At 42.2% G+C, this 104,258-nt stretch overlaps 2 protein-coding genes across 5 annotated transcripts; one reads left to right on the top strand and one right to left on the bottom strand.

Annotated features, from left to right (window-relative positions):
* Positions 1–25,527: 25,527 nt before the first annotated feature.
* PPT1 (palmitoyl-protein thioesterase 1) lies at positions 25,528–42,220 on the top strand. Its single transcript, XM_060020068.1, has 9 exons — positions 25,528–25,665; positions 29,238–29,347; positions 29,573–29,700; positions 30,409–30,479; positions 32,418–32,520; positions 36,475–36,565; positions 37,412–37,510; positions 39,423–39,494; positions 40,784–42,220. Exons 1-9 carry the CDS (start codon positions 25,542–25,544, stop codon positions 40,904–40,906), a joined length of 921 nt encoding a protein of 306 aa, XP_059876051.1. The 5' UTR covers positions 25,528–25,541; the 3' UTR covers positions 40,907–42,220.
* A 110-nt stretch (positions 42,221–42,330) lies between these two features.
* Positions 42,331–67,688, bottom strand: CAP1 (cyclase associated actin cytoskeleton regulatory protein 1). 4 transcript variants are annotated; one of them, XM_060020037.1, is made up of 13 exons: positions 67,563–67,688; positions 54,955–55,076; positions 54,225–54,328; positions 52,469–52,546; positions 50,592–50,735; positions 50,405–50,490; positions 48,393–48,498; positions 47,051–47,228; positions 45,146–45,330; positions 44,841–44,964; positions 44,600–44,682; positions 44,145–44,288; positions 42,331–43,509 (listed from the first exon to the last, which is right to left on the bottom strand). In XM_060020037.1, the coding sequence occupies exons 2-13, from the start codon at positions 55,064–55,066 to the stop codon at positions 43,426–43,428; spliced, it is 1,428 nt and encodes a 475-aa protein (XP_059876020.1). In that variant the 5' UTR covers positions 55,067–55,076; positions 67,563–67,688; the 3' UTR covers positions 42,331–43,425. The 4 variants fall into 4 exon arrangements, with proteins under 4 accessions (XP_059876020.1, XP_059876037.1, XP_059876030.1 ...); XM_060020054.1 differs by having other exon boundaries at positions 54,225–54,325; XM_060020047.1 differs by having other exon boundaries at positions 67,581–67,685.
* Between the last annotated feature and the right edge of the window lie 36,570 nt (positions 67,689–104,258).

The following is a 104,258-nucleotide window of genomic DNA, read 5'->3' as shown; positions in this document are numbered from 1 at the left end:
AGGATTGCTTTATCCTATTCATGGAGAAAAAATAATTCAACAAATACTATACAGTCACAACATCTTTAATGACCCAGTATCACTCAGCTGTATAAAATGATCTTTGATTAATTTGCTCAAACAATACATTTGAAATCAAATCATTCAACATGACCCTTCTCTAAGACAAGAAAAATAATAAGTAATATATATTTTAAAAATATGCGTACAAATTCTGGCTCTGCAATTAGATGTCTCTTAATTTCTTTGTGTCTCAGACCTTTAAAATGGAATAATGATAGAAATAGCATCATGGGGGCTTCCGTGGTGGCGCAGTGGTTAAGAATCCGCCTGCCAATGCAGGGACACGGGTTCGAGCCCTGGTCCGGGAAGATCCCACATGCCGCGAAGCAACTAAGCCCGTGCGCCACAACTACTGAGTCTGCGCGCTAGAGCCCGAGTGCCACAACTACTGAAGCCCGCATGCCTAGAGCCCATGCTCTGCAACAAGAGAAGCCACCGCAATAAGAAGCCCGTGCACCGCAAGGAAGGGTAGCCCCCGCTCACCGCAACTAGAGAAAGCCCGAGCACAACAACAAAGACCCAATGCAGCCAAAAATAAATAAATAAAATAAATAAATTTATTGAAGAAAAAAGGAAATAGCATTATGGGATTGCCTGAGGATCAAATGCATTAATATATGCAAAATTTTTAGAACAATATTATATAAATGTCAACCATTATTACTGCCTTATCAAGCATTGTGAAGATTAAAGGAAATGAGATAACCCTTGTGAAGCTCATGGTACAGTGCCTGACACATAGAAAGTGCTAAATAAGTGTTGGCTATCGTTATAAATAGATATTTCTGTGATTTCCTATGAAGCCCACCACTTTATTAGGTACATCTTGCCTTTCTTCACAACTTGGACATATGAGGAATATGTTATCATAGTAAGCATTGATTTTTTTTTTCCACAGTCATTCTTCAGCCAAGCAACTCTTTTTTTTTTTTTTTTTTTTTTGCGGTACGTGGGCCTCTCACTGTTGTGGCCTCTCCCGTTGCGGAGCTCAGCAACCATGGCTCACGGGCCTGCCGCTCCGCGGCATGTGGGATCTTAGCAGATCGGGGCACGAACCTGCGTCCCCTGTAACGGCAGGCAGACTCTCAACCACTGTGCCACCAGGGAAGCCCCAAGGTCTCATTTTTGAGACCTTACGTCTTCATTTCCGAACATGGTAGCCTGTGGCCACATATGTCTACTGAGCACTTGAAATGCAGCTTATACAAAATGAGACGAGCTATGATTGTAAAATACACATCAGTTTTTAAAGTCTTAGTATGAAAAAAAAAGATTGAAAAATCTCATTCATAATTTTACATTGATCACATGTTCAAATTGTTATATTTTGAATATATTTGATTAAATAAATATATTATTAAATTAATTTTAATTTTACCTTGTTTTTTTTAATGTGACTACTAGAAAATTTAAAGTTACATATATGGGACTTTCCTGGTGGCACAGTGGTTAAGAATCTGCCTGCCAGTGCAGGGGACACGGGTTCAAGCCCTGGTCCAGGAAGATACCACATGTCACAGAGCAACTGGGCCAGTGCACCACAACTACTGAGCCCATGTGCCACAACTACTGAAGCCCACGTGCCTAGAGCCTGTGCTCCACAACAAGAGAAGTCACTGCAATGAGAAGCCCGCACGCCGCAATGAAGAGTAGCCCCTGGTCGCCACAACTAGAGAAAGCCTGGGTGCAGCAACGAAGACCCAATGCAGCCAAAAATAAATAAATAAAATAAATAAATTTAGTTAAAAAAATTTTAAAAATAAAGTTACATATATGAGAATGTGGAGAAAAGGGAACCCTATGCACTGTGGGTGGGAATGTAAATTGGCGCAACCACTATAGAAAACAATACAGAGTTTCCTCAAAAAATTAGAAATAGAACTACCAGTGGATCCAACAATTCCACTACTGGGTATTTATCCAAAGAAAATGAAAGCACTAATTCGAAAAGATATATGTACCTCCATGTTCATTGCAGCATTATTTAAAATAGTCAAGACACAGGAACAACCTAAGTTGTGGCCCTAAGTGTCCATCGATGGACGAAAGGATAAAGAAAATGTGATATATATGTATAACGGAATATTACTTGGCCATTAAAAAGAATGAAATCCTGCCATTTGCAACAACATTGATGGACTTTGAAGTCATTATCCTAAGTGAAATAAGTCAGAGAGAGAAGACAAATATTGTATGATCTCACTTATATGTGGAATCTTAAAACAAATAACAAATGCACTGAGCTCATAGATATAGAGAATAGAGAGAACAGACTAGTGGTTGCCAGAGACAGGCGTGAGGGTTGGGGGAGGGGACTGACAAAATGAGTGAAAGGAGTCAAAAGGCACAAATTTCCAGGTATAAAATAAGTCATGAGGATGTTTAAAAAAAATAGAGACTTACTATAAAGCTACAGTAATCAAGGCAGTGTGTTATTTGTGAAAGAATAAACAAATAGATCAATGAAACAGAATAGAACACCCGCAAATAGAGCCACATGAGTATAATCTGCTGATCTTTGACAAAGGAACACAGGCAACACAATGGAGCAAACATAGTCTCAAACGAATGGTGCTGGAACAACTGGACATCCACATGAAAAAAAAAAATCCAGACACAGACCTTACACCCTTCACAAAAATTAACTTGAAATGGATCATAGACTTAAGTGTAAAATGCAGAACTGTAAAATTCCTAGAAGGTAACAGGAGAAAACCTATGGTGATATCTTTGTGGATAAAATACCAAAGACACAATCCATGAAATAAAGAATAAGCTGAGCTTAATTAAAATTAAAATTTTTTGCTTTGTGAAAGACAATGTCAAGAGATTGGAAAGACACCACAGACTGGGAGAAAATATTTGCAAAAGATATATCTGATAAAGGACTGCTATCCAAAATAAACAAAGAACTCTTAGACTCAACAGTAAGAAAACAAACAACCTGATTAGAAAATAGGCTAAACATCTTAACAGACACCTCAAACATCTTAACAGACACCTCAGATGGCAAATAAGCATATAAAAAGATGCTCCACATATGTCATTAGAGAAATGCAAGTTAAAACAATTGTAAGATACCACTATACACCTATTGGTATGGCCAAATCCAGAACGCTGACAACATGGAACGCTGGTGAGGATGTGGAGCAACAGGAACTCTCATTCATTGTTGCTGTGACTACAAAATCGTAGAACTACTTAGAGGACAATTTGGCAGCATCTTACAAAACTAAACCTACCCTTATACAAACCAGCAACGTACTCCTTGGTATTTACACAAAGAAGTTGAAAAGTTATGTCCACAAAAAAACCCATGTACGAACATTGATAGCAGCTTTATTCATAATTGCCAAAACTTGAAAGCTACTAAGATGCACTTCAGTAGGTGAATGGATAAATAAACTCTGGTATGACCAGACAATGGAATACTGTTTAGGTCTAAAAAGAAATGAGCTATCAAGCCATGAAAAGACATGGAGGAAACTTAAATGTATGTTACTATGTGAAAGAAACCAATCTGAAAAGACTACATACTGTGATTCCTCTATGACATTCTCAAAAAGGCAAAATTGTGAAAACAGGAAAAAGATCAGTGGTTGCCAAGGCGATAGGGAAGAAGGAAGGATGGATAAGTGGAGCACGAAAGATTTTTAGGGCAGTAAAATTATTTTATATGATACTATAATGGTGGATACATGTCATTATACACTTGCCAAAACCCATAGAGTGAACAACACCTAGAGTGAAACTTAATGTAAACTATCGACTTTGGGTGATAATAATATGTCAATGCAGGTTCATCAGTTGTAGCAAATGTGCCACTCTGGTGGGGGATGTTAATAATGGAGGAGGCTGTGCCTGTGTGGGGACAGGGGGTATATGGGAAATCACTGTACCTTCCCTCAATTTTGCTGTGACCTTAAAACTGCTCTAAAAAATAAAGTCCACTAAAAAATTTTTTTCATAAAAATAAAGTTACATATGTGGTTAACATGTCATTTCTACTGGACAGTGCTGCCTCATAGGATAATCATTTTTGATCGTTTACTCAAGTCACGACTACAGCTTTAAACTGGACTTCTCATAATTTCGCTTAATCAATAAGTAATATTTCCAAATGTTTATGAAGATATATCAATAATTTACCTCTACAGTGCCATTATATTTTAACCATACTTCATGTTAAGATCTCTTTTTTCCATATTATCCTGGATTCAAGGCAATTTTTTTTTTTTTTTTTTTTAACGGTATGCGGACCTCTAACTGTTGTGGCCTCTCCGGAGCACAGGCTCCGGACGCGCAGGCTCAGCGGCCATGGCTCACAGGCCCAGACGCTCCGCGGCATGTGGGATCTTCCCAGAGCGGGGCACGAACCCGCATCCTCTGCATCGGCAGGCGGACTCTCAACCACTGCGCCACCAGGAAAGTCCCCAAAGCAATTTTATAGCTTCAACTTGTTCCAGTTGATTACAGTCATTGATTTTCAATATTCAGCTTGTCGTGCTTGACTGTCCCTGGGTGTGAAAACTTTCTTCTCAGACTGGCCTGTTTGCCTCTTCCAACGCTATACATGAAATTCCCAAAGAATTGCTGGGAATTCAGTAACAAAACGTACCAGGAGGTTCTCTGCCTGGAGATTTGGCACTGGCTGCCTTCCAAGAAGCACTGTTTCCTTTTAGTGAGGGGTAAACGTGAAGGATTTAGGCCCTAGGGCTGCATTTGTATCATTCTCAGTGACTGTTGGGTGTCAGCTGGCCAAAAATAAACATTAACCATTTCACTGGCTGAGTAGAAGCCTTTCAGAGTCATGAGTTCAATTTAACCCCAACCTCATTACTTTTATCTTAGTCTAACATAAATAATAATTCTAAATAAAAATTTTAATTCTAATCATTTAACAGTGCAATTCCCCCTCTCCAACATTCCTGATCCCTCCTCTTCTGCTCTATTTTTACCATGGTACTTATATTTTCCAACATACCTCTCTCAATTTTCATTTCTTTTCTTACCTAAAATTGTCAGCTTTAAAATTTTTAATACATAATATATTTATATCACAAGCATTCTTAATATCATGAGAAAGTGAAAGCAGTACCTAAATGCTTTCTGGAACTGTCCTGGAACTCACATCCGGACCTTCGCATAGCTGGGAGCTAGCCTGGTACTCACAGCTTGGCCATAGTGTTCTCCTGTTGGACATAAACACAAACGTCAGATAAGACCACTCTGATTTTGACAGAGGCAGACAAAACAAGACCACTCCATAATCATGTCTGAGCAGATGGAAACAAGAGTGTTGTCTAAACCACAATAAAATATTCCGTTTTCCTGGATAATATGAGTGACTACTGCTTCTTTCCCAAGTACAGCTTTAACTCTGCTTTATTCCTCCTGCCTTCTGGGTAAAAACCACAAGAAAGGAGGAACTTCCCTGGCGGTCCAGTGGTTAAGACTCTGCGCTTCCAACACAGGGGACACGGGTCTGATCCCTGGTCAGGAAACTAAGATCCTGCATGCCGTGGGGCAAGGCCAAAAAAAAAAAAAAAAAAAAAAAACCACAAGAAAGGAAATTTATTTATATACATTAGAATTTATGATTTGGCTTTACTCTGAATAATAATTACATAGTCAAAACAACAGAAGTATTATGTTGTTGATTTTCACTTTTGGAATCAACTTATACACAGAGCACAGAAGACCAGATGTAAGTATTTCCAATCTTGATCATGTAAAAGTGAAAATACAAAGGATAGAAGTTCGGGGGGTGAAAGTGGGAAAGATGCTGAAGGGTAGAGGTTCATGACAAGGGTCAGAGGGGAGGAGGGTTTGTTCCAGGGGACATTTGGCATTGGCTGGAGACATTTTGGGTTGTCTCACTGGCAGGGTGCTGCTGGCACCTAGTGGGGAGAAGCCAAGGATGCCGCTTACCATCTTAAAATGCACAGGACTGTCCTCCATAACAAAGAAATATCCAGCCCCAAATGTCAATAGTGCCATATTGATCTAGAGTAAAACACAAGGTCCTTACCATGGCTGATACAGCTCTACCTGCGCTGGGCTGGTTACCTCTATTGTCAGCTCCTTCCACTGTCCTTCAGTCACACTACTCTACTCTTCTTTCTCACCAGGGACATTTCTGCCTTGGAGGCTTTGCATGTGTTAGTTCCTTTAGTTAGGAGCCTCTTCCCCAACTAACCACATGGCTAAATCTCCCTCCTTCTACAGGTTTTGAACAAATGTCCCTTCTCAATGAGATCTACCTTGACCATGCTACTTAAAATTACAACACCCTCACAGGCACTAGCAATCCTTGCCCAGTTCTATTATTTTTTTAATTCCATTTTACTTATTGCCTACTAACATTATTTACTTTACTTATTTTTTGTATTTATTGCTGGTGTCTGTCTTTCCTATGATAAGCACCACAAAGAACTTTGTCCAGTTTGCTCACTGACCTATCCCAAGTGCCTGGAACAGTGCCTGGCATATAGCAGCTGTCAATAAATATTAATTGCATGAATTCAATGGGTGAACTTGATAATTTCCAAAGCCTTTTAAAGCATATAGGTATTGTCAATGCCATTTGCAGCAACATGGACGGACCTAGAGATTATCATAGTAAGTGAAGTAAGTCAAAAGAGAAAGACAAATACCATATGAGATCACTTATATGTGGAATCTAAAATATGACACAGGGCTTCCCTGGTGGCGCAGTGGTTGAGGGTACGCCTGCCGATGCAGGGGACACGGGTTCGTGCCCCGGTCCGGGAAGATCCCACATGCCGCGGAGCGGCTGGGCCCGTGAGCCATGGCCACTGAGCCTGCGCGTCTGGAGCCTGTGCTCCGCAACGGGAGAGGCCACAACAGTGAGAGGCCCGCGTACTGCAAAAAAATAAAAATAAAAAAATAAAAATAAAATATGACACAAATGAACTTATCTACGAAGGAGAAACAGATTCACAGACATAGAGAACAGACTTGAGGTTGCCAAGGGGGAGGGGGGCGAGGAAGGGATGGATTGGGAGTTTGGGATTAGTAGATGCAAACTTATATATAAAATGGATAAACAACAAGGTCCTACTGTATAGCACAGGGAATTCAATATCCTGTGATAAACCATAATGGAAAAGAATGTGGAAAAGAATGTATATATACATGTATGAATGAATCACTTTGCTGTACAGCAGAAATTAACACAACATTGTAAATCAACTATACTTCAATAAAGTAAATTTTTAAAATATATAGGTAGTCTCTATTCACTACCAATTCCAAATATCCAAAAGACTTTTAAAAATCAAGAATTTTCAAAAAATCCATATTACATATTACAAATTATACCTAACAATACACTCTCGCCTGCAGACAAGACTTTTTTGAAAGTCCATGGATTGAAGTAGGAAATGATCAGACTATCTGTGCTGGTCTCCAGGAGATAAATTGCACAGCCAGTTAAACTCTAACTGGGTTCCCAGAATCTCATTGCTTCCATATTAAGGATTCAAGATAAAATTGCATTCTCATAAAGCAGTGGGCCAGCCTGTTTACCCCAGCTCTGTCTATTACATTTTGAAAATGCATTGCATTTAGATATTAACAAAATTAATTAAGTCAAACTCTGTTCATTTTTGGTTTTGCCCCAAAATTTTCCAAATAACTGCAGACACAGAAAACACACCCCCTGTACAAACATCCACGCACATGCACACAAATTACAGGAAAAATTTCTCCTTAAAAACAATAGTTTTTTTGTTCATAAAAATTTGGAAAGCTCCCAAATTATTTCCATGAGTCAGGCAGCTCTTATTTGGCAGTCAACAACCCCACCATATCAAATCAAATAATTAATTTTTAACCCATAATAACTTAAAAATTGGTCAGGAAGGCAGCTTTTGCTTATTTTTCACTTTGTAATATATTCGGTCAACAAACATATCATTTTATTTTATTTTATTTTATTTTTTATTTATTTTGCAGTACGCGGGCCTCTCACTGTTGTGGCCTCTCCCGTTGCGGAGCACAGGCTCCGGACATGCAGGCTCAGCGGCCACGGCTCACGGGGCTAGCCGCTCCGCGGCATGTGGGATCTTCCCGGACCGGGGCACGAACCCGCGTCCCCTGCATTGGCAGGCAGACTCTCAACCACTGCACCACCAGGGAAGCCCTTGTTTTTTATTTTTATTTATTAATTTATTTATTTTTAAACATATCATTTTAAAACTTATATGTTGATAAATTATGAATTTTCTTAAATAATTAAGTTGAAATAAGTTAAACAGTGTGTGTCAGTTGTCAGATTGGAAAAAGTTTATCTCTCTGTCATAAATATAATTTAAAAACTGTGCTAAAAATGAACTTTATAATAATAACATATTTAGAAATGCTAAACTAAAAGAAGCTTTACTAGAGTATAGGTTACACTGAAAGGGGTTCAAAAAACAAGGTGTGTTAAATGTTTATCTCTAGCATGAGTATTTCAATATATTTTAATGTTACTTTATTCTATGCTTTGCTCAGTACATGTCTTATAGTTAACAAACTAGCTTGCTAAATTTGTATTGTCTTAAACTGAAATTTAAGAGTATTTTATTTTCATATTAAATATGGAGCTGTTGTTTACAACTTTAAATTCTTAAATATGGTACAATTTTCTTTGCTCTCTTCTTTTTAAAAATTGAAGTAGGAAACTACTAAATTCAGGTCTACTGATAAATCTGACCCCATAGAACCCCAGAATCTTGGAGCTGAAAGAATTAAACAGTAACTTAGCCCATTGCACCCCACTCCCAGTTTTATAAGTGAAAAAACTCTGGTAAGAGATGTTGTGGAATGGTCTGGCCCCTTCTCTTGATCTCTTTATACCACATCCACCTCTCATAAGTAAAAAAGGAGTTTCTGTACCAACAATATATGACTTATTAAATAGATTTATTTGTATTCAAACTCATACAAGATAAAAAAATATTTGAAGCAACTCACAGCCAGAACACATGCAATAAACTAGAAATTGAAATGGAGCACCATATCCACTGAGAAAGCCAGGCACCCAGCTTTGGGTGCAAAGGCCTGCCGTCCTTGGACACCTTGACCTGATACCTCTTCCTTTTCTTTAATTCTCCTTCACTAGTATGTTTTACAATATCCTTTGGAGTGTGGAGAACAGTTGGGAAAATGTTCTCAGGATTTATCTACTCTTGGTGTATTGCTAGATAATTTGGGGAAGGAATAGCCTTGTTTTGAAAGTATCAGGCCTTCTTGGGGGGCCATCTGAGGGCTTTTAAAGGTTCATGGGAAGGTGCTATATATCACAACACTCCATGATGCCACAAGAAGATAGGGCAGCAAGAGCCCCACACCTCCCCAGAAAAACACCTCTTAATCTGGGCCTAATGGTTTCCTCTTTCTAGCTGTCCTGGTTAAAAATCTGTTCCACCCATCAGGGTTTAAATGCTACTAATATATAGGATTTGATTGGGATGGACGAGGCAGGACTGGACTGGGGGGAATGGTTTAGCACGTGCAGGCTTAGACCACATAAAATCCTTTATAAAAGTTGATTCCTCAGAATTGTGACTCCAGGATGCCATTGTGCCTTGTGGGTTCGTAAGTCTCACAAGAACTCGCAAGTCATAGGTAGCAGTGGTTCTCTGGAGTAAAAACTGTTGGCTTCAAATTCTGTTTCTTGCCTGCTCTCTCACCTTGATGACTTCACATCTTGGGTTCTTCATCTGAAAATTGAGGATGACTGGGCTCACTTCATGAGGTTGTTGTTGGCTTAATTAAATAAACTCCATAAACTTCTGTGAAATAATGGAAAAAATATGTATTGTTCTCTGCCCCCCAGTTCTTGGCACACAGCTCCTAAAACCTTTGTAATTTCTCAAGTGATAAGAGCACTTAGGAGCATCTTTTGTTCTAATATTTGGTCTTTGTCTCTGCTTCCTGAAACAGAGCTCCTAAATCCCTTGGAATTTCATGGGCAATAGGAGTGTTGTTTTGTTCTAATGAGGCAACTCTTGGTGGGCTCCTGGATGGGGCTGGTCACCAGAAAGAACAAGCCATGATTAGATACTTAGAACTGTCAGCCCCACCCACCTCCATCCTGTGGGAAGGGGAATGGAGCTGGAAACTGAGTTAAGATCAATCATGCCTACACAATGAAGCCTCCATAAGAATCCCGAATGTACAGGGTTTGGAGAGCTTCTGGATTGGTGAACACATTTACATGCCAGGAATGTGACACAGCCCAGCTCCATGGACCTGACCCTACATATCTTTCCATCTCGCTGTTCATTCACATCCTTTATTATAACCTTTACAATAAACCTTTATAATAAACTAGTAAACAAAAGTGTTTCCCTGAGTTCTGTGAACCATTCTAGCAAATTATTGCACCTGAGGAAAGGGTCATGGGAATCTGGATTTACAGCCGGTTGGTCGGAAGTACAAGTGACAACCTGGGACTTGTGATTAACATCTGAAGGGTGCAGGCAGTCTTGTGAGGCTTAGCCCTTGACTTGTGGGATCTGACAAGTTAGTGTCAGAACTGAATTAAACTGTAGGACGTCCAGCTGCTGTTGGAGCATCGCTCGATGTGTGGAAAGCCCACACATCTGGTGTCAGAAGCCAAGTGTCATAGAAGTGTGAGAGTAAAGGAGAAAGACACAGGAGGAGTGTAGATTTTCCTTTATGACCTCCTACAAAGTTCATGGCTCATAGCAAGTGCTCCATAAATGTTAGTGTTGTTGACCTTAAAAATAAAACAGTTCTTTTACCAGCAAAAATGGGTTTATTCAGGAATAACAGGGGAATTGCATTTGGGACAAACAAGTCATAGCAAAAGCCGTAGGCAAACCCAATAACTAAAGGAGAGGAATGTTACTTTATAGAGAAAAAGGAAGAAGTTGGAAGGGGTTGTTTTGAATGAAAGTCCATTGGAGAAACGTGAGAGTTCAGGGTGATGATGGTTTCTCATTGACTGAGTCGCTGGTGTAGTCAGTTTCTTGCAGGGGGTGCAACCTACATCTTTTCCTGTTAGGGCCTTTAATTGTTGGTTCTTTCCTGTGGATTCTTCCAGTGGGGTCTGTAATTGACAGCTTCTCCTGTAATCTTCCTATAGTGCTACTGCGGTGAGAGCTCCCCCTTCTGGCCTTCTGACCTCACGTTAGTGAGGTTTCCCTTTATTAATTTTCACAGTGATAATGACCGGTCTTTGTCTTTTCTCTGGGCCTCCAGGGAGGCTATGGCTACTAACAAATACTAACAAACAAATACATAGCCTGGTTTTGATCTGACCCCTAGATGGTGTTAAGATCCCCCCTTAACATGCTACTGAGCACGTCGGCTCAGTAGTTGTGGTGCACGCACTCAGTAGTCGCGGCGCACGGGCTCAGCTGCTCCGCAGCATGTGGGATCTTCCCGGACCAGGGCTCGAACCCAAGTCCCCTGCATTGGCAGGCGGATTCTTAACCACTGCGCCACCCGGGAAGCCCCATGATATTATCTTGTGTGCATTTTTTATTTCACTTAGGTAAAAGTTTTTATTTGTTTTAAGCAAATAAATGACCATGTCCACTTGAATAGACTCCGTCTGCCCTGCTGGCTTAGTGTTTCTGGCTAATATCCAATAAAGCTGAGCTTCAAGCAGCCCAGTGCTTGTCAGGGCTAACCTGCTGCCTGTTATTTTGCTTCTCAGCAGACAAGAGCAACTCCTCAAAGAGAATATTTTTTAATAAATTGGGATCTCTTTTGTTCTGAATGGTTCTCAAGTGAGCCAGAAGAATTAAGAATAGAAGAAATTCCAGTTCTTCCTAATCCATCCACAAGAGGCAATTGAAAGAGTCCCTCCTAATGTGAGGCTATTAATAGATGGGAGAAAGGTGCTTGTTTATCAGGTACCAGCAGACAGAGGAAAAATCACGGCACCAATGGCCTCATTCTCCCCAAGTGCCCATCCTTCTCCCAACAATGCTCTCCCTCGGGACGGAGGTAACTAGAAGTGCTGTTCATGGTTCCTCCTGAACCAAGACTATTCCTGGGCTATAGATAATTTGTGTATTCAGAAGGAGAAAGCCACTGAGTCATCTGTGGTCTCAGGATGTCATGTGAGCGAGCAGGATGCACCCACCAGGAGGCCTACGCCCAGAGCACTCAGTCCTCTTAGAGGGTTTCCAGTCCTCTCTGCCACTGAACTATCTCCCACTTTCCCACATGAACACACTAACCCCTGTACTCCTTTTCTCATCTCTCAGGGCATGACTATCACAAGCAGAACTTTCACAACTCCTTCATAAAGGCTCCAACTTATACCCACTTAGTTGGCTCTATCCTAAGAACAAACCTGGTAGATGTTAAAGGGACACACCATGGTTCAGGAGAGGCTGGTAGCGGGGAAGGGAAGAGTTACATTCCCTCAACCTAGAGTGTTCAAAAGCAGAGCTATATTCCACCCTTACCTAAGACCCATTCATTCAATCATTCTTTCCCTCAACAAATATTGGCTATCTACTTATGCTTTGAATTGTTTTAGGTGTTAGGGATATAGTAGTAAACAAGACAAAATTCTTGCTCTTATGTATCTTACAAAGCAAGTAATAAACTAATGTATGTATAATAGGTGGAAATTAAACAGGAAAGGGGATAGATAATTGTATACATATAAACATGTATTATTATTTTTATTATTCGTTTATTTATTTATGGCTGAGTTGAGTCTTTGTTGCTGCCCTCGGGCTTTCTCTAGTTGCAGCGAGCGGGGTCTACTCTTCGTTGCGGTGTGCGGGCTTCTCATTGCGGTGGCTTCTCTTGTTGTGGAGCATGGGCTCCAGGCGTGTGGGCTTCAGTAGTTGTAGTGCGTGGGCTCAGTAGTTCTGGCTTGCGGGCTCTAGAGCACGGGCTCAGTAGTTGTGGCGCATGGGCTTACTTGCTCCACGGCATGTGGGATCTTCCTGGACCAGGGCTCAAACCTGTGTCCCTTGCGTTGGCAGGTGGATTCTTAACCACTGCGCCATCATGGAAGCCCTAACACGTATTATTTGCTGAACGCTTTACAGAGGTGACCATTGGACAGAGATGAGAATGAAGTGAGGTTGTCAGCCATGCAAATACTTGGGGGAAAGAGCATTTCAGGCAGAAGGAATAGCAAGTATCGCTCTCTCTCTTTTTTTTTTTTTTTTTTGGCTGCACTGGGCAGCTTGTGGGGTATTAGTTCTCTGACCAGGGACTGAACCTGGGCCATGGCAGTGAAAGCCCAGAATCCGAACCACTAAGCCACCAGGGAACTCCCAATAGCAGGTATCTTGAGTGGGAGTATGTTTGGTGGGCTCATGGAGTAGCAGAAGGCCAGTGTGCTGGAGCTCAGGAGATAAAGTGAGAGCCGTGAGAGATGCAGCCAGGGACGTGAGGCTGGAGGCTGGGTACAGATAATGTAGGGCCTTGCAGGCCATCGTAAGGATGTTGGGCTTTATTCTAAGTGCGATGGGACCTTACTGGAAAGTTGAGAGGAAGGATTAACATGATCTGATCCACATTTTCAAAGAATCACTCTGGCTGCTTGTGGAGAACAAACTGTAGGGGCCAAAGTGGAAGCAAGGGGACTCGTTACAAGGCCTTTGCAGTAGCTCCAGGGAGAAATGACAGACAAGGATGGTAGCAGTGGAGGTGGTGAGAAGTTGTCAGGTTTTGAATGTATTTTGCTGATGGGATTGGATGTGGATTATAAGAGAAAGGGAAGAGTGAAGGATGACTCCAAAGATTTTGGTATGAGCAGCTCAATATTAAAAAAAACAAACAACCCAATCCAAAAATGGGCAGAAAACCTAAACAGACATTTCTCCAGAGAAGACATACGGATGGCCAAGGAGCATGTGAAAAGCTGCTCAACATCACTAATTATTAGAGAAATGCAAATCAAAACTACAGTGAGGTATCGCCTCACACCAGTTAGAATGGGCATCATCAGAAAATCTACAAACAACAAATGCTGGAGAGGGTGTGGAGAAACGGGAACCCTCTTGCACTGTTGGTGGGAATGTAAACTGATACAGCCACTATGGAGAACAGTACGGAGGTTCCTTAAAAAACTAAAAATAGAATTACCATATGACCCAGCAGTCCCACTACTGGGCATATACCCAGAGAAAACCATAATTCGAAAAGAGTCATGTACCACACTGTTCATTGCAGCACTATTTACAGTAACCAGGACATGGAAGCAATCTAAATGCCCATCGACAGACGAATGGATAAAGAAGATGTGGTACATATATACAATGGAATATCACTCAGCCATAAAAAGGAACGAAATTGGGTCATGTGTAGAGACGCGGATGGACCTAGAGACTGTCATACAGAGTGAAGTCAGAAAGAGAAGAACAAATATCATATATTAACGCATATATGTGGAACCTAGAAAAATGGTACAGATGAACCGGTTTGCAGGGCAGAAATAGAGACACAGATGTAGAGAACAAACGTATGGACACCAACGGGGGAAAGTGGCGGGGGGGTGGTGTTCGTGGTATGAATTGGGAGATTGGGATTGACACATATACACTAATATGTATAAAATGGATAACTAATAAGAACCTGCTATATAAAAAAATAAATTAAATAAAATTCAAAAATCCAAATTAAAAAAAAAAGGTTTTGGTATGAGCAGCTGGATGAATGTAATGACATTTACAGAGACAGGAAACCCTGGGAGAGGAAGAGGGTTTTGCGGGGGTGGGGAGGGTGGCGGTAGAGAGGGGGGATGGTCCAGCGTTCATTTTAGACATGTTGAGTTTGAGATGACTGTTAAACAATCAAGTAGAAATGTTGAATAGGCAGTTGAAAATTCTTGTATGAAGTTTAGGAAAAAAAAAAAGTCAGGGCTTGAAGCATAAATATAGAAGAGTTCAGTATATAGATTGTATTTATTTGCCTGGATTATGGAAAAACATTTTAAGCACGTACAAAAGTAGAGAGAATAATATACCCATCACCTATGTACCCATCACCTAGCTTCATCAATTATTAATATTTTGTTAGTCTTGTCCCATCCTCCCCTGCTCCTCCCTGGGTTGGAGTATTTTAAAGCAAACTGGATATTTATTGCTTTCCGCATAAATACTTCAGTATGTAATAGATTGTTTTTAAACAAATGACATTACCCAGGGAGTGTGTATAAATAGAGAAGAGGTCAGAGAACTGATTTGTGACTCTGCCTTTAGAGGTTAGGACTAGGAGAAGTAACCAACTAAGGGGGCTAAGAAAGAGCAGCAAGCGACACAGGAGGGAAAGTGTCGGGAGTGCGCGGTCTCGGAAGCCAAACGAAAAATGGGTTTCAAGAAGGAGGGAATGATCACTTGTGCCAAATGCTGTTGAGAAGCTGGAGAAAGGTGAGAACTGAAAAATAACCCTTGGATTTAGCAAAGTGGTAATCACTGGTGACCTTGCTGAGAGCAGTTTAGTGGAGTTATAAGCATAAGAGCTTAATTAAAATGGGTTTAAGAGAAAATGAGGGCTTCCCTGGTGGCGCAGTGGTTAAGAATCCGCCTGCCAGTGCAGGCGACATGGGTTCAAGCGCTGGTCCAAGAAGATCCCACGTGCTGCGGAGCAACTAAGCCCGTGAGCCACAACTACTGAGCCCACGCGGCACAACTACTGAAGCCCGTGCGCCTAGAGCCCATGCTCCGCAACAAGAGAAGCCACCTCAATGAGAAGCCCGTGCACCGCATTGAACCGTAGTCCCCGCTCGCCGCAACTAGAGAAAGCCCGCGTGCAGCTACAAAGACCCAACACAGCCAAAAATAAATAATAAATAAATAAATAAATAAAAATCAAGATAAAAATTGGAATTTTTTTAAAAAGAGAGAAAATGAGAGGACAGGCAATAGAGACTTCTAGTACCTACAACTTTAAAAGGGACCTTTTTTTTTGTTAAGAGAAGCTGGGAAATGTGGTAATTGCCAGAGGAAGGTGTGAGGTTCAAGGGAGGTACCCTTTTTAAGTTAGGAGAAATTACAGCATGTTTGTATGCTCATGGAAACAATCAAATAGAGAGGGAAATTCTGATGCTGTAGAAGTGAGAGGAAATAAATTGGTGAGCTAATTCCTGGAGTAGTTAAGAGGAAGTGGGATCTAGGGTTGTAGATCACTCATTTCAGTAGCTACAGGAAATTCTGAAGATGCAGGCTTTGCCTCTTGTGGGTCAGGTCCTAGGGTAGTGGCAGACCCCTTTCTTTATCAGCACTGTTCCAGGGAATGAGTATCTTTGCCCAATGCATGGTTGGGGCTGGTCACTGAGATAGATGGGATCCTCTCTCACTAAGTGGAGTCATTTGGATGTGTCTTACCCATTGTCGAATCTGCATCTATCTAGTGACTCCCACAGCAAGCCCAGTCCCAGCCATACAGAGATGGGGGTCCCCCCAAGAATTTGCAGTAAAGTTGAGTAGGTCAGATATTAAGAATAGAAAACTTTTTTTTGGTCTCTCCTCATAGTATTCATTTTGTCCAGGGAAGCTGACTCTAATTCAGGGGTGGAGCAGATCAGTGCACACTTGACCACAGTCATAGATCCAGGGGTGGACATGTGATCTAATCCAATCCAATCATATCTTTTTTAGGAATGCTAGGCTAAAGATTCCCTGTTTTCTATAAAATATAAAAGAGAAAGTGCGAGAATGGTAACAGCTCTTACTTGCGTGAAAGTGATATTTGATGATGGCAGAGTGATTATTCTGTACTCTGGTTGATGTTTAGAGTAGATTGCCTGGGGTTCTCAATTGTTTTTATTTATATCCGTTGTTTTCTGGAAAAAACTTTTTAACAAGTTAGAAGACTTTGTGACAAGATAAACCGCCTGCTTTATATATAGTTTCTTGGATTCAACTGAGATATTTAAAAACTAATGGCATAAATGCCCCCAAGCAACCTTGGCAGTTATTTTCTAGCAGGAGAATACTGTCTTCATAGTCTATTCCTTTTAAATTCTTTCACAAGGCAAAATAGGATTGCCCTGTATTATGTACAAATAAAAATGTCTATACAGAGCTTGTATGGTTTGCTGGGTCAAACAATGGTTCCAACCTAAAGTCTATCTCATTTCCACTTTAACTACTTTTAGTCGTATTTATTAAGTAAGGCAGCTTGTACTTTTTAATTTTGTAATGTTTTGTGATTTTTTGGTACAATACTGTATTTGTACGATAGAGCAATTCTCAGCTGATGGAATGAATGAATAAAATGAGTGATTTTACTTTAAAAATAAAGAGGAAGTGTGTAATTCTGGAGCTCTGGGCATCAATCAATCAACAAAAGAAGTCAGTCTTATGATGAAGCCAACATTTTAGAAGGCAGAGTTAAGGGATGAAAATAAATTACATCCTTTTTGAGCTGTTGGACTAAGTATTGCCTGAAGTTCTGATAGTAAGTTTCAGCATAGTTCTGAAAATTTTTCAGTTATGTGGAATAATAAATCCCCTTTATTGCTTAAGCCAGTTTGAGTTGGACTTTCTATTAATTGCAACCAAAAGCATCCGAACTGAAACACAAAGAAAGGCACAGTTCTCTACTGGGGTATTTGTTAAACATGCTTATCATACACCAATTCTGTGTCAAGCATGTGCTATGCTCCAGGGATATAGTAGTAAACAAGGATGTGTCCTCACCATCTAAAAGCAACCCCCCAGGCACTTTCTTCTTGAAGGGCTTTTGAGTTATTTACTCTTTGTGTGAGCCCCAGGGATTCAATCTTCTCTCTTCTCAGAGCTGTCGCCTCCTGCCTTTATCACATGGGATCTTCTCTAGCCAATTTCGTCTTTTTAAAATTTTTTTTTGTTTTTTTGGCTGCACCATGTCACTTGTGGGATCTTAGTTCCCCAACCAGGGATGGAACCTGGGCCCTCGGCAGTGAGAGCACTGAGTCCTAACCACTGGACCACCAGGGAATTCCCCTAATTTTGTCTTAAAGCATGTTTATCTTCCCAGCTCTCCTTGTCTTTGTCACTGTGTCAGTTGGAGATCAGTCAGGGAAACAGAAATTATTTTAGATATTTCAAGCAGGAAGGAATTTATTTCAGGGAAATAGTCTTTTAATCAAACCATTAGAAGAGCTGGAGGATTGAAGGTCAGAGTAAGTCATCCTTTGCTCTCAGACTTGTCACTAGCTTTCAAAGAGTCAGAAGTTTTAGGAACTGCAATGATTACTCCTGCATGCAGCACCAAGGCGGGCAATCTGTGGGGACCTACTTGGAGGCTACTGTAAAACCTCTTGTCTTCCTGCAGCTGGCCAAGAAGCAATAACATATAGCTTCCGCTTCTTGTTTGCTTTCCAAATCTCATCTGAATGCCTTTCATTGACTGGCAGTAACCTGAACTCCACTGGTGAATTTCCAACAGACAATCTGGCACAGCCATTCATCAAATGAAGAACCTAACTATTTTCTTTTAAGGGGTTGTCTGCTAATCACATCATACCTGCTCTTTGAAGACAGTGGGGACTTGACTGGAGCAGGCTCCTAGAGAGATCTTGTATAAAAGGAAGGGGCGGGTGAGTGGGACAGCAGCTTCACTCAGGAATGATTCACGTAATGCACTCCATCATCATGAAGGAGTCAGTTATAGAGGTCACCAGACTACCTGCCTACTCCCCATGCACGCTACAATGAAGACTGCCTAATGATACGATATTCACCTCCTGCTCACATAGAGCCCAAAGTTAAGGGATAGGCCTATTGGAAAAACACAGACACAGAGGAAATTCAAGCTAACTCCCTATGTAGGAATATGAGTGGGCAACCAAGCATCCAAAGAGGAAGAAAAGCAAACAAACAAAGCAGGTTCTCTTATAAAGGAATGAGACTTGTCATCATTAGCAATGAATGTCTTCAAAGGTGTGAGGAAATAATGATTTGAACCTAGAATTGTTAAAAAGAAATAGAGCCAGACACTAGCCAAAGGCTGTAAAGACAGATTTTATTTAGTACCATTGCAACAAGGGAGAGAGGCTTCAGTAAAACTGAGCTCAACTCCAAATACAGCAAAGACAGCTGGCAAAGAGCAGAGTGAGGGAGTCAGTGGATGGAAACTACTAAGAGGAGAGACCTGAAGGGTAGGGGGATTCTTGTTAAACTTGCCTAACAGGATTCTTGCTAAGGGCAGGACTTAGACATCAAGGGTGGGGAATGAATAACTTCATCAGATATCAGTGGTGATCAGATATTAAGAATGGGGGAATTCTTGCTAAACTAATTAAGCAGGTTTCTTGCTAAAACTGGGCTAGGCAAGTTGAGTACAGAGCCCAAGGGTGAAGAATAGTCAAAAGGAGGGCTCAGAGTAGCCTGTCTAAACTTTGGTCAAGAAGAGAGTCTTTTTCAGAATTCTATACATAGCCAAACTGTCAACTGAATGTGAGGGCAAAATAGGAAGCATGTAGAATTCAAAATGCTTAACACCATATAGTCTATGTGGAAAAATTACTCATAGATATACTTCAGCAAAATGAAAATGGAATCTAACAAAGAGGACCATATGGGATATAAATAATAGAGGTATAAGACTAAACAAACTGAAAAAACCTTGGGAAAAAATTAAAGACCCATAAGATTCTGATACATGGAAGAAGGCTCCCTTTCGAGTTACAAAGTTTTAATGACATGGGAGTATATTTCCATCACTAAGGATCTAATCATGTTACTAGGTTCTACAGTTAATATTTATAGAATTATAATATGCTGTCACTTGGTGAAATCTCTGTTTACTTCATTGAAAAGTCAGTGGGTGTCTAGATCTTGGTTATCAATAATCATGTTTTTTAATAGCAAGCAACTTTATTAAATTTTTTTAATCTATAGAAAGCATTTTCGGGCTTCCCTGGTGGCACAGTGGTTAAGCATCCACCTGCCAATGCAGAGGATATGTGTTCGAGCCCTGGTCCGGGAAGATCCCACATGCTGTGGAGCAACTAAGCCTGTGAACCACAACTATTGAACCTGTGCTCTAGAGCCCGCTAGCCACAACTACTGAGCTCGCATGCCACAAGTACTGAAGCTCGTGTGCCTAGAGCCCATGCTCCGCAACGAGAAGCCACTGCAATGAGAAGCCCACGCACAGCAACGAAGACCCAATGCAGCCAAAAATAAAATAAATAATAAATTTATATTTTAAAAATTGGGTATTTTAACAACAAAAAAAAAAGCATTTTCATTTCTTGTCTGCGAAAAAGAAAACTGAAACCTGTGAGTGTTCGGACACTCCTCTAAGTTCTCATTGTTCCCTGCCTACTCAGGGAATGTATACATATCTTATGAACTTTCAGTACTCTTTGAAGTTACATTGAAATTTGGACTTTGCAAGCTCTCACTTCCTGTTATAATATTAATAAGCGTCAGAAGCTACTTATTAAAATAACAACCTGGAATTGACTTAAATTGAAAGAACTTTGTCTCATTCTAAATGGTTCCTCTTAAAACGAAACCCAGAGGAAGCAAGAACTCTACTGCTACTTCTCTACATGGATACCTTTAACTATTTGATTAAAAAATGCTTGGGGGCTTCCCTGGTGGCGCAGTGGTTGGGGGTCCGCCTGCCGATGCGGGGGACATGGCTTCGTGCCCCGGTCTGGGAGGATCCCACATGCCGCGGAGCGGCTGGGCCCGTGAGCCATGGCCGCTGGGCCTGCGCGTTCGGAGCCTGTGCTCCGCAACGGGAGAGGCCGCAGCGGTGAGAGGCCCGCGTACCAAAAAAAAAAAAAAATGCTTGGGCAGGGGGTGAATTCTGAAGAGGTCAATGGAAGAGACAGACCAGAGGTTGAGCTTTGTGCGATGGACTGTATTTGCCAGGAATAAGGATGGTGACCCCATTCAAGATGGTATAAATTATTTGGGAAAAGGAGCAGAGCAGAGATTTTCAAGGAATATCTCTTATAGATCAGCCCTGTTAATTTGAGACTAAAGGGAGATAGGTTTGGAAAGATAGTTTGGTTTTTTTTGAAGACAAAAGCATCAATCATATCCTGAAGACTAGGGAGAAGTGCTGAAAGTTTGTTTTTCAATTTGCTTTGCTTTAAGAAAAAATCAGTTGTTGTTCTTTTAAAAAATAACATTTTCATTGTAAAGAATTTAAGCAATGCAACACACACACACACACACACACACAAGGAAAACATTTTAAACCCCTTAAAACCCACCATCTAAAATAACAATTATTAACAGTTGGTTAGCATCATTCTAAATCTTTCCATGCTTTTACACAGATAGAATGGTAGATAAATAGGTGTGTTAATGGATATACCTAATTTTAAAAAATAATATCATAATATATGTGTCATTTAAAAGTTAAAAAGTATTGCATTCAAGCTTAGTTCAATTTAACAGAATTTTTAAAAACTAAAAGAAAAGCTGGACATCAAATAAGGGTTTATTTACCACAAGAGTTCTCATTTTTTAAAATATCGATTTAAGGTTAGAAAAAATGGTTTTGATATTATGTTATTCTTACTAATGTTTTCAAAAAACATGTTTTAAGTTAAAATCAATTGACCTTGATGTGGAAGATCAGGACGTTGGTGCACTCATCCTATCTTTCATAACCCCTTCCCGTGGGGCCAATATTTCTTAGTCATAGTATTTTACATTGTTAATCTGTATGACATGTATATGCTCCAAAACAATAACTCATTCAAGTGTTCATTATTAATTCTGTATTTAAATGGATTCAATGATCATCACACATCCTTTTACCAAGACTTCTCAATTCTTAAAATCTTAATTTTGCCCTGTTTCTTAATTGGCTGAATTTCACTTTCAAGTATTTCCCTTTTCTATGAGTTCTTTTATATTTGTGGGAACTGTCCAGTACCTTTATTTTTGAATGACATCTTGGCTGGGTATACTATTCTTGGATCACACTTTTGTCCTTTCAGAACTCTGTAGACAATGCTCCACTTCTTCTGTCTCTGAATGTTGCTTTTGAGGTATCTGAGGACAGCCTGACTTTTTTTCTTGTAGGCAATTTGCTTTTTTTCTGCCTGGATGTCTGAATTTCAATTAATTAACTAAAATATGTCTCAGGGTTAAATATTTTGTATGAAATATTTGACCTTTCAAGCTACAGATTAACTCATCATTTTAGAGGAACTTCTGTACATATATATATATATATATATATATATATATATTTTAAATAAATGTATTTATTTTATTTATTTATTTTTGGCTGTGTTGGGTGTTTGTTGCTGCACACGGGCTTTCTCTAGTTGTGGCCAGCGGGGGCCACTCTTTTTTGCGGTGCACAGACTTCTCATTGTGGTGGCTCCTCTTGTTGCGGAGCACGGGCTCTAGGCACATGGGCTTCAATAGTTGTGGCATTTGGGCTCAGTAGTTGTGGCTCGCGGGATTAGTTGCTCCGTGGCATGTGGGACCTTCCTGGACCAAGGCTTGAACCAGTGTCCCCCGCATTGGCAGGGGGATTCTTAACCACTGTGCCACCAGGGAAGCCCTGTACTTAAATTTTTGAATACTTTTTCTGTTCCATTTAAGAGTTCTCAACTCCAGGCACACAAACAACCTCCGTCTTCCATATCTAGTAGCTTCTCTCTGATTGTTTTAATCTCTTAGTGTTTTTCACTTCCCTTTATTGTGATTATTTCAAGCCTTTTTCCACATCAATAATTCAACCTCCAGCCATGTCTATTCTGTTCCTTGCTGTTTTGATGCATTTATTAGTTCTTTAATGACATTGTTTTGGTCTTCGCTTCATCAAATGTGCAATTTCCCTATTCATCTCTTTCAGTTGTTTTATTATCTCATTTTTGAATTTCATCTACTGAGCTCATTTTCTTTTTAGGTTATTCTAGTGCTCAAAGCACTTGGGGTGAATTTTTTCTGTTTCTCTACTTGCCTCCTGAATTCCTTCCCACTTGATCTGAAACTGGTTTGGTTTTCCTAATGAACAGCAACTTGAGGCTGTTATTTTATGCTGTATGCACTTTTTCTATGACTTATAAGCTTGTCTGAAGGAGGGGAGGGGGAAGAACTCAGGGAGGGTGAGGTGCAGTCTTTGTTAGAATGCAAACTTCTGCAATCACTTCTGAGGTTTTAAGTGTCTATTCCAGAATTCACTCTCTTATGGGAGAGAGCCTCCTCCGATTCAGTATGCTTTCCTGGAGTCCTCACTGCTATCTAAAGACTTAGTCTATTCTTCGCTTCTCACTCCACCTTCATCTCCCCAGTAGCTATTTTCACTTTTCCAGAGAGAAGAGATAAAAGATAAGGAAACCACTTAATTTTCTTCTCTCTTGGAATACACGCTCATATGTATGTGTTATTTTCCAGGATTTTGCGGACCTAACAGTATGAGTTTTGATGGAATGGAGGCAGGATTGGAAGCCGTGACATGCTTGTTCCAGACCAGATCTTCTATTTCTTTCCTTGATTTTTGCTGCTTATTGACATTTAAGATGCTGAGCTGTAACGCTTCGCTTGCCGTGGATGAAATTTCAACTTTTAAAACTTTCTTGAGTATTGGTGGAAACAGAGTCTATGAGAATTCCATTATCTTAACTGAGAAATACAATAATTTTTAATGTATATATGTATATATATCCTTTTCTCTGATTATAAAATTTATGTATCTGTACATATATCATTCATCATGTTGTCTACCTTAAACTAATGCAATATTTTAATTATATTTCAATAAAACTGGGGGGAAAACCTGGGAAAAATAAAAGTTATGTATCCTTCCTATAAAAATTCAAACCATACAGAAGCATATAAAGTAAAAATGAAAGTTCCTTATAATTGTCAGCTAAAAATTGTTGCTCATCATGTCACCCTACAAGAATGAAGTCACTAGCCACTGCAGTCTTTGACCTTCAACACCCCCTGAAAGGAGTTCAGGAATGAGGCACTCTGCGCTTGAAAAAACTGGCAGAACAGGCCTCCAGATAGTTAAATATTTTCGGGAGAAGATTTTAGGAGCCCAATTTCTTCTCATATCCAGGAAAGCACTGAAATCATTAACAGAAACACCTGCTCCTCCTGACTAGCAGCTACCTTCTTGTCGCTAGCAGCAACCCTCTGGCAAAATGTGTGTGTTTGACTGCATGCATCCCCCTTCACCTAAATTACATATATACTGACCTCTCCCTTATCTTTTCGGAGCAGTTCCTCAGAGCTAACCGAGAGGCTGCATCCGGGACTATAGGGCTCACTTTGCCCCAAATAAAACTTAACTCACAACTCTCATGTTGTGCATTTTTCTTCAGTCAACATAATACAGCCCCAAGAATATCACTCTTAACAGTTCCCTGATCTTTTTGTATATTTATTTTCTTTCTTTTTGCTTGTCAGTTCTTGGGCCTTTCAGTCAAAATCACTAGAAACACGTGAATATATAGATTAAAAAAGAGCTGTTTTAATGTAGGTTTTACATACCATAAAATTCACCAATTTCATGTGTACAACCCAATGATTTTTGGTAACTATAGAGTGCTGCAACCATCACCACAACACATGTACTTCTTGCAAAAATACAGTTACTAGCTCTTCCTTTACAATATATAGAAAACATTTTTTGTGTCATTATATACAAATTTACCTTATCCTTTATAAAATCTGATTCACAATATTCCTTTGTACAGTGGATACACTTTAATTCACTTAACATATTCTCCATTCAAACAATTTCAATGTTTTTCCGAAAAAATATTTTTGAGCAGGGAACTAAAATGGTGAAAGTGGATTGAGATAATGAATCTGGAGGCAAATGAAAAAGGGTAAAATGGTGGATGAGAGTTTCCTGCAGTAACCCAGCTCTAAGATTAGACCAGGAAGTGGCAGTGGCTTTTTCCATCACTCTTGCATCCTTCAGATGCTCTTGTCAGTCTGCAAGCTCTGCTATTTCTAAAAAACAGGTAGCTTTCCTGTCTACCTTAGCTCATAACAGTCCTTCTCCCGCATTTCATCTTTGCCTGTTGAAGTCCTATCTTTCCTTCATGATAGAGAATACCACACTGCCATGATTAACCCTGGAAATTATCCCTCCCCTTCAATTTCTGATAGAGAGCTGAGTCCTTCCTTCTTTTCTTCCTTCCACAAAGTACTTTTCTTCCAAAGGCAGTGCAATGCAGAGGTTAAGAGCAAAGACTTTGGATCCGCCAATTTACTCTCTGTGAACTTGGTTCCAAACCCAAATGCTCAGCGCCTCAGTGTCCCGACCCATAAAATGGGGAGAAGTGTATTCGGCGTTGTTACGAGGATTAAATCAGATACCAGATGTAAAGCGCTTAGAATAGTGTTTGATGCGTAGGAAGCGCTGAATAAATGTTGGCTTGCGTTTGATTCCTGCGGGCGGTCTGTTCGCTAGGGTAACACTCCAGGACAGACACTAGTCCGCGCAGCTTCCCATGCGGAGATGCGGAGGCTGCGGCCCAGCCCCTCCCGCGCCCGGCCCAGGAGAGGGGAGCGCGGTCATGTGATTGAGTCAAGATGGCGTCGTCCAGTTCGTTGTGGCTCTTGGCTCTCGCTTTCCTGCCGGGGTCCTGCGCTTCCCTGGCGCTGGGGCATCTTGACCCGCCGGCCCCGCTGCCTCTGGTGATCTGGCATGGGATGGGTAAGTGAAGGAGGGAGTGAGAAGAGAGTCAAAAGGTTTTGGCGACTCCTTCCCTCTCCAAACCTGTGTTCGCTTCTGCAAAGTGCAAGTGTGGAGGGCGAGGACCGTGGTCACACAGCACCCGGCAGTCCCCACGGTTTAGGATTTGGGGGTTACTCTGCATGGGAAAGGGAGATGCGGAAGGAGCTGTCTTTTGGTGAGCGCTCACAGAGCGGTGTGCATTGCGGTAGGGTTTTACGTGGTGTCCTGGTTTAATCCCCATGGCAGCGGCGTCCGGGTGCAGCATCAGACGCTTGCTCGGGGAAGGCTGGGCTGTGGCTGCATGACCGGGGCATCCATCCTTTTGTTCATTCACACATTGAAGAGATTTGTTAGGCACCAGTAGTTCATTTGACACATAGTTATTGAATACCTACTGGATGCTGAGGATACAGCAGTGAACGAAATAGACTAAATTCTTTGCTCTTTTAGAACTTTCCAGTGGGAGAGACAGACTATAATATAATATAATAATATAATGTAATATAATATGTTAAATGGTGATATGCGCAATGGAGAAAAATAAAGCAGAGAGGGGGATAGAGACTGCAAGTGGGGGCTTGCAGTTTTATAGAGCAAGGTCAGGAAAGGATTCACTGAGAAAGTGACACCTGAACAAAGACCTGAAGTCGATGAGGGAAGTTGCTGTGTGAATATCTGGTGGAAGAAACAGCAGATGCAAAGGCCATGAGGCAGAAGTATGTCAGGTATGGTGGTATGTTCAAGGAACAGCATTCAGGTCATTGTAGCTGGAAGAAAATAGGTGTTTAGTTCAGAGATGGGAGGGGGATGGGGGTGGCCTGCTGATGTTGTTGGGCCTACTAAGGCTACTGTAGGAACTTTGGCTAGAATGAGATGGGAAGTTCTCGTGGGTTTTGAGCAGATGAGTGACATGGTCTGATTTGCACTTTAAAAGCACTCTAGTTGCTATATTGAGAATAGATTGTAGGGGGTCGTGGATCTTTGCAAGGAGAAAAGTTAGGAAGCTTTTGCAGTAATCTAAACAAGAGGTGATGGTAACTTGAAACAGTTTAGTAATAGAGGAGATGTTGAGAAGTGGTCAAAGTTTGGATATAGTTTGAAGATGGAACCAACGGGATTTGATAACAGGTTAGATGTGGGATGAGAAAGGAGTCAAGGATGATTCCATGGGTTTTGGCCTGGACAGTGAGAAGGATGACGTTGTCATTTTACCAAAATGGGGAAGCCTGTAGGGTGAGCAAATTTGGGATGAAAACCAAGAGTCTGCTTTTGGACTTACTAAATTTGAGTTGTTTGTTACACATCCAGGAGATGTAGAGGCATTTGGAGTGTGGAGTCCAAGACAGATACAGGCTGGAGATTAAAGTTGGGAGCCTTTGGCATATGGCTGGCATTTAAAGCCATGGAACTGGGCGAGATCACCTAGGGAGTGAGTGTACGCAGAGGAGGGAAGAGGTCTAAAGACCGAGACCTGAAGCAGTCAGGTCTGGAGGTTGAGGAGATGGGGAGGAATTAGCAAAGGAGACAGTGATGGAACGACTAGGGAGGCGGTAGAGTCAGGAGAGGGCAGAGTCCTGGAAGCCACGTGAAAATGTTTCGAGAGGAAGGGAGTAAAAAACTGTGAGATGTTGATGACAGGTCCAATAAGATGAGGGCTGAGAATTGGTTATTGGATTTAGGAATAGGAAGATCACTAATGACCTTGACAAAAGCACTTTTAGGGGAGTGGTGAGAGTGAGAGCCTTTTTGAAATGGCTTAAAGGAAAATGTTCAGAGTGGAATTAGAGTCAGTAAATAGAGACAGTTCTTTCAAGGCTCTGTGCCAGGGCCTGGGGCTACTACAGTGGAGTTAAAGGAGAACAGGGGAGCTCCGTGCCCTCCCAGAGCACAGTCACTCCGTATGGGAGGCAGTTAAGTAACCCACAATTATAGTTTAGTGCAAGAAATCAAAGATGCTTGAGGCCTTTTCCTTCTTTAAAAACAAATTCTTAAGCTTATTCTCAGGTTGAAAATGGGATGATTAAATTCAAAATGGAAAATGATCTCAGCCCAGTTCTCCCACTCAGCGGCCACTTTGCTTCCTATTCTTAGTTCTGGTTCCTTGAAACAGGAAAAAAAAAAAAAGCAAAATGTAAGTTCAAGGCCAGCACTTACATGAACGCAAGAGTTAGCACCTCCTTAAATTTTGTGTCCTAGGCGCTTTACTTGTCTTACTGTAGTCCTGGCCCTAAAGAGAAATCAGATTCCAAAGTGTTTTTGAGTCTATTAACCCCAAATGTTCTAGATGATAAGGGAATCTGCACCCCTGCTTATTTTCAGTTGTGAATTTGGTGTCCCCATTATATTGTGTGGGCTTTTGAAGTTTGTTATTACCTGATGAACATGAGCTGAACTCTCTTTTTGTTGTTGCTGAGGTGAAATTCATATAACATACAATTAACCATGTCAAAGTATACAATTCAGTGACATTTAGTGTATTCACGTTGTGCAATCACCACTTCTCTCTAGTTTCAAAACTTTTTCATCAAAAAAAATTAATTAAAAAGAAAAATAAATAAATCAACTCATTTCCTGGAAAAAAAAAACAAAAAACTTTTTCATCACCCCAGAAAATACCTGTACCCATTAAGGAATCACTCTTCATCCCCCACTTCCCATCATCCCCAGGAAATGTTCAGTCTGCTTTCTGTTTAAATGGATTTGCCTACTCTGGATGTATCATATAAAAGGAATTATACGATATGTTACCTTTTGTCTCTGGCTTATTTCACTTATAATAATGTTTTCGAGGTTCATCCACATTGTAGCATGTGTCAATACTTTGTTCCTTTTTATGGTGGAATAATATTTTATTGTATATATGTACCACAATTGTTTATCCAGTCATCCATTGATGAACATTTGGGTGTTTTCCACCTTTTAGCTATTACAAATAATGCTGCTTTAGTCTTCTACAAATCTCTGTAGGGACATAACGTTTTCACATCTCTTGGGTATGTATCCAGAAGTGAAACTGATGTGTCATATGGTCATTGTATGTTTAAATTTTTGAAGAACCATCAAATTGTTTTCATGGTGGCTGCACCATATTACATTTCCACCAGCAATGTAAAGGGTTCCTATTTCTCCCTATCTTTGTCAACACGTGTTATTTTCCATTTTTAAATGAATTAATTTAAAAAAAAATTAAAGCCATCCTACTAGTTGTGCAGTGGTATCTCATTGTGATTTTGATTTGCATTTCCTTAATGACCACTGATGTTGAACATATTTTCATGTGCTTGTTGGCCATTTGTGTGTCTTCTTTGGAGAGATGTCTGTTCATGTCCTTTTCCCATTTTAATTAGATTGTCTTCTTGTTGTGGAGTTGTAGAGTTCTTTGTATAGTCCACGTATTAAACCCTTATCAAGTATATGTTTTGCAAGTATTTTTTCCCATTCTGTATGTTGTCTTTTCACATTTTCATTAATGCCTTTAAAGCACAGAAGTTTTTTTAAAAAAATAATGTTTTTTTTACTCATGAGTTTCCACGATTGCCTTTGTTTTCTAGGAGACAGCTGTTGTAATCCCTTAAGCATGGGCGCTGTTAAGAAAATGGTCGAGAAGAAAATACCTGGAATTTACGTCTTGTCTTTAGAGATTGGGAAGACCCTGGTAGAGGTGAGGCCCCTCACGGCTCTGTTCCTTTGAAGGTTTGCTGACTGATTTCATAGAATATACGATTAAGATGCTTAACCTTGTATTTTTAGCAGCAGATCATACAGTGATACTTTAGTTCTTGAGTGGCTTCTGTGAGGGTACCAACCTAAACAAGTTTGCTCTTAGAGAAGGTGCCAGTGATAGTTTTCAGCCCCATCCTTTCACTTCTCGTGGCTCTTCTTTTAGGATGTGGAGAACAGCTTCTTTTTGAATGTCAACTCCCAAGTAACAACGGTGTGTCAGATTCTTGCTAAGGATCCTAAATTGCAGCAAGGCTACAATGCTATGGGATTCTCCCAGGGAGGCCAATTTCTGTAAGTCCCTTTTTGTTATATCACTTACATGGAACTGATTTTTTTTCCCTTTGATTCAGATAGATCTACCCATTCAGTTCTTTTGGAATCTTCACCTGTTTTGGAAGGGAAACTCTTCTAAAATATCCCCATGGAAGAAGTTCTATGGAGCTTAACTTATTTTCTGTGAAGGAATAAAGATTTGATTGGTTGTATCAGAGGAAAGTCCTGAAACTTTGTGGCTTTGGGGAGCCACAGAGGATTAAGGAGCTTAATCTGGAAAGCTAATTGTTTTTGTCTTTGTTTTTTTTTAAAGGAGAAAAGCTGTGGTTTTCTTTTTTTTTTTTTTTTTTGGAAGATGTTGGGCGTAGGAGTTTATTAATCAATTACTTTATTTTTGCTGTGTTGGGTCTTCGTTTCTGTGCGAGGGCTTTCTCTAGTTGTGGCAAGCGGGGGCCACTCTTCATCGCAGTGCGCGGGCCTCTCACTATCGTGGCCTCTCTTGTTGCGGAGCACAGGCTCCAGACATGCAGGCTCAGTAGTTGTGGCTCACGGGCCTAGTTGCTCCACGGCATGTGGGATCCTCCCAGACCACGGCTCGAACCCGTGTCCCCTGCATTAGCAGGCAGATTCTCAACCACTGCGCCACCAGGGAAGCCCTGGGAAGTTAATTGTTGATGATACATTTCCATCTGACAGTTGGAACTGATAATCCTTTTTTTTCTCCAGGAGGGCAGTGGCTCAGAGATGCCCATCACCTCCTATGATCAATCTCATATCAGTTGGGGGACAACATCAAGGTAACTTTGTCCCCTTTGCCTAAAAAATTCTAGGAGCTCTATTTGTACAAGAAGTCAGCCATCCTTGCAAAAATCCTGTTTTTCTAATTTATAGTAAATTAGCCAGGAGAGGTGATGAAATAGGATTCCAGAGGCCTGGAACACAGGTGAATCATTAGGTTACCACCTACTTCTCTCTAATTTAATTGACATGATTTCATGGAGGTGAGGTGGTTGCAGCCATGTAACAGGTGGTGGTTTAGGAGTTAGGAAAGTCCAACAACCTTTCCTTTTTTTTTCTTTAAAAAATTTATTTATTTGTTTGTTTGTTTGTTTTTGGCTGCATTGGGTCTTCGTTGCTGTGTGGGCTTTTTTCTAGTTGCGGCGAGCAGTGCTACTCTTTGTTGCAGTGCGCAGGCTCCTCATTGTGGTGGCTTCTCTTGTTGCGGAGCACGGGCTCTAGGCGCGTGGGCTTCAGTAGTTGCGGCATGCTGTCTCAGTAGTTGTGGCGTGTGGGCTCAGTAGTTGTGGCTCGCAGGCTGTAGAGCGCAGGCTCAGTAGTTGTGGCGCACGGGCTTAGTTGCTCCACGGCATGTGGGGTCCTCCTGGACCAGGACTCGAACCCGTGTCCCCTGCGCTGGCAGGCGGATTCTTAACCACCGTGCCTCCAGGGAAGTCCCCCAACAACCTTTCCTGTTTTCTGACATGGGTGATGTCCTACTGAATTTAGACTTAGGCAAAGAATAGTGTCTAGGCTTTTTGTTAATTTTATAATTAACAGTAGAGATTAAATCTTTCAAAAAACAACAGGTTTGCTATTTAGACAGAATTATTTACTTTTGGGGGAAGATGTGTCTTTGGGATAGAACGTTATCTCTCTTCTGATGGATATAGCTGTTAGCTGGTAGGGTGTAGGAACAGACGGATTCTCCTTATAATCAGGAAACTGGCTTCACCCAATTAACGGTTACTGATGGGCAAGTAATTCGGTATCGTAGGTCTGTTTCACAGATGAGGGAAACTAAAATAAGACCCTGCCCATCTTGTGGGAATTTTTCAGAGGATGAAATGAAATAATAGGTAGGAAGATACTTTTTTAAAGTACACGTATTATTTAAATGCAAGTTGGTAGGAACAGCTTTATCATTCATTCATTGATTCTACAAATAGTTAAAAAAACCTAGAAACAAGACAGACAAGGTTTCTGCCTTCATGGAACTTCCATTCTAGTGCGGGGGGGAGAATAGACATGAAATAAGTAAACAAAATAAATACAGATAATGGTAACTATGATAAAGAAAGAAAAATAGGATAATAGGAAGAATGGTGGCTGTATTGGTGAAAGGTGTGGGCTCTGGAGCCAAACTGCCTGTGTTCATATCCTGGCTCCATCACTTACTTTCTAACCTTGGACAAGGTATCTAACCTCTCTGTTTGAAAGTTTCCTTAAAAAAGGAAAAAAAAGTTTCCTATCTGTAATATGGTGCAAATGATTCTACTCTACAGGGTGGTTATGAGGATTAAATTAATTATTGCCAATATATGCTTAGAACTGGTATGTCTGGTACCCCCCAAAATGTTATTAATGAGGATGATGAGGATGCAAGTATAATTGGGGGAGGGGAAGGAACTGGGGTCGGGCACTGCTTGAGTTAGGGCACTCAGGTATGACTTCTCTAAACCAAGACCCAAGAGATGAGAATGAGTCCAGCCATTGAAGAGTAAGAGAAATACATACTCCAGAGAGAAGCAGATGCAAAGGTCCTGAGGCAGAAAAGAGTGTGGGAACACCAGGAGGAAGCTGGTTATAGTATTAATTCTCAAAACATTATTTTCTTGAGGAACAAATGAACAAGATCAGGGTCTAGTTCTGGTTTTGTTTCTTGCAATGCCCTGCACATAGTAGGTATTCAGTACATGACTACTGAAGGCATGGATGTTTGTCTTCTACTACTATAGGTGTTTTTGGACTCCCTCGGTGCCCAGGAGAGAGCTCTCACATCTGTGACTTGATCAGAAAAACACTGAATGCTGGAGCTTACAACAAAGCTATACAAGAACGGTATGTATGGTTAGCTGAAAAGGATACAGAACTGTCACTAATGAAAATATCATGCTCACTTTCATGCTAACTGTGATTCTAGGAGTAGTTGCTAGTGATTTTCAAATGAGATATTTATTGTAAATATGTCTGTACTACCTGCTTCATTTTATTGTAAACCTAAAACTGCTCTAATATTAATTTAAAGGAAAGGAAGACATTTTTTCTATAAAAGAAGACTGTAATTACAACAATTTTTTTTTTTTTTTTACTTTTCGGCCATGCCACGAGGCGTATGGGATCTTAGTTCCCCAACCAGGGATTGAACCCTGGTCCCCAGCAATGGAAGTGCAGAGTCTTAACCGCTGGACCACTAGGGAAGTCCCCACAACATTACATTTTCATCTGTAAAAATAAAACCAAAAAAGCCTTTAGAAAGTAGTAGGCTCAAGGAATTGCTGTTAATATTTGGAGGACAGATTCTTTCTGTTGTCAGCAATGAGGGGTTAGCTTCCTATGTCAATGTCCTTAGCTACCTGTGTTTGGGTATTTAAAAATATACAAGATCACTTTCAGAGTGTGTTCTCCTTCAGTTGTTTCCAAACTTAAATTATACATCAGACCCCCTGGGAAATTCATTAAAAATGAATTCTAGGGCTCCATCCCTAGAAATTTGAATTCAGTAGGTCTGGAGTATTCTGGGTGATAACTGAGATTTGGGATTAACTTGTATGGTTTTGGTATCTATCCTATGGGTCTTCCAAGTGTATGATTCTTGTTTGATAGCAGCTTTTCAGTACAACACTTCCTTGAAGGCCTGTCCAAGGGTACAGCCTTGTGAATGACTGGCCTGTAGAAAAGACCTGCAGCTAGCTCTCTTTTCCTTTCCTACCCATTGGCTGACTACACATGTAGCCACAAAGCTGTCTTGGGTCAACAGTGCCACCTGATGGTCAGTGAAGGAAACTAAGAGACTTTATATCTCCACCTCCTACCCACTCAGGCAACTCAAACCACTGCTAAGCTTTACCCCTTCCCTGGTTTGACTAGTCACAGCTTGGTTATTTATGTCCAAATATTCTCTGTTCTCATGGGTATGTATGATCTGTTTAAGCTACATTGTTCTTTATTCTTTACTCTTTATTTTTCTAACTATTGCCCAGATGCCTCAGAAAGAATCCACCCTTTTCTTTCTTTGTGTTTCCTTCTTTGGTGAACCAAACACAATTGGGATTATTATTGACTGTAGAGGAGCAGTCAGCTGGGGGGTGGGGGGACAGTGACACCTGAATACTGATTAAAAGTGGTACATGGATGTGTTTATCTTCACTTCCTTCTTAACCTTTAATAAACTGGTAGCAAAAGAATAAAAAGTGATAAACCCACAAGGGCAAAGAGAACAGGAGAGGAGAGAAGAGATAATAAAAGACGTCAACATTTTTTTTTAAAGACAGAAAGCAAATTAATGAGTGATAACTGTTTTAGTAGAGCAGAAAATTCTGAAACCTTTATGTCTGTGGAGGGATACACTGACAAGAAGGAACCAGCTTCACTTTTTACTGTCCCAGAAAGACTCAGGAATTAGATGCCTAAGATACCTTGGAAGGTAGAGTAAGTGCATGGGACTTTTTGTTGAAAATCTATATAAACAATGATCAAACTCCTTAGTTCCCTGAAATGCACGTCCAAGTGACTGCTCCTCCTCCACCCTGACAAGAGAAGCCAAATTTATTTTCTGGAGCAGTTTGACTAAAGAAGTACCAGGGGAGCTTCCCTGGTGGCGCAGTGGTTGAGAGTCCGCCTGCCGATGCAGGGGACACGGGTTCGTGCCCTGGTCCAGGAAGATCCCACATGCCGCGGAGTGGCTGGGCCCATGAGCCATGGACACTGAGCCTGCGCATCCAGAGCCTGTGCTCCGCAACGGGAGAGGCCACAACAGTGAGAGGCCCGCGTACCTCAAAAAAAAAAAAAAAAAAAAAGTACCAGGGGAATTCCCTGGCCGTCCAGTGGTTAGGACTCCATGCTTCTACTGCAGGGGGTATGGGTTTGATCCCTGGTCGGAGAACTAAGACCCCGCATGCCGTGTCACATGGCCACAAAACAAAAAAAATTAATAAAAAAAAAGTAGTACCAGACTTCGAGATAACAAGCACCTAACAGTGGTAAGACACCATATTGAAAACCCACCCCGTCCCATTCTGCTCCTAGAATGATAGCAGCCAGGCTTATTACCTGCTAGGCAGAAGTTTGACGGATCCCTCTCTGAAAACACTGATTGGTCCCAGAGAAAAGACCTATAGGTTCATGTTTTGGAATCCTTTAAGAAGTTAGGACGTAGTCAAGCCACCAGTAGATAAGCTCTGTTCTTGCGTGAAGAACTTTCAGTCAGCTTCTTTAAATATGAACAGTGAGCCAAGGACCCCCAGTCAGACATCTGGGGAAAGCTTCCAAAATGAAAGACCGAAACAAGCAAAAAGTAACTTGGAAGAAACAGATGGCAATTCAAGGAGCTGAAGAAAACCTTAAGGAAAAAAAAAAAAAAAGCCTGTATTATTATCTTCAGAGATAAGAGATCATCCATGATGCTAGAAGAGAATGCAAATAAAACCTATCATCTGCTAGAAGAGAATGCAAGTAAAACCAGTCATCCGAGAGAAAGAGATCCTGGAAGCTAAAAATAAGATAACCAGAACAAAAATGTGTTAGCGGTATGGGAATATAAAGTTGAAGACATTTCTTGGAAATTAGAACAAAATCTCAATGAGGTAGAAAAAAGGGGGGAACGGGTAAAATTAGAGAAGCCGTTCAAGAAATTCAATACCTGCCTGATCGGAGTTTCAAAAAGAGAACAGAGGAAAGAGTGGATTGGAATTATCAAAGAAGTAATATGAGAACACTTCTCAGAACTATGGGACATGAGTTTCTACATCGAAAGGGCTCACCAAGTAGTCAGGGGTGAAAAAAGACCCACATCCAGGTATATTCCCGTGAAGTGTCAGAACACTGGGGGTAAAGGGCAGAGCCCCGTGAGGCCGCACACTGACTCCCTGACAGCAAAACTACTAGCTAGAAGGCAGTGGTGCAGTACCTTTGGCTTCTGAGAAAAAATGATTTCCAATGTAGAATTCTCTACTGAACCTGGAAGTAGCAATCAAATGTGAAGGGAAAATAAAAGACATGGCCTTCCATATTCTCTCTCTAGGGGGTTGTTGGAGAGGCTCAGCGCTACACTGTCCAGCTGTGTGGCCTTGGATGTCCTTGAGCCTACTTCTCACCTCCAGCACGAGGCTAATAGTGTTTTCCTGCAGGGTTGCTGTGAGGATTAGACCAATGGAGTGTGAAGCTCTCAGTGCAGCGCTCAGCTCGTAGTTAGTAGGCAGCGTTGGGCTGGTACCACTAGTGGTGCTGTGTTGAAAATATTTATTCAACTTTAGCTTTCTCTTTCCTTTATTTATAAGTATTGCAGTGGTTGTGTTGTCTCTAAGTTTTAGTCGCACTTAAAATACTTTGTTCATAATTTAATCAATTACTGAACTATTACTGTTTGCCAGGCCCCATTGTAAGTCTTGCAGATACAGTGGAGAATAAGACAATTAGGGTAACATGCTCTTGTAAATAAGACATTTAGGGTAACATACTCTGTTTACTTGGGGAAAGGGGGTCTCCAAGTAAACAGATGCACTAGATAACAGTGCTAAGCCCGTGGCAGAAAGAAACAGGGGGCAGCAATGGACAGTAATGGAGGAGGTGCCTACTTTGGACAGAACGGTCTTTGAAGAAAAGATATTTAGGCTGGGATCTCAACGACAAGAAGGAGCATAGGAGATGCTAAGAAAAAATGGATCAGGCAGAGGGAACCGAAGGCTCTGGTCCTTTGTCCCTTTGAAGTCTCTTGGTGGCCTGTGCACAGGGGCATGCCCCGGGAGTGCTGACCGAAGTGCAGCTTGGTCACCTTTCTTTCTTTTCCTCCCACAGCCTGGTGCAAGCAGAATACTGGCACGACCCCATAAAGGAGGACATGTACCGCAACCACAGCATCTTCTTGGCAGATATCAATCAGGAGAGAGTAAGCACCCAGCCCAGGCTACCACAGATGTGCATTCATTTTCCTGTTCGGGGCATTATAAACAGATTAGCAGTGACCGTTTATTCAGAATATCCCAGGCAGAATATCCCAGGAAACAAGAAGTTCTGTCTTTTGGGAGGCGGTGCTTATGAGATTCAGTTCCTTTTAGGGAGGCTGAAATTCATGTGGCTTTCTTCCTGTAGGTTCTTCCTCTTTCCCAGTGTTGAAGCAGCAGGGTGAGCTCAGTAGGTGCTGGCTGGCTTACATGGAACTTCAGCTGCTGCCTTACTGAGGGAAGCCTTTCTAGTGGATCCTTTTTGGGTCGTATTTTCTCAGAAGAGTAATTTACTTAGAAGAGAGACTGCAGAGGGGACTGAGTGTGTCCCAAAGATGAGCATGCTTTGGGAGATTCTGGTAAACTAGATGGCTCAATTTATATCGGGCTTATCCGGAGGTTTAAAACAAACAAAAACAGAATTTGAAGGGGGGCGGTGGGAATAGAATAGTATAGCAGAACCACTCCGAGTTTGTAGTTTCTTATTTTGCCTTGGCTTTCTCTGGCTAGAAGCCTTGAACCTATGTGATGGGGGCCTTTGGAGTGCAGTGACGGATTCATGGTGGCACCAGTATGCCATGGTTGGTGGGAGCATTGTCAGTCAGATAGGATGGTAAGAAAAGGCTGTACCTGGTATATTCTGGGAAGGAAGCTAGAAAAGCAGCCCATACCATGGAGAAGAAACATGGTGGCCCAGGGTCAGGGAGACCAGAGTACTGAAAGGTTTTAATTCCCCACCTATAACCTGATGGTGGTGTCCCTGAGGTACTTACTGTTCGCCTTTTCTCCAGGGTGTCAATGAGTCCTACAAGAAAAACCTGATGGCCCTGAAGAAGTTTGTGATGGTGAAATTCCTCAACGATTCCATTGTGGACCCCGTGGATTCTGAGGTGAGATGCTGCTTAGGCCACAACATGCCAGGAGACCATCAGAATAAATGGCATTAAAACACAGCTGCATGACTTCCCTGGTGGTCCAGTGGTTAAGAATCCGCCTTCCAATGCAAGGGACACAGGTTTGATCCCTGGTTGGGGAACTAAGATCCCACATGCCGCAGGGAAACTAAACCCGTGCACCGCAACTACTGATCCCATGTGCCCTGGAGCCCACGTGCCACAACTAGAGAAACCTGCACACCGCAACTAGAGAGAAGCCCGCAATGAAGAGCCCACGCGCCGCAACAAAGACCGAGTGCGGCGAAACTAAAAAAAGACAAGAAACAAACGAATAAAAGCCCACAGCTGCCTGCTGGGTAAAACTGTCAGTCCCTTTCACCCACCTTTGTGTAGAGCAGGGGTTCTGAGGTCTACAAATGGGACACTGAGGGTTGTAGCCCCCCAACTGCCCCAAATTGTGTGCAAACTTAGTTGACCCTTGAAAAACGTGGGGGTTAGGGACGCTGACCCTTCGCACAGGCAAAAATCTACATATGACTTATAGTCGGCCCTCAGCATCCACAGTATTGGAAAAAAATCCACGTATAAGTGGACCGGAGCAGTTCAAACCCGTGTTGTTCAAGGGTCAACTGTAGTTGCACCCTCTGAGGAAGGGTCTATAATTTTTATCAGATTTTCAGAGATCCGTGATCCAAAAAACGTTCAGAACTACGAGTCCAAAGTCTATAAATTCCTGAGGTTCACATTCAAGGTCTGCCTTGACCTGTCTTCGACCTGTCTTTCCAACTTAATCTTAACTTCATGACCACTTCATATCCTCTCTCATCAAGCCATACTGTATTACTTGAAATGCCCCGGGCCTGGCATGTGCTTTTTCTTTTGTGTGTCTGTGTTCCTTGTTCATGCTTTTCAGTCTCTAAAACGCCCTTCTGTGGGCTTCTCCGCCTGACAAGCTTCTATTCAGCTGTCAAGGCCAATCTCAAATGTCACTTCCTCCATCCAGGATGCCACCCCTCTTCCAAGCAGAATTTGCTACCACCCACCTGCTTTTTTTTCGGTCGTGCCGCACAGCACGCGTGATCTTAGTTCTCAGACTAGGGATCGAACCCACGGCCCCTGCAGTGGAAGCGCAGAGTGCTAACCACTGCGCCGCCAGGGAATTGCCTTTGCTCCCTCTTTTAAAGAATCATCAGCCTCTGTTCTATCAGCATTCATCACATTGTGTCAGAGCACCAGGGACTAGCAAACTACACCTGTGGGCCAAATCCAGCCTGCCACATGCATTTGTATGGCCCACAAACTAAAAATGGTTTTTATTATTTGTAAATGGTAGAAAAAAGTCAAAAGAATATTTGATGATGTGAAAATTACATGAAATTCAAATGTCAATGTCTATAAATAAGGTTTCATTAGAATGCAGCCATATTCATTTCAGAAATATTGCCTGTGGCAGTTTTTGCATTACAATGGCAGCATCTAGTAGCTGCAACCACGTGGCCCTTAAATCTAAAATATTTTGTATTTGGTCTTTATGGAAGTTTGCTGACCCCCATGCTGAACAGTTAGTTGTTTCTGTGCATTGGACTAGAGCTTCTTGAAAACAGGGACTGTATACATATTCATCTTTGAATATTTAGACTTCAGCACAAGGATTTTCACAGAGTAGGTGCTCAATAATTGTAGGAAGCAGCAATTCTGGGGAGTTGGAAAGCTCTTTGGAATGTCCTCATACCTCAGGACCCACCCTTAAGAAGAGATGACTCAGGACACGCTGTTTTCCCTCCTTGCTGCAGTGTTAGGGTGTTCAGTTTGTTGGTAGTCTTAGCTACTAGCCAGTCTTAAACCAGTTTGGCAGTATATGCGCCATGTGTCTGATCTGACCTCATTTCTTCCTTCTCTCCTGCAGTGGTTTGGATTTTACAGAAGTGGCCAAGCCAAGGAAACCATTCCCTTACAGGAGAGCACCCTGTACACACAGGTAACTGGGGAAGAGAGGCGCAGTCCTTTTCAGCTCCTGCTTCCGGAAGCTGCTAGGTGCTTTGGTGACACACCTTGTCTTGTACACCCCAGCACAGCAGGTGCTCAAGAAGCGTCTGACTCGTGTCTGATGTGGACGAGGCTTGTTAGGCTGTTGATTGTTGCACTAGCTTATGAGGCATTGGTTTACCGAAGCCTACGTCCTGAAGGTTGAAGGACCTGTACGTCATGTTTTCAGGCATGTACAAGGGACACATCATCTCTGACTCCTTCCTTCTGATAATAAGGTTTAGAACCAGCTTCCTTTGCTGAGGTGTAGTCCACTACAAAGCCCCCACGTGTGACAGAAACATAGAGGGCTGTTACTTTAAAACAACAGATGCGCAAGTCCTGTTTTTAAATCAGGCACTGACACGGGGAGCTCCTCCTGCAGGAGACCGAGGAACAGAGCTGTGAATTTTGTTCAGCAGTAGATCCTGTTTCTCAAGCACAGGTGGCAGCATTTCACCACCTCCAGTTCTGAGGCCTTCCGTACTCTTAAGGCTTTTATCTTGGGAGATACTCTCCCCGAAATGCAGAAGTGTTACATCTGAACCACTTGCCTTCTGTCTATTCAAATTCCTCCAAGTAATTTAAGAGGCCAATTGTCATCTCTTGGCTTTTCTCCTGCATCTGGTGCCCCATCTTGGGTGAGGTAAAAGGACAGGGAAGCTAGGATCTGTTAAGAGTTTTGGATATTACAACTAAGAACTTGTCAGGAACTCAAACTGATGGTAGCTACAGCAGAAGCAACATGCTGGCAGGCACCATCATAACTGCTCCTCTTCCCATCCATACTTGTTCGTCAGCACCCCAGCTGTGGGTCATGACATGTTCAGCTGCAGGATATGAAAGTGTCTGAGTTTTGTCATCTAAGGGTTGGATCTGTTGTAAGTTATCTAGCTAATGTTCTCTTGTCTTTAGCTCAGTCCCACTTAACTTGACATTTTGAGGCAGTTTTGTCCATGGCTTGCCCACTCATAGGTGGTCCTCCAGAAGCTTTGGGAAACATTTCAGAAAGCAGAATATAAAACTGTATAGAATAACCTCAATTGCACATACATTTTTAATGCATAGGAAAAAAACTGGAGGCAAGTATCCTTTTTGGCATTTTCAACAATACATCTAAATTTTAATACTTAAGAGAAAGGACTGCATTTTGAGAATATATCTCAAGTTAACTTTCTTTATGATTTCACTATGAAGCTTTTCATTAAGCCTCTTGATTAATTATGGCCTTTCTCTCTGCAGGACCGCCTGGGGCTAAAGGCAATGGACAACGCAGGACAGCTGGTGTTCCTGGCTCTCGAAGGGGACCATCTTCAACTGTCTGAAGCATGGTTTTATGCCCACATCATACCCTTCCTTGAGTGAAACCCTTGTAGTTTGCACCAGAGCTCAGGGAACCCCTCACACTTCCAAACCAGTTCCCTCCACGCCCAAGCCTGAGCTCAGATCCAGCTAGAAACTAATCCTTCTCTTGTCACCGTCTAACATGCCCTGCTTGGAAAGATCCAAGATAGGAATCTTATCCTTTGCCTCATCCTATTAGCATATGGTGTTGAATGCAAGTTTAATTAGCTAATAACCACGGAGATTATTTTACAACCCTTTGATGTGGTCAGAGTGTTTTAGGAATCAGGAGTTTGCTGCAGGTCAGTGGCAGAACTGTGCCCAGGCCCGGAAGAGACTAAACAAACTAAACCAATGAGATAGAGTCTAAGGCAGATGCCTTTCTCAGGAAAATCTACCCACATCTCAAGCCAAGGGGCCAGTACCCAGACCTAAGGTATTCACATAAATGCTTTCTCAGTTGTGCTGGTGGGGATTTGACCAGTGCTTGGAGAAGTATTGCTTGGATGATGTGTCCACATAATTTCTTGAGGCTGTCCTCCTCTTTGTGTTGCTTTCTGTGGTGTCTTAGCTATTATTAGACAAATTCGGGCAGCCCACCATCTTGCCTTGGTAGCACTTGTTTTTGTCTCCTCAGGTAGTGATGAATTTGTTGCTCTGTCACAAAAGGAGGGAACTAGCACCCAATTAGATTGCTTAAGGGAGGAAGTGTACATATTGCTTAACTTAGATGGGGCGGGGGAGGTTTAAAGAAAAATAGGAGGAGGTAGTTAGTTCTTTCCATTCCATCCTTGATGAACCTGCCCTTTCTAAATATGACTAGTGGTGTGGATTCTAGAGTCACTCTATTGCTGGCATTAGCAAAGAATGGGAGGAAAAATGCGAAGAGATCAGGCTTTCTAACTTCCATCTCAAAAATTTGAGATTACCGCACACTTCAAACTGCTTCTGATGTGTTCTGTGAAAAAAAGAGTGCTCAAAAAGCTTAGGGAGTATTCCATATCCCTTTTCTCCTCTTGAAGATCAACCCACCTTAGAATATTAAGGACTCTGAAAATTCCTGTTACAGTAAAGAAAACGAACCTTAATCTACCGTTTCCCACGCTATTTGAGCATGGACGTCTTAACCTCCAATCCCTTATCCCATGAAAACCTAGCAACACTTTTTGGAAGATTGTTCTGCAGAATGCCAGTTTGCAGAAATGGGTAGCTATACTTGAGGGAAGCACTTTGTTAGTGCTGCAAAGTTTATCCTCTGTGATTTTTCTTTCACCTCTCTCAAGACTTTTCAACTAAGAGGATGAAAGGCAAGAAGTGGGGACGTGTGAAAATAATTTTATGAAGTTGTTTAAAATAAAGAGTAGTTTCTTATCCTTGGTGTCATTTTTCTTTTCGAAGTCCTTACATCTCTGTACAGCAAATATCATACATAAATACTAAGCAAGTTTGGTATTAATTTTATTCTATTTTCTGTATAACTTTAAGTACATAAAGGTTCATTTCCGCAGGCCTCAGGAAATGGGTAGAAATCACAGGACAATCTCTCTTCCCACCAAAAGAAGTTGCATATTTTGGTAAAGTGTTTGTCCTAGAGGAAAAACTGAAATTTACATTAGCAATGCTGTGCAAGATTTTTACACAAGACCTAAAACCAGCCTGCAATGGAGATTTTAGTCCTCTGTTCAGGTGCCCAGACAGAAGCCAAAAGCTGTTGAGCATGACAGGGCAAGGAAGCAATGAAGACGGATGATGGGCACCCAGCATGGAAGGAGGAAGGGAAGCCAGATTCCTGGGAATGGTGTGGTTTTCCTTTTTTTTTCTCTCTTTTTAAGTCATCTCTGTAGGAAGGTGCTGGGCAGGGGCCCCAGAGAGAGGAAGGGTCCAAGACTCCTTTAGCTGGCCTGGGTGCAGGGCACCACCACAGCAGCTAACACAGGACAACCTACTATCTCAGGTTCGGGCAGATGCAGGATGGAATGCAGAAGAAAAGGAATGCTTACAGGAAATCATTTTGCTTGGAATGCTAGATGGCCAAGCTTCAGCCTTTGGTCCCGTGCAAACCCTTGCCTCACTTGTCAATAGTGAAAATTAGTTTAAGTTAGGAGAACCAACTAGGATCACACCAGCTTCTGCTATCTTCACGCTCATTGTTAGAAAAAGATTAACTTGTGTGAACATTGTGATCTGTTAATTCCTGGGGACTGCTTTATCCTTCCCCGAAGACTATTTGTTGGTCAAATAACCCCAAAGGCTGAAAGCTAAAACACACCTGTCCTGATGTGCAGTTCCTGAAAAATGGACTGGCTGTATGGTTGAGCTGATACGGAAAAGCTGCACCTTCCTGCAGAAGATCAAAGACCTGCTATCCCACCCCAAATCTCAGCCTGAGGTATATTTCAGTGAAGGCAGGTAGCTGTGCTTCTCAAAGCAGAGAAGCAGTTTAAGAGCAGAAAGGTAGAGGAAATCTAAAAAAGAACCGTCTTGATACAGATTTGTCCCACGGTGTGAGGGAGAGGGCAAAGAACCCAGTGGCACTTCGCTTATCCAGCAATTTCTGTCACTGTGGTGACCAACTTCCGCCCATTCCATATGGTCTTGAACTGCTCAGGGACTGGGAACTCATTCTGCAAATAAAGAAACAACAGGTTTAAACCCAAGCTAGGCAATACCCTGGGGTTAATTAAATCTTAACTTTCTCCCAATGCTTGCTCGCACTAAACTCTGAGAGCAAGTAGGATGTAATGAGAGAGAAACTGAATCCACCTGAGAAAGCAAGGCCGTGGAACTGGCAGCGCACTAGCAGCGCCACATCTTCTAGACCACCTCCCCCACCGCTGACAGTGAAGAAGCAGCGCAGTGTAGGAAGGAGAACAAAGGCTCCAAAGCTAGACAGATGTAGGTTTGAGTCTGTTTCTTACTGTTCACTGATCAGTGACCTTGCAGACTGTTAAACCTACGAGGCGTAGATGGGAATGTGTATGGCTTCACAGCACTAGCTCAATAGGGTGCTGTGATTCAATCCCATTCCTTTTTGACTACCCTGAGCATCTGCTCTGCCTAAGAAAGGCAGAAACCACCCTCCTTTGGGGGTCTACTTCGTGGGACTACCTCATGTGTCTGTGCCTGAGGTGTGCACTGCTGGGCTGCACCCACTTGGTGCAGAGTGTCCATCAGCTGCGTTGGAAGACTTCTCCTCCAACGCAAGTCTTCAGTCCCTTCTGATTTCAGACCATACTACTAAAGAGATCAAGGAACTTACGAAGTCATCGCCTTCTGTAGGAATGAGGACATTCATCTCAGAAGATTTGGCACTGACTATCTCACAATCCAGTGAATTCTTGCTCAGGTAAACGTGGCAGCCATCTGTTTTGTTGATGGAAATGGTTGGCACTTTACCCATTACCTGCAGGGGAAACCAAGAGCACTGAGTCCCAGCAGCCAGCAGAACAAGTTAGCTGTGGGAAAAGCTTTCACTGTTTCACGGGAGTACATGAAAAACTCACAGGTGTACAAGATACTGGATACTAGGGGCGGGTGAGAATGGGTACTGGAAAGAGCTCGTGATAAGGGCCAACTCTTCCTGCCACATCCAAAGCAGCTCAGCTTACAGACTCTGTAGAGTCAGATTCCCACCACAGCAACATCTGTGGGTCGGCTGTGTCTCTTTCAATTAATTCCTAAGGGACTAAAGGAAGGAGCCAAGTATCAAGTTACCTGAACTTTGACATCCCTACTATTGATTATCTCCACAATGCCCACCACGTCATCGAACACCAGACCGAGTTTCTTACAGTTATCTAGGAGAAGAAAGGGAGCGGGTCAACAGTATAACTTTAAAGGAAAGTACTCGATTTAAGAATTAAGAATTTAAGAATCTCTAGAAATAGGGTAGCTATGGTTCCAGCCCTCTCAAGCTCTAGGACAGAGCCTGCCTAGGTCAACAACAAGAACTCACCTACTGTAATGGAGTTAATTTTGCCCTTGATTTGCAATGTTGAGTTGACACACTTGAATATGTAAGCCACCTGTTTCAGCTCTGTGTCATCTATCACCAGGTTGGAAACATTCTCCTGATTTTCCTGTTAAAGAGATACCCCTTTTAGGAATCTCATCATTAAGCACATGCCACCCCAAAACACAGACTATGCCAAACTTTCATTCTTACAATCTAAGCCAGAACCCTGTACTCATTTGTCTGTGCTCCGTTTAATCGCTTTGTCCCCACTCCTTGTTCCCCCAGTCCTGGCATTTTTAACTCACCACTCTCCACTTCTTGCCCTCCAGTTCAAGTAGAGCTGGCTCCTTCTTTGTGACTGGTTTGGGGGAAGGACTGACTCCTGGTTTAGATGCAGAGAATGGTTTGGGGCCACTTCGTACTGGAGCACTCTGAGCCTTCAAGGCAGGGTTCTTGTGAGTCTTCAAGTCATCAGATACATGTTTCAGGGCTGTAAGAACAACAGCTGCCTTGTTCCTGTCCTTCATACCAGGGCTTTGGGCTGAGGCAATAACCAACTTCTGCTATCAGAAGTTAAACTGATCCTTAAGAAAAAATTCAAAGCCCCAAACCAGAGCCTTTGAGATGTTCTCTCACACACAGCTTTGGAGAAGCACTTTTATAATTTTTCTTCTACCCCAAGATTAAATTATAAAGTTCCACTTAAAAAATAAAAAAAGTGGAATGTGTGTGTATGGGGGGATGGGTATGTAAAAAGATCTAGAAAGACATACTAAGTATCAGTATATACTCACAAAATACGTACGTAGTTTTTAAAGCAACAGAGGAAGAAAAAGTAGTATGTGATAATAAAGAAAATTTGGTAAAAGGAAAAGAACCCTCACAGCTAACCTACGACCTCCAATCAGTGTTAGCATTTGAAACTCCCCTTACAATAATTTTTCTATTCATAGTTGTTTTTTATTTAGATATAAGCATGCACACTGTTAAGAAATTTGGTTTAACCAATTAACACAATAAAAATTTTCTCTAGTTAACCTATAGTTTCTAACAATATCTTTTTTGGGGGCTTCCCTGGTGGCGCAGTGGTTAAGAATCCGCCTGCCAATGCAGGGGACATGGTTTCGAGCCCTGGTCCGGGAAGATCCCACATGCCGCGGAGCAACTAAGCCCATGCGCCACAACTACTGAGTCTGCACTCTAGAGCCCGTGAGCCACAACTACTGCGCCCACATGCCACAACTACTGAAGCCCACGCGTCTAGAGCCCGTGCTCCGCAACAAGAGAAGCCACCGCAATGAGAAGCCTGTGCACCGCAACAAAGAGTAGCCCCCACTCGCCCCAACTAGAGAAAGCCTGAGTGCAGCAACGAAGACTCAACACAGCCAAAAATAAGTAAATAAATATATTTAATAAATAAATAAAAATATCTTTTTTTTAAGGAAAAACATTCGATAATCACCCTCAACAGGCTGACACGTGCCTTGCTTGTGGACACGGCCCAATCTATATAACCAATACTGGCGTTTCAGCTCCACCACTCCTAAACACTGCATGGTTCACTGCAGAAAAAGATTTAATGGCTGCATAGTATTGCGTCAAGAGGAACATACCACAGTTAACCATTTCTCTTACAGTGGGATATACAGGTTGTTACACCATTTTTAGCTACTGTGAACAACAATGTATAAAAGTTGTTCTTTCAGGGTTTTTATAGGTAGATTCCTAGGAGACTGCTGTATAATTTAGACTTCCACCTACTGTGTATAAGGGTGTCTACTTTCTCTACACCAACATCAGGTCATTCTTACGCAAATTTTCCATATGACTAACATACACCCTCTGAGGACGTGAACCACCCCCTCCAAGATGACCTCCTGAAGAGACCACACGGTAACTGGGAAAAACCTCTAGGGAAAACTGCCAGCACCACGTCTTGGCACCACAGGGTAGGTACTCTGTATATGCCCCTTAATATTAAATCACTTTCCTCTGAGGAGAGAGATTCCCCCAACTATAATGAGCCATTGTCAATTTCCATTTGAGCCAGCTCTGCTATCCCTTTAGGCAACCTGAAGGAATGTGACACCCCAAATGAATCTCCCATATACAAACCACGGTTCTGGTTTACAGACTGTCAGGTCTCTAGTCGGTAAGTTCTTGCCAAAACAACTTATTCACCAACTCTTCTTGCCAAAGCATTCACTTACCATGTGTGATGCTCTCCCCCTGATTAATCTGTGCAAACAGTGCTGAGCGTGAAGCAGACTCATCTGAGCCTGAACTGGTGGGGGCTGGAGGGGGAGGTGGGCCTGGTGGGGGGGGAGGAGGACCCGATCCAGCAGAGGGTCCCGATGGCAATCCACTCAGTTCTTTTGCCACAGGCCCCTGGAACAGTAAGTGCAGGTAACACAGTCAGCGTCTCTTCCCCTCTGTACCATCCCCAGTAGGGCCCTGCATGTGTCCAAGATACATGGGGTACCCACTGAGGCCCTTGATGCAATGATTAATGCTCCCTACCCACACCCAACTTGGCTTTATTCCTTCTCACCCTTTCCCAAGGATCCAACTCAACTCCGTTTTTCAACCTTCACATTTTTCCAGCTCTGAACCTATAGTTCTAAATACTTACTTAGTGTGTCACTGGTACCTCAGACTCACAAAGTCCAAGACTGATTTCACCATCACACCCATGTCTCTATTTCAGTGAGAGATATTATCAACCAAGCTTGACCATTCAATCTTCTTTGAGTCTTCCAACCCCCTCGATCTCATTAAATCAGTTTATTACCTTGGTTATATCTCATTCTTTTTTGTACCAGCCCCTAGTGCCATGAGCACTTCCATAGTCTGAGCATAAGCCCTTACCCCTAACCTATATGCTAAGACTCTTTTAAGGACAAATAGGATCATTATCACTCTCTTGCTCAAATACCTCTGATAGTTACTTATCACCTATTATAAAGTCTAAAGGTCTCAACTACCTTCCTTTCCAGCCTTTCCTCCTAAATATGTGACTCTCTCTCCTTATTGAAGCCAGATGACCAATCTCTACACTTACTCTGCATTTACTTTGTTTAAGCTTTGCTGTTTACTAGTATTCCCATTTCTCCCACTTCTGTCCTATACCTGAAAAGTCTGAGTATACCTCTTCAAAGTACAGTCTCTCCCAGTGAGAATCATTCTTCTCTTCTTCATACTCTGTAGTGTGTACCTTTATTATAGCACTTAGCTTGGTGATTTGAAGTGGGGTTTCGTATCTGTATTTTTAAGCTTCTTGAGGGTTGGCACAGTGTAACTCATTCATCTGTCTCTCCTTCCAGCCCAATCATTGTCCCTGACCCATGTTTACTGATGCTGAATAGAACTGACTATTCCTTCTCTGACCCTTGCTTTCTTTACTCTTTTTCCCCTTTCCTTCTCTCCTTTTTCTTTCTACCCTCCACTCTGAAGACTAACATTCCTTCTTAGACCTTGGTAGTGCTAAAGTCTAAGAAACCTGCAGATCCTGGAGGTTTCCTGGAGCGATGAAGGGAGGGGAGGAGCACTCACCGTTTTGCTCCAGGCCAGGCCAGTGGCATGGAACTCCTTAATGTAAGCCTGCAGCTCTGTCCATATACTCAAGTAAGCTTTGACCCAGTCCACATGCTTCTTATCCCTGGGAGAATTAAAGAAGAACTCATCACAGGCAGTCAGGGTACATTACAATAGTGATTCCAGATCCCCTCCTATCTGTGAACTCACATCCTCTTGCCTGTGGCGTTTTTTAGGCTCTGCTCAACGGTGTAACTGAGCTTTCCTTCTTTTTTTGAACCTATTCTCTTACCCTAATTAGACCAAAGTCCATATGGATAGGGACTCCAGATTATATCTTTCTATCTCTTACAGCAGTATTCCTCAAACATTTTTTAAAAGTAGCAAAACCACTATTTCAAAGTAGACCTTAGGCAGAACCTAATATACAAAACTGATAAAAGCAAACATTCTGTGCATGAAGCCATGGTAGAGAGGTCTCTCGAGCATCACTGTGGATCTCTAGGACTCCAAGAAACTCAAGTGCCTTATAGCATAAGCCTTATGTCAAAAGTATGCCCTCCTCCTAAGAAATTAAAAATAAAAACTTCTGTTAGGAGGAAATAGTCAGTATTAAATTATAGAAACAGCACTGCACTATAGTTCAAGTCTCCTCTCTCTAATTTAAAAAAAAAGTTAAAAAAATTTTTTTGGCTGCGTTTGGGTCTTCATTGCTGCGCGTGGGCTATCTCTAGTAGTGGCGAGTGGGAGGCTACTCTTCGTTGTGGTGCGTGGGCTTCTCATTGTGGTGGCTTCTCTTGTTGCAGACTGCCAGCTCTAGGCCCGTGGGCTTCAGTAGTTGTGGCACACAGGCTCAGCAGTTGTGGCTCGTGAGCTCTAGAGCACAGGCTCAGTAGTTGTGGCGCATGGGCTTAGCTGCTCTGCGGCATGTGGGATCTTCCCCAACCAGGGATCAAACCTGTGTCCCCTGCATTGGCAGGTGGATTCTTAACCACTGCGCCACCAGGGAAGTCCTCCTCTCTTCTTATACATTATTAGCTGGAAGAGTTTATGATTGTTTAGCATAAAGCCTAATTTCCTCAACTGTAAATTGCAGAGTATATGGTGGAGTATAATGAAAACATTGTGATGCTTAATCCCAGGTTACTGGAAGGATCAAGGAGCAGCCTGGTGTTCTGGGACATTTTTCACCCACATGAAGGCTTATTCCTTCACAGATGTTGGATAACTGATGATGGATGGAAGAAAGGAAGGGTTTGGAGAGTTATGCAGCTAAGTAATACCTGCCTGCAGTCACTCCAGCTCAAAACCAGCAATGGAGAAGTAGACACTGGTGGCCACGTGTGGTTGGACGTACAATGACTCCCCTTGTGCAATACCTGCAGTGGTCAGGCAGCCTTCATCTCACTTTACCTGACCACGTGAATAGTCAGGGTAATTTTCTAGTAAATCTTACTGAATCTTTTGCAACTGGGCCAGTTAGAAGTTTTCAACAAAGGAACAAAATCTTGACCACACAGGCAAATAAAAGGGCATTAGACCATTTTACCTCCTAAACCTGGAAGGGTAAGGATGAGAAGACTCGAAAGTCCTCTACATGGCTTCCCTGGTGGCGCAGTGGTTGAGAGTCCGCCTGCCGATGCAGGGGACATGGGTTCGTGCCCCAGTCTGGGAAGATCCCACATGCTGCGCAGTGGCTGGGCCCGTGAGCCATGGCCGCTGGGCCTGTGCGTCCGGAGCCTGTGCTCCGCAATGGGAGAGGCCACAACAGCAAGAGGCCCGTGTACCACAAAAAAAAAAAAAAAGTCCTCTACAAACCCTGGAGAAAAAGCAGAAGAGGAAACAGAAACACTTCCTGCTTGCAAATACAGCTTCTATGAGCCAATATCTATCAAACTTTCCAAAAAGCAGCCCTGAGATAAGAGAACCAACACAGCAGCCAAAGGCAGTCTTAACTTAACACAAAGCACTACTCCAGCAAGTAACCAGCTGGGTTTGTCCTTTACCCCTTGAGGACAGGCTGGACTTACACGTCTTTGTACTCCTTGAGGACTCGGTTTGTATAAAACATGGCAGCATCATTCATTTCCTTCACATAGGGACCAGGCTTGGGAGCCTAGAAAAAGAGAAGCTGTCAGTGACTTGGGGCCTCTCCAGCCATATCACCTTGCCTCTTTCAATCTGTCCCTTCCCTCCCATGGAAGCTGTGCCGCTCACCATAGCCACCCAGCCCAGGGCCTGGATACTTTCGCTGACACCTGACAGGTGATTGAACAATTTGCTGCCTCTGTTCTTCTCCCGAAAGGTTATCACTTCTTGGATCTGCTCGGAGATGGGTGCCAACAAATCGGAAAGCTTATTCTAGAAAAAGATGCAAGAAAAGACTGAGGTTAGTGTATTTTTATGGAAGCCTTTATGTTGCTCAACTCTGATCCTCAAGGCAAGAATTCTTCACGAACTACAACAGCATGCAAATAAACTCTGTATTTATCTTGCAAAGATTCACATGGCTACAATACTGCTCATCATCTCACTCTCCTTAGACAGCTCTAACTACCCAGGCTGGATTTTGTGGTTCTTCATGATCAGGACCCATACTCCAGCTGTACCACAAAATTCTACCATTTCTGCCACTTGCCTCTTTTCTGTCCCACTAACAGCAGACACTAGTTCATTTCTGGGCTCCTCTCTTTCCATCTATCCGTGTGCTCCTCTGCGTCATGAGGGACAGCACTCCGCCAACCACACTGGCCTCCTACAGCATCTATCGTCAGCATAACCAATTCTGGCACCTTATCACACACCAGCACAATTTATTAATGGACCTATGTAAACATGCTTTTCTTTGTCATTGATTCTTCAAAGACAAGGGCTTTGTCTTAGCCCTCTTTTATAATCCGTATAGCCCTCAACACGCTGCTAGCCATATAGCAGCTGCTGAGAAGAGATCTGTTGAATCAAATGCAATTAGAGGGCTTGGCACTTGAGCAGACAGCTTAGCAAAATGGATGAATCTTGTGTTTCTGTGTTTTCATCCGAAGCTTGGTTTCCTGAACATCTCATTTCTCAGATCTTAGCATGAGAACAGTCTAAAGCAGGAGTCGGCAAACTTTCTGTAAAGAGCCAGACTGTAAATATTTCTGGCTTTGCAGGCCATACGGTCTCTGTTGCTATTTTTCAACTCTGCCGTTGTAGTGCACAAAGCAGCAACAGACAATACTTAAAAGAATGGACATGGCTGTGTTCCAAAAAAAACTTCATTTAAAATAGGTGTCAGGCCAGATTTGGCCTGCAGACTACAGTCTGCCAATCCTCGATCTAAAGCAAGGGAAAGATAATAATGTCTCAGCTGCCTGATTTGTTGTGGAAAGTGTGGGCTTGGAAAAAAGGTTTAGACAAAATGCTTTAACTATTCGAGACAGATTAAAAATTAGAGTCTAACATATTTAACATTATCTTACGCTATTTTTACATTATTTAGGCATGCCAAGGGTTCACAGGTATTAATACAGCATTAGTAGGAAGACTTATTTTATTAGCCTTCTGCCTAGGAAAGCCAAATGCAAAAAGAAGAAATGAAACAAAACTAAAATGTTTGGCTCTGAGAAAAATCTAAATTTTCTCTAATTTATTTTCATACTTGTGGCAGCATAAAATCTTGAGGTAGGAATAAAGTTAAAGAGAGATGCCTAACCACTGAAGGGTGAGGGGAGAAGCAGTGCTTTATGAGTTTTAGGATCTCCCCAGCAGCCTTACTAAGCCCACCCATAGTGGAGCAAGAGAACCACTCTCTGGGTCCCAAAGGGCATAAGGGACAATATGATGAATTTGGGCTAAGAATGTCTATTGAGAGAAGCAGCAAAGTCCCAGGGATAACTACAGTCCTAAGTAAAGTGATAGAAAAAAAGCCATTAGAGCCCAACAAATATATACTCAATGGCACATTCCCACAGTGGCGCTTAAAATCTGACTCTCCCTCTGGGACTTGGTGTGAACATACATGAGCCTAGTAGGTCTATCTTAGCATGTTGTGATAGCTTAGCAGAAAGCTCTCAACCTGCCCTGTGCATCAAACCAACTAGTAATGAACTTACGCCTGCTGGCTGCTGGCATTGAGAGGCTGTAACCAAGAGCGCTCGCTCCAACTTCAGACCCGTGTGGACCATCTCCGCCTGAAAAGGAGAGGAAAGGAGAAGAATCAGCTATCAATGACACTTTACAACTGGAGAGGTCCTGGTAAGAATAACCTGAAACCTCCACTTGCATGTACTCTGGTAGCAACCCAGGCACTGCATGTTGATTTCTTCAAGTACTCCTGATTCTTGGGACTGATGGCAGACTAATATATCATTATTCCTGCTGGAACTAATCAGGGATATAATCCAGAGTTGGAAATGAAGATAATTGGGGCTAGCTTTCGATGAAGTCAAGTCAGCAACTGAACATGCAGTGCGATATGAAGTGCACTGAAAATCCCTCTTACCTCTCATCACCTCCCCCGCCCTCCCAAATCTGTTCTCAAGAACTAGAGGTAAGAGTTAAAGCAAAAACCTAAATTTATGCCTCAAATTCTCAAGGTATTTACTCCTTTGTGTTAAAGCTATTTTTCAAAAGTTGGACCATGACCTATCACAGGTAATTAAATCAACTTTGTGACCCCATAACCTGCACTTTATTAAGTGAAGGAGAATAGAACAATGAGTGCAATACATCAACTGGAAATTATTTCCAAAAAAAAAAGTGCAACACAAGTAGCATAATGTGAAACTTATATCTTAGCTACAAATATGCATTTCTTTTTTTTCTTTTTCTTTCTTTTTTTTGGCTGCGCTGTGCGGCATGCGGGATCTTAGTTCCCCAACCAGGGATCGAACTCATGCCCCCTGCAGTGGAAGTGCAGTGTCTTAACCACTGGACCACCAGGGAAGTCCCACAAATATGTATTTCTTACTGAAGGTCATGACCAAGAGTTTAAGAAACATGAGGCTATAAGCACTACAAATACAAAAATTCAAATTCAAGTCATATATTTTTTCTGGATTTGTATTTTTAAAATATAAAAGTAAAAAAATATATATATAAGTGATACGTTTTAAAACCTTTTCAAATGTGACCTACTGTATAAAGTAAAAATGCAAGCCCCACACTCCTATCTAAGTCCCAGTCCCACCCTCTAGAGTTAACACCATTGCCAACAGATGGTATATAAGAGGCTCCAAATAGCTCTTCCAAAGATCAAGCAAACAGTTTTGCTGACGGGTCAGGAAGATCCTAAACATGGTTCTTGCTGACAAAGGATCACTTAGAAGACTAGCAGGAGGATTCTGGGTCTCAGAGAGAGAGACAGAGTAGGGGCGGGGGTGACAACGTGGGTAGCAGCACATGAAGGGAGGTTGGTGGAGAGGCACCTGTCATTGCCTACTTCACATTCGTACTGTGGGCTAAGTATGAAAATAACTCACATTAGCATAGCTTTAGCATAAGTACCATGCTTAGTTTTATAAATGCTAAGTCATGATGATGACTCCTTTGAATAAGCCACCCCAGGCTTGGTTATATAACACACTGGGATCAGGCTGGTAGCATGTTCTCACTACAAAGATGAACCAAGCCACATTTTATGCACGAAGCAAACTATCTGTATAAAAGAAGCCCATGCGGAATATGTGATAAAAGCAGGGAGCCTGGAAAAACCTGAGGAAATGTTCCAGTGCGTGGACTGAGTTCCTCAGTGCAGGTAGAAGAGAAGGAGCCAGGAGCCTCTCAAGGGGCTCTTCAACCAAGAATGAGTAGGATCTGAAGAAAGCCACCAGTCCTTAAAAGAGGGAAAAAGGGGCCAAACCTCCTTACATGCTTCTGCACATCTCCCCCAATCTCTTTACTGATCTTGAGGTACTCTGCCACAGGACCGGCCAAGAGTGAGTCAAATGCTTGCACATAAGGAGTCGTTCCTGCTGAAGACAGACACACCACGAAGAATTGGTCACACACCAGAAAGAGGATTTGTTAAAGGCACTTCCATATGAAAGCAGAGAGGCAAGGTAACACAGTAAACAGAAGGCTGGAGCATGAGTCAGGAGCCTGTGTTCTAGCTCCAGAACCACCATTAACTTCTTGTGCGACCCTGGCTAAGTCCCGTTTTCTTGCTGAGCTTAATTTTCTTTACCAATAGAATGAAAATAAACAAAATGATCCCCCTCAAGGTTACTTTTAGCTCTAACATTCTGACTCAATTGGGCATGTGCAAAATGGCCAATTTGCCAATTGTCTGGAGAGAGGAAATTTAATATCACTTGTCATTTGACTTATACTAGAGTCATTTTGCTAAAGAAAGAACAGGAAATATCACACAAGCAGGAAGTTCTCGTGTTAAAATAACTTAACCACAGGCCTCCCTGCACAAGTCACTTCCTCCCTTATCCGTTCACAGCAATAACGAATTATAGGCAATGAACTTTCTAGATTAAACGTTTTAGGGAGTTAGCTCCAAAGGAAGGAATATACTGCGACAGAAGAATTTCCGGCCAGGACACCAAGTATTCACCACTCAAGGTATTCTGCTGGCTTGTATGCTGCTTACCTTTTGCAGCACTGTCTGCATACCCACAGTGCATGTCAGAGGCCTGGGAGACTGCCTCCAGGCGGCCCACTGCTCTCTCCAACCTTTCTACCAGATTTTGCATGTCAGCCATAATGTAGCACCTGCTGAAACAGATCAAATGTCATTTGTTGTTTTAATATTACATAGAACCTAGGGAGAAAAGAAAAAAAGAATACCCTGGGAGTGAAGAGGATGCCAATTCTGAGGAACAGAATCATTTTACAGTAAAATAAGATGGAAGATAGTCTAGCATATTTGCAAAATCATAGAGACTTCATTAAGCAAAAGAACTACCCAGGAAACAGTGTTAACTGAAAGCAAATGCTTACTCATTCAAATACTTACTGGATATCACCAAATAAATATTTGTGTAAGAATTTAGAATTTACAAAGTACAGTCTCATATATTATCTCAGTTTAAGCCTCTCAACAACTATTTAGGAATGGAAAGATAATTACTATACTCTCAGAGATAGGAAACAATTTCAGTGAAGTTAAATGACTTGCCTATAGTCTCACAGTTAGCTGGTAGGGAAGCCAGTCCTCAAATTCAAGCCTTATGGCTCTAAGTTTTGTGTTTTTTCCTACAACATCCTGCTGCCTACATATGGAATGCCCAAAACCAAGATGAATAGGGTATTTATCCTGCCCCCAATAACTTACAGTCTAATAGAGAAGACTTTACATGTGTACTAACGACTGTAAAACAAATAGAAAAAAAAAATTAAGGTGACATAAGTTGCAGAGAGAATAACACAGGATTTCAGAGAGGGGAAGAATATATCAGCTGGAAGGATCAGATAAGGCTATTATGGCAAAGCTTCCAATTGAGCCGGCTTCAAATGAAGGTGGGTAGGATCTGGATATGCAGCAGGGAAGGAGAACAGACACACCCAGAGAGCTTGTTACAGATCTTTCACAAGTACCAACTTATCTGAACTAGCCTCATTCAATGTCTAATATCCTAAAGAAAGTAAGCTCCAAAAGAGAAGGGACCTTCTCTGGTTTGTTTCCTAAACAAGTTTATCCTCTACCATCTAGACCACTACCTGGCAGGTAGAAGGTGTTCAATAAATATTTTAGAAGTTAATGAACCTGAAGTATAGTATCCCAGAACTCCAGAAACAAGGGTTCTGAAAGTTACCCACAAATATACATAAATGAGTGTTAATGTTATCAATATACATCGACATAAAGTGCTTTAGATTATAGGTGATCTCATAAAAATCAGTCAGTGTAATCACAATCAAAGACTTGACTTGGAGAGATGTCATTTCAAAGCGTTAATTTATTCAGGCAACTGAAGCCGAATGAACTCAACTCCCTTGAAGCCACCTAAAATGACCATAGCAATTATAATTCCCTCAAAGACAGCTACATGACAGAATATCTCATTTAACACACATTGTCTTCCCTGTGGAAGAGAGAAGCAACTCAAAAGATAAACTAAGGAAGACAATATCATCCCTGTCCATTCTTTTCTGTGTACAGGCTCTGATCTCTCAGAGCCCGGTGATTTGCCAGAGAATGTTGTTTAAAAAAGAATCAAGGAAAAAAATAAGAATGCGAACCAAATAAACCTTTCCATTCGCCGGCCTGAAGAGGTAGCAGAAGCCTCCAAATCTGTACTCTACTCAAAATGGAACAGACTATGGAGCAGACTATAAGTATCCAATATACTCTCCCTTATGTTATGGCACAATCACCCAAATATCCAAACTGCTGCCCTGTTCATTCTGGATACTATCCAGGGACAGACACATATAATCCACCACACTCTGTAAATCCCAGGGGAAAAGGCAGTGACTGCAATAAACTCCCAAGCTACCTTGCATTAATAAATACCACCCATTCTGTTATAAAACATGTTCCTTCGGACATAATGGATACTACAAGTTCCGGCCAGTGTGAACATGATAACACAGTACAAGCATCTCTAAAGGCTGCCAGGGTTCGTGAATACTTACCAATCTGAAAAGCTTAATAATACAGCTTCATGGATTTTGGTTCCTTCTTTTCCATCTTTTACTTGTACTTTAAGCTTTCAATGCTAAACAAGCTATGGTTCTGCTGTTTAACTTAAGCAGAATGAGACAAGACAAAACAGCTATCATTATAGCTAATCTCATTCCACCACAAATCAAATATAGGAGAAGAGTTCCTAGTTTTTTGTTTTTGGTGGGGGTAGAGTTAAATTTGAGATGTTATGGGAAAGAGTGTCTAGAATTGAAGGACCAAAAGACACACCTTGTCTTATTCTTTATGTATGCATATTCGTTCTTTAGGTGGTCATGTCCACTCCAAAGCTGTCAACTACCATTATCGCGTTACTATCCAGTCCACTTGCTGAGTGATACCACCACAACCACCTATAGACTAACAACTCCCAGAGCAGTGTATCCAGCTCAGGCCATCCTTCTGGGATTCAGAATTCCACCTAGACATCTCTACCTGGATGTCCCAAAGGACATCTGAAATGTCCAAAACAGAACTCATCATTTTCCCTAGCACTGCTCCCCCAGACTCACTGTCTCAGTAATCCAGCACTACCAGCAATCAAGATAGTAACCTGGAAACTGTTAAGCAGTACAGTATAGTGGTTAAGATTGTTGTTCTTGGGGCTTCCCTGGTGGCGCAGTGGTTGAGAGTCCGCCTGCCGATGCAGGGGACACGGTTCGTGCCCCGGACTGGGGGGATCCCACATGCCGCAGAGCGGCTGGGCCCGTGAGCCACGGCTGCTGGGCCTGCGTGTCCGGAGCCTGTGCTCTGCAACGGGAGAGGCCACAACAGTGAGAGGCCCGCGTACCGCAGAAAAAAAAAAAAAAGAGTGTTGTTCTTTAAAGAAGTCAGAGAGACTGCGAGTTTGAATAGTGGTACTCACTGGCTCTGTGTCTCAGTGTTACCAAACTTTCTCAACCTCAGCTTCCTTATTTGTAAAACAGGGACAACAACAATATAAAATCCAAAGGGCTATAGTGAGAATAAATGAGGAAATACATGTGGAAGTGACTGGCTCGCTCAGTCCTGAAAAATGGTTAGGATTCCATAAACATTAACTAAATGACCTCCTTACTAATCTCATCAGTCATCAAAATCCATAGGCTCTATCTTGCATATCATAAATAGATGCCCCTGTCTTCATCCTGATTGATAAAAATTCGGTCATCATGACTTTGCCTAGATTACTGCAATAACCTCCTCACTAGTCTCCTCTAATTCCAGTTACAAACCCTCTTTATCCATTCTCCTTATTACCACAGTGATTCAGAGTAAAGTCCAAGCAAGGGTTTCCATAAACTGGCCCTGCTTTATTTCCTACTACTCTGCCAGTTTTATCTCCTGCCACACCTTTCCTCAACATTCTACAGCAACCCAGAACTACCTGCATTTTCCAGAAAGAGTTATGCTTTCTCTCACTTTTGAGCCTTTACAGTGCTATCCACTCTGCTTGGCTGCTTTCCCTTCCCAACCTGTTCCTTTTCTCATAACTCCTACTGCCTTTTTCAGATTCAGCTAAGGTGTCACCTCCTCTAGGAAGCTTTTCCAGTTTGGTATGTTTTCCCTTCTCAATCTGCCCCCTCTCCAGAATTCCTACTGTCCATTCAGTCTCAGACAAGGTATGACCTCCCCAAGAAGCATTTCCAATATGTGCTCCCACATATCATTGTGTACTTATCTCTACCACACTTTAACACACTGGTTTAAAATCATTTAATAGTCAACAGGCAGTCACCCTACAGAAGAGACCATGTCTTGCCTTTGTAATTCCAGTACTATAAACATGGTAGGCACTATAAATACAATAGGTTAATAAAGGTCCTTGGGAAAAATAAATACATAAGTGCCTTTACCCCCTTCTCCCCTCAACGCAAGTCTGGTTATCTCCTCTCTGTGTCAAATCTGGGGAGAAGTGTGTGTGTGTGTGGGGGGGGGTGTTCCTTTCTTTAAAAAAAAAACACATTTTTTTTTGCCTGTTTGTAGGCTCTAGCAAACATTCCCATCTTTCAAATAAACGCTGCCTTCTTGGGCAGAAATTAAATTGATATAGAGATCTTCAAACCAAGTGCCATAAGGCAGATAACCTTGTTTATTAGATGATATAATATTAATTAAAAACAGAACTCCCTTAGAGTTGTAGGTGCTTTATATCATCAAACTGCTGCTTCTTTTGAGACTTAAAATAATTCTGTGACATATATTATAAAGATACTGATCCCCATCTTTAGAATGAAGAAACTGGCAGAAGTTAAAAAGCCTGCTAGGTATCAAACAACCGGTGGGAGAGAACCTAACCTTGAGCACAAATTTTCTGAGGCTCTTTTAAGCAATTAAGTGACTAACCGGTTCATCACAGCATGCAGCCCCAGCTGTTTGCTAAGCACAGCACTGTGGGTTCAAGGTCTCTTTATGGTGTCTTTAGGCACATTATTAGCAGCTTTCAATTCCTCTGCTCTCAGTTTCCTCTATGGAGGCCAATATTTTTTCACATTCAGTAGACGACACATGTTTGGAAAGCAAATATTTAAAATAAGGTTTTTCCCAAGAATACAGAATTGCCAGAGCAGAAAACTATAGCTCTGCCTAATCTTGCTCCCTGCCATTTCTGACTGACAGTAGCCAAGAACTATATGTAAGCCTCCGTAAATGAAGGTGCAGATTCCCAACTATTTAAGCATTCATCATAAAAGCTTCAGAAGGAGAGGCAGTCCTAATTACCCAAGTCTAAATAAAACTTGGATTCAGGAGACCAAGGTTTAAGTCCCAATTCTGCCACGTATTAACTGTGTAAGTTTAGGATAGTCATTTAATGGACCCTCACTTAGCACACAGAGATGTAAGGATCAAAGGAGTTGGTTTTATAGATGAGTAGTTACTTCGGGAGCCTTAAAATGCAGTTCAAATGTAAAATGTTATTGCTGCATACCATGTAATAGAATACAGGCTCCAGAAACATGGCAATTTATCCATTCTCCCCACCCCGCTCCCCAGCTGCCCCCACCCCCAAAATCTGCAGCACCTAGAACAACCTGGCACACAGAAGACACTCATAACACGAAAGTCCTTAGCATTGTGACAGCTACTGAAGAAACAGAAGACCCGCGGTCTCTGCCCTCTAGAAGCTTTCATTCTTATTGGGAAGGGCAACGCAAATGAAATACCAATGGACTAAATACTGAAGACTATATTTTTTAAAGTTCTGTTAGAGATTAACTAATTTCATTTGGATTGGGAAAAGTTAAAGTTACCAGCTAATACAGTGGAGCTTTTTCTTTGCAGAATGTTGTATGGTCCTGAATTATATAGTATAAATGACTACATGCTTGGAGAAGAAATCAATGAGGACTAAAGGTAGTCTCAGGAGGTTTCAGGAGGGAAGTGGGGCATTTTGACAGAAAAAGTAAAAGAAAAAAGGGAAGACATTCCAGAGCAATCAAAAGCAAAGAGAGACCAAGAAGGCTATGTACAGAAAGTGTGAGAAGGTGAGCCCACATAGTCTCATGGGAAATAAGCAAGCTGGGCTAGGTTATGGAGGGCACTGAAACCTGGGCAGTATTTGAATTTGATGTTGTGATAAATGTGAAGCCATTCAAGGGTTTTGAGAGAAGGAATAATATGACGAAAGCAAAATTTTTACAAGTACTGTCTGATAGAATGGGTTTTGGAGGAAAAAAAGGGAAGATATTAGGGTCTAGGTTAGGCTGAAAGCTGTTCAACTAGCTGCAAAACAAAAAAGTGGTACTGTAGGGCTTCCCTGGTGGCGCAGTGGTTGAGAGTCTGCCTGCCAATGCAGGGGACGCGGGTTTGTGCCCTGGTCCGGGAAGATCCCACATGCCATGGAGCGGCTGGGCCCGTGAGCCATGGCCACTGAGCCTGCGCGTCCGGAGCCTGTGCTCCGCAGAGGGAGAGGCCACAACGGTGAGAGGCCCACGTACCACAAAAAAAAAAAAAAAAAAAAAAAAAAAAAGTGGTACTGTAAAAAATATTTTTGCTATCGCAAAGGAAAATAATAATCACTTTTAGGCCGCTAAGTGACCAGCACCTGAATTAACAGTAAAATAGTTTCTCTACCCTGAGGGAGTCTAGCAGGAGCAACAAAGCTACCTTCCACTGAATCATTGGCTCTCAGGATGAGGAGGGAGTCTAGAAAGCACCATCTGATGACAGAACAGACCTTTCAACATTCTCAGCAATTAGTCAGGTAGCCTCTATTCAAACACCTTCAGTGTGGAGAACCCAAGACTTCTGGAGGCAGCCCATTCCATTCACATAGCTCAAAGTATTTAAAAGTTCTTCCTTATATGGAGGCAAAACCAGTCTCCCTGCAACTTCCACCCACTGATCTTGGTTCTGCCCTTGGAGGTCACACAAAACAACTAAGCATTAAACACAGAACAAGTATTAACTGTGTGGTACTAACTACTGAGTTACAGTAGCATTCAGAGAAGGGAGTCAAAGATGACTCCAGAGTTGCAAATCCAGGGGAGTAAGAGAATGATGACACTATAGGAAAAAACAGGTTTCTGGCACGTTCTAGCTAAGGCAAGAAGATGAGGTCAGTTTTGTATGCACAGTTTGAACAGAAGATGAAGCTTCCAAGTGGGAATGTCCAGTAAAGAATCAAGGCTAGAGATCAATGTTTACAAAGTCATCAGCAAGGAAACATCATAAAGTCATGAGACTGCATAGGCTTTTGGAGGGATATCATGCAGAGCGAAAAGAAACCAGGAGCTTGATTCTCCAGCAATTTCTTTTGTGGTCTGAAACCAAGCAAAATCAGAAATGGTCAGTGATTCCTGCCAAAGCTGCTTCATATTCTCATCATTCTAACAATTCAAGCAACCCAATTCCTTCTGCCTGTCATTCAGAAGTAAATGGAACCAGGTTACTCCTGCAGTTCTTGCCTCTTCTCACCAGGCAATTAAGGCAGTGGAATGAATTTCGACTCATAAGAAGTTGCTATGCTTAAAATGTTTTCTACTTTGTCAGGTAGTTGTTCCTCTAAGTCATACCCTTAAGTAAAATCGAAAAGAAAGCAACTACACAAGTCACCCTGTATGCTATGGTAGCCCAACTGATCTGCTTCAAAATGCTTCTGTTGGCCTTTGCTTTGTAATTCTGTTCCCTAGATGTTATCCTAAGAAAATAATACTAACGGGAAAACTGATAGGCATGAAGATGTTTAATGCTGTGTTAGCTTAGACTTCTAATTACAGGGGAAGAGCTAAATGCACTGTGGAAAAAGACCTGAAAAAGAACACAAAATTTACGGTGTTTGTCACATTCGAGTGATGGAGTTTTAGACAATTTCCCCGTTTTCCAAAATTTTTTTAACATAGTAATACAATTTCTTTATAATAGAAGACAACAAAACAAAACAGCTCCACTTGGATATCTCTCCTAAGCTACCACTAAACTATAAGGCATTAGTTAGTTCTGCTCCTAACAATATAGAAATTCTCATCACTAGACTCTAACATGCTACAGAGCAAAACCTACACATGCTAATAGGATACTTACAAGTTGGCTGATTTAACCCAGAAACCAAAGAACAGACACCACTTTGCCCCAGTAAGATGCCATCTAAATCTAACCCAAATCAGGAGCCACTGTTCTTCCCCAAGCATTTGGTTTCTCTGATGAAACCAATGACATTTAGTGCCTGAGTCACTGCCACCTGAGGTTTAGATTAAAACAGAAAGAAAGGCCTGTCTCCTGCAGAGGGAAAGAATTCTACCCAATATCAGCACTTGTCTCCTGACCATTAAACATGGTCCTCCATCTAAAATTCCAGGAGTGAGTAAAGCTAGTAATAGTGTACAAGCTGAAGTCAGACTTGAAAACTAGCTGTTTCAATGCTCTGGGGCAAATAGATAACTTTGTGTGGTCAAGGGCTCCCCTCTCTCTCACATTCAAGGAATATTACGAAGACTAACACCATAAAAGCATTCAGCAGGCATCTTTTATATTGTGTAAGGAAAAACTGCATTGGTTGATTTCAACTGGTAGTTGCTGTAAACAGAACAGCATTTCCCATTCTCATGCATAAAGATAGATTCAAGGATGCCATTTGTCCCTAACCATGATTCAGCTACAGCTAGAGATACAAAAAGATCTGCGACTGCAAGTCTATAATTAACTTACGTGTAGGAATTTTAATGACCTCTGGAGGGAAAAAAAATAAAAAACAAAACAAAAAAGCAAGCTCACTTCTTCCATTAAACATTTCAACTATAACTACTTTCCAGTAGAATAGAAAAATTTGATACAACAGGTCTGGTAATACAAGGCAAACAAAGCTGCACTGTAGCTGAGGAGTATTTTTAGAGTTGATGGTTTTTATTAGGTTTACATGATGGTATATCAAGAACAAATAGTTTCATGGTGAATGCTAGAGCTGCATTAATTTAAGGTTGATGAAACTACAGTCGACGCTTGAACAACACGGGGATACGGGCGGGCACTGGCCCTCAGTGCAGTGGGAAATCCTCCAATAACTTTACAGCCAGCCCTCCATATCTGCCCGTACAAGTGGACCTGCGCAGTTCAAATCCATGTTGTTCAAGGGTCAACTGTATAACAATTTTATCAGTCAAAATAAATCTTGAGTAACAACATCATAAACTACATCCAATGTAAAATAAATGATAATCCCTATCCACTAAACCAAGCTGTCTAAATGCAGGCAAAGAAAACAGGAATTTATATAGCCCCAGTATAGGGGAAATATAAATCTGCTGACTTGCACTGTCAACTAACACCAACCTCATTTCTAGTGAGTGCCTAAACAATGGCCTTTCTCTATTAAGATCACATCCTCTGAGGGAAAAAAACACAAAAAGGCAAGTTCTTCAAGGCCCACCCAGAAATTCCTTGAATGAACAATAATTCTTGATGCCTCAGTGAAACCCATGATTTATTCCTTGCAAGGTACCCAGCGTTTATCATGTGCCATACACTGGGCTAACCACGGCCATGGAGCCTGCCCTCAGAGAACTGAGTTGGAGAGATAAGACACTGCACAATCAGAGCTATGATACTTTCTCATGCATTGTTCTCAATCGGGGCAATTTTGTCCTCCAGGAGACATTTGGCAATGTCTGAAAACATTTTTGGTTGTCACAGTTGAAGGAGTGCCCCTGGCATCTAATGGGTAGAGGCCAGGGATACTGCTGAAATCCTACAATGCACAGGACAACCCCATGAAATGAAGAATCACCTGGCCCAAAATGTCAGTTATGCTGAGGTTGAGAAACCCTGTTCTAATGTAATAATGAGCAAAAGGTAGTGCAAGAGGTACAAATAAAATGCTGATGTAATAGTTTAGGACTTTCTAAATTAGAATGTCACTCTGTACCACCCAATGAAAACTAAGATGAGGGTCTGACTGTGGAGAACTCTGTAAATTGGACAATAGAGTTTAGACTTGATTCTTTGGGAAAATGAAGCCAGTGAAGGGTTAAGATGAAAATGGTTCTTTTTAAAAGAGTAGTCTGGGGCTTCCCTGGTGGCGCAGTGGTTGAGAGTCCGCCTGCCGATGCAGGGGACATTGGTTCGTGCCCGGTCCAGGAAGATCCCACATGCCGCGGAGCGGCTGGGCCCGTGGGCCATGGCCGCCGAGCCTGCCCGTCCGGAGCCTGTGCTCCGCAACGGGAGAGGCCACAACAGTGAGAGGCCCGCGTACCGCCAAAAAAAAAAAAAAAAAAAAGTAGTCTGGTTATGGTAGAGAAGCTGAAGTATAGATATGAAAGCCAGTTTAGTAGAAAGTAAAGAAAGAAACTGATGAGGACAAGTCAAAGGAATAATCACTAGGACTGGCTAAGATATAGCTTGAGGATCCTCAGATTTCAAATCTCAGGATTAAATTTCAAACCAGAGGGTTCAACTTTCAATGACACTGCATTTGCTTGTTTAAGTAAAATGAATCTTTGACTCACCATACTTCACAGAAAACTGAAAGGAGGAAGTCACTTTTTAAAGGCTCAGTCCCTAGTTAAAAAAATAACTGCAACTAAACAAAGGTATATATAAGCAAGAAAAGGGGTGAAAAAAAAGTTCATCCTTCAGGTTGGAAACAAAACATTTTACAAACTAAACAGCTAACCTCCTCAAGGCAAAAATACACTCACTGAATCTTAACAATACCACCACTTTTGGTTTGCATGACAGGTTGTACTTGACAAAGTACTTTCACAGTTACCATTTTATTTAAACTCTGCTGAAACATAAATTATGTCCATCTGATTGATGAAGTATTTCTGGGGAAGAAAAAGGGGGGGAAATTCCAACAGAAATTTCTTTATACTGGACAGCAGCAAGTCAAACAATCAGCAAAATGCCAACCACAGAATAAATCCAAACGCATTCATACAAGGCATCAAAAGCCCTTCACAACCTGGCAGCACCTACCTTTTTTTCTGGTCTTATCTTCTCCTACAAACCCCAGGCTCCAGTACTTCCCTGAACAATATAAACCCTCTCCTGCCTCCACACCTTTGTCTTGCTCTTTCTTCTAGTTGAGATACCTCATTAGACACCTTTGCTTAGATGTGCTGCAAACACCTCAAACTAAATATGTCCAAAATTCATTTTCTTTCCATGGCACCTCTCCAACTTGACCCTCCTCTCACAGTACCTATATTGGTGAATGGTGCTACCCAGTTCCCTAAACCAGAAAACCAGACAATCATCCTAGGCTACTGCTATTTTTTCATTTCCATAAACAATCAGCCTTCAACTCTATGGATTCCATCTTTTTAATATTGCTCAAATTTGATCCCTCCTCTCCTTCCCATTCTCATTGTCTTCATGGTTCAAGCCATGTTCAAGCTTCCAAACACTGGTCTACTTCCTCATTATGTTCCTTCCCCCTTGACAGGCTGAACTAAAACATCAATCTGACCACATCATTTTCCTACATAAGAGCCTGCAAAGCCTCCCCACAGCTTTCAGGGTAAGCTCCAAATTCCTTAGCATAGTTTACAAGGGCCTTCATATGGGAACCACCCCCACCCACTTCCTCCACTTCTCTGAGCATTACTGGAATTCCAGTCATGGTCTTTCACATGTCCAGATTCCATGTCCTTGCACTGGACCCTTTGGCTGGAAATCCCTTTTCCAGATTCACCATACGGCTAAACAAATCCTGCAGGACTTAGCCGCCCACTTCCTCCCTAAAGCCTGGAAAGCTGGCTCAGGTATTCCTCCTCTCAAGAGCCCTGTGCTCACACACTATGACACTGTAAGCCACCCCTGATTTACTTGTCTGCCTCCTCCTCCACTCCATGAGAACTACTTTATTCTTAGTCACCAGGGCTAGATGCCTCATTTAATATGTGCCTCACACATATCAAGGGCTCAATAAATGGCTGGTGAATGATTGATGTGCTGGGCTGCTCCGGTTTTCACTTGAACAGGGAACCCTATAAAGAGCTTCAACTGACAGTTCTGATACTAACTTCTGCCTTAAGTTTCTCATGCTCTCTTCACTGAGCTCTTCATGCTTCGAAACTCATCTTAAACCCTGCTTCTGCAGAATGGATTTTCCTGAGCCCCTCATTACATACTGCCAAAGCACCTTGTTCCTCTTTCCTAACACTCATCACATTTATAATTATTTGTTAAATTCCCTGCAAACACTGTCAGCTCCGTGAGGGCAGGGTCTACCTTGTTTTGTTGCTGCCTTCCCTGGATGTGGCCGAGTGCCTAACAAAGAATAAACACAATCTGTTACACTGAATTTAATCCTGTGAGGTGAGCAGAGATCTCCACTTAAAAGATGACAAAAATGAGGCTCAAACAAGTTAAACAAAGCGCCTACGGCTACCGATGCTTGGCAGTGGGACCAGCCCAAAACTGAGCCAACTGGTTTCACATCCAGAAGTATGCAACACCTTCAACAAAGTTAACTTGGCTTTTCAGGATCAGAGCTATAGACTAGGAGAAAGGGGAGGCTCTCTGATTGCAAACACAAAAACCCGATCCTCTCTTTTTAAAAAAACTGCCCAGGTGTGCCAAACAGGCTGCATTTTTTAAAAGTTCCACGCAGCGAGTAGCCTTTAACCTGCAACTGCCCGCGAGACGATACCTACTGGAAGACCACCCCAAGGTAGAGAGAGTTTCCTGGGAAATGAACGAGGGAAGGATATGGGGCCGGTAATCTAAGGAGCTGAGGTCTAGACTTCGACTGTTTCCGTCGCTCGCTGTAAGATCTTGGACCAGCCTCCTCTCTCCGGGGATCAATTTACCCATCCAAGCAATGGGGGCGAGACCAGGGATAGAGAAGATTCTAAGGTCTCGGAGGTTCCCTTCAGTCAGAGCACCTTAGGAATCAGGCCTCCGCTGAGGCTGATGGCCAGAACCGCGAAGTCCAGCGGAAGGGGCCTCCCCAGGAGAGCCTGGCTCAGTTGGTCACCGCGGCCCCACCTCAAGAGACCGCGCCCAGGATCCCGGGTCGGCCTGAGGGTCCCGGCGCCGGCCGCCTCAGGGGGGCTCACCGCATGCGCCTAGGCCAGAAGGGTCATTAACAACGCCAGGGGCCAGTGGGCCGCGGAGGGGACCATAGTCCCTACCCCGCCGCGCACACTCACCTCAGAGATCTGCCTCACCTCGGGACTGCGATCAGCCGCTCTCCACTTCCGGCAAGAACCGCCCAGCAATCTTCGCGCGACCCACTTCCGTGCCCTCACTGGGCGCGGCACCCCCACCGGAAATGAACCGCCGGCCGAAACGCCGGCCCAGAGGAGGGACCGGGGAAGAAGACTGGCAACTCCGCTCTTGACTCCGCCCCCTACTCGCCACGCCGGGGAGAGAGAATCCCCACTAGCCTGGGAAAAGAGTCCCGCCCCCAAGGCGGGAGCGACGGGGGGCGTACCTAAGGCTAGCCACGCCCTTCTATCAACCGCAGCTGCCGGAATCGCCCGGACCAATGAAGGGCCGAAATTACTGGCTAAGCTCCACCCCCGGAGAAGGAGGACAGATGAGTGGTTAATTATCCTGTCAGTTTGGCCTCATTGGCAAAGGCCGGTCCCTTTTCACAGTAGTCGGGAAGGGGTTCAACCCTTCAGTACCTAATAGGGTCAAGCCGGAGGATTCTCTGAGGGCGGGAATCACGGGCGGCCGTCTACTCTCCGAGGGGAATCAAGGCTAAGCTCCGCCTCCCTCTGGGCGTTCAAACCTCAGTTTCCCCGTTTGTGACGTGGGGAGGCTATTGCTCTGGACAGTGTTTCGGGAGGACCTGCGGAGGCTGGGTGTGGGGAAGGGTCGACGGGGGGGTTGGCGGGGGCGCTCGGGCCCAACCCCGCGTTTCTGGGCATGCCAGCCGCCGCCCCACTCGCTCTGCCCCGGGCTGGGAAGGTGGAAGCTCGCCCCACTTCCTGTTTGTTCGGTGCGCTCTGTGACCATAGATGGTCAGGTCTGGGGCCGCGCGGAAGCCTCCGTCTGGCGGTTTGGGAGTCCTTCCTCTCTGCGCGCAGGGTGGTGTCCCCGAGAATAAGATGAGCGGGGGAAAAAAAAGAAAAAGATGAGCGGAATTAGAAGGTATCCAGCTCCACTCGGCTAAAACCCGGCTTATGAGGCACCTTGCCCGGGCTGGGCGTGGCCAGCTGCCTGCCACTCAGACCGGGGCAGGTTCTGCACGGTGGCCGCGGCGCGCGGGGAAGACTTCTCTTCGGTGCTTCTTGGGTCTGGGGATCAGAGCTTTGTTCCCTCAAGGCTCACACTTTCCAACCAGTGATTATCCTCCTACAAAGATTTTATTTACAGAAAAAAGTGGCAAGTTCCCACCCCTTCAGTTGAACGGCTGTGACGGCTGCAAGCTTCGAAGTTGAATGCAAGCGTTATATGCCAGAGTCACTCATTCAACAAATACAATTCTTATAATAACAGCTACCATTTACTGCGCGCTGAGTACATACCAGGACTGTGCTGAGTGCTTCAAGCGTATTTTCACTTTAATTCTAACGAACTCTCTGCGGTAGGTACCATTATGGCCTACAGTTTTAAAATGAGGTGGCTGAATTACTTGCCAGGTTCATAAAGTGTCGGAATTTTGAAGGGGACACATCTATCTAACTAAATCCCAGAACTTAACCCCTATGATAGACCGAACTGGAATCATTTGCTGCAATTTGGAGGCAGTGATGCCCCTGGTGGGGAGACATCCTGGGTTCCAGTCATGGCTTAGGCGTTTACCAGGGGTCAGACTTAGGTCAGGTTACCTGACTTCTCTGAACCTGGGCCTCTTCTCAATTTTATGACTCCCAGAATATTTACAAGAAAATGACCACATGACAAAATATGGAACAAAAACTGCAGTACCTTTTAAATATTTACATTTAACAAAAACACTGTCTCTCACACATGCACACCAACTCTATTCAGACATAAAATTGAAAGGTTATATTTGAGTGATTCATGTGTGTGTAACCTAGGGCAAATAGCCTCCCTGGCCCTTATCATAATCAGCTCTACACTTAGCCCTTCTAAATCTCTTTCCGGATTAGAGACAGGAAATACCAAAACCATACATGCATCCTAGAGGAAGGGGAGAGAAAGTGGGAAACAGGAAGGAGAAGGAAGAAAATAAGGAAGAAAGTTTCCCCATGCATAAATTGGGGATAGTAATTCGGGGTTGTAATAAGAAATAGAAGCAATGTTCACAATGCCTGCCCTTCAGGAACTTCTAATCTTTTAAGAAGTCTGAACACAGTTACTTGTAACTCCAATGGGAGGCAGTTTAAGAACAGTATCTGTGACTTTTTTTTTAAATAAATTTATTTTATTTATTTTATTTTTGGCTGCATTGGGTCTTCATTGCTGCCTGCAGGCTTTCTCTAGTTGCAGCGAGCAGGTGCTACTCTTCGTTGCGATGCGCGGGCTTCTCATTGCGGTGGCTTCTCTTGCGCACTACGGGCTCTAGGCATGCGGGCTTCAGCAGTTGCAGCACACAGACTCAGTAGTTGTGGCTCACAGGCTCTAGAGTGCAGGCTCAGTAGTTGTGGCGCATGGGCTTAGTTGCTCCGCAGCATGTGGGATCTTCCCAGACCAGGGCTCGAACCCGTGTCCCCTGCATTGGCAGGCAGATTCTTAACCACTGTGCCACCAGGGAAGTCCATGACTTTTATTTATTCATTTATTTATACATGGAAAAAAAATTACTGAGTTCTTCTGTGCTAAGCACCATGCTACTTTGTACCAGGCACTACTAGGAGTACAGCAGTAGAGAAGTCAGACCGTGTCACTGCCCTCGTGGACCTTCCACAGTCTATTGTAGAAACCAGTATCACCATCTGGGGAGGTCATCAGTAGATGTGCTGACTACTGGCTTCCAGTTTTTTTCCTCCTCACTGATCTTGCCCAGTGCCCAGTCAGTACTCAGTGCCTCATTCATGGTGGGCTCTCATCAGGCTCATGTTCATGAGCCCCTTGAATTCAGAACAGTCATATCCTGGGCTGAGATGGATGGGTGGAACATTGCAGGGCAAACGTGAGTAAACAGTAGTGGAGATGGGAATCTGTGTCTAGATGAGGTGAGAGGTTCCTGTAGGAGAGGAATAGGAGATAAGGCTGGAAAAAAAAAGAGGTTGAGCAAGCTGTGCCAGGCAGGAGAGGTGAAACCCTAGTGTGAAAGTGAGAGGGAGCTGGTCAGATCGCATTTTAGAAATACAATTCTAGCTGTGGTGTAGAGCATGGGCTTGAGTGAGTAAAAAAAGAGGCAGGGAGACCTGTCAGAAAACAGATGCAAAGATGTAGTGATGTCTGAATCAAAGCTGTGGTATCGAGGATGCAGCAAAGGGGACAATGCAGGAGATAGCATTCTTACAAAGGGGCTAGGGAGGAGGAGGAAGACAGATGGAAACGGGATGATTTGAACATGAACCTTCAGACTAGATCTAGCTCCCCAGGGATACACTCCCATTGAATATTACTTTTCCTTCTTGGCAGATATCACAATCTTAATTAAATAATTATTTGTGCAATTATTTTTTTTATTTTTATTTTTTTTTTTTGCGGTACACAGGCCTCTCACTGTTGTGGCCTCTCCCGTTGCGGAGCACAGGTTCCGGATGCGCAGGCTCAGTGACCATGGCTCATGTGCCTAGCCGCTCCGCAGCATGTGGGATCTTCCTGGACCGGGGCACGAACCTGTGTCCCCTGCATCGGCAGGCGGACTCTCAACCACTGTGCCACCAGGGAAGCCCTTGTGCTATTATTTTTTATCTTCTTTCTCTCTAAGTACCTTGAAGTTAGAGTCCTTGCCTCTCTAGCACAAAAATCTATCTCAATGGATAGTTATGGAAAGTTGTGACTAAGTGAAAAGGGTGGGAAGGGCCTGGGTGGCTCTGAGACTTGGAGATGGGTGAATGGGAGATGGGCAGAAGACTGGATTTTGGGGTTTTCAGCCTCAGACCTTGGGGAGAGAAAGGGAGAAAAGAGTGCAGTTAATCATTTTTCAAACGAGAATTGTCAGCAGAGAGTTGATTGATTCTCACACATGCCCCCTCTTCATGTATTTTGCCTGGATTTCAGCAAAATTCTAAACCTGCAGAATCGCATTGTCTCTGAGGGTGCCACCCAAGATTCTTCCTTATCGCTCAGAGTTTCAGGCACAGAAGTCTGGTGGTTCATCTGGAGTGTTTCCCAGCCTGGCTCAGAGGAGCGCCTGCATCTGTGCTGCCTGGCCCAGAGCCTCTCTGCATTCGGGCAGATCCTGTATCCCCCTGCCAGAAGGGGCTGATGACAGACAATGATCTACGTGAGCCCATCTTTCTTCTCCTCCTAGGATAGAGTCCCTGGCTCCAGCCTGAGTTAAGGTCTCAGGTCCAAAAATTACAAGTAGGCAAAAGAGATATTGGCAATATAATAATGTAGTGGTTAAGATCTGGCTTTGGCATCACTCTAACCTGAACCTGAACCCCAGCTCTTCCACTTAATGTATGATCTTGGTCAAGTCAGTTAGCCTTAGAAAAAGATATTAAAATCCATCTTGAGGGACTTCCCTGGTGGCACAGTGGTTAAGAATCTGCCTGCCAATGCAGGGGACATGGGTTCGAGCCCTGGTCTGGGAAGATCCCACATGCTGCAGAGAAACCAAGCCCATGCGCCACAACTACTGAAGCCCATGCACCTAGAGCCCGTGCTCCGCAGCAAGAGAAGCCACCACAATAAGCAGCCTACTCACTGCAATGAAGAGTAGCCCCCGCTCGCCACAACTAGAGAAAGCCCACGCGCAGCAACGAAGACCCAATACAGCCAAAAAATAAACAATAAATAATTTTTTTAAAAATGCATCTTGAATGGTTGAGATGACAATTAGGAGAGGAAATTTATAAAACATTTGGCTCACAGTAAATATGCAATGAGTAGTAACAATTATTATTCAATACAGAGAGTCTATTGTCTGTGTCCCTAGTGAAGGCCACCAGGAAGCAAAATAAGGTCTGAAGGGTCAACACACTGGATGGTGCCACCAGAGGCACTGCCACTACTGCCCCATCACCAGAAATATCTACTTCTTTTTTTTAATTAATTTATTTATTTTTGGCTGTGTTGGGTCTTCGTTGCTGCACACGGACTTTCTCTAATTGCGGTGAGTGGGGGCTACTCTTTGTTTCGGTGCGCGGGCTTCTCATTGCAGTGGCTTCTCTTGTTGTGGAGCATGGGCTCTAGGTGCGTGGGCTTCAGTAGTTGTGGCACATGGGCTCAGTAGTTGTGGCTCGTGGGCTCCAGAGCACAGGCTCAGTAGTTGTGGCACACGGGCTTAGTTGCTCCGCGGCATGTGGGATCTTCCCGGACCAGGGTTTGAACCCGTGTCCCCTGCATTGGCAGGTGGATTCGTAACCACTGTGCCACCAGGGAAGTCCTTATCTGCTTCTTTATATCTCTAACTTTTTTTTTTTGGCCACTCAGCTTGTGGGGTCTTAGTTCCCCAACCAGGGATTGAACCCGGGCCCTCGGCAATGAAAGCGCCAAGTCCTAACCACTGGACCAGGGAATTCCCTTTATATCACTAACTGTTTTTTTTTTTTTTTTTTTTTGACTACGTTGGGTCTTCATTGCTGCGCTCAGGCTTTCTCTAGTTGCGGCAAGCGGGGGCTACTCTTCGTTGCAGTGCACAGGCTTCTCGTTGCGGTGCTGAGTTGACGTGACACGAAAAACCTTTCTGTAACTGATCACAAGGCTTTAGTTGATAGTTGTGACTTCACATATCCACTACCCGTTCCATATTCTCTTCGTCTTCAACCAACACCTAGGTTCATCAGGGTCATAGCGATGGGAAAAGAAAGAGGGCATGAAGGAAGCATGCTACTGTCTTAAAGTTCCTGACCCAGAAGTGGCATGTATCACTTCCACTTATACTTCATTAACTAGAACTGAATCACATAACTTAGTTGGGGCTATAACTGATTTTCTATAGGTCACCCAAACCTTTTTTCTTGAAGGATTGAAGACCTTGGTGGTCCTGCCTGTATAATATTTCCATATTTTTTTGCACTATGCATGGCAGAACGAGGAGGTGCCCTAGGTATCCTCTGGATTATATCATAATCCTCCCTCCCTCTATTGCATAGTAACAATTCTCTTTTGCCTTAATAATGGCTCATTCACCTAACCAACCATCATAATCAGAAGTATGCAGGTAAACTTTAACAATATGCCCTCCATGGGTAAAATACCGGATTTGTAGCATTTGACGATTTCTGTATTGTAAATACTCTCACCATGGCCAACTTTAAGCTACCAATGTTATATTACTGAAGAAAAATGCACTGTGGTATGTGGAATAGTGGCCCTCCAAAGATGTCCACGTCCTAATCTTTGGAACCTGTGAATGTGGTACCTTACATGGCAGAAGGGATTTTGAAGATGTGATTAAATTAAGGATCTTCAGATGGAGAGATTATCCTGGATTATCCAGGTAGGCCAAATACAATCACATGGAACCTTATAAGAGAAAGAAGGAAGCAGGAGAATCAATCAGAAAAAGAGATGTGACAATGAAAGCAGAAGTCCTAGTGATATGACCAAGGAATGTAGGTGGCCTCTAGGGGCTGGAAAAAGCAAGAAACAGATTTTCTCCTAGAGCCTCTTGAAGGAACACAGCTGGGCTGACACCTTGATTTCAGCCCTGTAAGCTGCATTGTGGATTTCTGATCTCCAGATATGTAAATAATAAATTTGTTTCTTTTGAGTTTTTTTTTTAATTTTTGAATTTTACTTTATTTTTTATACAGCAGGATCTTATTAGTTATCTGCTTTATATGTATTAGTGTATATATGTCAATCCCAATCTCCCAATTCATACCACCACCACCACCCCCCACCACTTTCCCCCCTTGGTGTCCATACGTTTGCTCTCTACATCTGGGTCTCTATTTCTGCTCTGCAAACCGGTTCATCTGTATCATTTTTCTAGGTTCCACGTATATGCGTTAATATACGATATTTGTTTTTCTCTTTCTGACTTACTTCACTCTGTATGACAGTCTCTAGATCCATCCACATCTCTACAAATGACCCAGTTTCATTCCTTTTTATGGCTGAGTAATATTCCATTGTATATATGTACCACATCTTTATCCATTCATCTGTCAATGGGCATTTAGTTTGCTTCCATGACCTGGCTATCGTAAATAGTGCTGCAATGAACATTGGGGTGCATGTGTATTTTTGAATTATGGTTTTATCTGGGTATATGCCCAGTAGTGGAATTGCTGGGTAATATGGTAATTCTATTTTTAGTTTTTTAAGGAACCTCCATACTGTTCTCCATAGTGGCTGTATCAATTTACATTCCCACCAACAGTGCAAGAGGGTTCCCTTTTCTCCACACCCTCTCCAGCATTTGTTGTTTGTAGATTTTCTGATGATGCCCATTCTAACTGGCATGAGGCAATACCTCATTGTAGTTAATTTTTAAATTTAATTAGTTAATTAATTTTTATTTTTGGCTGCGTTGGGTCTTCGTTATTGAGTGCGACCTTTCTCTGGTTGTGGTGAGCAGGGGCTACTCTTTGTTGAGGTGCGCAGGCTTCTCATTGCAGTGGCTTCTCTTGTTGTGGAGCATGGGCTCTAGGCACGTGGGCTTCAGTAGTTGTGGCACACAGGCTCAGTAGTTGTGGCACATGAGCTCTAGAGCACAGGCTCAGTAGTTATGGCGCACGGGCTTAGTTGCTCTGCAGCATGTGGGATATTCCCGGGCCAGAGCTTGAACCCATGTACCCTGCAATGGCAGGCAGATTCTTAACCACTGGGCCACCAGGGAAGCCCCTCATTGTAGTTTTGATTTGCACTTCTCTAATAATTAGTGATGTTGAACAGCTTTTCACGTGTTTCTTGGCCATCTCTACCTCTTCTTTGGAGAAATGTCTGTTTAGGTCTTCTGCCCATTTTTTGATTGTATTGTTTGTTTTTTTAATATTCAGCTGCATGAGCTGTTTATATATTTTGAAGATTAATCCTTTGTGTGTTGATTCCTTTGCAAATATTTTCTCCCATTCTGAGGGTTGTCTTTTCATCTTGTTTGTAGTTTCCTTTGCTTTGCAAAAGCTTTTAAGTTTCATTAGGTCCCATTTGTTTACTTTTGTTTTTATTTCCATTACTCTAGGAGGTGGATCAAAAAAAATCTTGCTGTGATTTATGTCAAAGAGTGTTCTTCCTGTGTTTTCCTCTAAGAGTTTTATGGTGTCCAGTCTTACATTTAGGTCTCTAATCTATTTTGAGTTTATTTTTGTGTATGGTGTTAGGAAGTGTTCTAATTTCATTCTTTTAAATGCAGCTGTCCAGTTTTCCCAGCACCACTTACTGAAGAGACTGTCTTTTCTCCATTGTATATCCTTGCCTCCTTTGTCATAGATTAGTTGACCATAGGTGCGTGGGTTTATCTCTGGGCTTTCTATCCTGTTCCATTGATCTATATTTCTGGTTTTGTGCCAGTACCATATTGTCTTGATTACTGTAGTTTTCTAGTATAGTCTGAAGTCAGGGAGCCTGATTCCTTCAGCTCTGTTTTTACCCCTCAAGACTGCTTTGGCTATTTGGCGTCTTTTGTGTCTCCATACAAATTTTAAGATTTTTTGTTCTAGTTCTGTAAAAAAAAAAAATGCCACTGGTAATTTGATAGAGATTGCATTGAATCTGTAGATTGCTTTGGGTAGTATAGTCATTTTCACAATATTGATTCTTCCAATCCAAGAACATGGTATATCTCTCCATCTGTTTGTGTCATCTTTGATTTCTTTCATCAGTGTCTTATAGTTTTCTGAGTACAGGTCTTTTACCTCTTTAGGTAGGTTTATTCCTAGGTATTTTATTCTTTTTGTTGCAATGCTGAAAGGGATTGTTTCCTTAATTTCTCTGATCTTTCATTGTTAGTGTATAGGAATGCCAGAGATTTCTGTGCATTAATTTTGTATCCTGCAACTTTACCAAATTCATTGATTATCTCTAGTAGTTTCCTGGTGGCATCTTTAGGATTCTCTCTATATAGTATCATGTCATCTGCAAACAGTGACAGTTTTACTTCTTCTTTTCCAATTTGTATTCCTTTTATTTCTTTTACTTCTCTGATTGCTGTGGCTAAGACTTCTAAAACTATGTGAATAATAGTGGCAAGAGTGGACATCCTTTTCTTGTTCCTGATCTTAGAGGAAATGCTTTCAGTTTTTCACCATGGAGAATGATGTTTGCTGTGGGTTTGCTGTATATGACCTTTATTATGTTGTGGTAGGTTCCCTCTATGCCCAATTTCTGGAGAGTTTTATCATAAATGGGTGTTGAATTTTTCAAAAGCTTTTTTTGCATCTATTGAGATGATCATATGGTTTTTATTCTTCAATTTGTTATTATGGTGTTTCACATTGATTGATTTGCATATATTGAAGAGTCCTTGCATCTCTGGGATAAATCCCACTTGATCATGGTATATGATCCTTTTAATGTGTTGTTGGATTCTGTTTGCTAGTATTTTGTTGAGGTTTTTTGCATCTATATTCATCAGTGATATTGGTCTGTAATTTCCTTTTTTTTGTAGTATCTTTGTCTGGTTTTGGTATCAGGGTGATGGTGGCCTCATAGACTGAGTTTGGGGGTGTTCCTTCCTCTGCAATATTTTTGGAAGAGTTTGAGAAGGATGGGTGTTAGCTCTTCTCTAAATGTTTGATAGAATTCACCTGTGAAGCCATCTGGTCCTGGACTTTTGTTTGTTGGAAGATTTTTAATCACAGTTTCAATTTCAGTGCTTGTGATTGGTCTGTTCATATTTTCTCTCTTCCTGGTTCAGTCTTTGAAGGTTGTACCTTTCTAAGAATTCGTCCATTTCTTCCAGGTTGTCCATTTTATTGACATAGCGTTGCTTGTAGTAGTCTCTTATGATGCTTTGTATTTCTGCAGTTTCCATTGTAACTTCTCCTTTTTTATTTCTAATTTTACTGATTTGAGTCCTCTACCTTTCTTTCTTGATGAGTCTGGCTAAAGGTTTATCGATTTTGTTTATCTTCTCAAAGAACCAACTTTTAGTTTTATTGATCTTTGCTGTTGTTTTCTTTGTTTCTATTTCATTTATTTCTGCTCAGATTTTTATGATTTCTTTACTTCTACTAACTTTGGGTTTTATTTGTTATTATTTCTCTAGTTCCTTTAGGTGTACGGTTAGATTGTTTATTTGAGATTTTTCTTGTTTCTTGAGGTAAGCTTGTATTGCTATAAACTTCCCTCCTGGAAATGCTTTTGCTGCATCCCATAGGATTTGGATAGTTGTGTTTTTGTTGTAATTTGTCTCTAGGTATTTTTTGATTTCCTCTTTGATTTCTTCAGTGATCTCTTGGTTATTTAGTAACGTATTGTTTAGCCTCCATGTGTTTGTGTTTTTTACATTTTTCCCCCTGTAATTGATTTCTAATGTCATAGCATTGTGCTTGGAAAAGATGCTTGACATGATTTCAATTTTCTTAAATTTACCATGGCTTGATTTGTGACCCAAGATGTGATCTATCCTGGAGAATGTTCTGTGTGCACTTGAGAAGAAAGTGTAATCTGCTGTTTTGGGCTGGAATGTCTTATAAATATCAATTAAATCTATCTGGTCTATTGTGTCATTTAAAGCTCGTGTTTCTTTATTAATTTTCTGTCTGGATGATCTGTCCATCGGTGTAAGTGAGGTGTTGAAGTACCTCACTATTATTGTGTTACTGTCGATTTCCTCTTTTATAGCTGTTAGCAGTTGCCTTATGTATTGAGGTGCTCCTATGCTGGATCCATATATATTTATAATTGTTATATCTTCTTGGATTGATCCCTTGATCATTATGTAGTGTCCTTCCTTGTCTCTTATAACATTCTTTATTTTAAAGTGTATTTTATCTGATATGAATATTGCTACTCCAGCTTTCTTTTGATTTCCATTTGCATGGAATATCTTTTTCCATCCCTTCACTTTCAGTCTGTATGTGTCCCTAGGTCTGAAGTGGGTCTCTTATAGACAGCATATATATGGGTCTTGTTTTTGTATCCATTCAGCGAGCCTGTGTCTTTTGGTTGGAGCATTTAATCCATTCATGTTTAAGGTAATTATCGATATGTATGTTCCTATTACCATTTTCTTAATTGTTATGGGTTTGTTTTTGTAGGTCCTTTTCTTCTCTTACGTTTCACACTTAGAGAAGTTCCTTTAGCGTTTGTTGTAGAGCTGGTTTGGTGGTGCTGAATTCTCTTAGCTTTTGTTTGTTTGTAAAGCTTTTGATTTCTCCGTCAAATCTGAATGAGATCCTTGCCAGGTAGAGTAATCTTGGTTGTAGGGTCTTCCCTTTCATCACTTTAAATATATTGTGCCACTCCCTTCTGGCTTGTAGAGTTGCTTCTGAGAAATCAGCTGTTAACCTTATGGGAGTTCCCTTGTATGTTATTTGTCGTTTTTCCCTGGTTGCTTTCAATAATTTTTCTTTGTCTTTAATTTCTGTCAACTTGATTACCATGTGTCTCAGTATGTTTCTCCTTGGATTTATCCTGCCTGGGACTCTCTGCGCTTTCTGGACTTGGGTGGCTATTTCCTTTCCTATGTTCAGGAAGTTTTCAACTATAATCACTTCAATTATTTTCTCGGGTCCTTTCTCTCTCGCTTCTCCTTCTGGGACCCCTATAATGAGAATGTTGGTGCATTTAATGTTGTCCCAGAGGTCTCTTGGGGTGTTTTCATTTCTTTTCATTCTTTTTTCTTTATTCTGTTCCGCAGCAGTGAACTCCACCATTCTGTCTTCCGGGTCACTTATCCGTTCTTCTGCCTCAGTTATTCTGCTGTTGATTCCTTCTAGTGTATTTTTCATTTCAGTTATTGTATTGTTCATCTCTTTTTGTTTGCTCTTTAATTCTCCTGGGTGTTTGTTCTTTAATTCTTCTAGGTCTTTGTTAAACATTTCTTGCATCTTCTTGATCTTTACCTCCATTTTTTTTCTGAGGTCCTGGATCATCTTCACTATCATTATTCTGAATTCTTTTTCTGGAAGGTTGCCTATCTCCACTTCATTTAGTTGTTTTTCTGGGGTTTTAACTTGTTCCTTCATCTGGTGCATAGTCCTCTGCCTTTTCATTTTGTCTATCTTTCTGTGAATATGGTTTTCATTCCACAGGCTGCAGAATTGTAGTTCTTCTTGCTCTCTGGCCTCTCAAATTTGTTTTGTTTTAGTCCAGTAAATTTGTGGTCATTTGTTATAGCAACAATAGGAAACTAATACATATACACAATCAACTCATATAAGTCTGTATGAGCTGGCTCTAGCAGACCACTGAATTAATCTTTTTTTTTTTTTTTGATCTGTTCACCTACTGGCATGACAAATTTGCCCAAAATTGGCAAATGGCAGCCTTAGCTTCCAATCCAGTGGAACTATTTTCATGTCCTCTGGTAGAGGCATTCTTCCCTTGGGTAATAAAACTTGTCAATAGCCATAGTCAGACTCACAAAGACATGAAGTTAAACATTTAAACGTAATCATTTAGGTATAATAGAAGTGTCACTCCACATATACCCTTTTCTTCTGGGATCCATCTATTTTGGCTATGAGTGAAGCGCTACCATACATTGGTTACTGGTTCAGAACAAATAGTGCATCGTATGTAGGCTAAAACTTCAATCTGGCAAGATGTTGTCTCTTACTTATGGCCATGTATTGGGCACTTTTTTGCCTCTGGGCGCAACTTCTACTCCAGCTATTGCTATGGCAACCAGGTGGGTGCAGGTGTGACCTGACAGTCCAAATCTTCATCTGCTTTCTCCAAATATCTCGCTTTCTGCCCTCAGGCTTCTCTCATGGAACTCATCTCAGGGGTTGCCTGGGAGAACTTGCACAATCACTTTGACTCATGTGTCATCCTGAAAGTGCCAACTTGAGAGAGTGCAAGGGAGTTTACCAGTAGTCAGGAAACCCTTGACCAGTAAAGAACAGGAGCCGGTGAATAAATACTCGCCTCTTCCTTCCCTTAGTTGGACAAATGAGAGTCACGTTCTACACTGCCTCTTCAGGGAAATCGAGCCCTACATGCCCAAAGCAGTGACCTTCTGGAGCACTCCTCCTCGGATTGGCTTTCCTGGTTTGCCCGTTTTATTCTTCCTAGTCAATCTCTGACTCTTGTCCCTTAGGATCACTTCTGAGAACAAACTACGTACCTGTTTGCAAGCCCTTGTTCAGGCTCTGCTTTAAATCAAGTCTAAAAGTTTTGGTGGTAGAAGTGACCCTAGAAAGCAGATTCTCAGCATGGGATTCTGGAACAAGATCAGACCCTAATGAGTACCCCATTCCTGGTGCAGTGGTGATAACCCTTGACATGCAATATCCTCATAATTACTAAAATCCTTACTAGTGGTATCTTGTAATAAGGTGTAACAGGGGGGTGAAACGTTGATTTAAGAGACAAAGGTAGCATTTGAATGGCCCAGAGCAATGGTATTATAAGGATTATGGTGTCAGCTGGCTTTTCTTTTTTTTTTTATTTTTTTAATTTTATTTATTTATTTTTGTCTGCGTTGGGTCTTCTTTGCTGCGCGTGGGCTTTCTCTAGTTGTGGCGAGCGGGGGCTACTCTTGGTTAGGGTGCACAGGCTTCTCATTACGGTGGCTTCTCTCATTGCGGAGCACGGGCTCTAGGCGCGCGAGCTTCAGTAGTTGTGGCACGCGGGCTCAGTAGTTGTGGCTCACGGGCTCTAGAGCGCAGACTCAGTAGTTGCAGCGCATGCGCTTAGTTGCTCCGCGGCATGTGGGATCTTCCCGGACCAGGGCTCGAACCCGTGTACCCTGCATTGGCAGGCGGATTCTTAACCACTGCGCCACCAGGGAAGCCCCAGCTGGCTTTTCTTAATGCCTTCTGAGATCTTGGAAAAAACAAGATAGGATCAGGTTAGCTAACATTGAAGATAGGTATGTCAACCCTGGCTTGAGTGTTACACCAGGCTATACTTGTGCACTTGTCCTCCTCCATCAGTCACTCCTTCCTGCCCCTTCCCCTGACTTCTCTGCTGCATGTGACAGTTCCTGAAAGTTAAGTTCTAGGTTCTTCATTCCCTGCTCTTTCCGACGGTGAATTACCCTTGTCTCATGTCTTTTATTATCAGCTTCATTCCAATGTCTCTCTGGTGTGTTTGCCATCCTTTTAGGTAGCTCTAGATTCTTCAACATTTTACTTCAGATGTGCTTAGTGACATTGGACAGTGTGTCAGAAAATCTCCACAAGATGGCAACCTTGCTAACTTTGGCCACACTGTATGCACTCCTTCCAGTTGGAGGGGGTAGGAGGGACTTCTAATAAGACTTTAATCTTATTTATTTAACATTTGTTGAGAGCCTGCTCGATACCAATCCTTTTAATATATTAGTATTGTTTGTTTTTAATATTTGCAAAAGTATAGTCCCGTTTGCAGATGAGAAAACTGAATTGAAAATGATTAATTTGCCTGAAGTCAGGATCTAGATTTGAAGCCAGTTTTCTGACTCCAAACCCAATTCTCTTTTCATTACATAAATGAATCTCAAGCTGTAACAGTATTATTTCAGGTTTTTGTTTTTATTTTTTAAAAATTACAAGTAACAGAAAACCAACTTGAGCCAGCATAACAACAACACAACAAAGCATTTGGGAGTATCTCATGGAAACCTAAACAGAAATGATGCCCTGGCTTTAGAAGAGCGAATAGAGCCAGGAACTGGAAAGTCTTCAAGACCTGGGGGAGAAAGGATGAAAAGTGAGAGAGGGGAAAAGAAAGGGAAAGCTAGGGAGGCCTAAGAGGTGAAGCTCTGACCCATTTTAGTGCATCTTACATTGGGGTCCTATTCCAGGTTCTATTTGAAAAATAGGGATTAGATCTATTAGACAATTATTTTAAACCACTGGTGTAATATATGAAGTCATTCCCACATTGTTGGATATTTAGGGGCTATTGGCTTCTTCTGATTTTTCACTCTAATAAGTAAAATTGTGATGAATATTCTTTCATATTGTACTAGACAGTGCATGAAGTCACGCAGTACTTCCATTTCCCCTGGCCCTTATAACTGCCCTTAAGGGAGGAAAGGGTGGAGGGGTTATAGCCTCAGGCAATTCTAGCCTGTGCCCAAAGGACAGTGCGACTTAGGCCCTCCCCAATTGTCAGCCAGCCCAGAAATACTTAGTGAGCATCTAACTATATGCTCATCTACAATGGTGAGTAAAATAAGCATGGTCTGTCATAATGGAGCTAATGCTCTGGTGGGAAAAATGGACACAAAACAGATACTCTACAATGATTACAAGAATCACAAGCAAAGTGCTGCCCAGCAGAAGTTCAGAAGGTTAAGAAAACACACAACAGAGTGAGCTGAGTTAATCTGGGGTGTTAGAGTAGGCTGCCCTGAGGGAGTGCTATTTAATCTGAGACTTGGAGGATGAGTGAGAGCCAGACAAAGAGAATGGAGAAGAGATGTTTAAGCAAAGGGAAAGTGTGAAGGCCCAAAGGTGAGAAAACCTTGGCAGGTTCAAGAGACTGAGATCAGATCGGTGTGACTGGCCACAGAAAAAAAGGGTGGTGATGTGAGACTGAGGTGGAAGAGACAGCAAGGTCCAGATCATGCAAAGTCTTATGAACTATATTAAGCAATTTGTAGTACATTCCAAGGATATAGGAGATCATTGAAAGACTTTAAACCAAGGGAGTGCACGGTCCTATTTGTGTTTGAATAAGAACATAGCATGGAGGGCCAAAGTGGATACAAGGAGGCCAGTGGATAGAGGTATGGGGCTGATGCAAAAGTCCAGGCAAGGGATAATGGCTTGGACCACAGTGGCAGCAGTAGATGAAAAGAAATGGACAGATTTGAGAGTGAGTGTTAGAAGAGGTGGAAATTACAGGAACTCTTGATTGATTATCTGTGAGGGTACGTGTAAGAGAGGGTGAGTAGCCAAGACTATTAGCTTTCTGGCTTGAGTGATTGGGTAGATGGTATTTCCTTACAGAGACTGGGGACCTGGAGGAAGAGTAAGTTTGTTGGGGAAAGTGATGACTTCTGTTTTGACAAGTTCAGTTCGAGGTACCTGTGGGATTTCCCGAACATGCAAGTAGACATATAGAACGGGAGCTCAGAAGACAAGTCTGGCCAGGAGGTGTTGGTTTAGGAATCCTAGGATTGGTGGAGTATCGAGTGAGACCAGAAAAGGGTCATTCAGAGCTACTGATCTACGTTAATAATGAATTAGAAGAGAAGCCAGAAAAGGAGAATCAGAAGGGGCAACCAGAGGGGTAGCAGAAAATCAGAAAAATACATGGTTCAAGAAAGCCAAGAGAAGAAAATGTTTCAGAAAGGCAGTGGATACCTGTACTAAAAGCAATAGAGTGATCAAATAAAAAGAGGATAGGAAAGTGTCCATTGGATTTAGAAACACGGTGGTCATTGATGATACTGTCAATAGCAATTTTACAGAGGTAGTAGGCAGAGCCTAGCTAGGAGTGGGGTGACAAGTGGGAGGTGAGAAAATGGAGACAACAGTGTAGGTCATTCTGGAAAATTCTGCTCTGAAAAAAGGCAGACAAAAGAGGTTGAAGGGGGACATTCACCCGGTTCTTCCAGATAGAGATTATGAAGCCATGTTCAACTTTTCTTTTTTTCTCATGTCCTAGTCCAATATATCAACAAAGCCTGTTGGCTCTAATTTCAAAATACATTCTGAATCTCACCACTTATCATTTTTTCCACTGTTGCCTACTCAAAACCACCACTATCTCTTGCCTGGGCTATCTTATGAGCTTCTGAATTTATCTCCTAATTGGTCTCTCCCTCACACCCCTTCCCTATATAGCAGATCTGTAAACTAAAGGGGCAAGTTATCTCTCCCCTACACACATCTTACATACCATAGTGGGAAAGGCAAAGGATAACCTCAAAAAGAGGGAAAACGGGAGGTACACAACAGAGCCAGCTCTGAAATGCTTGTTGGATTAGAGCTTTGCCCGATTGCTTGAGAGTCATTCTTGTTCCCTGTGGTTTTTGGCTCCAGTGTCTGGGCTCTTGGTTCCACCCTCTGAATCATCCTTACTTTTCCAAAAGAAAATTGAGTTTGCAACTGAGTAGCCTTCTCAGTCTCCTTCTTGCCTATAAAAGGGATGCAAAGGCCTCTTTTCATTCTCTACTATGTCCCTGTTAGTCTGAGCTAATTATGCTCCTGCCAGGACAATTCCCTTAAAGGATTTATGGGGTTTTTGTGTATAGATTTTTAACCGACTCCATTCAACAAAAGCCACACCCACAACTGTCTTTGAGATCAGCTCATCTCTACCCTGGGCTCCCTGAGAGACTGCAGTGAGTGAACCTCCATAAGATCTTCAGAGACACTTCTCTCTGACAGGTTCTATGGGGCCCCTACTTAGATCTTTTTGAAGTCTTAACCCTTAACTTCATTTTTAGATAATGTTTTCCGAACTGTGTCTTGGATTTTATTTTTGCCAAGGGACACTTTTTTTTGGGGGGGGGGGGGAAGGCATGCTGCATGGCTTGCCGGATCTTTGTTCAAGCCTAATAAGTCCTGGTCCTGGATATACAGGGAGGCTTTACATAGCATACAATTCACCCATTTAAAACATACAGTTTGGTGGTTTTTAGTATATTCACAGAGCTGTACAATCATCACCATAATCAATTTTACTTATTTTTTATTTTATTTTTTTGGCTACGTTGGGTCTTCGTTGCTGTGCACGGGCTTTCTCTAGTTGCGGCAAGCGGGGGCTACTCTTCGTTACGGTGCACGGGCTTCTCACTGTGGTGGCTTCTCTTGTTGTGGAGTACGGGCTCTAGGCGCACAGGCTTCAGCATTTATGGAACGCGGGCTCAGTAGTTGTGGCTCATGGGCTGTAGAGTGCAGGCTCAGTAGTTGTGGTGCACGGGCTTAGTGGGATCTTCCCGGACCAGGACTCGAACCTGTGTCCCCTGCATTGGCAGGCGGATTCTTAACCACTGCGCCACCAGAGAAGTCCCACCACAATCAATTTTAGAACATATTCATCACCCACAAAGGAACCCGGTACCCATTAGCAGTCACTCCCCATTTCCCCCCAGTCTCACTGCCCAGCAACAATTAATCTGCTTTCTGTTTCTACAATTTGCTTATTCTGGGCATTTCATATAAAGGGAATCATACAATATGTGGTCTGCTTTATAGCTAAGTTTATTTTTTTAGTTTATCTCTCTCCTTTCATGTTTTATCATAGGCAACATGTAGAAGGCAAGTAGCACCTTCAGTATTCTGCCTAGAAATCTCCTTGATTGGCTCCTTGAGTTCAACAGGGACATTTCTTATTTGCTGTATTACTTCATGTGACAGTATTGCCAGACTTTCTGGGAAAGGACCCCCTTTCCTCTCTTTCCTTTGTGTCCCCCAGCAACCCCCTTCAGGCCCGTTAGGTTTCAGCTCACACTCTTACTGAAGCTCTTTGAAAACCTCTTCCCTCAAGGCCCTTCCAGCCTCTCTGCCAGGCAGTTCCAAAGCCAATATTTTAGGCTTTTGTTATGGCAGCACCCACACCAAGCTGTTTCATTATCTATTGTTGTACAATGACTCACCCCAAACTAAATCTGAGTCCTCTAGCAAGCAGATGCCGAAGATGGAATTAGAAGTTCCATGAAAGGAGGAATGAGTAGGAAGAGCCTCAGAAGGCCGTGCAGACAGCTCTGAGAAAGCCTTGGCCAGGCTGATTTCCCATTAGGGGGGCCCTACACATGAGGCAGAAATGGCCCAGCTCCAGGCCCACTGGACTCAGTCATGGACTGGGACTAATCCAGGGAGAGTGTGCCTTGGCATGAATGTTGTGGCACATCCCAGCAGTATATTAGCTGGAAGCTGTCAGCCACCTACACTCCTCACAGCACTTCTCTTTTTGAATGTAGATCTAAGAGGTCATGCACACAGTCCACCCCTTACTGACACAGTCCATTCCTTGTACGGTTCGGGGATCCACTCTTCCACACAGGTTTGGAAAGCAGCTCCTCCTCTGCGCTTCTCACAGGCCCCTCCTCCTGAGGGCAAACTTAGAAGAGGGAGGCTAATGGGAAGAAATGTAGCCCCCAGTGCTGCAGAGGGTTGACTTGCCTTTTTTAAAAAAATTAATTTATAGACTCTCATTGTATATTGCAGGTATTAATCCCTTTTCAATTCCATGCATTGCAAACATTTTTCCAATCTATCTTTTGGCTTTGTTATCTTTTCCCATTTAAAAAAAAAAGAATTTTTATGAGTTCAAATAAACCTAATTTTTTCTTGATCTGAATTTTTCTCTTGTTTAAAAGGTTTTTCTACTCACAGACATAGAGAATAGATTTGTGGTTGCCAAGGGGGCATGGGGAGGGAAGGATTGGGAGTTTGGGATTAGCAGATGCAAACTATTACATATAGGATGGATAAACAACAAGGTCCTACTGTATAGCACAGGGAACTATATTCAATATCCTGTGATAAACCATAATGGAAAAGAATATATATATGTATAACTGAATCACTTTGCTGTACAGCAGAAATTAACACATTTTAAATCAACTATACTTCAATAAAGTATACTTCAAGTATACTTCAAGTATACTTCAATAAATCAACTATACTTCAATAAATAAATAAAAGGTCTTTCTAAATCTTAAATTATATGTTTAGACTCCAAAATATTATTTAAAAATTTTTTTTCTTACCTTTGTTTCATGTATCCAGAATTTATTTCTGAATGTAGTGAGTTTGGGAGTCCGATTATATTTTTTTTCTGATGGATGGCTAATTGTGCCAGTGCCATTTATTAAATAAACTATACCTTCCTCCCTGAGGAAGGATGACAATTTTGTGATTCCTAAAATTCCCATGTACACTGAAATGTACATCTGAATTCAGTCTATTTCTATGCTACCGTATACTTTTTTATAACCAATTTTTTATTATTTTTGTTTGATGATCAGAACATAGACACTATGATTCATTTGCACATAATTTTTTTTTTTAAATAAATTTATTTATTTATTTTTGGCTGCATTGGGTCCTCATTGCTGCGTGCAGGCTTTCCTCTAGTTGCAGCGAGCGGGGACTACTCCTCGTTGCAGTGCACCGGCTTCTCATTGCAGTGGCTTCTCTTGTTGCAGAGCATGGGCTCTAGGCACGCAGGCTTCAGTAGTTGTGGCTCACGGGCTCTAGAGCGCAGGCTCAGTAGTTGCGGCGCATGGGCTTAGTTGCTCCGCAGCATGTGGGATCCTCCCCAACCAGGGCTCGAACCCGAACCCATGACCCCTGCATTGGCAGGCGGACTCTCAACCACTGCACCACCAGGGAAGCCCCTACACATAACTCTAAATCTAAGTATTGAAAAGTGCTATAAGTTACATGGTTGTAATATTTTTTGTACAATTTTGCAATGACTTTCCAGCTTAAAATTTGGAATCAACCTTTTCATATAAAGGGGATATCAGGGGAATACCCTGGTGGTCAGTGGTTAGGACTCCAGGCTTCCACAGCAGGGGACCCAGGTTTGATCCCTAGTCGGGGAAGGAAGATCCTGCAAGCCACGCAGTGCAGCCAAAAAAAAAAAGATATCAAATACCAGTATCTTAAAATATTAACAAACTATTAAGTGTAAAACTCCATAAATTCATAGTTTAATATTAAGCATACTGCCTACACCATAAATTTTTGAAATATTTTATATCGCATTAACAAAAAAAGGAAAACTGGATTACCCCCTGCAAAAGATGTCACAAATGGCATACAATCATGACAGGGGACCCAAGACTAAGACACAGTTCTTTTTTAAGGTGTGATTTAATAGATTTTATTTAGAAAATTTACCCAATATTAGAGAGTATATATTTTCATCGATCATTTCCATGGAACTTCTGTAAATATTGACCATACTCTAGGCCATGCTCTAGCCTTGTTGAAAAACAAATCTCAAATACCAAAGAATAAGTATTATACTTACCACATTGTGTGTCTAAATCATAATTAGAGGACAATAACAGCAGCTACTAAAAATGCCCTGTATGTTTGGAAAATTTTAAACATACTGCTTAACTGATCACGGAAGACATCAGGCAGGAAATCAGAAAACACTTAGAATGAAATGACTTTGAAACTTGTAGGATGTACTTCATGCAAAGCCTTGAGTGCTTATATTAGAAAAGAAGATAAGCTAAAATTTAAAGAGCTAAATGTTAAAATCAAGAAGTTAGACAAAGAGGGAGCTCCCTGGTGGCCTAGTGGTTAGGATTCGGGGCTTTCACTGATGTGGCCTGGGTTCAATCCATGGTGGGGGAACTGAGGTCCTGCAAGCCTCGGGGCATGGCCGAGAGAAAGAGAGAGAGAGAGAGAAAAGTTAGGCAAAGAACAACAGAACTAACCCAAAGAAAGTGGAAGTAATGAGTTAATAAAAGAGGAGAAACTAAATAAGCAAGAAACAAATACATGTGAATTTTAAAAGATTGACATAAGCGGAAGTTGATTCTGTGAGAAGAATAATGAAACAGATAAATCTCTGGTGAAATGATGCAGAGAAGTCACACAAAATTTTTGGAGTAAAAAAGAAGCTACAGGAGAGACTGATGGTGTAACATATGTAAAGACTACCTACCACAGCCCTCCCTCTGGACAACACAATTCACGTCCATTGAATGTGCAAAATACACTCACCCTTCTCCCACAACTCCCAAAATCTCATTTGATTATAGCATCAGCTCAAAGTTCAGGATCTCATCATCTGAATGAGGTCTAGGTGTAGATGAGTCTCTTTAGATGTGGCTCTTTGGGTGTGGTTCCTCTTGATCCGAAGATCTATGAAAAAATAATCAAGTTGTCTGCAACACAAACACAACATACAGTGATGTTATAGGGATAAGATAACTGCAATAAATACTTCTGTTCAAAAGGGAGAAACAGGGCACACATAACAGTCAGTGTTCCACAGCAATTCTGAAGTCCCAGCCAGGTACATGTTTCCATTTCTTTGACTGGGACTCAGTCCTGCTCCCAGGGAGTGATTCTCTGTGGCTTTGAGCTCTGCCTTCTAGACTCTTGGTTCTTCACATTGAGTCATCCTTCCTTTCCCATCAAAAGTGGCTTCTATTTCCTGCTGTGTAGCTTTTTTTTTTTTTTTTTTTTTTTTTTTTTTTTTGCCGTATGCGGGCCTCTCACTGTTGTGGCCTCTCCCGTTGCGGAGCACAGGCTCCGGACGCGCAGGCTCAGTGGCCATGGCTCACGGGCCTAGTCACTCCGCGGCATGTGGGATCCTCCCAGACCGGGGCACGAACCCATGCCCCCTGCATCGGCAGGCGGACCCTCAACCACTGTGCCACCAGGGAAGCCCACTGTGTAGCTTTTACAGCCTGCTTCCTGCCCATAGGAATTTGGGTGTTCCAAGGGCTCTTTTCATTTTGAACCGTCCTTTTTACTTGAAGCTGGTGGTACTTCTAAAAATGCAGTTCTCCTGAACATTGTGTTTTCTGGGAATTTTATTTAGGTTCTCAAAAGTCACATCCACAAATATCTTCAAGATATGCCCTTCTCTACCTTGGTCTGAGATTCAGTATGCTACAGGAAACACCCTTAAGATTCTTAAAAGCTCTCTTGTCTAGTAAAAAAAAAGTCTAAGAGGCATTCTACCATTCTTAGAAGCCACTTCATTTACTTGAGAGAATCTATAAAACATGCACTTAAAACTTTCTAAAGTCTTAACAAAAAGTCTTACAAACGCACTCTTGACCTCTTCTTTATTTGAACAGTATTCTTCCTTTGAGAAACTTTTAATGGCTGGAAAAACTGTCCTGAGCCCTTCATATAGCCTTTAAATTTTTCTAAAAAGCCGACTAGTTCCCTTTTAACGTATCTCTCTCTTTCAGTACCTTATCATTGACAGCTAAAAGAAGCCAGTTGGCACTTGGAACAGTCTACCTAGCAATCTCCTTAGCCAAATTCACCTACGCATTAACTACATTTTCTAGTTTGTGTTTTACCACAGGTGACGTTCTTCTGAACTTTTTGCTACTGCCTAACAGGAGTTATCTTTTCTCTAGCCTCCAATAACAATTTCCTTTCTCTCCTTCAAGTCTTCACTAACCGTCTCCCTGAGGCCCTTCCAGCTTCCAAACACTCCTTGGCCCCAAGCCATTGCCACATGTTTTAGGTTTTTGTCACAGCAGGATAACACTTCTGGTATCAATTTCTTTTCCAGTTATCTATTACTGCATAACAAACCACACTAAAACTTAGTAAATTAAAACAATAATTTATTAGCTCTCATGCTCCAGGGAGTTGCCTGGGCCCAGCTGGGCATTCCTCACTTGGGCGGTCTCTCATGTGATTACTGTCAGATGATGGCTGGGGCTGGAGCCATCTGAAGGCTTGACTGGGCTGGATATCCAAGATGGTTCGTTCACATAACTGGGAATTCATGTTGACTCTCTACTGGGAGCTTAGTTGGGGCTGTTAATCAAAGTGCCTACAAGTGACCTATCCGTGTGGCTTGGGATTCTCACACCATGGTGTCTGGGTTCTGAGGGGGAGTGTCTGAAGAGAAAACATTCCAAGAGATCCCCATGGAAGCTGCAGTATTTCTTATGATCTAACTTTGGAAGTCCCAGAATGATACTTTCTCTGCATTCTATTGATTAAGCAAGTCAGCATTCTATTCTTTTGATTAAGTGAGTCATTAAGTCCAGTCCAGGTTTAAGGGGAGAGAGAACTCTGCATCATCAAGGGAAGGAATTGATCACATTCATCTCTGGAGACTGTCTACAAAATCAAGTTAAAAATTATTTTGTCCATTTCAAAAAAATATTGTTTATAATTCTAACTGTATTAAATGTATCAATTTTGATAGACTGGACATTTCAAGTCTTCCCTTCCAAGAACAGGAGATGTTTTTCTGTTTGTTTAGATTTTGTCTTATTACTCAGTCGTATTTAACTGGTGAGAGAAACTTTCTTTTTGGAACAAGAATGTAAAAGAAACAAAGCATTGTGTATACTTGGAATACATTATATTCATCCGAGTTCCTATATGAGGCTACATTGTACAGATTTATAATTATTATGTTTAAGAAATTTTTTAAATTATAGAATAAATCTATCAGTATCCTTGTGGGAATAAATGTCTGCATGAATTGAAATTATGGCTGATGGCTAAAGCAGTGGCTTAAAGTCAGAAAAATCCAGTGACTTCTAGATTTTCATTCATTCATAAGTTGACTGAACTGAGAAATAGTCCACTCTCCTCTACTCGACCTGACTCCCTTTTTTCAGCCCATAAAATTAAACCAAAGTCAGATTATTGGTCTTTGAGGGCAAAGATAGGCAGTCTCTACCATAATCAATATCATTTAATGAGTACCTACTATATGATAGGTAATGGCTAGATACTTTGCACCTATTTTCTCACTTAAGATTAAATTAGCCCAATAGGCCAAATAGAACAAAAGAGAGATCTCAGAGATAGACCTATGTATAAATATGGGAATTTAATATATGATAAAAGTATAGCACAAATAAATGAGAATATGACTGTATCAGTCAGGGTCCAAGCGAGAGACACACACCATACAGTAATATGAACAGGAAAAGTTTAACATAGAGAACTATTAACTATAACACGGGATGAAATAACAGGAGATTGAGTAGTAAGAAATAAAAAGAGAACCTAAAGAATACAAGAATCTCAGATGTAAGGAATAGATACTACCTCTAGGACAATGCCCACAGAAGAGTGGGCAGCCTGAGACCCAGAATGGGTTGACAAAGGAGTGTCCTCTTCACCGGATGATGAAGTTGCACCAGTGAATTTTTCTGAAAATCTACCCAAGACGGTGCCAGGGGAAGCTGCTGCATACTGGGCACTGCAGGCCACTGCACAATCTAGGAACCAGGTGCTGGAGAAGTTATGTGCTGCAAGCCCAGTGTCACAGAAACTGCATACTGCAAGAGCCTGATGAGAGAAGGAATCAGGAAGAATCTTTTTCCTCAGTGTTCCTCCAGCATCCTCTACTGACTAGCTTAACATTATGCCAGATGCTAATGGAGAATGGAGAAATATTTAAAGGGATCATCTTAAGTGTTGCTGAGCAGGCAATGACGGGTAGATTTGGAACTGTGAGGCAGTACATTGAAAACTGGCACAGAGGCTAACTGGATTGTTTAGTAGATAGTTTTTGATAAATTGGCTCACTATATGGAGAAAAATACTAGATCTCTATTTAACACCCTATATAAAGGTGAGCTCCAAATGGGTTAAACACCTAAACATAAAAGGTAAAGTTATGGGGCTTCCCTGGTGGCGCAGTGGTTGAGAGTCTGCCTGCCGATGCAGGGGACACGGGTTTGTGCCCTGGTCCGGGAAGATCCCATATGCCGCGGACCGGCTGGGCCCTATGAGCCATGGCCACTGAGCCTGCGCGTCCGGAGCCTGTGTTCCACAACGGGAGAGGCCACAGCAGTGAGGGGCCTGCGTACCGCAAAAAAAGAAAAAAAAAAAAAGGTAAAGTTATGAATTTAATAAGAAAAAAATTAGGAAGATATTTTGTAATCTAGAGGCAGAACAGAAATTGTTTTCTAAACTTCAAAAAAGTGTAACTTGAGGTAAAAAAGAAAAATTAATGGATTTGATTACATTAAATCAAGATTCTTTTTCGTTCAATAAAGGACTGTATAGACAAAGTCAAAAGAGAGATGACAAAATGGGAAAAGATATTTGCCTTGTCTCACACCAATAAGAGATTATTAACTAGAACAGGATTTGGCAAACTCTTTCTGTAAAAGACCAAATAGTGAAAATTTAAGCTGGCTTTGTAGTCCAGATGATCTTTGACACAACTATTCACCTCTACTGTTGTAGTAGGAAAGCAGCCATATACAGTAAGTGAATGGGTGTGACTGTGTTCTAATAAAACTTTATTTACGAGAACCAAAGGTGTGCCACATTTGGTCTATGGGCTATAGTTTACTGGTCCTTAATCTAGAAAAGACAAGGAACTCCTGCATACTAACAAAAAAAATACAGCAATTTTTTCCAACGTTTAAAATGGAAAGGGGACTTCCCTGGCGGCACAATGTTTAAGAATCCGCCTGCCAATCCAGAGGACACAAGTTCAAGCCTTGGTCTGGGAAGATGCCACATGCTGCGGAGCAACTATGCCTGTGCACCACAACTACTGAGCCTGCATGCCACAACTACTGAAGCCCAAGTGCCTAGAGCCTGTGCTCCGCAACAAGAGAAACCACCACAATGAGAAGCCCGCACACAACAAGGAAGAGTAGCCCCCGCTCGCCACAACTAGAGAAACCCACACGAGCAATGAAGACCCAATGCGCCAAAAATAAATAAATAAATAAACTTTTATTTTATTAGACTTGAGATGTCAGGATTTGTTAAACTACCACCATACATTAGCTCATAAAATAGGTTTTAGGAGATTTTAACTTTCTACGTTATGCATTTAGGTATTGTTTATATTTTGTAGAATTTTATATGGCATTTATAATTAGCCTTGTATACAATATAAATTTTTTTAAAATTAATGTTCTGTAGCTTATAACCAATTCTTTCTCCTTATTCTCTGAGTAATTCCTTCTTGCATTTTGGTAGAAAATGCAAAGTTGCATGGTGTTACCAAATGGCTGACTGTCCAAGATCTATAAGTATAGAAGTCAGCTTGCTATCTTTCTGGTTTTCTTTATAGAGATATAATTCACATAGTATAAAATTCACCCTTCTAAGTGTACAATTCAGTCATTTTTAGTATATTTAAGAGAGTTTGCAGCCATCACTACTATCTAATTCCAGAACATTTTCATCACCCCAAGTAGAAACCCCATACTGGGACTTCCCTGGCAGTCCAATGATTAAGACTCCACGCAGGGGGGAACGGGTTCGATCCTGGTTGGGGAACTAGATCCCGCATGCTGTGCAGCCAAAAAAAAGAAAAAGCCCCACACCCCTTAGCAGTCATCCCCCATGACTCCCACCCAGCATCTGACAACCACTAAGCTACTTCCTGTCTATGAATTTGCTTATTCTGATTTTTTTTTTTTTGGCCACACTCAGCGTGGCATGCAGGATGTCATTTTCCTGACCAGGGATCGAACCCGCACCCACTGCAGTGGAAGCACAGAGTTTTCACCTCTGTATCGCCAGGGAAGTCCCTGAGCATTTCATACAAATGGAATCATACAACATGTGGCCTTTTGCATCTGGCTTCTTTCACTAAGCAGAATATTTTTGAGGTTTATCCATGTTGCAGCATATATCAGTAGCTCATTCTTTTTTGTAGCTGAATATTATTGCATTTATGGATGTACCATATTTTGTTCATTCATTCATCAGTTATGGACATTTGTTTTTTTCCCACTTTTTGGCTATTATGAATAATGCTGCTATATCTTTTTTAAAATTTTTAAAAATTATTATTATTACTGACTCTTGGCTGTGTTGGGTCTTCGTTGCTACGCACGGGCTTTCTCTAGTTGTGGCAAGCGGGGGCTACTCTTCATTGTAGTGCATGGGCTTCTCATTGCAGTGGCTTGTTGTGGAGAACGGGCTTTAGGCATGTGGGCTTCAGTAGTTGTGGCGCATGGGCTTAGTTGCTCTGTGGCATGTGGGATCTTCCCGGACCAGGGATCGAACCTGTGTTCCCTGAATCGGCAGGCTGATTCTTAACCACTGCCCCACCAGGGAAGTCCCAATAGTGTTGCTATGAAATTTGTGTACAAGTTGCGGTATGAACATACATTTTCAACTTTCTTGGGTATACCTAGGAGTAAAATTGCTGGATCACTTGGTAACTCTGTGTTTAACTTTTTGAAAAACTGCTAAACTATTTTCCACAGCAGCTTCACCATTTTACATTCCCACCAGCAATGGATCAGTGTTCCAATTTCTCAATATTCTCTCTAAAACTTGTCACTGTCTGTCTTTTTTATTATAGCCATCTTAGTGGGTGTGAAGTGGTATTTCATTGTTGTTTTGATTTGCACTTCCCTGATGATTAATACAATTTCTGTTCTAATGCTTATGTGTGTGTGATTGTGGTGGTAGTCATGGTATAATAATTACTTTGCTATAGTGACAAGGTATTTATGGATTGTATGTTGAAGAAAATATAAAACATAGAAAGATTTGATTCTATTCTCTCCCACATTTTCCATTCACCTGTCCTCCCCCACAACCAACAAAAAGACACCCAATCAACTCATTTTATCTTCTTCATGTAGCAAAGCGGCTAGATTGGACACAGTTTGGGAGTCAGTATTTCTGACAAGTGAAAGTCATTAATGCCCTTCTCTCCACCTCCACATGCCTATTTAAATCTGTCTTAGTCAGCTTGAGTTGCCATAACAAAATACCATAGACTTGGGTGACTTAAAAAACAGAAATTAATTTTCTCACAATTCTAGAGGCTGGAAAGTCTAAGATCAAGGTGCCAGCCAATTCAGTTTCTAGTGAAGATCAAGGTGCCAGCTAATTCACTTTCTTGTGAGGACTCTCTTCCTGGCTTGCAGACAACCACCTTCTTGCTACCTCCTCACATGGCCTTTCCTCAGTGTATGTGTGTGGAGAGAGAGAGAATGAGAGTTCTCTGGTATCTCTTCTTAAAAGACACTAATCCTATTGGACCATGAGCCCACTTTCATGATCTCAGTTAACTTTAATGACTTCTTTAGAGGCCCCATCATCAAATACAGCCATACCTGAGTTTAGGGCTTCAGTATATGAATTTCGGGGGGATATAAATAGTCAGTGTATCCTCTGATTTCCTAGGAACCTCCTGAGAATCAGTCTTGATCTATGTCCACTATTTGATTCGTACACATGCAAACTCATCCGATGGATTGGTTTAGCCCTGACTGATTGGAAGGAAATTCAACTGTGCACTTGGGGAAAAATTCAAGAGGAGAAGACTGTATGGGGCTTATGCAAAAAGCCAAATCCAGCAACAGGGACTATGAGAGGGGAGTAATAGGTCACTGCACTACACAACATCAAGGGCACCGTTCACGTCATAATCTACGTGAATGGCACTCCCTGGAGTTTTTTGTAGTGCAAAACCTATAAAGCCATATACTAGGTAGTGGTTCTGAATATAATGTATCAGCAAGTACTGGTGCCCTTCCCGAAACCTTTTTCAGTCCAGACACTATGGAGGTATGCCCGGGGAGGAAATTGCTATATACATGTGTTGAAAGAGCTGGATCACTAAATATCAGCTTATTTGGGGGTTCTCTTTGCTACAAAACCATTCTAACTGAATTTAGTGTTCTTTTCTAGTGGGATTCTTCTAACTGAGCTTAACACTGAGGAATCAAATACCAGATAAATTTCTTTGGCTACAAGCAGCAGAAACCAACTCTGGCTAACTTAAGGGGGAACATCAAAGGATTTGTTGAAAGAAAATGTGAAAATTCACAAAATCAAAAGATGGTCTGAACAGTTAAGTATCAAGATAATCGGGAATCAGGGCAGTTCTGGATATGTAGGTAATAGAAACAATCAGAAAGGCCCTTCAGGATACTGCCCCAGAATGAATCAACTTGAAGAGTTTTTTGTTCTCTTGTCTCCCTCTAAAATATTCTTCCAGAGAAAGCACTTCCAAGTGGCCTAGTCGGGATTAGACGCCATCCCCTGAGTAGGGAAGGGCAGAGAACCATGACTGACAGCCCCACCAAGCCAGCGTATAGCGGGGGAGGAGGCATTCTCCGAAAGAAGGAGATAGAGGAAAACAACAGATGTCCTCTGCATTCCAACCATGGTTGCCAAGCAACGTCCTCCCACTTTTTTTTTCATACCATATACAATTTTTAAATGCCTCTGCCTAACATAATGTAATTATCTCACACGAAAACAAAGAATACACTCAACTCCTTCCAAAAGGCGATAACCCATGTCCAGTTACAGCATCCATTTCTCCCCTGGTTCCATCATGATCCCCCTCCATATTTTGCAACTTGTGGACAAAATGACAAATTTAACCATCACAATTCACATCATACATGAGTCTAGGGGAAGGGAAAAGGAAAGAGAAGGATAATTACTTTCTAAATATATCTGACTTTCTGCATATTACTCTATGTCAGCTTGAGAAGGAAAAACCCAGTTTTCCTCCTTTGTTTCTCCTTTACTTTCATACCACTACCACACTCAAAACATTTCTGACACCAGATGTGTGGGGTTTATCCCCACAACAAGCAATTCTCTGTGATGCTAGCTGGATCTCCTACAGTCTAACTCAATCCTGACACCATCTACCTGCAGTTAGCTTCAGATTCCATAGGTTAAGGGCTCAGTCCTACAAGACGTCTCCTCCCCCCATACTTCGTCTGCCAATTGCAAGTCCAGGTTGTCACCTGTGCTTCTGGCCAGCTGGCTGTCAGTTGGAGGTTCCCATGACCTCCTCATCGGGTTTGATTAATTTACTAGAGTGGCTCACAGGACTCAGGAAAACTGTTCGCTTCCTGTTTACCAGTTTATTATAAAAGGTATGATAAAGGACACAGATGAACATCCAGATAGAAGAGATGCAAAGCACCAGGGAAGAGGCACAGAGATTCCATGCCCGCTTTGGGCATGCCCCTCTCCCTATATCTCCACATGTTCACCAACCTGGAAGCACTCAGAACCTCATACTATTGGGATTTTTATGGAGGCTTCATCACATAGATGTGATCAATTATTAACTCCATTTCAAGCCCCTCTTTCCTCTCTAGAGAGTGGAAGGTCAAACTGAAAATTCCAAGATTCTAATCATGGGTTGGTCTTTCTGGTGACCAGCCCCCATCCAGGAGCCACTGAGTCACCTCGTTAGAACAAAGGCATTACTATCACTCAGGAAATTCCAAGGAACTCTGTGTCAGGACCTGGGGTCAAAGAGCAAATATTAGAATGAAAGATGCTCCTAGTGCTCTTATTAATTAGGAATTAATTAATTCCTTGAGATTAGGAAATTACAAGGGTTTTGGAGCTCTGTATCAAGAACCAGGGGCAGAGAACAGTATATATATTTTCTGTTATCTCACAAAGTTATATCTAAATAAAAGAGAAAAAATATCCATGGCACAGCAAGGAAGGAAATGTAAGTAGAGGCAGCAGTCCTCGCTTAATGGAGCTGATTGTGGTATGTATGACTTCTCTCCTCTCCCACCAATCCAGATTGTCTTGTCATTGGCCAGCACCTTGGCTGGACTAGTGCTTTGCCAGGTGGGTTGTGGTAGTCAGCCTTCAAGGTAGCATCCAGTGATTCTCACCCCTGGGGTTCATGTCCTTGTTTAGTCCTTTCCCACATTGAATAGATCCTAGAATACTTTAGATTATTGGGATTGAGCCTTCCCCCAGGGTAGCTACATCATCTGCTCTCATGCTTACCACTCTGGTTTTCAGCTCTCTCTTTACTTTGGACCCTGGAAATTACTCTCTCTTCTTACCAGTTCAGTTATGCATTTCCTTAAATTTTAGTCAGTGTTTCTAAGTGTTTATCATCTGAACATTTTCAGGTTATCTAGTATTCCAGATTGCTGAAGTTGAAAGTTGCCATATGTTTATAGTTCTATCTCCCCAACTAGACTACAAGCTCCACAGAGACAAGGAAGATGTGTTCATAATTATGTTCAATAATTTTGCAATGTGCCTGGTACATAATAGACATTCATTACATGTTTGTTAAATGAGCACATGTAACCAGGGAAGGAATGGATGCCATAACTGGACATAGATTTTCTCCTTTTGGAAGGAGTTGAGTGCATTTTTTGTTTGCATGTGAGATTATTAGTAATTTATTAATCAATCAATTAACGAGAAGGCATGTAAAAGACTTTCCCCATATTTAAAAAATTTACTTATTTGATTAATTTATTTTTGGCTGCATTGGGTCTTCATTGCTATGCATGGGCTTTCTCTAGTTGCGGCGAGCGGGGGCTAATCTTCGTTGCAGTGTGCGGGCTTCTCATTGCAGTAGTTTCTCTTGTTGAAGAGCACAGGCTCTAGGCAAGCGGGCTTCAGTAGTTGCAGCGCACTGGCTTCAGTAGTTGTGGTGCACGGACTTAGTTGCTCCGCGGCATGTGGGATCCTCCCAGACCAGGGATCGAACCCATGTCCCCTGCATTGGCAAGTGGATTCTTAACCACTGTGCCACCAGGGAAGTCCCAAGACTTTCCCCATTTAACAAAATTCTCTTTCAGAATTCTCTGTTGTTGATAATTAAACCTTGAGACTTGCCTTTTAGATATTATTGTTTGGCCTGCAAACATGGTGGTCATTTGTGCTTTACTTCTTTTTTTTTTAATTTTATTTTATGAAGTATAGTTGACTTACAGTGTCGTGTTAATTTCTCCTGTAGTTTTACTTCTTCTCATACTTATTATTTTTTTAACCTTGAAAGTCTCCAGACGATGTGGAATTTGGTTATGTTGACTTAGTTATAACACTGACAGGACATGAACTTCTCTGTGTCAGAGTAAAAGAAACAAAATTTATTCATATAAATATATTATTTGCATTGGTTTTTTTTTTTTTTTTTTTTTTGGCTGTGTGTGTCTTCGTTTCTGCATGAGGGCTTTCTCCAGTTGTGGCAAGCGGGGACCACTCTTCATCGCAGTGCGCGGGCCTCTCACTATCGTGGCCACTCTTGTTGCAGAGCACGGGCTCCAGACGCGCAGGCTCAGTAGTTGTGGCTCACGGGCCCAGTTGCTCCATGGCATGTGGGATCTTCCCAGACCAGGGCTCGAACCCGTGTCCCCTGCATTGGCAGGCAGATTCTCAACACTGCGCCACCAAGGAAGCCCCTGCATTGGTTTTTATAGAGCTTGTTCTTTAATTGATGGATATTTTACTGAATGACTTGAAATTTTTCATTGTTTAGAATAGCTGTTCCATAGTCTGTGGAGCTTGACTTGATCAATTTCATGATCAAAAGAGAATTCTTGACTCTTTTTTTCTACACTTGCCCCCATCTTCCCCTTTTCTGAAATCTTATCTAGTAGTTCAGGCCAAAACCTTAGGAAGCAATTGCGAATCCTCTTTTCCTTCCCATCCTACAGCCCTCACCCCACATCCAATTCATTAGCAATCCTGTTGACTCTCCTTTTTAAAGACTCTGACCTCTTCTCTGAAGTCCTACCTATCAAGTCTAAACCCCCATCATTTCTTGCCTAGACTACTGCAGAGCCCCCAACTCACCTGCCTGCTATCACTCACGTCCCCACTATCAGTTCTCCACACAACAGCCAGAAAGAACTTTTCAAAATATAAATCAGATCACATCAGATATACAGTCATGGGCTAATTTAAAAGGCAACTGGAAAACATATCCTCTTGTGTCATCCCTGGCTATGTTGTAGGAAGCCAGGGGCCATCTCAAAAAAATGGTGTGACTTTCCATCCCTAACAAATAAAAAAAAAAAAAAAAAGAGGGAAGTGTTGCTGCCTGAGAACTTTATGGGAAGTTATAAATTGCAGAGCTTGGCCTGATCATCTTGGCTGTCCTCTATCCTTCATTGTGCAGCTAGTGCAAACAACCTCTGAGCAATCAGCATGAGAATGCTGAAAAGATAGTCACAATAACCTGATGTTTTCCAGATACATCCCTGCTGTTCTACTTGCTTCTCTCATTACAAAGTTGACCTTTGATGAGCTAGTGAAAGGCTAGTTCCTATGATGGCCCAGGGTTGCTGCTCTGATGTTACGCCATCACTCGGCAGGAATGAACATGATGGATTTTGATCCTTTTCTATGATGCCTTCCAGAAGGACCAATGGCCAGAAATACAGTGGGCAGAAAAATGTTCTCTGACTCAGGTCAAAATAGACACACATTTAACATAAAATTAATGAAGCTTAAGATTTAGAACCCCTTCCTTGTGTGAGAGCCTTCCAAAAGCCTGTACCCAATTTTGTGTTCATACTTATGTATTCTTTTGCTCCCCGCCATTGGCAACAAAGTTTACAACCCTTATTCCCAGGTTTTGTGACAGCTACCAGGAAAAGGAGATTCAGGTATGATATGAGCTCATATCATATGATGATATGAGCTGGGGGAAAAGAGCAGCAAATACTGTGTCCCTGGGACCTTCTATTTTGCTGACACCCTGAGAGAACTTCTGTCCCAACCATTCTAAGCCACTCAACATCCACACCCTTAACTCAGCAATCAGCACTTTTTGTCATGCCCGAGAATCCTGGCAGATTGCCAGCTGTGCGGTCATCCGTGAGACCCCATTGAAAAAAAAAAGATCTTAAATATCTTTATTAGGAATTTCTATGTCAGCTTGACTATCTCTTCTCCACAGAACAGAGAGAGACCAGTTTGTAATAGGTAGCTCCACTTGGCCCTCCCTCTCTACCATCTAAGATACGAATTGTGATTCACTGAAGTCTGGGCAGGATGTATCAGTATTTGAACTTCTTGGAACACAGCAGACTCTCTGACTTATTAAACTTAACTAGAAGTAAGATTTTTTGCTTTGATCTCTGTCCCCAAGTCATGGACAATCAAAATACTCTGGATTTGCATTGACTTCGATAGCTCCATCTTTAGGCAAAATTGCACAAAGTGACTTAACTTGTGTCAGTCAGCACTTCCCCACTTCCCCTCTCCTTCATCATCTCCAACGTAGGACATTGAAGTCTCACTGAGTTATATTTATACTAATAATTTTTTAATGTTTAAGAACCACCATTTAAAAAAGCACCCAGGGTTTCCCTGGTGGCGCAGTGGTTGAGAGTCCACCTGCTGATGCAGGGGACACGGGTTCGTGCCCCGGTCCGGGAAGATCCTACATGCCACGGAGCGGCTAGGCCCGTGAGCCATGGCCGCTGAGCCTGTGCGTCCGGAGCCTGTGCTCCACAACGGGAGAGGCCACAACACTGAGAGGTCTGCGTACCGAAAAAAAAAAAAAAAAGTACCCAGTAAAACTATATAATCCTCAGGGCCCACAAAACTGATCTTTGTCTTCAGGGAGTGGCAATTTGAAGGCTTCATTATTGAGAGACCTTAATTTCTATTTAAAGATCAAGTTAATAGAAGATCAGTGTATTACTGACTAAGCTAGATATGCAGAATATTTCATATTTCCCAGCCATGTGGAGGTCCAGGTAACAACTCAAGTTTTCAGTCTGGCTTAAAAAAAAAAAAAATCACTCTACTTCAACTTTACCTGATATTCTATGCCTCCTATTTACTAAGCATCACATTACCCAGGAGGTTCACCAGGATTTCATGGTAAATGAAGCTAACATTTTTTCCCCTTTAGGTTCTCACAACTGTACCACATGTATGGTGTTATAAGAAGGGTGGATTCCATTAAATATAAGATCCCCCCATGTTGCAGATTCAGAGTTGGGGAGAGCTGAATTGGTCTGCATAATAGAGGAAGGCAAATTGGAGTACAGAAGGTAATTCTAGAGGGAGGGATATATAGGAAAGGGAGAGTGAGGGGAGCCAGCAAAATTCTGGAAGACTGAATGTACATGGGGTTAAATGTCAGTGAGAAACCCATAGAATGGCAGGATAACTGAAGAGAATTTTAAGACTGGGAGACTCCCCAGGCTTCCCTGGTGGCGCAGTGGTTAAGAATCCGCCTGTCAATGCAGGGGACACGGGTTCAAGCCCTGGTCTGGGAAGATCCCACATGCCGCAGAGCAACTAAGCCCATGAGCCACAACGATTGAGCCTGTACTCTAGAGCCCGCGAGCCACAACTACTGAGCCCGCATGCCACAACTACTGAAGCCCACGCACCTAAAGCCCCTACTCCGCAACGAGAAGCCACCACAATGAGAAGCCAGCACACCGCAACAAAGCGTAGGCCCCGATCACCACAACTAGAGAAAGCCCATGTGCATCAACAAAGACCCAACACAGCCAAAAATAAATAAATAAATAAAAAAGATTGGGGGACTTCCACTGTGGCCCAGTGGCTAAGACTCTGAGCTCCCAATGCAGGGGGCCCAGGTTTGATCCCTGGTCAGGGAACTAGATCCCGCATGCCACAACTAAGACCCGGAGCAGCCAAATAAACAAATATTTAAGATTGGAGCTTTCCCTTCTTCAATGTAAATACTTCCCTGCCTGCCTCTAATCTTATACCTACTACTCAAATTAATGTTTAGTATGAGTAGTTTTTGTAAAACTTGGAGAAAGAAGTGAGGTCATACATGTAGAAGGGATCAGAAACCCAGCGGGATAACCTGAGAATGTAATCCCTAGGAACTCACAGGATTCTTAGGAAGGCTGTGGATTTCCTTCACAGGGTTTGGGATTGGAGGCTAGAGGCAATTGCTGGTTTGTTTGTTTTGTTTTTTACTTTTTTTTTTTTTTTTTTTTGCGGTACGCAGGCCTCTCACTGTTGTGGCCTCTCCCGTTGCGGAGCACAGGCTCCGGACGCGCAGGCTCAGCGGCCATGGCTCACGGGCCCAGCCGCTCCGCGGCATGTGGGATCTTCCCAGACCGGGGCACGAACCCGTGTCCCCTGCGTCGGCAGGCGGACTCTCAACCACTGCGCCACCAGGGAAGCCCTGTTTTTCACTTTTTAAAAATATTTATTTATTTATTTATTTATTTTTGTAGAGGCAATTTTACGTAATCTCAGAGGGTAGGGAACCGGGCTGCATGCTTGGCCTCTCCTTTTCTCATCCCACCAGGTGTGTCTTGAGATGAGGGGAGAGCTCTGGGCGTCACCCTTGTTTGGGCTCGTCTGTTCTCTCAGCAGACCTTCCTTGCAGCTCACTAGTCTACATTGAGGAGTGGCAATCAGGGTTGCTGAGTGTAGCCTTGGAGACCA

Source organism: Delphinus delphis, chromosome 1, assembly GCF_949987515.2.
Source record: "Delphinus delphis chromosome 1, mDelDel1.2, whole genome shotgun sequence".
Lineage (NCBI taxonomy): Eukaryota > Metazoa > Chordata > Mammalia > Artiodactyla > Delphinidae > Delphinus > Delphinus delphis.
Note: the sequence above shows the minus strand (reverse complement) of the source record. Positions and strands in the feature narration are given on the sequence as shown.

Bases quoted from the DNA above. Each gene is read 5' to 3' on its own strand.
- PPT1 (XM_060020068.1), top strand. From the start codon at position 25,542: ATGGCGTCGTCCAGTTCGTTGTGGCTCTTGGCTCTCGCTTTCCTGCCG. The intron at 29,348-29,572 runs GTGAGGCCCCTC...CTCTTCTTTTAG, and splicing joins TTGGGAAGACCCTGGTAGAG to GATGTGGAGAACAGCTTCTT. The intron at 37,511-39,422 runs GTGAGATGCTGC...TCTCTCCTGCAG, and splicing joins TGGACCCCGTGGATTCTGAG to TGGTTTGGATTTTACAGAAG.
- CAP1 (XM_060020037.1), bottom strand. From the start codon at position 55,066: ATGGCTGACATGCAAAATCTGGTAGAAAGGTTGGAGAGAGCAGTGGGC. The intron at 50,736-52,468 runs GTAAGTTCATTA...ATCTTTTTCTAG, and splicing joins AATGCCAGCAGCCAGCAGGC to AATAAGCTTTCCGATTTGTT. The intron at 44,289-44,599 runs GTAACTTGATAC...TTTCCCCTGCAG, and splicing joins GTAGGGATGTCAAAGTTCAG to GTAATGGGTAAAGTGCCAAC.